We start from the raw sequence: 144179 nt of genomic DNA, 5'->3' as shown, positions 1-144179 counted from the left end.
ACTTATGTAAGGGAGCTTTACCCTTTAATCTAAGGGTTCTTAACTTTGTGTGTGTGTGATAGATTCTTGTCATTCTGGTGAAGCCTAGAGAACTCTTCAGAATCATGTTTTTAAATACATAAAATAAAATACATTGGGCTAGTTATCAAAAAAATTTTAATGGGTAGGCCAAACTGTGGCATGTGATTGTGATGGAATATTATTGTGCTATAAGAAATGACAAGTGGGGCAGCTGGGTGGCGCAGCGGATAGAGCACCGGCCTTGGAGTCAGGAGGACCTGAGTTCAAATCTGGCCTCAGACACTTAACACTTACTAGCTGTGTGACCCTGGGCAAGTCACTTAACCCCAATTGCCTCACTAAAAAAAAAAAAGAAAGAAAAAAGAAATGACAAGCAGGATGATTTCAGAAAGGCCTGGAAAGATTTAAATGAACTGATGCAAAGTGAAGTGAATGGAACCAGGAGAACATTGTATACAGTAACAGCAATATTGTATGATGAACTGTGAATGACTTAGTTATTCTCAGCAATATAATGATCCAAGACAATCTCAAAGGACTAATGATGAAGTATACTATCTGCCTCTAGAGAAAGAACTAATATTGTTTAAATACAGACTGAAACATGCTATTTTTCACTTTCATTCATTTTCTTTTATCTTTCTTTACAAAATGGATATGTTTTATATGAATGCACATGTATAACCTATATCTGATTGTTTACTGTCTCAGGGAAGACAGAGTGGAGAGAAGGAAGGAGGCATAGAATTTGGAACTCAAAACTTAAAAAAAAACCCCAAATATTAAAAATGGTTTTAACAATTAATTGTGGGGAAAGCAAAATACATAAAAAAAATTTTTTTAATGTTTACAAACCAGGTTCAGAGACTTTTTTTTTTTTTTTAGTGAGGCAATTTGGGTTAAGTGACTTGCCCAGGGTCACACAGCTAGTAAGTGTTAAGTGTCTGAGGTCAGATTTGAACTCAGGTACTCCTGAATCCAGGGCCAGTGCTCTATCCACTGTGCCACCTAGCTGCCCCCTCAGAGACTTTTTTATATCCATGGGTCCATGGATTCCAGGTTAAGAACCTCTGTTTTATGATTAGGGAAGGGGGAATAACTAGATGTATAGGTAGATGAAAGGTAGGAAGTAAGATAGGAAGGAAGGAAAAAAGGAAGTGCTTTATAAGATCTAAATTACTATGTTGATGCCAGATATTGTTGGCATGATTTATGTTTTTACTCCTTGCTTTGGAGACACTTATCAAATTGGATTCTGAATATGTCACCATGACTGCCATACACTATTTTGTAGAAATCAACTAAATGGCATGTACTAATATTTATGTAGGGAAGGAACTAGCCAAGGAGCTATTTAACATAATGTGTCTTGCAGTAATTTTAAAGGTGGAAATTACTGTGTTAAATGGAGCCCATTTTAGCTATAGCTGTTTTTTGCTATTTGCTCATGATCCTGTTTTAGACTTCATGCATTGGACTGAACCCTTTCATTACAGTAGCCAGGTAAATTATAAGCCCAAATTGTTGCTAGAAATTATTGATGGTGTGGTGAACATGCTGTTGAACTGACAGCTCACTAACAATGGGAGCTCTTGAAGGGACTGCTTACAGAATGATGTGCTGAAACCATAATAATAAACCTTTGTTGGCACATCTGATCTGGTCTCATCAGCAATCAACAATCACTTTTTAAGTGCTTAGACCATTTACAGCACTGTGGTGAGACATGGGAGACAATCAAGTGAGTGCACAGGTACCAGGAAGGGAAATGGAGCTTCAGGTATGAGGAACAGGAAGTAGGCCAATGTGGATAGATCACAGAGTACACAAAGAGGAGAAAAGTGTAGCAAGACTGGAAACTTAGGAAGTTGTGAAGAGCTTTAAATGGCAGAACAGTTTGTGTTTGATTCTAGTGGTGATGGGAAGCCACTGGAGTACAATTCCAAGAAGAGAGGAAAAGATTAGAGCAGATTTGAAGCTATTGGTTAGATTTTTCTTTCTTTTTTTTTTGTTATTCTTTTTTTGTTTGTTTAAGAGACAAGTCAGATTACAGTCAATGGGCTACTTTTTAAAAAATTACACTAATTTTCATATTTATATTACTGTCATTTCCCAGTATCTCTCTCCACCTTCCCTACCTAGAGAGTCACCCCTTATAACAAAAAATAAGAGGAAAAAATACAGGTAAGTAAAACCAATCAACTTATCAACCAAAGGTGACTGTATATGTGTGTGTATGTGTGTATGTATATGTGTATGTATACATCTTTACATCTATGCACACATATGTATGTGTGTGTTGTTTGTATTCTTCCACCACCCTCTTCATTGGACTTTCCTAAAAATTCTTAGTGCTTTTCTTCCTTGAAAGGGCTAAGTCACATCTAGTTGACTATAGGCTTATCTGTTATGCCCTTTTGAGAGTGTAATTAATTGGGGTCTGTTGAATTCACTAAAGACTTCCAACGACATGTGGAGACAGGGAGGAGTCCACTTCTTAGAGAACCTTGATGATGGGGAATGGAAATGCCTTTGAAGAGACTATGGGTAGACATTTTGTCACTGGTTCTGCTAATCATTTAGTTAGCAGAAGCCTTTTCCAATTGTCTGTGAAACTGAGACTGGAAAGGTCTTCATAAAGTCTAAGGCGGCCTTGGCCTAGTCTCTTTGGCCATTGTCTCTCCTGCTGTGTTCTTGGTAGATCTTCTGAACTCCTTCACAGATGATACCCAACAAGAAAAGGTGCTATAAAGGGAGAGGCTTTGGGCTTTCCTCACTGAGGCTACCATGTGACATTTCCATATAGATCCAAGGTTCTTTGCCTGCCTCAGCATTTGTTGCTTTGTTTTAGGTGAAGAGATATTGGTGTTCCAGGGTCCTAACATCCTTGTTTCTGCATACAACTTCAGAGCAAACTTTAGAACCCAGCCCAGGGTAGCTGAAATGAAGATTCATCTGATAACCATGTCTCAACTCAACCTGAACTTGGTTGAACTGATATTTTAGGTACAAACTATGGTAAAAATGAGCTTATTCTCCTCCAAAACCAAGGTTGGTTAGGGGAGAGTGTGCCCCTTATGTGTTGGGGGAAATCTGTGTATATTTGTACTTTGCTATAACTTTGAAGTAAATATCTCTTTGTAAAAGCTAATTCAGTCAACAAGCATTTATTAAATGTGCCATACAATGTGCTAAGCACTGAGGATGCAAAAAAAAAAAAAAGGCAGAAGACAGTCTCTGCTTGCAAAGAGCTCACAATCTGATAGAAGAGACAACTTTGCAAACCAACAAGAATATACAGAATAAACTGGAAATAATCACAATTGATGTTAAGTGATTAAATGGAATGGGGTTCTACTCACTGGTGACTAATGGTAAGGGGAATACAGTCCATGGAGAATCAAGCTGATGATAATAGAGAAAAGAATCTCAAACTCCTCATGGTACTCTAGAATTCTGAAGCCCAGAAACAGCCTCCCTGGCTCTAAGAGAGGGAGGTCAGAGTATATTTGCTTCAATAGAATGAAAACCAGTTTCATGAATGACCATTCTGGGCCCCGACTTTAGCTATAGGATCAAAACAGGATTATGGGAAACATTCTTTAGCAACACTATGCTAAACCTTGCAGAACCTTAACCTTGCAGAAAACCAATGCCACCTTCGCCTCTCATTTGAACAGCTGGTCTCTCTATAAGACTTTGAACTCAGCCAGCTACACGGCTAAGACTTTCAAGACACTATATAATAAGTTCAACATGTAATTTTCAAAGCTTCCCTGGTTCTTTATGATGCCTTCTGGCCTTCTTTCTCTTCTCTTGAGCCATATAATTTGTCAGTGGCTCCATGTATCTCTGAATTGAATTGCTAACCCATGGGAAAGGAGGGGCAGTGGGTGGTAGAGGGCAGGATTCACATTTGTGTTCAGTCAGTCAGTCAATCAACAAGCATTTATTAAGGGCTTACTATGTGCCAGATATGATGCCAAGTGCTAGGAATACAAAGAAAGGCAAGCAATGAGATGCCTACTCATATTCTAATAGAGGAGATAGCATGCAAATCATCATATATATAAAATGTAAGTGGAAGAGACTCTCAGAGGGAAGGCATTAGAAGAGAGGGTAGGATGGGGCTAGAAAGGCCTCCTGTAGATGGTAGGAGTTGAGCTGAGTCTTAAAGGAAGCCAGGAAATCAAGGAGTCAGGTCTGAGAACAAAGAATATTTCAGTCATGGGAAACAGCCAGCCAGTGAGAAGTTGTGGCACAGACCCTGGAGATGGTATTTCATGTTAGAAGAAGATGCTGGCCTACTCCATTGATGGGAGGTTAAAAGGGTGTGTGTACAGGAAAGTGTAAGAAGACTGGAAGGGTAGGAAGGAGCCAGGTATAAAGGTATTCACAACTCAGAGTGTGAAAAAAGAGTGGGTAACTGAGCATCAGTTGGTCCTGCTCAGATGATGTTCCCCATGTTGAACATGTCCAGTTTCCTAGAGACAGTTTGAGATATTTTCTATAGACAGTGGTGAAACTGAAGTTACAGGCCAAGGAGACTGGACAGTGGTGATAAGAGGATGCTCCTGACTGGGAATCTGTGAGGAAATAGGTAATGGTCTCCTCTTAATAAGAATTGTTGAATATTAAAATATAGTTTTTGTATCTGCCTGTCTCCTACAAACAAATCAGAGAAAATAATCTTTAATCTCTCCTACAAAATTAATAAACATATCAGAGAAATTATAATATCTTATAATATCTCCCACCAAAAAATAAAAACAGATCAGAGACAGACAGAAAAAACCCCATAATATCAATTTAATATTTTGTCCCAAGAAGAAAGATAACACAACATGATCATGTGGAGACTCCCCTCCTTTAAGAGAGAAGCTCGGAGACTCCCCATTTCTGAGAGTATATATGGTTTTAGACCACTGATTACAGGGTGTTGTCAGTTTCAATAGTATGATGCTGTTTAACAATTTCAGTTATAACAAGTATGGAGGGGATACAGAAGCATCATGATAAGACTACGGGATTCCAAAAAAGGGTTTGGCAAGGATGAGGACACCCAGATGTTACCATAAGATAGGGACTTACTATCCTGAGGGAAAAGAAGTCACTAGGTAGGGTCTTTTATCTGCTAGCTATCTGGGTTCAGTTTGGAGTTCAGTTGAAGGACATTTTGCTCCTATTAATCTAGGGTTTCATAAAAATACTTTTGGATAATAAGGTATCTCCATCAAATCCAGGTTACCCATATATTCATATTAACAGGATGTAACAGTCACCATTAAAATTACACTTCTCTGGACCTGTTTGAGGACAAAGGTCTCAGTCCCCCTCCTTTCCCCTCCAGCAAACAAGATCACATAGTTCAAGGAGCCCTGAGCTGGTTTCAATTAGGTCTTCTCCTGGGCTGTGTCCATATAAGGGAAGATTGAAGAAATGTCCCTGTGTCACCTCCCCCATTGGCTAAGAACCCAAAGAATAATTATGGAAATTAGGGTTAGGAATACTTTGTTCTGGTTAGCTAGTTTTTGCATGTAGATTGTAACCCTTCAGTAATCGGACCAGTGATGAAAAAGGGGAGGGTCCATTCATGTTAGGGACTAGGGGTTAAAATGGGGCCTGTGAACCCCCATTCTTTGCACCCACCAGCTGCACACTGGGTTGCCCATTCTCTTGAGAATGACAATAAATGAGGCTTTGACACATCACCGGCTGCTGAGTTCCAGAGAATTATTGAGCAAGAGTCGTTTTCCTCACAGAATCCTTCCTGGGAAGCCCCAAAGGCAAAATACCTACTAATACTTCAAGCATATTTTTCTATGTATTTGTTTCGTTCCTATGGTAGTACAGTTTTATGTTTCTCTTTAATAACAATGACAATAACTAATATTTATATAGTGCTTACTATATGCCAGGCACTGTGCTAAGTGCTTTACAATTATTATTTCGTTTTGATCCTTACAAAAATCTTGGGAGGTGTCATTATAGTTCCCATTTTACAGATAAAGAAACTGAGGCAAACAGAGGTTAAGTGACTTGCCCAGGGCCACATGGACTGATTCATAGATTGAGAGAAATGATATTTAATAACTAATATCTTGTGGAGATTGTTTGCCCCCTTCTTTGAAAGTCTTGACTCCTCTCCCCTTCCTTCAGTTTTTTTCCTTCTAGATAAGATTAAATTAACAGCCTTTTGTCTAGGTAGCAGGAGGTTGGGGGTAGTCTGAGGAGAGCTAATTTCTCAGTCCCAGGGTCACTCCCATTCTGAATTCATAACCTAAAGATATGGGTAGTCTGGTACAGAGATACTCAGCCCTTCATTTTAATACAGCCCACCTTCCCTTCCAAATTCCTTCCCTGCCTTTGTTTAAACTGCATAGCTGGATGGTACCCATACACACTTTAAGTTTTCTTCCTGCTTAATAAAATCTTTCTTTAATTTCACAGGCATTGTCTTTCTCTGGTTTCCTTCCCTTTTAGGAAAAAGGGCCTTTGTGATCTCTGGTCTTCCCCTTTGGGGAAAGAGAGATTCCCCCAAGAGAGCATTTGCCACAGTTTACAAGATCATAGAATTTTTTATTTATAAAATAACTTAGAGGTTACTTAGTCTCTCCCCAACTTTTTTTTTTAACAAAAGAAATTTAATCTCTTTAACCCAAAGAGATTAAATAACTTCTCCAAGGATTTGTAGATCCAGCAGGACTACAACTTGGGTCTCTAACCCCCATTTTAATGCTGTTTCTCTTTGACACTACTATAGAATTGACTCAGATTTATTTGTTTTCAAACAAATTAGATGTTTATTTTTTAAAATAAGGATCCATTTTTCAAAGGAATCCCCAAAGTTTTATGCTATGTTTAAAGCTTAGTATTTTAAGCATTTATTTTGGGAACCTGAAACATATTTTACACACTTAGCTTCCTAAATGATAAATAACTGAAATTATGATTTGCTTTATCTTTCTTCTTTGGAAAGTTTGGCTGCCTGGTTTATCACAGCTGGTTTGATAAGGCCTTACTCTACCTCTGTTTGCATTAATCCACTGGAGAAGGAAATGGCAAACCACTTCAGTATTCTTTTTTGTTTGTTTGTTTGTTTTGTTTTGTTTTTTGCAGGGCAATGAGGGTTAAGTGATTTGCCCTGGGTCACACAGCTAGCAAGTGTGTCAAGTGTCTGAAGCTGGATTTGAACTCAGGTCCTCCTGAATCCAGGGCCGGTGCTTTATCCACTGCACCACCTAGCTGCCCCCAAACCACTCCAGTATTCTTGCCAAGAAAACTCCATGGACAGTATGGTCCATGGGATCACAAAGAGTCAGACAGGACTGAAGGACTGAACAACAACAAATACTCTACCTAAATACTGGAGGTGCTGTGTGTTTTGGGTGGGGGGTGGGATAGGAAGAGAGGAAGGTGATGATAGAATACCAACATAAACACAAACCATGGTGTCAGATTGATTTTTTACTAATTTAAGCCTTAGGAATCTTTTGAAATCATCATTCTTTTTAAGAGTTTCATTGACTTCAGTTTTTGGAGCACTTTTTCCTCAAAAAAAATCTAACTGAATCAGCAGCCTAAGGCAAAAGCAGGGAAATGGGTGTGGTCTCAGCAGCAGAAGGGGTGTGTATTGCCATCATAGAAGTGATATTCAGTTATGTGTTCTTAGATTGTCACCAAGTAACCACAACTTTACTCTCAAAACAATCTCAATTGGCTTGTTTGTCATACTTGGAGCCCAGAAATGTGGCAAAGAGGCAGAAAATGGAAGAGGTGGGAGGGATGTAAGGAATAGGAGCCTTTTAAAATATTCTAACTAAGAGTTCTGTGCTTTTTAAAACAGGTGTAGTGAATGTTTAAGGAACTTATATGTATGTCACTGTTAAGTCAAGCATTTAGTATGCTAGTACTAATCACTGTATGGTCTAGATAGAAATGACCTCAGACTATGGGTCCCCTCCCTAAAATGATAGTTCCTTCTGGCATTTTTGTAAAGTTTTACTGATATGGATTCATATCACTTTGGGATTCCTCCTATTGCAAACTTATGGGAGAATAGAGACAAAAGTTGTTTAAAATGGGCAGGTTATGATATGTACCACTGAAGGAACTTCAATATCAAGAATTCAAATGTTCATTTGAATATTTGTTTTTATATCACATTCATTCCCAAACATAAACAGTCCACCTCCCCTTCCAAGCCAACCTTCCCTTTTATTACACATTAAAAAGGGGTTTTCAGCAAAACCAACTCATACATCAACCCATTTGACAGCACATACAACATTACATACCCATAGTCCCTTGCATCTCCCATGAAAGGATTGAGGTATGTTTTCAATGAGATCTCTTTAAAAGGGGAAAAAAATCCCAGGCATAATAACGACCATAAAAACCATCCTATAAAAATATGCTGACAGTGAGTTTTTTTAATGTCACTTCTAATTCAAATGAAGATGTTTTGTTCATTTTTATCACTACTGCTTTCTTCATCACTTTTATTATCTTTTCTTCCTAAGATTTTAAAGTCCAGAAAGTCAGTAATAGGGCCCACATGGAGAAGAAAGACAGGCCAGTCTGGGCCTCTTCATAAAATGAAGGCTGGATTGAAGACTGGGAAACCTAGTAGGGTATTGCAGTACACCAAGTGAGAAATGATAAGGGCCTGAAGGCCCTATAGATGGTAGTTGTATGAGAGGAGAGAAAAAGATATGAGACATGGTTGAGGTTGACCTTAAGGTTCAGATCTTGGGTTATTGGGAGAACATAGTACGATTTTTCTGTTTGTTTTTTTTTTGGTCGGGGCAATGAGGGTTAAGTGACTTGCCCAAGGTTACACAGCTAGTAAGTGTCAAATGGCTGACTCTGGATTTGAACTCAGGTCCTCCTGAATCCAGGGCCAGTGCTTTATGTATGCACTGCACCACCTAGCTGCCCCCTCTTATTTATTTATTTTTTTTAGGGTTTTTTGTTTTTGTTTTTGTTTTTGTGGGGCAATGAGGGTTAAGTGACTTTCCCAGCATCACACAGCTAGTAAGTGTTAAGCGTCTGAGGCCACACTTGAACTCAGGTTCAATGCAGAACCAGTGCTTTATCCACTCTGCCACCTAGCTGCCCCAAACATAGTACTCTTTAGAGAAATAGGGAAATCAAGACTGAACTTGGGAGGAAAGACAATGGGTCAGATTTGAGACATTTTGAATTTGAGATGCCTTACGGGGCATCTGGGTAGATGCTATACTGAGGTAGGTACAACAAGAATTTGATGATGTGGGAATGGAGCCCAGAAGAGAGATGAGGACTGGATATGTAATTTTGTGAGTCATATACAGAGAGATAATAATCGAACCCATGGTGACTGATGAGATCACTGAGACAGCATAGAGAAAGAAGAGGTCAAAGCCTAGGACAGAGTCTTGGGATACACCCACACAGAAGGGGTGGGATACAGATGATAATCCAGCAGAGGAAGCTGAGAAGTGGTAGGACAGGTAGGAGCAGAATCAGGAGAATACAGTGTCAAGAAAACCCAGAGTAAAAAGAGTTTCTAGGAGGAGGGAATGGTTAGCAATGTCAATAGCTCTAGACAGGTCAAAAGGAATGGTGATTGGAGTGTGGGACAAAGGTCATCAGCTTTGACCCTCTCCTGCCATTGTTATCAGGTGCCTCCTTGAGGCTTATCACATCTTTAAGGTAATATGCTGGGCTCAGATTCAAGGTTCTGGAGGAAAGGAATTTACTTATCCTAACTCAGTTAGGCATAAAGGCTAGGGGATTCTCTGTTGATAAGCAGAACAAGTCAAGTGAAAAAAGGTCTTGTCATTTGTTTGAGCATCCTTTTTATATATGAGCTGTGTCCTTTTTTTTTTTAAAGAGCCACTCTTTATTATTTTTTTTTGGAGTTTTTTTGCAGGGCAATGAGGGTTAAGTGACTTGCCTAGGGTCACACAGATAGTGTCAAGTGTCTGAGGCTGGATTTGAACTCAGGTGCTCCTGAATCCAGGGCCAGTGCTTTATCCACTGCGCCACCCAGCTGCCCCCAGCAGTGTCCTTTTTAATAAAAAGTTAAAAGTGTATTGATTACCCTTTGATTCAGTAATACTACTACTAGGTCTGTATCCCAAGAGATCATAAACAAGGGAAAAGGACCCACATGTACAGAAATATTTATAGCAGCTCTCTTTGTGGTGGCAAAAAATTGGAAATCAAGGGGATGCCCATCAATTGGGGAATGGATGAAGAAGTTGTGGTATATATTGTGCTATAAGAAATGATGGGCAGGGGCAGCTAGGTGGTGCAGTGGATAGAGCACCGGCCCTGGATTCAGGAGTACCTGAGTTCAAATCCGGCCTCAGACACTTAACACTTACTAGCTATGTGGCCCTGGGCAAGTCACTTAACCCCAATTGCCTCACTTAAAAAAAAAAAAAAGAAAGAAAAAGAAAAAGAAATGATAAGCAGGCAGATTTCAGAAAAACCTGGAAAGACTTAAGTGGACAGATGCTTAGTGAAGTGAGCAGAAGAGGAAAACATTGTACACAGTAACAGCAACATTATGGGATGATCAGCTGTGATAGATTTAGCTCTTCTCAACAATACAATGATCCAAGACAATATTCCAAAGGACCCATGATGGAAAATGCTCTCCACATTCAGAAAAAAAAACCCAAACCTGTGGAATCTGAACATAGATTGAACCATGCATTGTTTGAAAAAATATCTCTGTTCTCTGTTCTAGGTTTTAGGGAACTTAGCTGGGGCTTCTAATATATTGCTATTTATAAATTAGAGTTATATAAATTAAAACCAGTCTTTGACATTAAGCATTTATTAAATCATATTAAATGTTACTAAAGAGAGAGCACATGACTCTGACAGTTCAGAAGTCCTACATTACCTAGGATAGAGATGGGTGGGGTGGGGCATGTAGCTGCCTCTTCCAGCATCCCAGCCAAGAGAGAGTGTGAGAGAGCATAAGCTCCCTGTGGTCTGGAGGAGAGGCGGCCCTTACACACTGCTCAAAGCTAATTGGATAGCATCATTCAAATCTATTGGTTTACTGGACTTGAGGATGGTCCATATTAAAATGAGCAGTACGTGCTGAGGTCAGAGTTCAGAGGACAGACCCTCTGTGGGGAAAGGCTTTCAGGTAGGTGTGGTTTTAATCTCTATTGTCTCTCCAACTTTACTGACTCTGGGCTGGCTCTGAAAGAGATCAGGCAAGGTTCCCTATGGGTGGCCTCTGGGACCTCCAAAACCCATTATTTTCTCACAACCATACTATTTCTACTTTTTCGTTGTTATTTTTTGAGGTTTTTCCCTTTTGTTCTGATTCTTCTTTCACAACATGACTAATGCAGAAATATATATACATTTTTTAAAATCATTATTTATTTATTTATTTATTGTGGGGCAATGGGGGTTAAGTGACTTGCCCAAGGTCACACAGCTAGTAAGTGTCAAGTGTCTGAGTCTAGATTTGAACTCAGGTCCTCCTGAATCCAGGGCCAGTGCTTTGTCCACTGTGTCACCTAGCTGCCCACTTCCCTTTTGTTCTGATTCTTCTTTCAAAACATGACTAATGCAGAAATATGGTTAATGTGATTGTACATATATATCCTATATCAGATTGCTTTCTGTCTTAGGGAGAGGGGAGGGAAAGGAGGGAGAAAAAATTTGAACTAAAAATCTTATAAAAACAAAGGTTGAAAACTATCTTTACATGTAACTGAAAAAAAATACTATTAAGATTGAAAAAAAAGTATATTGATTATCACTTCCAAGCTTGTTGGCTCTGTGCAGTTTCACAAAAGGTCAATACCTCTTTCCCCTTTTTGGCCTTGGCAATGGATGAAAGCTGCCACTCAATGGAGAGTAGCAAACAATAGCTTCAAAGGCAAATTAGAGCAGTAGTGAGACAAAGAAAGTTGCAGGGGGATGGAACTGTGAGGGTAAGATGTCTTCCTCACTTTGTAGTATAACTTGTCTAGGATGTATTTCCTTCCCCACTGGTGAAATGCAATTCCCCAATGTGGTAGCGTAAGGAATTCATTACTCTCCCTGCCCTACTAAATGAAGGACAATTCTCAGGTCTAAACTTCCTGCTTCTTTCTCTCAGTGGATGGTTCTGTTTGACCTAGAGAAAAACCATAGCAAAACCTACCTCTTTTTGCCTATTTGGGGTGCCTATCTCTACCTAGGATCCCAGTAGGTTATCCTGTGTGCATCTTCCTGACTGCCCCTTTCATATTATTAATATTTTCCCTCAGTAAAACTTTCTTGCTTCTGAATTGAATTGTTACACTTAACCACCATGTGTCTTGGACTTTGCAGTCTTGGGTTTGGGTTTTATTTTCTTCATTGTGGTGTTGAGGCTTTTTATACTGTCATGTTCTTGGAGACTTATGATCCTTAGGTTGACTCTGTGGGAAAAAGTATTTATTATATTGTTTGGGGAAAAATATTATATTGTTGAAATCCAACCTTATATAATTAAAGGTTGTACACATCCAGAATGTTGCCTGGCAACTCTCTAGGAATGCTGGAGATAGCTACAAGGCATGTTAGGTTCCCCCTGGTCCTGGATCCACCCAAAGCATTCTTGTTTTGGGTTACCACACCCAGGACTTGTGATGGGTCCTCTCAAGCTTGTATTTTGGGATCCCTTGTGTTTTGGCTTCACCAAAATTTTATTGAATGTTTATAGTAATTCATATCTATGTCAATCTACCTTGCTTTTAAGTTGGCCTCTTAATAACTTTGCTTAACCATGTAGTTTGTGTGTGGGCACCCTTGTCTAAATCCTATATAATGTAAACCTTCTAGAGGAGGGGGAGCCACACCTCTTTTCTTCTCTACCAAACAACCTGATAAATTTCTTTCTAAAACTATTTCATATTTTGGGGTCTATTCTCACAAATAATATCTTTATACATCCTATCTTTGAGATTGGTATGTTTTGCTTGTACAGTGAGCATATTTTCTTTTAATGTTATTGCATTTTGCTTCTCTTCTAGATTATCCTTTACTTTTGTGTATTTATATTCCCAATCTATTGTTCTCTTTTGTTTCTTTGGTAAGGCTTGCCATTGCAGATTTCCAATTGTTCTATTATGCTCATTATTTTTGCTGTGGAAGTCAAAATTCTATTCTCATAACTCTCATTTCTCTTTTGAACCACTGAGGAAAAACACATTGCAATTCTGTGCTTGCCTCAAATTTCACAGGGTCTCCTATCTTATCAAGTGTTAGATCATTTTCCTTTTTTCTGAAATATTTATTCATGGATGTCTGAACTAATTTACTAAATCAGAAAGCAATATTTCCTTCAGTTGTTACTGTTTATTCTATTGATTTATCTGTTTATATTTAAAGTCTTTGAGTTTTCTTTCTTAGCTTTGATCATTTTAGCCTTTTCTCCCCCTTATTTTCTCCTACCACTCACTTTTTTTACTCCATTCCCACTGATTATGGTTTCCTTAGGGGCTGGATCTCAAAGGATTTCAGCCTTCTCCTATTCTAGGCAATTCACAATTCACCATTTTAGATGTTTGGGTGGTCAGAACTGGCCCCAACTGAATGCTATGCTTTCCCCAAAGCTTAGTAAAATGATGAATAGTTCCCCACCCCAATCCCCCACCCTGTGCCCAGTGTTCTGTCTTTGTGTCTTGCTCTGCTTCCTCTGTTCCTTAGTCCTTTGGTCAGGCACTAATAATTCAGAGTGTTGCAGCACTGATGTTACAGTGTTGTTCACCTCAGCACTGGTTCTGCTAGTGCTTTTGCTAGCTCCAGCTGTGATGGTGCTACAAGGTTGTCCTCTCAGGCACTAGCAGTTCAGAGCCTGGCAGCACTGATGTTACAGGGTATGGCCCCTGGCAGGCTTTTGCTCCTGAGGGCCTGCAGCTTCCTGGATGTTTGTCTTGGTCAGACCAAATTTCCATGACCTGGAGCTGCATCTTCATGGCACTAGAAAGAGGAAAGTTGTTGTTACACCAACTTTGTTGTAATCCTGTGTTGTGTCCTTGGGTCAGACTTGCTGCTGGTAGCATGGGTGGTAATTATATTGCTTGATTTTCTCTATTTTTTACCTTGCTATTCTTTTTCCTTTAAATGCTTTGCTGTTTGGTTTCTGCTTCCTGTTTGATTTCTTGGTAGAGAATGCACTGGATGAGGGCTCAAACCATATTTATATAATTACAATTACCCAAAACATACCACATTGAACTTGGGGAGGCAAAAGTTTCCAGAATTATATGGAACCCCTGATATAAGTGTAAATAATGATATTCTTCTTTCCTAATATCTACCATCAAAACTTTGGCATTTAATTTCCTAGGAGGGTACTATAATAACATAGCCAAAAGAAGATAGTAACAAAGTGGATACTAAGAACCTTTTCATGCATAGAACCACTGGCTGAACAGAATTCAGTGGATTAGTAGGTACTATGTGTAAGGGCCAGATTTAGTAAGGGAAGAGTTAATTGGGTGGCTCGTCGTAGTATTGGGGTAAAAAAAGAAACAGCATCTTTCAAAAACAAAACAGGTTTATTAATGGGAAAAAATTTAAAACACAAGTGAGGTTAATAAAGTTAGGAACAATATCTGAATCTCTGGGGCAAAAAGGCCCCAGGGACCCCAAACCTGCCTTCAGCCCAGCCAGCTCCAAAGAGCTAGCTTTGCCTCAAAAACCACAAACTCACCACCACCCGAAATTTGTAGCTCTAAGGAGAATTAGCTTGCAGTCTCTTCTGTTTTTGTCTGAAGGTCAAACACCAGCAGCTCCTCTAACTGTCTACCTTCCTTCCTCGTTTCTCTCAGAACATTCTCTAACTGCCTTTAACTGTCTCTCCCTCTGGAAGAGGCAGTTCTTAGTCATGCTGAGTCTCCAATTGGCTCAGCACATCCACATGGGCTGTCCCAATTACAATCTGACCAAATTATCTCCCAAAGTACACACCCATCCTCTCTTAGGCCTTTCAAGCTTACACTTTTTTTTTTAGTCTGACCATAATGAAGCAAAAATAGGGTTATAAAAACCCCAAATCACAATTAATTCCTTACATATGCAAGGAGTGACTTTTGCAAATTCTTGCTGGTTTACTCTCCCAAACCTTGCATTCACTGGGCATATGGAGAGCCTGGCTGCTTTCCTGTTTAGAAGCAACAGGTGAAACTTTGTATACCATGTGCAAATTCACCTGGGAAATTCCCTGAGATTTTTCTGTGGTGTTTAGGCTGTCGAAAGCTGCCTACTTTAGTGAATACTGACTAGAATGGCACTTGTACCAGGGTATTTAAGGAAGCCAAATGGTGGGAAGGGGGTTTATTTTGGGGAAGGGACTCTGATGACCAATCTTTGCCTGGTGAAAAGCATATACAGTGAGAATGGATGGAATGTTTGTAGGTAGGGAATCCATTTGAAACTTAGAGAAACAGCACAACTGTGGTACTTGGAATTCTTTCCCTTTGTATTTTTATTGAGAGGAGTGGGCGTTCATGGGTTTCTGTATAGGATCAGGGTTAGAGCTTATGGTACACCAGTATTAGAAGAAATATTTTAAATTTGACCTAGAGCTGCCAATCTGAAATGATATTGATTGAGCTTATATCTGCCTGGTTCCTCATCCTAAGAGAAAGGGTGGCCGGGGGTAAGAATAGGAACACAACACAAATATCCTTGTCCTTTTCTCAAGAACAGTTTTTATCAAAGGCATAAATCCTTTGCATCTGTTCCCCACCCCTGTTGTATTTTGTCTTCATCCACCAGGGCTCCTTAGCCCTATGCTCCCGGCCTTCCCCTTCTTTTGTGCCATTTAGAACTCAGGCACTATTGTAAATAAACTCCCTTTCATTCATTTTCATCCAGGATTTAAATTTGTTTTGTTATTTTAACCATGACAAACAACAACATGAACTTTTCTATATAGAAAGAAAAATAGAAAAGGATGATAACACGTAAAACTTGAGTCTCTAGTATGTATATCTTGGGTTTTTATATAGACACAAGGTTTGGCTGATTAGTTCCAAAGCCTCCTTGCTTGTCTGTGTCTTCTTTTGAACTTCTTTCTATGCTCTTCTGTGCATTTTTGTAAAAAAGAGTTGCATTGGTGCTTTCTTTCTTCTTTTTTTTTGGGGGGGGGGATTACCATCACTCTGTTCACACACAGACACAAGATCCCTCCCTTTTAACAAATAACCATCAAGCAAAACAAATCCATACATTTTTCTTGTCTGAAAAATGTATATCTCTTTCAGTAACTCTAGTCTATCACTTCTCTGTCAAGAGATCTCCCTTTCATTCTTTTTTAAAAATTCAAAATTTTTTTTAATTCCCCGCTTTCATTCTAATAATAAAAATAGCTTTCACTTATATAGCATGCTAGGGTTTACAAAGCACCTTACAAATATTATTTCATTTTTATCCTTACAACAACCTCAGAAGGTAGGTGTTATTATTATCTCCAATTTACATATGAGAAAACTGAGGCTGAGGGACATAGACTGTCTATTTAAGTGTCTGAGGTGGTGTTTGAACTCAGCTCTTCCTGACTCCAGCACTCTATCCACTGACCCACCTGGTTGCATTGTCTTCATCTTTTCTTTTTAAACTTATAATTTAGAGTTAGAAGTGAGCTCAAAAGCCATTTAATCCAACCCCCTAATTTTACAGGAAGATTAAATAACATGTGAACCCAGGTTCCCCAAATTCAAAAGCAATGGTCATTTCACTCTACTGTGTTGCCTCCTATTCCTAATTCTGCCTTCGAGCTTGACTAAAACCTGACTTTCCCCTGATGACACATTCTTTGTCATCCTCTCCATAGTCAGTCAATCTTCCCTTCTACTCATTGGACCATCAGGAGGAGTTGGCTTACTCCTTGATCTTTACTATCATTTTTGGGCCCTTACTTTGCTGCCATCAGTTAACGGCTTCTCCAAATACAATAGCTTTCTCTCAAATGCTTCTTTTCAACTTATTTCAACAAATATATATTAAGTGCAAACTACATGGAAAGAATCATGCTAGGCACCGAGCTAGGCACTCTTCAAGGTGACCATTGACTATTATTTGCCAAATCTAATGACTTCTCAGTTCTGTGAGAAGAGAATTATTAATAATTGATTTCTTGGGGGACCAAGGGATCAGTCCTTGCTCTCCTCCACTCCCAAAATTTGAGTTCTTCTTGAGACTTCATCTAATCTCATCTGGGATAAACCCAAGGGAACAAAAGGAATAGAGATAGATTCTTTTGTCTAGATTGCTGAAGGACTGAGGGGTTTGAACCACACCTAGATAACCTACTTTGCTCTAAGCAACTTGAGTGAGGGGCTTTTGCATTTCTTTCCCTAACATCATCTCTAGAGTTCATTATAATATAGACCACCTTGAAGTCACATCAACTAATAGATTTGAATAATGTTAACCAATTAGATTTGTTTGATGTATAATGACCCAATTAGGTTTTGTTTGTTTGTTTGTTTTTAGTGAGGCAATTGGGGTTAAGTGACTTGCCCAGGGTCACACAGCTAGTAAGTGTTAAGTGTCTGAGGCCGGATTTGAACTCAGGTACTCCTGAATCCAGGGCCAGTGCTCTATCCACTGCACCACCTACCTGCCCCGACCCAATTAGTTTTGATCAATGTATAATGACCCACCTCTATCAAAAGAGGATAAAAAAAGCCCTTGAGAGATGCCACAGGAGGGCTTCTGAGGTGTCTTCTAGGTCTTTCATGCTTCTCTGAGACCACATGGTTTCTCTCAAGCTCTCTTTCTTGGCTTTCTGAGACCACATGGTGTCTGTCTCTCTTGTGCTCTCCCTTGGGTCTCCTTGAGGCCATATGCTATTTCTCTGGGAGACCACATGAGTCTCTTTGGGGCTTTTCTCTTGCTGACACTAACTGGCATGCTGAAATTCTCTGCCTTCTCCACCACTCAACCTGAGACCGTGAGAAGATAGAGAGACACATGGTCAATAGTTTACTAGTATAATAACATAAATTAATATATGCTTACTCAAAACTGGTATCGAAATAATAATTTAGTAAATAATTTTCAACACAGTTATCACTAAAATCAGAGGTTTTAACATTTTAAAAATTGATACCTTTTTGTAATAGTGTGATATAAATGAACATTCCAACCCCAGTATGAAATCTGAGGGTGTGATTAGCTCAGTTGCATATGAAAAAGCCACCAGGAATAATGAATTTGCCCACAGGACACAGATGCATAACTACCTTTTCCTCAGGGCACCAATCTTCATAAATCAACAAAATTAGAGAACTAGATTTAATAGTCACTATAAATTGGGTCATTTACCATGAGAATCCATCTTGGAACCAAGAATAATTGTTGTTCTAAGGAGAAACATATATCATCTTCCCATGTTAGAATGTAAACAGTTATTCTTGTTTAGTCACTTATGAGTGCTCGAACATGTTCACCTTTTTGAGTTTCTTTCAATGACTGTGTTTGCACTTCACAGTTTATGTGCATTTTTAGTCCTTTCATCAGGAATGCTTGGAAGGCCTCTGTTTCATTAAAAATCCATTTCCCTCTTACAGGATTATTCTGTTTTTCTGGGTGTTACTCTTGATTGTTAATCTATATCTTTTGCCTTCTGAACTACCCTATTCTAAGATCTACACTCCTTTATCATGGTGGCCACTAAATCATGTGATTCTGACTAGATTTACAGTAATTGATTTTTTTCTGACTGATTACAATATTTTTCTTTGATCTGGAAGTTCAGAATTTTGGCTATAATATTCCTGACAGTTTTCATTGTGTTGTTTAAAAATCTAAATATGGGTTCTAATCTGCCCCACCCCCACCCCCCAGTCTTGAGTGGGGGGGAAGCTGGCTAAAATCACTGATAAATTCAGCAAGAGTTTATTTAGGCTTTTAAATATTTATTAAAGCTTGGATCTATTCAGTATAGCCAGAGAGACAGAAACCTTTCCTTTCCTAGCAGCCCATGTGAAATCCTGCCACCAAGCTGATGTCCTGAATGACAAGGGGAACTCCTGTTCTTCCTCTCATTTCATTGTTTTTTATTCTTCTATGTGTATTTTGTTCTTCTAAATTGTTTTGTTTTTCCAACTGATTATTTGATCAAACTATATAAAGTATTTCCTTGGTAAATTGATTACCATAACAAGTGTAAATTAATTCTAGAAATACTATTTTTACCAAAAAATATTATTATTTGGAATTATTGCACATTGTAACATATTCTGAGTCAAAGCAAATTCACATTTTTTGTGATAATTATTAGCCTCAATTTTAAATCCATATGAGACTTGGATTATGGGAATTTACCATTTAAGACACTAATTGCCTTCATCCATGAGAGGAATACATACAAGAGCAGGCATTGAACTGTCACAGAAGGGGAGACACACAAGAAGTTTAGGTAGTGCACTGCTTTGGGAAAGGCTGAGAGAACAGCTATTGGCAAGAATCGAGGTTTGATTCTTTTGGTTTAATTTTCCCCTACATGGCAATGGATGGCTGTGCTATGCCATCTCATTTGACACCTAACTTCAATTCCCCCTTATACATGCCTGATGTTATGGACATCTCAATTCTATGCATCTGATTAAGCCTGACTCAGTTATTTCTCTGTTCTTTTATGGTTACCCCCATAATTAACTCAGGTGTCATGATAAACACAATGTTGGATTTGGCCTTGACATCTGCTACCAATTATATTACATCCTATAATTTCTCATAATGGCATGAGGATAATTAGGCGGATGATGCAAAAAGTGATGAAACGAAGATTTGGAAAAAAATTATTTTCTTAATTAATATCACAATTGTCTTCTCAATTTATTCCCCACAGGGGGGATATGCAGTAATATTAAGTTTTAGAGAATGTTTCAATTTTTGTTTTTATTATATGTTTCATGTGTAACAACTGGAAAATAATTGTAAAATCTCTAAAAGATTCTGTATTTCCTAAGACATGTTTTTGAGAACTCTCATTATTTGATTTGATTATTGGTAAAGCTATTCAGAGTTGTGTTAAGCTCAATTTTGTAAGAAACTTTTCCAGTTGATTACCAGCATCTGAAACACCTGAAGGATTTTTTTTTTTTTTTTTTAGTGAGGCAATTGGGGTTAAGTGACTTGCCCAGGGTCACACAGCTAGTAAGTGTGTGTTAAGTGTCTGAGGCCGGATTTGAACTCAGGTACTCCTGACTCCAGGGCCGGTGCTCTATCCACTGTGCCACCTAGCTGCCCCAACCTGAAGGATTTTAAAACCACATCCAAAACTCTACAGCTGAGACTTGTTAGTTGATCTTCAGCATCCACACCTGAAAGACTTTCATTCCACAACTATACCCAGAGGACATCCCAAGAATCATCTGAGAAAAGACTTCCAAAGAGTTAAATGGACATTTTTCTGTTTTCCTTTTCCCCATTGTAAACACTGTTTATAATGTCCACTTACTAAAGGGGAGTGCCCCCTTTAGTTTTCCTGTTTGTAATGTCTTTCTGCTAAAAGGGGAGTGCCCCCTTTAGCCTTTGTTAATGTTTAGCTCAATTTCTTTTCTCTCTTTTCATTCCCTTTACTTTGTTAGTCATAAGTATCTAATGCTATTGCTTCATTAAGGAAACAATTGTTTCTTAATGAAACACAGCAAAGGGGGAGGGGGAAAGTGATAAAATAATGGAATTTGGCAGACTCCCAGGGGTCCCACCTGATTGGTTTAGTATTGTTTGAATTGGGTGAGAATGAGAAACTGACTAAGTACCTACTTAAGGGTGATTGGATATAGACCACACCTGGTTCTCGGAGGTAGAGTACTATTGACATCAGTAAGAGACCACTCTCAACCAATCTGCTTGAAGGACCTCCCTTTTTGGGGAGGGAGAGAGGAACTAGGAAGCAGAGTTTAGGGGGTTGCCTGAGTCTCTTTTTGGGGGAGGAAGAGGCGTGTGGCGAGAGAGGGAGAACAGGAGTCTCCCTTATTGTTCGGGACGTCAGGTTGGTGGCAGGATTTCACATGGGCTGCTAGGAAAGGAAAGGTTTCTGTCTCTCTGGCTATACTGAATAGATCCAAGCTTTAATAAATCTTTAAAAGCCTAAGCTCTTGCTGAATTTATCAGTGATTTTAACCAGCTTCCCCCCCAAGACTGGGTGGGGGCACATCATTTTGGGGTTTCTTTTAAGATGTGATTGGTGGATTTTATTTCTTCTTTGCCCTCTGGTTTTAAGAGATCTGTACAGTTTTAAGATTTCTTGAAATATGATTTTTGTTTTTAGTTTAGGCTTTATTTTGGTTATGGCTTACAGGTGGCAGATGATTCTTAAATAATATCTCTTTGATCTACTTTCCAGGTCAGTGGTTTTTTTGAGATAATTTATATTTTCTTCTAATTTTTCAGTCTTTTTGCTTGGTTAAGGTTTTGTACCCCTTGTGGCAAGCTATTAATTCCCTTTCTGATTTCTTTCTTTTAGAGTTCTCATTTACTTTTTTTCCCCCCAGGGAAATGGGGGTTAAGTGACTTGCCCAGTGTCACACAGCTAGTAAGTATCAAGTGTCTGAGGCCGGATTCAGGTCCTTCTGAATCTAGGACCAGTGCTTTATCCACTGTGCCACCTAGGTGTCCCCTCATTTACTTTCCAATTTTTTCCTATGGTAGTCTCATTTCATTTATAAAAGTATTTTTAACTTTTGAAAAAAAAGACAACACTTGCTTAAACTCTTCTGGGAATTCTCACTGAAATGCTCAAGCGGCATCTTTCTTTGTGGCTTTACTTATAGATGTTTTGGAGTCATTCTCTTCTGAGTTTCTGTCTGAAGCATTTCTGTCACCATAATGATTTTTTTATAGTGGGATTCTTTTTGTTTGCTTATTCTTCCTGCCTACTTCTTGACTTCAGTCTTTATGATAGGGCAGGTTTCTGGCACTACTGGAGAGAATGTTTGGACTGTTTCTGCTGCTGCTTTCTTGGAAATAAGTGTATTATTTCAGGATCTCAGAACAGCTCATGCTGGGAACCTGCAAATTTTGAGTGCTTCCAAAGTGGTCTGGCCCAGGGTAAAGTCTGACTTCTACCTTCTGGTCTGAACATTGCAAGTTCCTGACCAAGGCTTTTGTCTAAGAAACACATCTGTGAATTTGCCCCAATTTGGGTTCCAGCAGACTGCTGCTGAATTCAGCCACTATCAGGCACCTGGAAAGCTCTGCTGGTTCAAAGTTACAGAATGGCAGGCTCCCCTTTGTTCTGGAATTTCTGCCCTGGTTATTGCACTGCAAGCTTTGTACTGGGCTGGAGTCTAGAACTGAAATCCTACTCCTCTCCTGGGATCAGAGCTTGCTTTTGAACTTGCTTCTTGCTAAGTATACAGTGTAAGTCCAAGGACTGCTCCTTACCCTGGAATGCAACCTGTAGGGGCAAATCCCTTGATTATTCTGTCCTGGATCTGCGACCTAGAACTGGGTAGTGAGCAACAGAGCTACCAGTTTGCACCTGTTCTTGAACCCTGCATGAATTTTGTTCCCTCTCTGATGGATTTGGGACCTATTCATGAGCTGGTTCATGGCCTCTCCCTGAACTAGCATGCTCCACATGGCTGGCTGTTCCTGGTGTCATGGGGAAAATGTGGGGGTCCTTAGGTATTCCTCTGTAAAGAATTACACTCTTGCACACAACCCAATTAGAATTAAAGTGGTCTTTTATTTGGCACTAGAGAAAGCAATCGAGGGGTAAGTCAAAGACTTTACCCCTGGGAAGGAGGTGAATTAGAAACATCCTCCTCCCAGAACAGAAGGAAAGCAAAAGCTTTTATAGAGAATAAATGGGATGTCCACCCGAAAATGGAAAGTTCCTTTTTGGGGTGGGATGGGGAAGGCCTGGATGCTTGTCATATTCCTGGGAGTTGAGGGTTTGTTTGTTTTTGAAATTATAGTCCTGACCTCAGGGCTTATCGCTGTCTCCTAGCTCTGGTCAGGTAGTAGCCATGCCTAACTGACTTTCCTGCTATAGAATTTTATCTCCCCATACTTCTTAGGTGCATCTGTCCTGATATCTAAACTTTAATAGTCTCTTGATTCCTTGATATGTCTGTCCTGTTATCTGGTCATCCTAAGCCCCATGTCACTGGCAACAGCCTGTCCCTAGTGTCTGCAGACTCCTCTGTTCCCCTGTGCTATCCTAGACTAGAAAAATGACTCCCTGTAACATTTTCCTTGATTTCTCAATCAAAACTTGATTGGAGGAATTTTGGGGCAAAGTTAGGCCATACTTCTTCCAGCTATTCCATCATCTTGGCTTACCTTCTTACTAACTCTTGCACACAACACCCCTTATCTGTACTTAGTGCCCTGACACTCACTGTCTCTCATGTCTGTAATGTTATACTTGTTTGTCTCCACCTCCTGGCTTCCTTCAAGTCAACTCAAATCTCTTTCTTCAAGAGGCCTTTCCTGATCCCCCTCAATGCTGAGTTTGTCTCCCATTTACACTTTGCATATTTGTACGTACATATTTGTCACTTGTCATCCCCATTAAAATCTGAGCTTCTTAAGGGCAGAGATTGTTTTTGGCTTTCTTTGTACTCCGAGAGCTTAGCACAGTGCCTAAGCACATAGTAAGGGTTTAATAAATGCTTGCTCACTTGACTTGAAAGGCTACCTACTAGGATATGATATACATTTCTTGGAAATCTGGCTCTAACCCATCTTTCCAGACTTACTTAAAATTCTTCCCCTTTAATGCACTCTACATCCCAATAAAGTAAAATTTGTCTGTTTGTTCTTCATATACAATTTTTCAACTCTTACTTTTATACCTATGCATAGATACTTCAAACTCAGTTCCTGGAATTCCCTTCCTTCTAACCACTGACTCTTGCCATCCCCACCTCCTTTCAAGGTTCACCTCAGGTATGTGGAAGAAAAAACTCAGTACTCTGTTCTTTTTAGCACAAATCAATCAGAGAAACTATTAATTACCTGTGATCACTGTTTTAGAGAGACATCCAATGTGTTGTGTTTCTTCCTCTGTGCTGGAATTCTTTCTGACACAAGGGGAAAAAAAAAGACAAAATTAACCTACCAAAATAATGGCCTAGGTTGTTATTTTTTTAAAAATTTGCTTAAGTAGAACAGTAATAATATCAATTTAGAGGTGTACCTGTGGAGATTTATCTTCTTGAAAAACTAAGTTCAGCTCCATGGTAACAAAAGGGTCACCTTTCTTGATTTAGTCCTTTGGTTAACAAAAGGACATTCCCTCTTTTACCACTTCCTCTTAAGAGTTCTTTCAGATTGATTAAAGTTGAACTCAAGAGATACTTCTCTAAATTGAATTAAACAAAGATATTTCCACTTCAAGTTTGGGCACCAAAACCAGGAAATCAAGTTTCCTCTCTGAACTTGATTGTCTTCATAAGAACTCATTAAGACTTTGATAAAAATCAAACCAAGTACTTCAAGCTAGAGCACCCGTTTGTTGGCAATGAGTAAGACTTCCAGTCAAAAAAGGCTAATAAAGTTTTTCATTTCAGGAGAGAGACCAAGGGCACAAAATACTGACGTAATATTTTTTATTAATATTTCCTAAAAGAAAAATTTCCTAAAAGCATGCCCCCACAGGTGCAACTTCCTACACAAGAACTTTCCTGATGCTCTCCGTTGCAAGTGCCTTCCCCAAATTTTTCTCTGATTTTCCAAAAATTATATTTATTTTTGTGTGTGTATGTATTGTTCCATTACAAGAAGAGGTAAGCTTCTTCAAAAGTGCTTAATAAATGCTTGTAGATATGAATTGCAATGATATTTGACATTAGTTTTGAAGGCAGTGAAGGACAGATATTGGTGAAAAAGATGATGGGAGCAGGGATTCCAAGTGGGAATGGGAATGAAAAGTCCTGCCACTGGTCAAGCATTCTGTGCTAGATTCATCCCCTGGGAACAAAGAATGAGACCTGAAGAGGCATCAGTGAGAATAGAAAAGAAGTAAACCAAGACAATTTTTGAGAGAAAGATTTTGTATCTGACAATGAATAAACTGTAGGGGAAAGTAAAAAGGAAACAAAATCTGAAAAAAACAAAACAAAACAAAAAACCAGACTCAAGGGTTGCTCACCTGGGGATTCAAGAAGATATAATGATACAAATGACATGATGGAAAAAATGGAAGTGAGGCCTATTTGTCAGATCATTCAATCAAGGAACATTTGTTAAGCACCTACACAATGCCAAACATTGTGGCAAGGACATGAGGGTGGCGACGTGATCTGGGTTCAATGTATTGGCCTTCTTCTATCAGTGGGCTAAGTGGGGCTCTCTTGTGGTCCACTGTTCTGAGGGAAAGTAGGAATTGACAGTAAAAGAATGGAAGGATGAATAAGCTGGAATAGAATGTGCCAAAAGGATGAAGTATAGAGCAAATCAGAAGTGAACACCCACAAGGTAAGCTTCAGTGACTCAGACTCTCTAAATTACGTGTGTGTGTGTATATATGTGTGTGTGTGTGTGTGTGTGTGTATTCATGTATACATATATACATACCACTCACATATAGGTTATAGACACACTAAGGCTGTCTGGGAACCACTGATTTCTTTTACCAAACTAGTTGAGAAGGTGTGTGTCTAATTTCCAGCTCACTGGGACACTATCATTGCTCTTCTTTTTCCCTCCTTAGCCCCAGCTGGAATGGTTGGTGTTTTTGTTTTTCCTTCCTCAGCAGGGGCCTGTCCTGTCCCTGACTCCAAAGTTTACTGTTTATTTTTTACTATGCAGTTGGGCGGGGGCAAAACAAAAATATGTTTGAGGACGGACACTAAATATCTACCAATATTTATTTTGCATGCTGTTTGCTGTTTATCCCCTCCTGCCTCTGAAGCAGCTGGTGTTTGTTTTGAAACATGGGTTCTGTGATGAGAAGACCAAGTTGAGGATCTAAAGGGGAGGAAAAAAATGTCTCCATTTCTTAGACTAAACCTTCCTTGAAATTTCAAATTCAGATGAACCTGAGCAGGTTCTTCTCTCCCTCTTGACTGTGGTAGAAAGGCTGACCCTAGGGCCCTAGTAATCTCCTTAAGCATCTTAAGTTCTTAAATTTTAAAAAAGAATGGATAGTTTGGTTTATTTGTGTCACTTTCATTTCCATATATATATATTTGGAAGAATACAGTATTGATTATATATTTATTCCTCTTTCCTTCCCATCATCATTCCTTATAACAAAGAAAAAAATCCAGCAAAGCAAACCAATACATCAAAGCTATTAATATAATGTTCCATACCTACTGTCTTCCATTTATGCAAAGGAGGTAAGCTGCTTCAGTTTCATGCATAATTCCCAGCTATCCTAGAGAAGGAGAGCAAAAGAGGAACCTGGAGCAACTTGCTAGAAAAAACAGGATTGGACTAGACAGAATTCCAGTTCTAAAATCCTCGGATTCTGATTCATTGTAACATAACCATCATCTCCAGAATCCCTAGGATATATACACTTCTTTCTGGGGCTGCTAAACGAATCTGCTGGCTTTCAGATTACGCTGTCTTGAACACCATCTTAGTTCCATGAATACCCAATCACAGGAGAAACTCAGACATGGATTATTGCCTGTGCTCCTCAAAACATTCATCATTATTAATAACAGATTTGACCACTCATTTATTTTATTTATTTATTTTAGTGGGGCAATGAGGGTTAAGTGACTTGCTCAGGGTCACACAGCTAGTAAATGTCAAGTGTCTGAAGCCATATTTGAACTCAGGTTCTCCTGAATCCAGGGCTGGTGCTTTATCCACTGAGCCACCTAACTGCCCCTCCCCCCAACCACTCATTTATTCAGTACTTAAAGGTTTACAAAGTGTTTTTCTTGCAACTACCCTGGAAGTTAGTTCCAGTATTATCCCAAGTTTATGAATGAAGAAACTAGGACTTAGAGATATAGAATAGATACACAGAGACAGAATACCTCATCTACTGACACAGTAAGAGTTGGAGCAGTATTCTGACTTTAATTCTATTGTTCTTCCCACTACACTGTATCTACTCTTGTAGAAGTGCCTATGATGCACATAGGGTAGTCCTAGGTACTATGTGGCATACAGTTGGGCTCAGTCCTCCAAAAACAAATTTAGGTGGAGAGACAAAACAAGCACACGAAAAATTCAGCAACATAAGGATGCATCATTGAGCACCTGTTATAGATGAGACTTGTTTCAGGCTGATCTGGTGCTTCAGATTTCATTTGTAACTAAATGAGACACTTAGACCATCTAAAAGTTAAAAAGAGATTTACTTAGCAGGAAGATATTTAGCAAGAATACAGTATTGACTTAGTTGGGCACGGAGTCCCTCCCTTTGTGTTGGCTATGCTAGTCTGAACTTCAGAATCCTGAAGGAAAAGAATAATTCTCGATTCTTCCAGTAATGGCTCTTGTCCTTAGGTCATCAGAAAGCTACATCAATGGCCCAAGACTTATTCTCCTGATTAAATCTGGAGGATGATTTCCATACCTTTTTTAAAAAAAAGTTATACAATAACTTTATATCTTTAAAGGGAATAGCAAGTTGTATAAATAGATTTGCAGTTTCATGTACAATCATCTTTTTTATTCTATGTTATAATTTTTATACCTTTTTTAAAAAGTTAATGTAACCACTTGGGACAAGGATTGGGTGGGCCACAAAACCCTGTCAGATTTTTTGTTCTCACTTTGGGATGAAAGAAAACCAATGAAATAAGCCCTTGGTGGAGAGGGGGATGTGGGAAGAGAGGGAAAAAGAAGAGAAGAGCAGAGAGGTGGCAATTGTCTGATGGCATTAGGACAAGCTTGGAAACCAATGACCAGAACACCTACAGACCCCTACATGAACAAGCAGAGAGGTGTGTGACTGTATGGGACGGGGTGAAGTTGTCTTGTGCTCCTTCCAGTAGTGGGAATGCTAAGGGAAACCCAGATAGGAGAAAAGGGCAGTCCTAACCCCACATCTGTCTTACTTCCATTTAATTAATTTTTTCATTAGAAGACAAAATTAGACAGATTTTTACATTAATTTTATAAACTCCTGTGACTGATTTTGTCTTTAAGTTGCCTGGTGTCCTTTGTTTGCAAAAGGAGGGTGTGGGAGAGCATTTGGAGTTGCTTAAGAGAGAGGGAAGCTAAAACCTCAGCCCTTCCTTAGAAAATTCTGCTCTCTAACTGGGGGCATAAGCATAAGCCATTTCATAGGTGCAGAATTGCTACAAAATCTGGGCCCTGTTATATAAATTTATTTGATAGATATCAGCCAAGGTTATGCTACTCTAGCCTATATCATTGGAGAAGAAAAATGGCAAACCACTCCAGTATCTTAGCCAAGAAAACCCCAAATGGGTTCATGTGGAATCAGACACGATTGAAAAAGAACTAAACAGAAGACTATATTTACAGATGTTACTCCCAAATGGTACCAGATGAGGGCCACTAACTCATGTGATAGTACCTCAGAGGAGGAAAACGACTGACTAAGCTAAAGAGGTCAGAGAAGAATGCATGGAAGGAGTGGGACTTGAGTTGGTCTTGGTTGGTGGATGGAGTGTATTTGGGTAGGCAGACACAATATCACAAGTCATTCTACATTGGCACAGAGGTAGGTGTGTTCCTGCCATTTGGGGATGAGCAATAGAAACACAGAAGCTCAGAGCTGAAAGGGACCTTGGAGGTTGTGTGGTCTAACTTATAGCTTAAAAAGAATTCCTCCTACAAGACAGCCAGGTGGTCACCCAGCCTTTGCTCAAAGATCTCAAATTCCTGGGAGACTGCTACCTTCAGAAGCGGCCTGTTCCACTTTGGGATAGTTTTAGTTATCAGGAAGTTTCTCCCTTTGTCAAGCCTAAATTTGCCTTCTCATAAAAGTCTGTCACTCCTAGTTCATTCCCTTGGAATCAGGCAGAAAAAAGTCTAATAATCCCTTTTTTTTTTCTCACACAACACCTTTCAAATACTTGCCCTCCTCTCCCCCCCCCCCCCCCGCCCCCATCTTTTCTTCTCCAATCTAAACCTCTCTGGTTCCATCAACCAATCATCATTTGTTCTGTATTGCAGGCTCCTCATCATTCGGGTTGTCCTCCTCTGGAAACTTTCCGGCTTATCAATTTCCTTCCCCAAATGGTGGAACCCAGCACTAAACACAAAGCTCCAGGTGTGGTCTGATTTATTTAATGTTTCATTAACTTTCTTGGCTGCCTTATCATGCTACAGACCACCACCAGGGCTTCCCCATCTTTGTACTTGAGAAATTGATTCCCATCCAATTTTATCTTATTATCGGACCAATGTATGGTCAAGATCTATTTGGATCCTGATTCTATCACCCATTTTCAGATACCACTCTCAGCTTTGTGTGTTATCTACACATATGACATCTAGGCCTTTATTTACAATTGATTTGGAGGGAGAGGATGGTCTATGACTTACGATTTTATCATTGTAAAGAACTCCCTTTACTAAGAAAGCTAAGTGGCAAATATATAGAACACTGGGCCTAGAATCAGGAAAATCTGGGTTCAAATAAATGTGCCTCAGATACTAGCTGTGTGACCTTGGGCAAGTCACTGAATCTGTTTGCCTCCGTTTCCTCATCTGTAAAATGATAGTTAAAAACAGTACCGGGGGACGGCTAGGTGGCGCAGTGGATAAAGCACCGGCCCTGGAGTCAGGAGTACCTGAGTTCAAATCCGGCCTCAGACACTTGACACTTACTAGCTGTGTGACCCTGGGCAAGTCACTTAACCCCCATTGCCCTAAAAAAACAAAACAAAACAAAACAAAACAGTACCTACCTTGCAAGGTTGGTGTGAAAATCAAACAAGGTAACTATTTCTAAGGAGTTTAGCACAGTGCCTGACATGTAGTAGGTGCTGTATAAAAGCCAGCTATTATTAATAATAATGCAGATAAACAACTATTCCACATGAGACCGTTCTGTTTTACCGATTTCATGGATCTTAGAATTGCCCCGGGCACTAAGAGGTTAAGTGATGTGTCTAGGGTGACAGAGCCAATGTCAGATCAGAAATTGTTCTAGCAAGATTTTTCTTAAATGAAATTTAAAGACTACTTTTTAGTAGCTGGTTTCAGAGTTGCTGGTATTGAAGATCTAAATCCATCTGGTTCAGTTTGACAATCACACCACTTGTTTTTTCTCTCTTATCATGAAATTAGAAGGTCCAGTTAGACTCAATTAACAGTTATTAAAGTTATTATGTATTAGCTACTAAGGTTAAAAAGATGAAAAATAAAAGATATCCATTCTTAGGTGGCAAGTAGGTGGTGCAGTGGATAGAATGTCAGGCCTGGAATCTGGAAGACTCATCTTCCTGAGTTCAAATCTAGCTGCAGATACTTAGTAGCTGTGTGACTCTCAGTGAGCCAGCCACTTAACCTTGTTTGTCTTGCTTTCCTCATCTGTAAAATGTGCTGGAGAAGGATATAGCAAACCACTTCAGTACTTTTACCAAGAAAACCCCAAATGGGGTCAACAAAGAGTCAGACATGGCTTAAATGATTCAACAACTTTTTCCTCTTTATTTAATGAAGAGGCCTTTCCTGGTCCTTCCTTCCCAACTGCTAGTGTTTTCCCCCTAAAGTTCTTTGTATATATTTTCTATGTTCTTATATTTTCTCCTCTGTTAGAATGTAAGTCGCTTGAGGGCAAGGAATTTTATTTTTGTCTTTGTATTCCTAACACCATGCCTGACACATAGTAGGAACTTACATACTTATTCATCACACTGAAATGACTGAACAATAATTCTTAGGGGTAGGAAAAAGCAGTGGAAAACATGAAGGGCAGAGAAAGTATAATCAGATAGAAGGGGAACTAGAAGGCAGTATTCTATGTATAGGGGATGGAGGGGGCAGTGAATGCAGAGAAGGCAGTATTCTATGTATAGGGGATGGAGGGGGCAGTGAATGCAGAGAAATTCAAAGATGGTAAGCACTGAGGTGAGGACATTGACGTCATTGGTTACCTTGGGGAGTAATTTCTTTTTTTTTTCTTTTTTTTTTTAGTGAGGCAATTGGGGTTAAGTGACTTGCCCAGGGTCACACAGCTAGTAAGTCTTAAGTGTCTGAGGCCAGATTTGAACTCAGGTACTCCTGACTCCAGGGCCAGTGCTCTATCCACTGCACCATCTAGCTGCCCCCTTGGGGAGTAATTTCAATTGTTGTTTGTCCTTTGTTCTTGAAGAAGACCATGACATGATGTCATGACTTGCAATGAATTGGATTTAAGCAAGGGAGGGCTGTGCAAAATGGCCCTGGATGTTTAAGACAATTAGGGTTTAGTGACTTGCTCAAGGTCACACAGCTGGTAAAGGTCTGAGGTGAGATTTGAACTCAGGTCCTCCTGACTCCAGGGTCAGTGCTTTATCTACTGTGCCACCTAGCAGCTCCCCAAGTAATTTCAATAGTAGAGACAGTAGTTAGGGTGGTGTGTGTGTGGGGGGGGTAAGGGTGTTTGAATTGGGAGTAGTGAAGAAATAGAGGCAGCTAGTACAGATAACTCTAGAAGTCTGGGAGTATAGGGCAGTGATAGGATAATAGTTTGAGTAGTCAGATCAATCAAGTAGTCAATTCAGCAAGTATTTGTTAAGCATTGTGAGCTAAGGACACCAATACAAAAGTGAGGCAGCTGCTGTACTGCAAGAACTTACATTCAAAGGGGGTGGGGACCCATCATGTTCACAGTTAAGTAAATACTGGATTTATTTATTTATTTTTGCAGGTCAATGAGGGTTAAGTGACTTGCCCAGGGTCACACAGCCAATAAGTATCAAGTGTCTGAGGTCGGATTTGAACTCAGGTCCTTCTGAATCCAGGGCCAGTGCTCTATCCACTGTGCTACCTAGCTGCCCCCGGATTTATTTTTTTTTAGTTCAAACAGAAAAATTGGGAAAGGTTCTTGAACATTTACATAACATAAATTTTTTGATATTATCTCATTTGCTCCTCGTTACAACTTAGTGCCTTGTTGAAATTGGTGACTCTGGGGTCAAGACCCTAAAAGGAAGAAAGAGAAACCAGACTGAGAGAACAGGGACAGGTCAGGCAGGATGTAGATAAAGATAAGGTTTAAGAGCAGTGGGGCAGCACAGGAGTAGGACAGTAATTTCAGAATTCAGGATCTTAGAAGTAGACTAGCTTCAAGTTAACTGTGTGAACATTCTCAGGGTCCAAGGACACAAAGAATTTATTAGTATTTTCTCAATGTGAACAAGCTCATCTTAACTTCCAAATGGGGCTGCCACTTTTAGACATGGGAAACTCCCTACTTTCCAGAGGAGACAGTACTTTAATCTGGGAGAAAAACAGGATGGTTACAGGGCCCAGCACCAGGAGGACTGCAAATAGGCACTAAATAAATTCTATTGTTTCAGCAGGAACAAACATGTGCTGGCTTCTTACTGAGGTCATAGAGATTCCTCAGTGACTTGGTTTATTTAGGTACAGTTTTGCCTAGAGGCAGGAGGGGGGTCGACCAGATGACCTCTAGAAGTCCTTAGCCATTTCAAAACCAAAACTGAGACACTGTTTTAATTACAGGGGGTACTGATGATATTCATTTCATGAATTCTATTCAAAGACAGCATTTCATTTGTCAGCTGAACTGGGGCAGGAGCAAATTAGAAGGAATGCAGTAAGATATTTGTCCCAGCAGCAGACCCCAAATCGCACCCAACAATGACCACAAACAAGCCGAAGACAGAACTGGCTGTGACCTCGAGATGGTCTGGATGCTGCCTTCATCCATTTTAGGGTCTGTCAAAAAACACTGCCTATGTCTGTTCTCAGGAATCTGCTCTTTGGCCATTAGCCTAATTAAACAATTCACATTTTGGCTGGGCAAGAGGAGCAGCTGAAGGGAATAAAAGAAAAAAAATACCCAACCAACAACTTTCGAGATATCTTGGGAATTTAAAATCAGGACAGGCTTTTCAAACAATCACACCTATGTTACACAGAATTTAGAGTTATAATGAAATGTCAAGGCCTCAATAAAATTCTTAGCCTTCTCTCCATCATTTAAAAAGTCATTTCCTTTTCCTGAAGGCCAAAATAACAAAGTCCATTTATAAAACAAAGGCCAGAAGAGTTGTGTTCATTCTCTCTCCTATTCTCCCCCACCCCCTACAGAATCAGTCAGTGACAGCTGCTCTGGACTTTTCCCTCCTGCGGCAGCCAGACCAAGACGCAAAGGCTCTGTAAGCAGAAACTCAGACATTCCAGGGAAACACCGCACCAACTGCTGATTTGGGAATCCAAAGTTTTAATAATAAATTGTGCCAGTAGAAGCTTTCAAAGGCAATGGTATATCAATAAATAACAGTTAAATTGAGTTCCTGAGAAAGAACCTACCACATGAAAGTATGTCAGATAGCTGTAAATAACAAAAAAAATGGCATCACTATTAAAAAAAAGCAGTAATACTGAATCTTACATGGACTGTCACAATACAAGCACAGCAGACCTCAGAACATGCCATTCATACAAATGTAAACACGTACACAAGAATAATTTTTTTTTTAGTTCAGACAATGATAAATTTATAAATGTTGTTGCTTGGATAACAATGGATACAATATGCTAAAAATTAAGGAATATATGGAATAACATAATGAAAAATACAAAGCGCCAAAATTTCAAAAAGCAAAAAAAAAAAAAATTGAGCATTTTACTCAAATATAAATCACTTTAAATAGGACTGTAATACTAATTTGAATTAAGGAATATTTTATGTGTTTATCTATTCAGTTATATACACACCTAAACTTATATGCAAATATTTATGGCTTAATTATTTTAGTATTTCAATGTTCTGAATAAGCCTCACTTTTACAAAAAAAAATTTTAATGCACACTTTAAACTCAGTTAAGATTTGATACTTTAAACCAGACCAATAGCATCTGTTAGAAACAGAAGATGACTGTTCCATCAGGGCTAACACTTCAACTGTCTGAGACAAAAGGAGAACACACTTTTAAAATCTTTTCAGTGTGTGTAATGTTAACAGAAAATATTAATTAACAAGGTCATAATTACTGAATACCACATACAAATCATTCCACGAATGGAACAGGATACAAACAACAAGGATCAACATTTTTTCATAATTAACCTTTAAGAGGTATTGCTAATTAATCTCAGTTTAGAAGGATAGGAGGTGTTTAAATTTACCCCCACACACAAAAAAATGATCCAATCACAGACACAAAATCACTTCTCACTTAAACATTTGAAATTTAAAAAATAAGAAATCAATAGGGGATACAATCCTAACAAGGAAATCATCCACACAATACATTATCAACACACTGTCTAGAATACCTCATTTAAAGATATTTGTTAAGAACAGATTCACAGGACCTGCCCGTGAATGGCAAGATATGGTAACTTATTGAACAGAAAAAACCCCGCTCATGCAACATTCTTCACACACCAGACACTGAAATCACACCCAACTTGTCACCTTGCTCACACTTTCTATTACACACTAATATGCAAAAGGAAACAAAAGCCACTTTTTAAGGTGATGTCACAATTCTGCCACTGGGGGGAAGGAGGAAGGAAGGGATTCCAAAAAAAAAAAAAAAGAAAAACAAAAAAACCCTACTATGTTGTGAATAAAACAGGGTTTAGTAACATCAGCCCAGAGTGCTTTATCTCTTTTCCTTTTTTACGTTATTGCACAGAGATTTTCCCATCGTGTTCTTCAGTTTTTTAATGCATTTTCCTAAATGTGAAATAAGTGCTATGGCTAAAATACCAATGTAGAAAAAGGAATAACAGCAGCAGCATGATTTGTCAAAGTTAATCCCTATAATTTAGTAGGAAAAAAATTGATATAAACAAAATATAAGTGCTCTTTCTAAACTGTACTAAATTTTAAAAAATATTGTTTAATGCTGTGAATTGTCTTTAAATGCCTATCTGTGTGAGTGGTGTTGATCTCACACAAACCAGAGTCTAGAAATGAAGAACTGCTTGACTTGCAAAGTACTTTTTTTTTTCTGTGAAGACCAGAATTTCAAGTGTAGTAATTGAAGAACTTATTTACAACAAAACTGACCTCAACTTCCAAGCATGTCTATTAAGGGATCAGCTTTGAGGCCCTCCTTATATCTAAATACCCAGACTGTCTGGGGCATGCTATGTAATCATTTACACATACACAGGTTGACAGTCCCCAGTAGGATCCACCATCTCTTTGTTTTCCATGTCTGAGTTCTGAGACTGTGTGGCTTCAATTCCTGAAGGTTTGGGGCATCTAAATGGATAGCCGTTGTCATCAAAGAACCTTCTGAAAGTAAACTCATAAAAGGCATGCTCCGTGTGTTTACTGTTGGAAGAAGTCAGAGTGTCCCAGGCCTTAGTGCTATCACCACTGACATCATTCCAAGGGCCATCTTCATCTACAGGATCAAAATTTGAGGTGTCCATTGGGTGACTGATCTTTGGCACATAAGGGGCTGGCTGCCTTCGGATGTCACCAGAGAAGTCCATGGAACTAAAGAATGGATGGGCCTTGATCTCATCAGCACCATTTCTGCCTAGCCGGTTCTCAGCAGCACAGCAAAGCTTGGTAATGAGGTCACTGGCCTCAGGGCTCAACTTGACTTGTGTTGGAATGTGAAGTGTGCTCTCCCAGTTTATGACCTGAAAGAGAAGACAAAAGCAAAATGAATTTTCCCGCCAATTTGCCAATCCATGTTATTTTTAAAAATTTAATTTTGGGAGGTGGGGGTGGCGCAGGACAATGAGGGTTAAGTGACTTGCCCAGGGTCACACAGCTAGTAAATGCCAAGTGTCTGAGGCCAGATTTGAATTCAGGTCCTCCTGAATCCAGGGCTGGTACTTTATCTGCTGTGCCACCTAGCTGCCCCCAATATTATCTTTTTTTTTTTTTTGGGGGGGGGGGACCTGAGGCAATCAGCGTTAAGTGACTTGCCCAGCATCACACAACTAATGTCAAGTGTCTGAGGCTGGATTTGAACTCAGGTCCTCCTGAATCCAGGGCAGGTGTTTTATCCACTGCACCATCTAGCTGCCCCACCCCGCCTGCCCAAATTTATTTTTTTAAGCAGGAGTGAGTTGATATGGTCAAAACTGTCAAGAGCAAAAATCTTAGTTCTTATTAATGAAAGACTTCAGAGTCTACTTACTCCCCTAGAAAAATGCAGCACTCAAGGTGGTTGAATTCATTTTCTACAAAACCACAAAGCAATTTTGTAAGAAAGCTACCAAAGAGACAGATGCTGACTGATGAAGGACCACCAATGGGCAGGAAGTTTAACGGTGGTGCTTAAGGGATAGGATTTTTCTCAAAAAGAAAAAATTACTTAGCAAAACCATGCCGTCCTTTTAAAGAAAAAAAAAAAAGAGAACAATGGCACTGATTGAACTGAGAGATTTTCATCCACATTCTCAGTCCCCTTGTAGGAATTTGTCAAATGACTGGTCAGGATGAGATGTAATTTGGGACTATGGAAATCCTGAAGACATGGAAAGCTAAATTCTTTAAGAAGCTATAAGGGAAGGGGGCAACTAGGTAGCACAGTGGATCAAGCACTGGTCCTGGATTCAGGAGGACCTGGGATACTTGACACTTACTGGCTGTGAGACCCATGGCAAGTCGCTTGACCTTCATTGCCCCCCCCCCCAAAAAACAAACAAAGATACTATAAGGGAGTTGGTAAGGACATTCAGGAACACAATTCTGCCAGGTACTATTGCTGTTGCTGATGATTTTATAGGAAGAGTTTTGGATTATTAAACTTAAGTCTCTATTTACATATGTGGGGGTGGGGTGGGGAAGGAGTAGAGCAAATGGTAAAAAGCACAAATTCTATGACCTTTGGTCAATAAATGAAATCAGTCTTATTTTACATAAATATAGTAGACAGAGAGCTGGCCTAAGAGCCAAGGACAACTTGAGTTCCAAGTTTCATTTCAAACACTTATTAGCTGTGTGACCCTGAGCACTTAACCTCAGTGCCCCAGATAACTCTTAATATTCTAAGTTACAGAGGATGTGCTGACTTATACTGCTAAAAGAAATTCCTCAGTGGGAGTTTCTTATTCCAATGAAATCACAAAAGCAGTCTCTACTTCCAGTCCCTAAGAGCTACTCAGATTTGTTAAGGATTGGGAGTATTCAGTTAATAAGACAATAATTTGCTGGGGTCTTTTATGGAGGTAAGGGTGGCAAATGGAGAGTAGCCGCTTCACTTCTTAATGAAGATAAAGGTGACTTTATGGGAATTGCATAACTCTTAAGCCGAAAGGGACCTAAATGATTAAATAAGTCCAACTTCCTCATTTAACAAATGGGGAAATGAAGACCCAGAGAGGTTATTGGGCCTTGCTCAATATCAATCACACAGCCAGTTAATGTCAGAGCTGGGACCCAAACCTAAGCTTCCTGACTAATGTTTGGTGCTCTTTCCACAACAACTTATTGCTTTTTTGTTAAATTAAGGAATGAAATTTTTCTAAAAGCTCCTTGTGAACTGGGAGCTGTCACAACAGTTTCATAGGGCTGGAGAGAAAATCCTTTGAGGAAAGCTTTTTGTTAAGTTTCAAGTGGGACCAATCCCTTTCACCTGCTAAGGTTAAGTGGCCGTGGGTCTTCTGCATTAGGACAGAGAATGCTCAGGTGCCTATTTACTATATAGGCCCATATCTTGTTAAGTTCAGCAATTCGAGTGGGAAAGAGCCCCTCAGCAATGAACAGCTAATCTCTTCAATTGGGGAACCACAGACCTACGCTGAAGACTTAAGCAATTCTATACAATTGCTCCTACAAGAATATATTCTACTTTAGACACCAAAAGACAGGAATAGAACTCAAACAGCTTCATCATGTCACTAAACAAATCCTACCCCCCCCCAAAGTTATCTGTCCCCAGTGCCTCACAGTGGCACTGAGGTGACTCTGGGTTCTTAATGGTGCTGCACAAGCAGATGGTCAGTTCTGGCTGGTTCCACTGAGATGGTCTTGGCTACAGGTCGGGTGACAGATTGCATGTTTGTTGTGGAAAGAGCAGTCATTCCAAAGAAATTCGGACAGTTTGGTCACTAGGTGCATCATTTCTTTTTGGCCATGGTAACAGGAACACTTTGGAGGGACTTTTGACAAAAGGGAAGGGGCACTCACATGGATAAAACACGTATCTTTTGATGTACTTATCTGATACCGCATTTCTATCTGTTTATTTATCAATCTATCCATTCATTCATTTCCTTTTTTCACATTTTTTATAGTCACAAATCCCTCTCTCTATATCTACATAGTCCAGCAAAACAAATTCCCACATTAGCCATTTCTGTCTGTTTATTTATCAATCTATCCATTCATTCATTTCCTTTTTTCACATTTTTTATAGTCACAAATCCCTCTCTCTATATCTACATAGTCCAGCAAAACAAATTCCCACATTAGCCATGCCCCAACACATGTCTCCCTCTACATTTATTTATTTATTTATTTATTCATTCATTCATTCATTCATTTTTGGTGAGGCAACTGGGGCTAAGTGACTTGCCCAGGGTCACACAGCTAGTAAGTGTCAAAGGTTTGAGGCCAGATTTGAACTCAGGTCCTCCTGAATCCAGGGTCGGTGGTTTACCACTGTGCCACCTAGCTGCCCCTACATTTTAAATATAAGTAACACAGACAACTCATCTGACCAACACAGAATGCACTTCTGCTACTCTAGAAATGGCAATACCTTAAAAGAAGGTAACATTGGTCAGTGCTAATCCTTGGCTCTGGAGTCAGAGGACTCGAGATTCAAACTCAGAACTGACACTACATGTGTGATATTGGGCAAACCTCTTAAATTTCCCTGTGTCTCAATTTCCTTATCCATAAAAATGAAGGGACTTGATAGATGGATTCTGAGGTCCCTCCCACTAGATTCATTAATGCCAAAAATTTTTCTTTGGGTATGATTTTAAAATCCATTCCCTAGAGGATACTAACTCAATAGGTAGTAGTTCCTTTCCTTATTTTTAGTTCTCACATTGTTTCTTTTTTTCATTTTATTTTCTAATTAACCCTTATTTTCTCTCCAAACCACTCCCACCCAGGGGACGTGTGTGTGTGTGTGTGTGTGTGTGTGTGTGTGTGTGTGTGTGTGTGTGTGAGAGAGAGAGAGAGAGAGAGAGAGAGAGAGAGAGAGAGAGAGAGAGAGAACCCCTTGTAACAAATATGCACAATCAGATAAATCTAATTTCCACAGTGTCCATGTCAAAACCACTTCTGTCAGGAAATGGGCAGCACACCATCAGAGCATCATCAGTCCTCTGGAATCACATTGTTTCCAGCATGATGGAAGGAATACCAATGGTTTAAAATGAAAATTAAGAAAGAATAAATAACATGAAAAAAAGCAAATAAAAACTTAGGCCCATTCCAACCGATCCACATTTACTACTTTTAAAGGGCAGGGGATCATTCCATACTAAAAAACTCACATTTCTTCTACTAGAACATAAGGGGGATGGGGTAGGGAGAAAGAAGAGGTCAAATTTTCCTGTTTACCAAGTATTTGATCAAATGATCCTCATAAACCAGAATGACATTCCTTTTTTACTGACCTTCAGCTGGGTTTCTGTGGGAGTTGGGGCCAGGAAAGGGGGTTGCCCCACTAGCATTTCAAAGAGGATCACACCAACACTCCACCAGTCACAGAGCTGAGTATACCCTAAAAGGTGAGATGAATAAAAGTCACTCTCAGTTAACAATCACAGGCATAGTGCTTATCACTCAGAAATTTTGTGACACATCAGTCTCTCCCTGAAACCCTAAGGGCCAAGAAGGCTGGGTTCAAGTATTTTTAATATGGTTTGTACAGGGACCGAGTGTCCCACTATGCGCAAAGACCTAAGCAACTTTGGCAGGGGTATCTAAAAGTTTAAGATATGCTCTCTGGTTCCACAAAGCTTACAATCTTTTTTTTTTTTTTTTTTAGTGAGGCAATTGGGGTTAAGTGACTTGCCCAGGGTCACACAGCTAGTAAGTGTTAAGTGTCTGAGGCCAGATTTGAACTCAGGTACTCCTGACTCCAGGGCCGGTGCTCTATCCACTGCGCCACCTAGCCGCCCCCTCTTACAATCTTTTTGAAGAGAAATTATATACCCATCAGTCAGTCAATAAACATTTATTATGTGCCAGGCACTGTGCTAAGTGCTAGGAATAGAAAAAAGGCAACAGAGAGTCCCTCTAGGAACTTACAATGTAATGGGGGAGAACAAGAAGCAATACATAGAGGGAGAGCTAGAGAGTGAGATAGAGAGATCAGGCACTTAAATGAAAAAATTTTTTAAATTTAATTGAATCAGATCAGGAAGTTACTATTACTGTGAGCAGAGTAATAGAGACTTATACGACCTCATGCTGAAGCAGCTATTAAAACGATCTTCAGAATCATGGGGTAGTAGTACTAGAGTAATGCTTTCTGCCCTGTGGCTCTCAACAAATAGCAGCTGATAACAAGATTATCTGGAGTCACAAAACAGGTAGGGCTCAGCTTGGTAGCTTGGGCCACAGAAAGGCAGAAAAAAGTTTAGAACTTGACAATGTGTGACTTAAAGTCAAGGGGTCAAGCAGAAGGCTGCAATACTCCCCATGTACTAGAACCACACTAAAATGTACCTGGGAAATATTCAACAAAATAAATAAATATATAACAGAACATAGATAATATTAATAAGTGATTTTAAAAGTCAACATTTAGCCCACAGAGATCCTTATTGTCCCCCATTTCTGTCTGAGCTTGATGCTGCTGACTTAAAGCATATAGTGGTGGTCACAGCACTGGACTTGCCTATAACTGTTATTAGATGTGGTTAGGTGCCTCAGAAGCTCACCTGTTTATTTTGTGGGTCTCGCACGAAAGCAATCATCAGAAATGCAGCTTGGTATCATGGAGAGAGCATTGCACTTGAATTTGAATTCTGCTTCGGTAACTGCTAAGCTATGTAATTAACTCTAGGCAAATCACTTTGCCTAGTGATTTGGCCAATTACAAAAGGCTTTCTTACTCTCAACTGAGATAATTTATTATTAATGCAGATATAGGAGGAAAGATCTATCACAGCACCAAATTTGTCTTCTGACTTTGTTGTCAAAATAAAAAAATTAAGTTTTAGGATTATTCCTTTTATACTATTGACTGATCCATCTACCTCACCCAATGCTTCATTCATTATAAAGCAGAAACTAGAAAGAGACAACCAAGACAACTCAACTGTGGAGACCACCATACTTTCCTATTAATTAGGCCATGGCTTCATTAAGACAGACACAGGTGGACAAGTGTATTTCCTGCAAGAAATGTTCCACTGGAGGCTTGAAAACCATTCAGGATTTAAGAGCTTTCAAAGAACAACTGACATTTAGGGCCATGCTTACCCACCAACCCAGTGGAGTTTTTGAACATTCAAGGCAAAAGAAATTCTGAAGTTTATACCTTTACGAAGGAGAACTTCAGGGGCAATGTAGTTTGGAGTTCCAACAAGTGAATGTGCCAAACATCTCTGATGCTGCTTTTTAGCTCTTTGCTCTAGGGTCTTTAGTCTGTCTCCACATCGACAATTTGATACATCATCCCAGAGGTCACTAGGTTCCATGCTATCCTGTCTGATGTGACTCCCTTTTGCAGAGAAAAAGGGAAAAAAATTGTTTGTTTTTTTTTTTTAAAACAACCTGATATAAACAGCATAAAACAGGAAGGGGGTTTAAAACAGCCTTGATAAATCCAAGAATTAATCCTCATAAAAGTTAAATCCTTAGACTTAAGTCCTAAAGTTAAATTAAAGAGATATAAGAAGAGCACGATTAGCTAGATAACTAGAGCAGGAAAGCAGATGGAGAATCATAGTAACCCACTGGCTTGCATGGATTTAGCCACCTATTATCTCCAATGTTTCAAGTTCAAGAGATCTTGGTCCTTTAGTAGATGCCATCATAAGTTGTTATGGCCCAAAACTTATCACCTATGGACAATCTTCTGGGGATCCTACCAGAAGGCAGTGATATTTTCTGGTGACACTGGCTAGTCTTGTCCTTCAATGACGGATGCACAATCCACCATCAGGCTTGCATCTGGAGTCTTACCAACTTGGTTAGGGCCTGCCTGACCTTGTACTCTCTGCCATGGCTTTTGAGAGCCCAGGATCACCTCCATGCCATAATGAGAGGCTAGGCTAGGATTTCCTTATTGTTCATTTAAAGAACAACATGATCCTGGGACATACATAAAAAAATTATGTATAACAGCCAAGGAGGAGACAAAAACTAAAGCAGAAAAACAAATTTCAGTGACTTGTTTTCAAAGTACTTTCATGGCACTTGCAGAACTTTTGTTCTTAGAGCTCTTTAAAGATAGGATAGACAGGGAGTTTCCAGCTTAGCCTCTGCAAAGCATCTTCAAGGTGTCTTTAATAAGGACATGAGCATCATAAAATTCTCAAAAAAAAATTCACTTTAACTGAAAAAATAGCAAACCAATATTAATTACATGGCAGGCAGAACATTTAGGTAGTGAAAGATAGAAACATATAAACAAAAAAATAGGGTGTTGAGAGTCCAAAACAGCCAAGATTCGAAATTAATAATGATAATTTAAATGAAGAGTTATTTAACCTTTTTTTTTTTGGTCATGGACTGTCTGTCCCTGTCCCTCCCTCTCCCAATGTACCCTTGGTAGTCTGATGAAAGCTATGCACTCCTTGGAATATTTTAATGTTTTAAAATAAAATACACAAGATCACAATAGTTATAAAATATTTTTTTTAAAAACCCATGAATTAAAAAATCCCAGATTAAGAACCCCTGACCTAGAAGACTTAATCCACAATATGAGTAAACACAATACCTTTCTGGTAGTATTTGGAATTGTGAGTCCATCTGAATCCAGTGCAGAGCCCAAAATCAGTCAGTTTGATGTGACCATCATGATCTATCAAAATGTTATCTGGCTTGATGTCTCTGTGAATAAAGCCCATCTTATGGACACTCTCTATGGCCAAAGTCAATTCTGCAATATAAAACCTGGCCAGGTGCTCAGGAAAGACCTCCATCCTTATGAGCAGGCTCATCATGTCCCCACCAGGGATGTAGTCCATCACAAAATACAGGTTGTCTTTGTCTTGGAAGGAGTAGTAGAGTTTAACCACCCACTCGTTGTCGGCCTCTGCCAATATATCCCTTTCTGCTTTGACGTGAGCCACCTGGTTACGATTTAGAACGTCCTTCTTCCTCAGCGTTTTCATGGCGTACAGGGCATGAGTATCTACTTTGAAAGCAAGGCAAACCTCTCCAAAAGCACCAATCCCCAAGGTCTTAATTTTTACAAACATAGATTTGTCCATTTTGGCCCTCTTCAGCCTGTTGTAGTTGGATTCCTTCTGGTAGAGGATCTTCCTCATCTGTTCTTGTTCAGCTTCACAGAGACCAGCCTTCGGCAGGGAAGAAATAACGAGAAAGTCATATTAAAGGACATACAAAATGGGACATGAAGTATAAGAACAAACTAAGCATACATCAGAAGTTAGGTTTCTGATTCATAGAGTGATACAGAAAATTAAGTCCATTTTACTCTACGGAAGACGATAATGATTGACTCCTTTTTTCCTCACATACCCCAGTCTAACACTGCAGAAACTTTAGAATTCAAAAGACAACAGAAACATTAAATTCTTTCTCTTATTTGTTTATAGACTCTCCAAAACCAAGGAAAACTCCTAAAATGACTATGGTTGCGTTAAAACTAAAGTCTCTGGGAAATGTGCCATGAACTACCTGAAAACTTTGAGAGCTTGTTAATATTTTAATAGCTATGGGAAAAAAGAAAGAAAAGATGACTAATTCAACGAAGCTGTCAGCTTCCAGAGACAGTAGATAGTTTTTGCTAATTATAAATGCCACAATTTTTTAATGAATGATGACCTTCCAGAGCCTCTCAGCATCAGCTGGTAAATTACACTTAAAGTATGATTTATTGAGATTGCATGTGGATGACACACATCAATACTGGGTATATAATATATATTATCTTTCTAATTTTTCAAACTTCTATGCTAGAACACCACAAACCTTACTTTTTTAGTCCTTTGAAACATTAACAAAATACATCGGTAGTATTGTCCTTTTTGTTACCCTAAGAGAACAACATTTAAGCCATCGAGCCTTTGCTAGAAGACTTTTAGTGAGGGAAAACTCACTATTTCTTGGGACAGTGCATTCCAGTGTTGGAGAGCTCTGTTAGGAAATTTTTCCTGACATCAAACCTAAATGTGACTCTTTGAAGCTTCCACCTGGGGCCCCTAGTTCTGTTCTCTGGGGCCAAGCAGAGCAAGTTTGAATTTTTTTTCCAGATGGCAGCCCTTGGAGATGGCTATTTATCCCCACTAAGGCCATGTTTCATGACATGTGTCAGATACATTTCTAGTCCCTTGACCTCCACTGTCCTGCTCTATTACTACTGACATAAAACTAAATTTAAGGACATATGTATGTATATGTATGTGTATGTGCATATAAGTACATATAGGTATAAAAAGAAATTACTTTAGCCATTTCTTGCTCCAATTGCAATCGTCTGTTAATCTTCTGCTGGTAGGTTTTTAAGACATTCTCCACATGCTGCTCCATATAGAACTTAAAAGCAAAAGGGGAGTAACTCTTAATCCGAGATTCTCTCTTCTCTTCATCTTTGCTGTTCTTACGAACAGGGACAGGAGAAGTTTGGATTTGCTTTATATCCTTCCCTGGCTTTTCCACTTTGGAATTCTTGCTGCTTTTGTCATTTCTCTCAGCACTGTCCTCAGCCTGACTGCTTACTGAGTTAGGAACCCCTCGAAGGCTCTGTTCCACCCCCACACAAAGGCTATTTATGTCAAACTGCTCTGAACTATTTGGAAGGAGCAAGTGCTTGGGATATGGAGGTGGTGGGCACCTTGGCTCCTGAGTGCCATAATCAACATCCAGTGGGTAAGCATTTGGGCTTCCCTTTGGGAGAGGGTGCTGCTCCATCATTTCTAAGCCTTCCACAGCTGGTGTCTTTGGGGGAAGCCAGGCAGGATGCGATGGCCCTACGGCTGTCTGAGGCTCTGGCCTCATGACTCTTACGCTCTTCACCGGATGCAGGATATGGGCAGATGTGACAGCTGTGATGGTATTGGGGGAAGGGATAGAGGCATCCGTTTTGTTGGCAGGTCCTGTCCTAATGGACACAGCCACTGGTGGCTGCTGGTGGTTGTTGAATGAGTTAGTTCTACTTGGTACGTGGCTGTCAGGCCGGAATGAGACGTGCGGTCGAGGGGAAGCCTCCAGGGTTGGGTTTTGTAAAGAATCCCGTCGTGACAGAGTAGATGACTGCCAACCCTGGACTGCAGGGTTGTTCATGTCATACAAGTCCATGTTCAGGCTGTTTCTAGATGGGGTGATGAGACTCTGCGGTGGGTTGTCTGAAAAGTCATTAGCAAATGCCGGACTCCGGGCGGCTATCATGTGCATCTGGTGAGAAGAGGGGCTGCTCTGCTTATGATGAGAATGTGCCAGGTACAGGCTTGTTGCTGCTGGCTGAAATGTGTGCCCAGAATTGTTCTGGACCACTTGCCCTTTACTTGGAAGGTTGGCATACCCTCCGTCTTGTTGCATCTTGTTTTGAAAAGACGGGCTGCGCTGGATGCCATAGCCCAGCGGTTCTCCCTGTACTGTCATATGTGGCCTGCCATAGTGTGGGCCGTTTGAACTGTGAGAGGGCTGGAGCTGCAGGGCCTGGCTGCTGTGATTAGCAACTGGATAATTAATGCCCGGAGCCTCCAGATTGGCAGAATAGGCTTTGGACTGGTGCTGATGGCTACCAGGTGTGTTATGAGGGTTGACCCCTAGAGGCCTCGGTCCTACAGGAGTCAGAGCCGAAGGCTGGGGAGCAGAGAGCAGATAATCCATGTACTGCCTGGGCACATCACTCAGCATGTTTGCTCCTTCTACTCCAAAGCCTGTCCCTTCATAGGCTGCACTACTGATGTGATAGGATGGAAAAGATTCACTTGTTCCTTCAAAGCTTGGCCTTCGAGTTACATTATTTGGCACATTTCCTTTTCCTGAGGAGAAAGAACAGAGACACTGCATTAGGAGCTATCTGTTCAACACCTTTTATTTTACTAGCTTTTGGATGCAACCCCCACCATGTGTGAAGATAATCTAAGGAGCCCCTCTGGTTCTTCGATGATGAACCTTCCTTGAAAATAGAGGCAAATGACCCACTTTCCACCACATTGCATCAAGGAGAATTCCAGAGGGGTGCTGATGTGCATTTATTTCCTCCTGCTTCTACCCTAGAAAAGCACAGGAGGTGAAAAGGTAAGAAACTAGAGGTCAAGAAATGGCAATGAAGGGGCAGCTAGGTGGCGCAGTGGGTAGAGCACCGGCCCTGGAGTCAGGAGTACCTGAGTTCAAATCTGGCCTCAAACACTTAACACTTATTAGCTGTGTGACCCTGGGCAAGTCACTTAACCCCAATTGCCTCACTTAAAAAAAAAAAAAAAGAAATGGCAATGAAGAACTGGGCTGAAGAATATGTAAAGGAGACATCAAGGTGGACAGGGAAATAAGGAGGAATGTCTAACACCACTGTGTCTTGTCCAGGAAGCCATGGGAGTAATACTTCCTGTAACCCTTCTTTTATGCATGGTGATGACTAAGATACTTGAAAAATATCATTCCCTCCCTCCCCCCCAATTATGCACTCAAGAAGTTTAAAAGCATTAATGCCTTCTTAAGCAAATGAGGAGGAACTAGTTAACTTTCCAATTATCTATCACCTCTCTTCTCCAAAGTGCCCCTGCCTTGATATAAAGAAAAAATAGGCCCTCCCATTACTGTCATTACTTCTTTCATCCCAGCCCCACTCCCATCCCTTTAATAATGATCTCTGCAATAGCTACAAAAAAACTTAACATCTACCACTCCATATCACTTGGCAAAGGGATGTTGTTGAGTCACAGGGTCTCCATCATGCCTTTGGCAGATACCTTATGGGTAGATACTTTTATTATGCAATGAACCATAGCAGAGAACTACCAATTAAGTGCTAATAAGGACAAGGAGGGGGGAAATCTGACATAGCTTAAGCAAATGAACATATAAGGACTAAATATTCTGGAGCAGAACAGTCAATCCAACTTGACAGCAGTCTTGCAGTTCCAAATCCAGTACTTTCCCCCCCTCATTATGATCTTGTCTTCTATTTCCTTTGGTAGGCTCAAATGTGGGTAAAAGTATTTATGCACTGGGGGCAGCTAGCTGGCACAGTGGATAGACCACCAGCCCTGGAGTAAGGAGGACCTGAGTTCAAATTTGGCCTCAGACACTTGACACTTACTTGCTATGTGATACACAATTTTAAAAAGTATGCATCCAACTACACACATCATACTTCAGCTACAGTTTTCTTATACATAATATGAAAATTATTATTTGTACTTGAAAAACTCATGAGTAGGCCGTCACTGGTTTGCTAAGGAGTACCATCCAAGGATTTTAAGTAATAATGAACCAATTTTTAATTTGGGGGGGGGGGTGGAGAAGAAAGCAGTCATTTAATCACTCAGTATAAGGCAAATAAGTTGCTGTGACACAAAGAAATATGAAACAAAAATGATCCAAACAACCTGAAATTATCAAGCAAGATGTTTCTTCCCTTTGGGGCTTCCCTTTAAACCAGGTATTAGCATAACAAGATTGTTACACATATTATGGAACACATCCTCTTTGTTAGTAGAAATCTTAAAATTCCCCAAACTGCTGGGGACAAATCCTTGTGATTTTTCTCACACCATCACACAAATCAAATTTTGCCCAGGGTCTTTCATAACCTCCCTGAAATTCAGCCAACAAAACTGTAAGCAATTTCTTTCATGCATAGTTTCTTCATCAGTCACCATGGCTTTTAAAAGTTTCATCTTAAAGATTGCCAAATATATCAAAGTTTCATTACCTGAGAAGCATGGAAATCAGGTGTCTCCTGCTGGGAAATAGATGTGATATATACAGCCAAGTAAGTATAAAGCACCTATGTCCTATTTATCTTCCTCATCCTTCAGGATAGCAAATCACTAATCACTAATATTCAGAATAACGGTAGCCTGTCAGTCAATGTCCCTGAACCCACATGGGAGAAAAGAGATTTAACAACTCAAAAAATCCCTCTCACTTTTCTGATGCAAATTTTAAATATTTCCTGGATTTTCTATTCTTTCTGTAAAGAAAGACATCAGGTATACTCTGCCACTTTTTTGGGTATAAATAGGCCATCTTGGCTGAGAGGCTGAGGATTGCAATGTGTTTTGCTTTTTTTCTATTCTCTCACCTCCTGGTAATAATAACTCTGTTAGGGATACTCATCTGAATAAATTTGGGATTGGGGCAGGTAGGTGGCACATTCGACAGAGCACTGGCCCTGAAGTTGGGAGGACTTGAATTCAAATCTCACCTCAGACACTCACTAGCTATGTGAGACTGGGTTAGTCACTTAATCCCAATTGCCTTAAACATCTGGCACCATCTCCAGTAGTCCTATCTTGCCATTGGATACAGAAGCTCTGGAGGAGAGATTGAGGTTGGTGACCTTGCACAGTCCTGCCTTGCTTAAATCCAATTCACTACAAGTTATGACATCACCCTGATGCCATGGTCCTCTTTGAGAACAAGGGACAAACAACAAATTTGGAATTGTAACATGGTCTCTGGTGCTCTGCCATGGAAAATCCCTCAAATATGGATAGTCACAGACAAATGAGAGGAACAGAGAAGTTCACATCTGTGAAGAGTTTTTGACCAAGCAAAAGAAAGAGATCACAGGAGATAAAATGTACAATTTTTACTACATAAAATTAAAAAGGTTTTGCACAAACAAAATAAAAGAAGTTTAAATTGAGGGCAAACTAGGAAAAAACCAACTTTTCAGCAAGTTTCTTTGATGACAGGTCTATATCCAAGATATATTGGGAACTGATTCAAATATATAAGAATGAGAGCCATTCCCCAAAAGATAAATGGTAAAAGGATATGAACAGGTAATTCTTAAAAGAAAAGCAAGCTATTAACCACCATTTGAAAAAATCCTCTAAATCACTAATAATAGGTAGAATTTACAAAGCACTTAAAGGTTTGTAAAAGTGCTTTACATCTAGGTGGATTTGTCCCTCACAAAATCATTGTGAGGGAGGTGCTATTATTATCCTCACTTTACAGATGAAAGAACTGAGGCACAGAAAAGTGTCCCCAGGGTCACAAAGCTACTAAATGCTTAAGGCAGGCTTTGAACTCCAGTTTTCATAAATCCAACTCTATTATGCCACTTAGCTACCTCCTAATATAGGAGAAAATGGGAAAAAACGACATATTGACAAAGATGACAAAAAAGAAGGGCTATGGGAGAACAAACAAACACAACACATGGTAGAGCTGAAAATTTGGTCCACATTCTGGAAAGCAATTTGGAGCTCTACCCAAAAAGTCAATAAGCTGTGAACACCCCTGGATCCAGCAATATCACTACTAGGAACATACAGGGCATCCTGTAGTTATCTGAACATGGTTTCAAGAGCCTACTGTTAAAATTTCAGAGTAGGCATTTATTTAAATTACAGAAATCAACAATGCTATAAATCAGGGACTGATTATTTTTCTGATTATCTGGACTTAAGAAAGTTTTTTTTTGCAATGAGGGTTAAGTGACTTGCCCAGCGTCACACAGCTAGTAAGTGTCAAGTGTCTGAGGCTGGATTTGAACTCAGGTCCTCCTGAATCCAGGATCAGTGTTTTATCCATTGTACCACCTAGCTGCCCTTGGACTCGAGATTAAACTTTAAAATGTGTGCACACATTCCACTCACACTTCCACTAAGCATTTATGAGCATACTTCTAGGCATATAAGCCAAAGTAATGAAAGAGGAAAAGAACCCATAAGTGCAAGAATATTCATAAAAGCACATTTTGTTGTATCAAAGAATCAAGAACTAAGGGGTGCCCATTAATTGGGGAACAGTCAAAGAAATTATAGTATATGAATGTAATGGAATATTATCATGCCTTTAAACAGGGCATAGAAGATAGTGAGAGAAACCCGGAAAGATTTTTGTCATCAAAGAATGAAGTAAATAGAAGCAAAAGAACAATTTATTACTACTACAATATTGTAAAGAAAAACAACTTTGAAAGACTTGAGTGCTCTAATCAATTCAATGATCATTCATAACTCCAGGACTGATTAAGCATGCTTCTCATCTTCTAAGGGAGGTGATGGATTACAGGTTGATAATGAAACATACATTTTTGTTAACGAGCAATGTATGAATTTATTTTGCTTGACTATGCTTACGTGTTACAAGGGAGAGTTTAATAAAAATTGGAAGGATCAAGTGGTACAAAAAAAGCAAAGAAAGAAGAATGTCAATAAAGCATTGAAAAGAATGAACAGAGGAGAATAGAAGAAAATTCACAAGGAAGACAAAGACAAGCAGAATAGTTTTGAAATTAATATATATATATGTATATACACACATGTATATAAAATGTATGGTATTCTTTTCAAAAAGGAAATAAGCAGGGTGTAATGTAGATTTAGTATTTATCTGCAATTCTCTTTTTCTGTTCTTTGCACATGGGAATGTTCATGTTTGTATTTCCCAATTTCAGAAAAACAAATAAAAATGTTTACGAATCCATTGATGACAGGCCCTTCGCCCCCAAAGCAACCCCACATTTAAAACACAAAGCTCTTTTCTTCAGATAAAATACAAGAATCCTGCGCTCACCTGAGGAGGTCTGCTTAATGACCCTCACAATCTGCTCATTTCTCGGATCCACATAGCCCATTTTACTAATGTATTCCAGAGCAGCTTCAATGTTTTTACTGCCAGTTTGTTTGAGTGCTCTTATCGCCATCTCCTGGAACAAAAGGAAAAGCAAATATCAATCAGTGAGAAATGTGAAGTCTGACGTCATCTTTTTACAAAACCCCTTTAATGGGATTTAATTCCTGGCTCTGCCCTCATTTTTGCACTGTGACTTTCAACCTTCACCTTCTGTTGTTTTTAGTTCCATCCTAAGTACAATTATAGTGAATTCATACAGTAATGACTTACATTTAAAGGAGACTTTAAGAATTATGAAACACTTTCCTCTCACACACTGTGAAATATGTAGAACAAGTATTATCTCCATTTTAGAGATGAGTAAACTGAAGATGAGAGAGGTCCATGTAACACAAAGAGTAAGCTTGGGGCTTCTAACTCCAAATTCAGTACTTTTTGGACTATATTTAAACGCTTCTCAATAAATACAACTGACCACACAAATTACAACAAACCTATTTGTACATGTGTACATTTCATACTAAAATAAACCACAACAAATTAGCCTTGTACCCAAGTCCCCAAAGGCAAAGTAAGTCCTATTTTTTGGCTGGGAGGCACATGAATTTATAAACTTAATGGCAGCAAAGGCTAGTGGAAATTCTCAGAGTGGGCATTCTCAGAGTCAAAAGATTTGTGTCTAGATAACTAATCTTTTTCTATCTCTGTATTTCCAGTTGTGAAATGGGGGTTCCTTAAGACCCAGTTCACACACATATCTTGATGATACTTGTGGCCATATATTTGAAACAGTTTTGTGTTCTTTAGAAGATAGATACTATATAATCCCTAGGTAATCTTATTTTTAAAAGTCAGATTTAGCACAGAATATTCAAATCACATAATAAAATTCATTTAAACTCTGATAATGTATGACAGTAACACTCCACTTTTATGGAGTCAAATCTGTAGTCATTTCAACTTTCCTAAACATAGTTATGAACCAGAAAGTAAATGTAAAAGCCTCTGGATTGTTGAAATAGCCAATTCTATGCAACTGTATTCCATGAGAGAAGACCTCAGGTTTCACTCTGAGCTCAATATAATTTATATACGATTCCCACAAGCTACAATCATCTGGTTTTGCTAGTATACAGAAGATAGGCAGCAAATTAGAAGGTGGTGACAACAGAGAGCCTGACTGAGAAGACATAAACTATACACATACTTATAAGAATTTTTAAAAGTATGGTATGGGGACGGCTAGGTGGCGCAGTGGATAGAGCACTGGCCCTGGAGTCAGGAGTACCTGAATTCAAATCCGGCCTCAGACACTTAACACTTACTAACTGTGTGACCCTGGGCAAGTCACTTAACCCCAACTGCCTCACTAAAAAAACCAAAACAAACAAACAAACAAAAATAGAAGTATGGTATGTTGAAGCCATTTAACACTGGGGTAAGTAATCTCTACAAGGATGCCTCAAGACCCTGAAGTCATTAGAGTATTATAAGACAACTTCTCAGTGCCTCAGGTCCCTCATCTGTAAAATAAAAGGGTTGGAGACTAGATGGCCTCGGAGGTTCCTTTCAGCTTTGCTTCTATGATCCTTGTTGGTTTTTGTTTTTTGTATTTTGGAGGGGCAATGAGAGTTAAGTGACTTGCCCTGGGTTACACAGCTAGTAAGTGTCAAGTGTATGAGGTCGGATTTGAACTTAGGTTCCCCTGAATCCAGGGTGAGGGCTTTATTCACTGTGCCACCTAGCTACCCTCTATGATTCTTTAATGCTCAGTATGATGATCCCAAGTTAAGGAAAAATAAATACTTGATGTACCCTCTTTAAGAAGGTAGGAGGGGCAGCTAGATGGCGCAATGGATAGAGCACCGGCCCTGGATTCAGGAGTACCTGAGTTCAAATCCGGCCTCAGACACTTAACACTTACTAGCTGTGTGACCCTGGGCAAGTCACTTAACCCCAATTGCCTCACTAAAAAAACAAACAAACAAAAAGAAGGTTAGGGAAATGTAGACTCTTATTTTAGAGAATTTTCTTTTAAAATGGTTAAAATTTGTTTCCCTGCTTAAAATGTTAAGCTTCAATTATCTAGAAAAATCACTTATGTGGAAAGTTATTATATTTATCTCTAAGTATAGATGAATACATAAGTATATTCATAAATTATAAAATATAGAATTATATATATTTATGTATCCTAGATAAATGAGATGTGATGTCCTATAAGTGATTATAGGAGCAAATACTAAAGAGTTCTTTCCCATATTGGAAGAAGGAACAGTAGTGAAAAGGTGGCTTTATTTCAGGTTTGTTCAGTACAGGCTGAACAATGAAGTCATCAATTTAGCCCTAGCACCACTATACTAGACCCCTAGGTCTTAAAATATGCAACTAGGTGGCACAGTGGATAGACTGCCGGCCCTGAAGTCAGGAAGACTCATCTTTGTGAGTTCAAATCTGGCTTCAGACATGCTTCTCAAAAGAGAAGTGAAACTCTGGTGAGTTTTACTAAACTGGAAAGGCTTTGAGTATAGGCTCCATTATAAATAATGGTTCAAGGACCAGCCTAGCTAGCTATTAGAGTTATTGGCCACCAAATGATAATCTGCTTGTGCTTATCTGTTTTGATGAAATCAAAGCCCTTTAGAGTTCTGTGTTCTTTCTAAGCACATATTAGTAAGACTATGAAATAGGAAGGGGTAGACAAAAACAAGCCAGACATCAGCAAGAAGCCTAACCAGGTTAAAAAAAAAAGTTGTCACAGATTCCATGATATGGAGGGACTGACTGTATAGTGTATATGTGCATTCTCTTAGCAAAATGGGAGTTGGTTAAGGTATGCTCAGTGAGGGAGAAGGGAATGAATAGAAACCCAAATATCCTATATTTCTTCCTTTAGTATCATAAGGAATGAGATAGTGGTAAGACATCAGAAAAGCACAGTGGCACAGTGGTGGAGGATTCTAAAAGGCTTTTCAAGCAGATTGATATAAAAGGGTATGGAAAGTCAGTGACAGCTTCTGAGGAAGAGCATTCCAGGGTCAAAGAAGGAGGTAAGGATTTCTAAAGTGGCATTTGGACTGAATTTAAAATCTCAGAAGGCAATGAGGGGAAAGCAGAAATAGTTCAAGAGTGAGACGGATACTCATCATTTCACCTGTAAAGAGGTGATACCACTTGCAACCTCCCTACCTCATAAGTATGTTATGCAATGAGATCATGTCTGCAAAGTACTTTCAACATCTTGGAGAGAGACACTACATAAATACAAGATATTTATTATTAAGATAACCTTGTAGCATTCTTTCCCCCTTAAGACTATACTGAAAGATGATCCTTATTCTTTAATCAGAGCTGACTATCCAATCTGTCTCGTCTGAAAATAAGACTAACAAGTTGCTGCCACCTTTCTCACCTTTTCCAGGCAAGCAATCACCACAGTGCATTAATTTGGTTTAATGTTAGATGTTAGCTGAACCGTATCCCCTGGATTCAAAATAAAATCCTTCAGCTAACAACTTAAACCTTTTCACTGTCTAAAGCAGTGGCCTCCCAATTGGGGAGGCCATACACTGACATGGCCATGCACTGACTGACCGTGTACTGACCTCAAGGGATTTGTGAACAACCAATAAGACCCTGGCAAGATGGGCTGTGTTGATCCTCCTTTCAATACTCAATTGTGGGGTTTATCTCTTAACAAAACCAGACTTGCCCTTATCCCCCAAAACACTCTAACTTTGCTGTGCAAGGGCCCGACCTCCCCACTTCTAAGCCCAGATCAACTCCTCAGGATAGTTATAACCTAACCTTAGATTAGGTGCTGGGTTTTGGGCATTCATAGTAGCACTGAGGAAATTACCTTCCCTCCCTACAAGAGCAGAGCAACTCCCTTGTCCTCTAGATCATCTACAGGCTGTGCAAAGATGATTCAAGTAGGGCAGACTCTGAGTTTTGAGACCATGGACTCCCCACTGATTAATCTGTGTGGGACAGAGTCCCATAGTATAAGCAGGTATAACGAGATATTCATCATAGACCTTAGTATATTATTTCCCAAACCCTCTCCTTTCTCAAATTCTTATTATTTTCCAGAGCAATGCCATTCTTCCAGTCACCAGGTTCACAACCTAGGTGTAACCTCTTGACTACTGAAATTGCCAGTTAATTGGTCTCCCTGCCTGAAGTCTCTTCCTTATCTAATCCATCTTCCATTCTGCTGACACAAGAGTTTTTCTAAAGCATAGGACTAACTTCTGTCTGTCCCCTTAGGAACTCCAGGGGCTATATGATGAAATATTATTTCATCTTTATCTCATCCTTTAAAATTTTTATTTTGAGTAAGTTTTATAATATATAATTATTAGTATACTTGTGCATGGATATAATTTATAAATAAGGAACTATATATACACATGAGGGGGTGCTGAAACATTTTAACTGATGGGGCAAGCAATCAAAAAAGTGTGGAGACCACTGATGGAACACACAACTTTATTAATTTGAGCTTTACTTTTGTTTGGAGTCTGGAGAAGGATAACAAAAAGAATCGACATGTGGAAAACACAAATGACAATTTATGTCCACACGGACATTTCAAATCATAAAACCTTTTAACCACACTAATGAGCCAATTTGTTTTTCAAATAAAAGACCATGTTAGTTCAGTCTTGTTCTTTTACCTACAACATGTAATTTACTTGCCAAATAAGTTCAGTCTCTATGTATTCCATCTCAAAAAACTCCATAATACATTTTAACTTAGAAACACAGGCCTCAGGAAATGTGAATATAGCTCTACTATTCTGAACCCACCAAAATTCCAAACCATTAAGTTTCTACAGCATGAATAAGGTTTTATAAGGGTGAGGACGAGGGTTTTTTTGCCTTTTGTTGTATCCCCAACGGCTTAGTACAGGACCTGACACACAGCCGGTACTTAATAAATGTTCATTGACTTGAATATAAACACACAAAATAGCCAACGCATCAATAGTATGGCCTTAAATTCCCTGTGGAGTGGTTGGCTGACCTAGGTTGTGTGTAACTGGCAGCTTTACTGACATAACTTAAAGACACATTTGAACAACAAAGTTTTTGAATAAAAAGCAAGTGCTCAAAGGGCACAGTGGTGCACATTGTCAAATAACCTTAGTTTTAGTTGTGGACTGCTAGGAAATTGCAACAGACAAATGAAACAGTCAAGGGTTGGCCTTCCTTTTTTCCTTTTGAGACAAAACAGTCAGGAAGTTTTTATGGGGAAGAGGTTAGGACATGAATAGTAAAACACTCTGAAAATAGTAGAAACAGTCAAGAACCAAAAAGGCAATTTGCACACCCCATGACGTAGAGAAAGAATCCTGGAAAAACAAAATGGATGAAAATTGCATATTACTCAGACTGACATTCAGTTGGACAGGCACTAGAGATGCCCAGAACTGAGCAGGAACAGATCCAGCTGGAGTATATTGTGGAAACTGCACAGTGGTTTCAAAGATCTCCAACTACTTACTGATGCAAAAGTCCATATTCTCAGAATACAAATACCTATCTGTATATGTTTAGACTTCCCCCTTCTTCTTTTATCTTTCTTTCCTCCTTCCCATTCCCCCCATATCAGGGGTTCTTTACCTGGGGTCTATGGATTGGATTTTGGGATCCATGACTTTGCATGGGAAAAAAAATTATATCTTTATTCTCTCCGACTTTTGATTTCCTTTCTAATCCTATGTATTTTATGTCATGCATTTAAAAACATTATTCTGAAAAGGAGTCCTAGCTAATAGCTAAAGGGAACTACGGTACCAAAAAAAGGCACTCTGTATATGTGTATGAGTATACACACACACAATAAATAAATATATATATGTACACAGCACAATAATATATATTATAAATGAAATTACTATATTACACATTATAAAATTTTATATATATATATAAATAAATTTTGTGTATGTATGAACATGTGTGGATGTGCAACACCATAGTTTTAGAATTAAACTAAAAATGACCTTAAGACAATTCCTAAGGTACCATTAAAAAAAAACCAAAACATAAAGCACCTGGGCTACAGGACAAGTAAAAGACAACATGATACCAATGATTTCTTGTGTACCACAATTAGTATCAAAGACCTTACAGAAGAAATAGATGACCAGAAAAGAAGGTGGGTAGATGACATAATAAAACCGTTTAATCCAACATTTTTAAGCTCCTGCTATTTTGCATAATACTAATAATCTGAGTTGTAGACTAGTTACCTAGATACTAAAAATAATAATAACGATAAAAAAAGGCCTCCCACATGGCTGGATCCTTTATGAAAAACAAAAACAAAAAACAAGGACAAGATGGAGGGATCATGAGCTCAATCAGCATGAAGGTTCACTGCAACAGGGAAGTGAGGAAGGAGAAAACTTGGAACTACTCAAAAAATTTAAAAACAAATGTTAAAAATTGTCTTTGCAGGGAGCAGCTAGGTGGCACAGTGGATAAAGCACCGGCCCTGGATTCAGGAGTACCTGAGTTCAAATCCGGCCTCAGACACTTGACACTTACTAGCTGTGTGACCCTGGGCAAGTCACTTAACCCCCATTGCCCCGCAAAAAAAACCAAACCAAACCAAACCAAATTGTCTTTGAATGTAATAGGGGGCAAAGAAAATATTGAATTCTTTAAAAAGAAATAAAAAGACACAGCAGCGAAAAAAATGGAGCCAAAGTACTCAAGAATGGTTGACCACATGCCTAAGACCTACACCCATTGTGATTTCATGCAGAGCCTATGCGGGCTTATTTTCACATTCACACTAATAAATGACCTAATACAAATTTCCCAGATGGCAATGTGAAAAATTATCATACACCTGTCTGCAGAAGAAGGCACTTAAAACCAAATTTGGATTATCCATGTTAGTATAGAAGTATGGACAATAGATACCATAGTGGATGGTCCAACAATTATTTTCATTTTTGTTTGGAAATAGATACATACAGAGATTAATGCTTACATAGTTCATCTCTCTCACTCCAACTTGTTTCTACTGTTTTGGAGAGTAGGATAATTCATATAATGGATAACTAAGAGAAGTATGTAAGCTTCTTGAGGGTGTGGATTATCTCACTTTGGTATCTGTATCTCCAGAGCTTAACTCAGTGCATGCCACAAAATAAGCTTAAGCACCTTCTATGTTCCAATTGTCAATAAAGTTAACACTATTATTGTTACCTCTACCCAGTATATAGTTTCAGAATTATCAGTGGAAATTCACTGTATATTGAGGCATCCTGTACCATTTTGCTTTGCTATGATGCTGTCATCTTCCAGTGGCAATGTCTCCCCCCCTCCATTACTCAAAGGTCCCATGTGGGGAAATAGCTATAGCAAGTTTCAATAGTCTCTTAAAATTTATGACTCATAATTCATAGGAAGGTGATAGTATGGTTCACATTTTCTATATAACTAAGCTATTTCAATAACATCAACACATAACTGAAAATAATATAAATTCAATGAAAAATGATTATGTATGAAGGAAAGAATTTCCCACAAGGGCCTCCCCCTCCACCACCCCCTGCTTTTCTGGCATAGAAACATTTCTTAACTGTTAGCAAATCTATATCCTAATCTTTTTTTTTTTTAAACATTTTTGATGGAAATTTTAGCTGAAAAACTTTTCTGCACTATGGGACTTTCACATCTTAGGATTTATTCCTGTACTTGTGTGGTTGATCTTCCCTCCATCCCACCCCCACCCCCACCTCTGTCATCCACCAATTAAGGTGCAAAGTAAAACTGGGGGGTGGGGGGAGTCACTGACCAGTCATACAGGATCACAAAGCAGCCAGGGAATTTGTAATCCAGTTTGGTTTAATAGCTTCACTGGATTATTGATGACAAATCTATTTCTTACTGTCTTGCTAAATAAAGATGAAAGCCTTCAGCTTATTAAGAAAAGGGGGAAGAAGAATTCCTGAGATGATACTTTCCCCAGGTTCATAATTTTAAAACATTAGTATTTTTAAAATCATTCCTCTTGGAGCGGCTAGGTAGGGCAGCGGATAGAGCACCAGTCCTGAAGTCAGGAGGATCTGAATTCATATATGACCTCAGATACTTACTAGCTGTGTGACCCTGGGCACGTCACTGAACCCAATTGCCTCCAAAAATTAAAAAAAAAAAAATCCCTCTCTCAAAATGGTGAGAAGACAGTGCCAATTTGTGGTATGTTTATAAGTGGCTGCTCTCAAGTTGGAATGCCTGCCCCTACTGCCCATTTTTACCTTTTGCAGCACAGTCCAAGTTTGGAGGTCTTCCATAAAGCCATCTCCATTCCCCATATGATGGTAACCTCTGAAACAACTTATTTCAGCCTAATGTTCATTGTAGTGATTTGTGTGGGGGGCTTGTCACTTTAATTAAATTCATACCTACAAGCTTTATTATCTACCAAATGCTCTGGATACAAAGATGATAAACAAACAGTCCCTGTCCTCAAAGAGCTTAGCTTCTACATTCCACAGAAGGCAAAGATAGTGTCTTAGTCATCTTTCTATCCCCTCTAGGGCCAGCACAGTACATTACACAGAGGAGGTGTTTAATAATCATTCAATAAATGAATAAATGATGTTAATAGGAAAGCACTTTTGTAAAGGGGGGGAAGGGCTGCTGAGGTTAGGACAGAGAATCTGCATTCACAGATCACACTTCCTAGGGCACCAAAAGGTACCTTTATGAAGCTGGCATTCTTTCACAGGCTCCACTGTTAGTCATTTTCAAGGCAAAATAATTCCAGGAAAGTTATGTTTTAAAAGCATAGCTGCACATAATGTTTTAACCAATGCTACAGCCAGTTGTCAAACCTTAATAAGAAACACAAGCCCTTGGCAGAATACATATAAATCATAAGCAAGGCTTGCAGGCCCAGCCACAAGCCATTCTTTGCATTCTGTTGATTTCCCAAAGAGGATTCAAATAGTTCAGCATGGAGTTTCCAAAGTAGTTTCTGCTCAAACTTGTCTATAGTTGAGAGTAAAATGATGAGAAAATGAAATAAGTCTTAAAGTTCAGATAATGTGTACTAAAAAAATAATAAGGAAACTAGCACTGCCCATGTGAGCTGAGTGAAGAACCCCTGAGTTCCTAACTTTGTTCCTATTAATACCTGCTAAAAGAGGGCTGGTCTTAACGTACCTCAGACAGCAGTCAGCAATGGTAAGAGTGTTCCAATGTAAATCAAACCTGACTACAGGCAGCTGGTGGGACACTGGGTAGAGGGCAGGAAGAAGCGTCAATCTGTCAACAAGCATTTATTAAGTACCTTCGAGGTGCCACAGTCCCTGCTCTCAAGGAGCTCACTGTCCAATGACCAGCCCATCTTTGTCAATCACATTCCCACCCCCCACCCATAACTACTTCTGTGTATAATACAAAGCTTCCATGGGAGCCACAGATACAAAAACAAAAATTGAACAGCCTCTGCCCAATTATAAAGTTTTTTAGAGAGTGCCCTTCACACACACACACACACACACACACACACACACACACAGAGTTATCATTCAAATCTTTGGTTGATTAGGGGGCAGCTAGGTGGTGTAGTGGATAGAGCACTGGTCCTGGAGTTAGGAGGACCTGAGTTCAAATGTAACCAGAGACACTTGACACTTACTATCTGTGTGACTCTGGGAAATTCACTTAGCCCCAATTGCCTCAGCAAAAAAAGAAAAAAAAAAAAGAACAAATATTTGGTTGATTGAACTTCCTGTCTGATTAATAAAATTATCATTTTTCTTTTAAATGTTTTATTTTAATATTGACTACATTCTTCAATGTGGTTTTTAAAATTTTATTAATAAAGTATTTTATTTTTTTCCTGTTACATGTAAAGATAGTTCTTAACTTTCAGTGTGGTTTTATGTCTTGGGCCACATTTCCCCACCTCACACTAGTTCTCTGAATTATTTTTAAACAAATATCAACAGGAAAAGTAACCGGTAAGCAAAAATTACTTTAGAGGCAACTACAAACAACTATATTCTCTGGGTGGCATCTCTTGAGAGCAGACATAGGGAGCCTAAAAGCCCCTGACCAAGACAAATGCTTTGGGGGGGGGGCAGCTAGATGGCGCAGTGGTTAAAGCACCGGCCCTGGATTCAGGAGTACCTGAGTTCAAATCCGGCCTCAGACACTTGACACTTACTAGCTGTGTGACCCTGGGCAAGTCACTTAACCCCCATTGCCCCGCAAAACAAAAACAAAAACAAAAACAAATGCTTTAGGGGATTTTATTCTAACACTCCATAGAAACTTGAAATGCTCAAGACAATCCTGTAGTTCTTTCTCAATGCCCACAAAAACTAGAAGGTCTGTTACAAAGGGGAATCACCTCCTAAGGAAACACAAAACCAGGACACATCTCCCTTGAGGCAATCCTAAATAGGTTAACCCAGGAGACATGCACATTTACAAAATGGGCCAGCTGAGGAAGGGATCTCTCAGACACCAGGAGAAAGGTTAATTCTTGGGTCATATATGGAACTGTTTAAGTGTCCTGGTTGTGACATTCTACTATTTTTGCTTTGTGCTAATCTATTGGGTCAATGCACACACAGAGAGACCAGGAAAGGTGGCTAGATCTGATCCTCGAGCATCAGTGGGTGCCTCTGATATTGGTTCTGTTGGGCTCAAGGCTTCCTGCTTTCTAATAGAGGCAGCAGAGGATGAGAAAGACTCTGGGCTCCTTTGCAGCAGTTCTCCCCTCATCAGCACCCCTGTGCCTTCTCCACTCTCGGCAGTGATGGCAGGGATGTGCTTATATGGTGGGTGTGGCTTTCAATGAGTACAGGAGGGTTTGTTTACTTCCCATGGGCATCCGCTTCCTGGAGCCTCAGAGCACTTCCCTGTGGTTAGCCCCACTGGGGTTTACATAAAGTAAGGCACACCTTTACTGCATATAAGAAGATCTTGGGAGTGGGGGGAGAGGAATCACCCTAAACAACATCCCTTCTTAACTCCAATTCCCATAAAGGATTACATGGTAAAGATGACTGTGTGTTTGTGTAGGCATGAACATGCATGCACACACAATTAGCTTGCTTTTCTGTGCTTAACAATCCAAGATTGCAGAAGGCTTTCCCAGTTTCAGTCTCTAACCTGGCCAACATCCATCAGTTTTGGCAGCAATACTTTATCCTCTCAGTGCACCAGAGAGCTAGCTGGCAGTATTTCTTTTCCAATCAACTTGAAAAAGTCAAAGCACACTTATTCCAAGAGAAGATTACACAGGAATTTAAAAGATCTCTCATGCCCACAGAGGTCCATCATGTCTAAGTGTAGCAGCAGGTACACTTAAATTGGCTAGCACAAGTCACAGCACAAGAAAAAAAGAAAAATGACCATTTGCCTTTTCCTTCCACAGAGACTCTGGAAACAATAACTGTTTCCTAAGGAAACAGTGAAGGCAATCGGGATCATGCCAGGAGACAATCAGCATTTCAGGAGACAGAGAAAAGCACCAGTGTTCTGAGTCATGAGGGGAAAGGGGGCCCTTTGGCAGATGTATTATTTGGAAACAAAGAAATAGCGCAATCTATGGAAACGAAATATGTTAGTCCCACAGAAGACAGAATTCTAAGAAAAAATCTGGGAACTAGTTTGACATCAGGGGCTAGGGTAGAGGTCCTGCTTTCCAAAACAAAAGAAAACATACCATTAGGTTACAAAACAATGTACTTTAAAAGAATGAACAAAAAGAAGCCAGGGCAGATGGAAGTAGAACTCAGTGCATCACTTGACAAATGGTGACAGAAGTGCTCTCAAAATAAAATAGATACAAGAAAGGAGAACAAATGAAAACTGCCCCAGAGCTCCTTGAAGGAGGCTGATCCAAATGATGTTATACCTAGGCAAAACCTAAAACCAGTCTCCTAGGTGGCATGGTTTCCATAACAAGAGAATCCTACAATCCACCTTTAGATCTGGAAAGGACCTTAGAAAGACCTGTCCAGTCCAACCCCTTCATTTTACACACGAAAAAACAAATGGAAGCTCTGAAACTTTCCAGGCCTTCCTAAAGGTCATACAGGTAGCAAGTGGAAGAACTCCATTTTGAATCCCATTCCTTTGACTCCAAATCCAGCATATTTTCCACTGGACCACACTGTCTGAGCCAGAACACCCCATCTAGGTGTAGCCATGGATGAACTTCTAAGATGGGATTCCCTTCCCAGTCATCTGGGAACTTTCCAAACTAGACATTACCAAAAGATATAAGAAATGAAGCTTGAAATTGTCTCAGAATTTTGTTTATGCTGCAGGAATTCAGGGGGAGAAAATATGAGGACATTCACCTTCTGGCTGAGAGAAGTGTATAGCAATGCCAAACTTAGAGGTCAGTGATTAAGTATTAATTGAAAAGGAAGGACATAGGGAGTTTCAGAGGAAATTTAATTCATACTCAGTGACAAAACCTATGTATGGAGAAAAAAGTATTCATGAAACAAGAGTCCATTTTGTGTCTCTGTGCATGAGACCTGAGTAAGGAAATAATTGTAATAGTTGCGGCAAGCAGGGTTTCTGTGCCAGACACTTTCAAACAGGACCAGGAAAATCTATTCTTAGAGAAAGGTAAAAAGAACATGGGTTGTCAGTAATGCTTATAAATTACCAAAAGCAGATAGTAACTAATAATAATAATTTGCACACCAATTCTGTATATGTGATTTTTTTTTTTTTAAAGAGTGAACGGTAAATACAAGTCAATGTCTTATGATGTAACAAAAGCGTACACCTGGATTTTATACAGGCTTCCATGGTTGAGGCATTATACAGTACAGTAAGTGACCGCTTAAGCTAGCCAAGAAATAAACAGTACATTCATCAAAGCAGAACCAGGAACAATTTAAATGTGGTTCTGAGATATGCACTGTAAGAACAGACTTAGAAACCATTTGGGCTATAGGCCAATACAGGCTCCTGAAATTATGTGTGTTGAGTATATGTGAAGATTAGGCTGGTCTTCATCTCCAGACAACTGCTGCTTGTAAAATACTGTCAGTCCTTGTAAAAAGGCAAGAACTCACATTTAAATAATTCAATATGCTACCTTCCTAAAACATATTAAATAGATTCTTCTATAGACACATCTATTGTAAAACCTGATGGGTTTAAAAAAATTTTTATTTCTAAATACCGATTCCAAACATAAGTTTAAAGAAAGATACAAATGCCTTTTAAGTATGTACTTGTTTTATATATCAAAGCTGTGTCTTATAAGTTTCATTTAACTTCAGGTCTAAGTTTCAAAGGATAAGAATCATTATAGAGTATTTGCTACCCTGAGATTATTATTTTTAAGTAGTATGTATGGTGGAGAGACTAATGAATTAGGGACAGAAGAGCTCATTTCAACTCTGGCTCTATTATTTATGACATGTGTAACCCTGGGCTTGTCACAATGCTTCTGGGGGCCTCATTCTTGTTTGTTTAATCTCTACTCGAGATACCATGATATCTGAAATTCCTTTTACCTCTAAATCAGATGTAATACCCCTTAAAATACAGGATCATTAGACCTAGAGTGGGAAGGATTAGACATCCATGGCATCAGGCATATTAGAGGGGGAATAGAAGCCAGGCATAGAATGAGATGGGTGGGATGAAAATGTCCAGCCATCTGTACAATATTGTGGGGAAATGGAGCCAAAAGAAGCCAACCTCAGCTCTTGCCAATAGCTGTTCTCTCAGCCTTTCCCAAGTCAGTGCATTACCTGGATTTCATATGTCTTCCCCTTCTGTGAGAGTTCAGTGCCTGCTCTTGTATGTGTTCCTCTCATGGATGAAGACAATTAATGTCTCAAATGGTAAATTCCCATAATCCAAGTCTCATATGGATTTAACAACTGAAGATAATTATGACAGCAAAAAAAAAGTGAATTTGCTTTGACTCAGAATATAATATACAATATGCAATAATTCCAAATAATAACTTTTTTTAAAAGCTTAGTAAAAAATAGTACTTCTAGAATTAATTTACACTTGTCATGGTAATCAATTTACTAAGGAAATACTTTATATAATTTGATCAAATAACCACTTAGAAAAACAAGCAATTTAGAATATGGGAGAATAATACTTCCACAGACTTAATATTGTATTATGAAATCAAGGCCATCTTGATTAGATACAATGGCATTAAAAAACCCTTATGTAACATTTGAACTGACATTTCTCTGAATGAATTTAGAACATTTTTTTATTTCAATATCTAAAATCTCCAGATCTCATATTAATATCTTGCTGTCTACTTCTGCATTTCTGCAAAATATGTCCCCGTCTATGGCTGTAGAAGCAGATTCCTGAAATATGATGAAGTTTCTCTTTTCCTTCAACCCCTTTATTTTCTCTTTCATAATACCAATGCTTTATAAAGTTATTAAAGGTGAAAGCAGGTAAAGATAAACCAAAGTAGAAAATCCACAAAAATGAAGTGTTAACATGATCTTATCCTGCCTTTGTCTGATTAACCCAACGTGAAGATCAGAAGGTTGAGGGGTTCAGCAATCCCTTCATGGTCAGCAACTGTGATGTTTAAAATCTAACTGTGATATCTAAAATATCTAATGTGCGGTCACCTTAAATTAGAAGCTTTAGCACCAGTCTTTGGGCATTAAGCATTTATTAAAGCATACTAGGTATTAGGAAAAAGAAAAAAAAAGAACACGTGGAGTTAAGAAAAAGTCTATCCGGGCAGCTAGATGGTGCAGTGGATAAAGCACCGGCCCTGGATTCAGGAGTACCTGAGTTCAAATCCGGCCTACAGACACTTGACACTTACTAGCTGTGTGACCCTGGGCAAATCACTTAATCCCCCATTGCCTCACCCTCCCCCAACCCCCCCCCCAAAAAACCGTAAACAAACAAACAAAAAAACCCAAAAGGCCTATCTAGCCTAGAGTTCCAGCCTGGTCTGGTTCTTCCTCAAGTCCACCACCACGAGCCTACTTCAACCACAAACTGCATGTGGAAGCTTTATAGGTCTGGAACAGAGGAGGTCCTTACACACTGCTTCAAGCTGATTGGTAGGCATCATCCAAATTCATTGGTTCATGGGACTTGAAGGTGGTCTCCAGTTGAGTTCAAAGTCCTTAGCTTCTGAGAACAATACCTGCTTAAGGGCCTAAGGGCTGGCCAGGCATGGTTACAATCTAAATAACTTGAAGTAGGCTAATCAGCAAAGTCAATCACTCACACTTAATTCAGTCAATTTAGATTAATCTCCAGGTAGGCCTTTGAGCATCTACCAAATCCCATTATTTTCTCACAGACAGTAGATTCCTTTTAGCCATGGGCAAGCAAAAAAAAAAGTACTTTCAAGTCCTGTTATTACCTAACCCCCCCAAATTAAATGTTACTGAACTTTTTTTTAAACTTCTTTAAACAATAAAGGCATTACATCGGGGCAGCTAGGTGGCGCAGTGGATAGAGCACCGGCCCTGGAGTCAGGAGTACCTGAGTTCAAATTCGCCCTCAGACACTTAACACTTACTAGCTGTGTGATCCTGGGCAAGTCACTTAACCCCAATTGCCTCACCAAAAAAAAAAAAAAAAAGAAAGAAAGAAAGAAAGGCATTACATCTCACAGAATCCCTGTTTCTCCTAAAGGTCAGCTAGTTCAATCTTAATTGGAATAATAATGTCCTCTATAGCACTCCCAACAAGTCACCATTGATTCACCTTTTGCTTGAAAATCTCTAGTGAAGGGGAAACGATTCACTACCTACTTCCCAAGGTAGCCCTTTCTCTTTCTGGATAACTCTCATTATGAGGGAAGCTTTTCCTAACCTCAGGTACAAAAGGTGTATTCTCCTTATCACCAGAGAAAAGAACTAGTAGCAGTGGGTAGAGATTGCCAAGAGGCAAACAGCCCTTCATAGAATAGCAATTCTATCCTTTCCCTTGTCCTGGAAAATCTATTTCATTGCAGGCTAAGACCACTTTAGCTTTTTGGCTGCCATATCACACTGGGCTTAGAGTCAACCAAGAACCCCAGATGTTTTTTGGAGGAACTGCTGTCTAGCTGTGCTTCCTCATCTGGTGTTTCTGAAATAGATTTTTTGAACCCAAGTGTAGGGCTTTACATTTATCCTTATTAAGTTTCATCCTATTAGATTCAGCTTAATGTTCTAGTTTATCACCATCTTTTGGATCCTGAGTACATTCAGCATGTTAGCAATCTCTTCCACCTTTGTGTCCCCTTCAAATTTAGTAAGTATGTCACTATGTCTTTAGCCAAGTCATTAATTAAGAAGTTAAAGAGGACTGGGCCATGGAGAGACCCTTATGGCACTCCACTAGCCTTTTTCCTGGGGCAGCTAGGTGGCACAGTGAAGAGGGCACTGGCCCTGGAGTCAAGAGGACCTGAGTTCAAATCCAGCTTCAGATACTTACTAGCTGTGATGCTGGGCAAGTCACTTAACTCCAACTGCCTTAAACATTCAGGACCATCTCCAGTTCTCCTGGTTTGTATCTTGCCACTAGACCCGGATGACTCTGGAGGAGAGTAAGGTTGTTGACCTTGCACAACCCTCTCTCACTTAAATCCAATTCAGTGCAAGTCATGACATCACCTCCTGATGTCATGGTCCTCTTTGAGAATGAAGGACAAACAACAATAAGATTTATTTAGTCATCAATGCCTCCCTGTGAGTCTGGATAGTCAATCAATTCTGAATTCATATAAGCTGAATTATCATTTAGGCCTTAGCTCTCCATCTTTTTCATAAGTATGGCAAGCTTCATAAAATCTTTAGTTAAAATGAGTAAACTCTATCCATAGCACTCTACCAAGCCTGTCAAAAAATCAACGAGATGGTGTGGCATGACTGATTCTTGAAAATACTATGATGGTTCCCTATTTCTTCTCCTAGATGCTCACTACCTCTTGAATATTAAAGTTCTAGATTTTGCCAGGAATTAAGTCAAACTCACTGGGCTATCATTTGCAGACTTTATTCTCTTAGCTTTGTAAGCCTTGGTTGGTGCACTAGAAAGTACTTTACTTTTAGTTTCTTGTGATTATTTCTTTTAAAAAATTTTTATTTTTGCTTTATTCATTCTGTACCACTTCCTACAAGTGTTCTTACATTTTCCCGCAGTCTTTGTATTTGCCATTTCTTTTGGCTCTTATAATTAATCTTCACATACCTTTCAATGATGATAGATTAAATCAAATTTAAACAAAGCAAATGTACATGTCACAATGTACCTGCAGTGTACCTAAAAGCTATATAAACAGCAGCTCTTGTTACAGTGCCATTTGCTTCAAGGCATTGGTCCCCACTTCTTTTGGCTGGGAACCTACATGTGATAAAGAACTAAGGTTAAAACAAACTATTTTCATCTTAAAGGTTCAGCAGCAAGCTGGCTATAAATTCTCACAACTGCTTTTGAAGTAGAAGAAAGAATAAGGAATTTATTTCCTGTGGGAAGTTATGAGAGGGTATACTGTAGCAGAAATACACAGGGAAACTAGTTCAAATCTGTTTTATTCTCCTCTTCCTCTCACTCTGCTGACAATCTGAGAGTTCAGCCCATTCTTCCCTCTTCAAATTCTACTGAAATTGGTTGTGAGAAAAGGTCATCCTCAGCAACAAAAAAATCAAGTTGTGGCTGCAAGTCAGAGAATCACTGAAGCCTAACATTACTAGCCGGAAGGACCCTTAGGGGCCATGTAGTTGGAGTCTTTCATTTCTAAAAAAGAGGAAACTGAAAACCAGAGAAATAAAAAGGGTTTGCTTAAGGTTATGCAGCTAGTCAAAATTAGGCTTTCCCTTTCCTGGATCTTAACATTCATGTTATACAATGTACTAACATTCATATTGAATGTGATAACTTCCATTTCTGTACAGTTCTACATATTGACAATGGCAGGACAATATGCAAGATATGCAAGCTGGCCTTGAAGTCAGAAGGACCTGGGTTCAAGTTTTAACTCTCATATACAAGTCTTGTGACCCTTGGGCAAATCTTTTAATCTCTTATTGTTCTAGGCCAGAGGTATGAAACACTCTTAGTGACCCCATTTTGGATTTTCTTGGCAAAGATAACTGGAGCAGTTTGTCATTTCATTCTCCAGCTCATTTTACAGATGAGGAAACTGAGGTAAACAGGGTGAAGTGACTTGCAAAGGGTCACACAGCTAGTAATATTTGAACTCAGGAAGAGAAGTCTTCCTGATCCCAGGGCTGGTGCTCTATCTATTGTGCCACCTAGCTGCCCATTTCTATTTGAGTTTGACCCTGTTCCTTTAGACCACTCTCTTAAGACCATATATTTCAGAGAAGGTGCTGACCTAAAGCAGTCGGAGTTTCCTCACCCAGGTGTACCCTACACTATATTAATGAAATCACAGGACCAGTCCCTATTCCTAAATGTGAAGAATTATACATATATCACCTCACTGAAGCGTTAAAATAATGACAGGCAATATTATCTCCATTTTATAGATGAGAAAACTGAGAGTCTGAGGAATTGAGTGACTTATCTGAGGTCAAAGAGTCAGGACTTCAGTAAGAGTCTTCTGATTCCAATTCCATTTTTCCTCCCACTACATCATAGAACTGAAGACAGCATTTCTTTTTGGCATTATGGTTTTTGAAGTTTTGCCAACAAGAATTCCTTTTCCTCTGCCCCCATCTAAATCCCTGTCTCCCCAAATGGTTCAGTGTCCGTAAGTGTCAGAGAAATATTAAAATAAAGATCAACAAAAGCTTTACTGCTTCCCTGGTCTCTATCATTATAGTCTCTGGAAGAACAGCTATTTGCAAGGTTGAGTGACTCCCTGTGATGGATGGCTGAAAAGGTATTCTCATTATAAGCCACTGTTGGGAGGTTTTCCCTCAGGACAGGAATTTAAGAAATCTAGTCCCATGGAAATCTTGGGGTAAAATTCCGTTTGGCTATTGTGAGACTGCCAGAGTATAGAAATAATGGATAGTGCCATTGCTTGTGATGTATTCCAGATGCTGTTATCCATTTGACCAAGAAAGACCTACCTTCAACACTGGAACTTTGTGCTTCAAATAGAAGGGTAACAGGTCTTCAAAAAATATAGCCAGTCAATTGACAGGCTGATATATTTGGAGTAATCTAATTTTAAGACAGTGAATTTACCCTAAGAATTGGCTATAAATGTACATTTATCATTAATATGAGCTCCTATTATCACTATAGCTGTGAAAGAGAATCTTAGATTTAGTATTCACAGTGGAATACAATTAGAATGTCACAAGGAATTTAAATTCCCTTGCTTTGGTGCCTTGTTAGCTGTAACATTTCATTATAGTAAATTCTTATGGCATTATATCGTGTTTAGTCCTTACTTTTTTTTTTTTAACCTCAGGCCAATCAAGCACAATCTGCAAATAGTCATATGTAGAGGCATGACTGTTTCTTGTTAAAATTAACAATTTATTCATTGGAGAGTTATGTAAGCTCCAGAGTTCAGCAAGTCCCAATTGGCCCATAATCAGTTGTTATGGCTTCTTGCCTGCTGACAACTTTCTTCTATCTTTTTCTCTGAGTACTGTGCTTAAGAGAATTGTTTTGGTCATTACTTTTTTTTTTTTTTTGGGGGGGGGGGGGGGGAAGGCAGGGTAAGGAGGGTTAAGTGAGTTGCCCAGGGTCACACAGCTAGTAAGTGTCAACTGTCTGAGGCTGGATTTGAACTCAGGTCCTCCTGAATCCAGGGCCTGTGCTTTATCTACTGTGCCACCTAGCTGTCCCTATCATTACTTTTTTTTTTCTTTGTTTTTTTTTTGGTTTGTTTGTTTGTTTGTTTTGTGGGGCAATGGGGGTTAAGTGACTTGCCCAGGGTCACACAGCTAGTAAGTGTCAAGTGTCTGAGGCCAGATTTGAACTCAGGTCCTCCTGAATCCAGGGCTGGTGCTTTATCCACTGCACCACCTAGCTGCCCCCGGTCATTACTTTTTTCTTTTTTGTTTTGTTTTTTGGTGAGGCAATTGGGGTTAAGTGACTTGCCCAAGGTCACACAGCTAGTAAGTGTCAAGTGTATGAGGCCAGATTTGAACTCAGGTCCTCCTGAATCCAGGGCTGGTGCTTTATCCACTGCGGACCCCCCCCCCTCATTACTTTTTAAAAACAAAGGAATTAACATGTGCTAATTCAGACTAGCAATTAGAAAGGTTTCTCTAAACAAGATTCCCAAACAGTCAGGAAAACAGTTATTTTGGTTTAAGAGACTCCTCCATGTGCAAGGTGCTAGGGCAGCAAAGAGCAGAGTAGTTGTGACAGAAGTAGTTGAAAAAGTGATATTTAAATAGCACTCGACATGTAGTATCTCATTTGAACCGTATAACATCCTTTGAGGTGGGGTGAGGAGTCTGAGGTTCAGAAGGGTTAAGTAACTTGTCCAGGACCACATAGCCAGTGAGTATCAGAGCCTGGCTATATACTAGGTCTCCCATGGATAAGACATACACCCTGAGGTCAAAGAGTTTACATTCTAATGAGAGGAAATCACATGTACTCAAATAACTATAATATGAAAGGAGAAGGAAATAAGAGTAAGGGAAAGGTACAAAGTATGAAGAGAAATGTGAAGAATGAGGAAACACTGTGGGGGGTGGGGGGAATCAGAGATGATTTTCATGGAGATGGCAACTAAGTTCAGTTTTGATGGTAAGGAGGAGGGACTTCAATAGATGGAGATGGGGGGGGGGGGGGCGCCACAGCTAGGTGGCACAGTGGATAAAGCACCAGTCCTGGATTCAGGAGAACCTAAGTTCAAATCCAGCCTCAGACACTTGACACTTACTAGCTGTGTGACTGTGTCACTTAACCCTCATTGCCCCGAAGTTGGGGGGGAGAGATGTGTTATGGGAGGATTATGGACCCCGGTTACCCCAGAAGTTGTCTGGGGAGGTCAAGGAACTTTTTCCTTGAAACCCAGGAGTTTTCCCCTGAGATCATAGAGGCCTCTCCTTGAGCTCAACCAAGGACAGACACACCCAAAAGAGATAAGCAGCACTGGATTGAACTGAGGAAGCTCCAGGACCACCACCCTACATTCCAGACCTCCTCACCACCTGGATGAGGTCATCCTGTTAGGCATGGCTATAGCAGGAGAGGACCCAGGAACCGCCCACCCACCAGCAGACTGCTTGGACCCACTAGGATGGAGTTAATGCCCATCACCAGATAGCTCGCGACCCATCATCAAACTACACCAACCCACCACCAGAGGACTTCCAACCCACCGCCCAATAAGGGACATTTTACCCACGCCATCTTGGCCCTATAAAAAGAGCGCTCCCCAAGCTAGTTGGGGAGGAAAGTGTTTTTTAAACCTTCCTCCCAGCCAGTTTCTCTTGTACCCCAATAAACCTGTTCTTTTATTCCTAAATAGGACTTGCGCAAGAGTGTAATTCTTTACAGAGGAATCCTAAGGACCCACGTGCTTTCTCCCCATGTCAGACAGAGATGGGGAATACTGGGAGAGGAGAGTTCATTCTATGAATAGAGGGTACTGTAACACAGAATAAGCAAAGGGAAGCAAGCAATGAGATACGGCTGGACAATCAGGTTGGAACCAGATTGTTGAGGACTTTCAAGGCTAGAATCATAAGTTTTCAGTTTTTATGTAAAGGCATGACTGAGGAAGTATATTGACATGATTACTCAGGCATGAAGGCATGACTGGAGAGTGGGATCAGTGGAGACAGGGAGAACAGTTAAGAGGCTACTAAAATGCATCCTGGAAGGTGATCAGATGCTAAACTAGGGTAGTTTGTAGCAGTAGTAGACAGGACTGACTATAAAGGAGAAAAGCCCAAAAGAATAAATGATAGGGCTTGGCAGTTGATTGCATTTGAGGAAAGGGAGATGGAGTAGAAGATGACTGAGGTTTTGAGTCCAGGCGACTGGGAGGATGTTGGTATCATTAACAAAAACTAGAGCTAGAGATTGTCAAGTTAAGCCCTTTCTGATCCTCTTAGTTGCTATTCCCTATCACTGCCCCACCCCCCCAGCCCCAGTCCATTACTTTACACATACACACACACACACACACACACACATTTATACACAAATATGTTGTTTCTCCTAACAGTATGTAAACGTGGGGGCAGGGAGCATTTCATTTTCTGTCTTTGCTTCCTGTACCCACTGCCTAGCACATAGTAGGTGCCTAATCAATGCTTGCTGATTAATTATATGTTGAGGAACTACTGTAAGGAAAGTCCAAATTTTTGAGGGAACGGCCTGCTTTACCTCAAACAATTTACTACTTTACTGTGTGCTGGTATGCTCTCTCTACTTTGGCATGTAGTATGCATGCAACATATCTGAATTCCCTTCTTGTTCCCTCTCCCAACATTTGATAGCTATTTGAGAACTGTAAAATGTAGCAGGGAACTGGGATTTAAATGTTGAATAGCTTAGAGAAAATAGTCAAAAGGAAATCATTAATGAGGGAAAGCTGTCTGAAGTGGCACAAAAGTTTATCATACTTGGTGGAAGATGGAATGTTTATTCCCTTAGCCACCCTCCCCCCACCCCAGAAGGTACAGTTTGGAGCTTAAAATACAAAGAAGCACACCTTTATTTCTTATTTGTTTTATTTTAGATGAGATTTAGCACCACATTCTGCTATCATCAAGTTTTACTCCAAGGATGATCAAACTAGAACTGGGAGGGGACTTCAGAGGCTCTCTAGTCTTAATCCCATAATTTTATAGTTGAGGAAACTGAGGCCAGGGAAGTGACTTGCCCAAGGTCACACAAGTAGTATTAGAAGTGGAATGTGAACTTCAGTCACAAGATCACAGATCATAGATCAAATACCACATTTTTACTGGATTTAAAAAAACAACACCCACATATAATGCCTAGTATGCAGTAAGCACTTAAATGCTAAATCAGGTTGTACATTCCTCCATTCTTCATTGTCCTGTTGAAATTGATAAATGAAAGTCAAATTTTTTTTTAAAAAGCTAATCTCTGTTGCCTTTTATAATTTAGTTAAGGAATTAGCTAAATACTGATATCTGGATAAAGGATGATCCTTGACAAAGAAGTACTAAGAAGGAAGCATTTTAAGTATGTGGAAAGCAAACATTTGAGATTTAGCAGAAAATGATAAACATGCTAAAGGAAAAGGGTTTGAATACCACTCTTAAAGGACTATGGCAATAGTGAGGCATTAGCAGATGGGAGTAACTTCACAGATCATTGCATATCTTAGTCTTAGCTTCCAAGGCACTCACTAATAAGCAGATAATTAAGACATGGTTTGTTGAGCCTGGAAAAAAATTATATTTCACTGTTCTTATCACTCTCAAAGTCCAGTTTGAGAAACAAAAATAAACTTCAAAGGGTCTCAAAAGGAAAGGATGTAATGTTTTAAAAAAGAATATTTATCAAGTGGTTTTAAGTTTCTAGGTGTTTTGTCAACCCTAAAGTGCTGTGTAAAAATAAGCTAATATTTTGTTGTTCAGTCAGGTCTGACGCTTCATTGACCCCATTTGGTATTTTCTTGGCAAAGATACTGGAATGGTTTGCCATGTCCTTCTCCAGCTTGTTTTACACATGAGGAAACTGAGTCAAACAGGGTTAAGTGACTTGACCAGAGTCACACAGCCAGTAAGTATCTGAAGCTGTATTTAAACTCAGAAAGATAAGTCTTCCTGATTCCAGGCCTGGCACTCTACCCACTGTACCAACTATCTGTTCTTAGCTAATATAATGAAATCTAAAACTCCTATACCAGAAATGCCCAAATATGTATGATTCGTTTTTCTACCAAATTATTCAAAGATCTGGTCTACTCTTATTAGGTCGATCCAAGTGATCCTGCTTGGGGCGGCTAGGTGGCGCAGTGGATAAAGCACTGGCCCTGGATTCAGAAATACCTGAGTTCAAATCCGGCCTCAGACACTTGACACTTACTAGCTGTGTGACCCTGGGCAAGTCACTTAACCCCCATTGCCCTGCAAAAAACCAAAAACAAACACAAACCAAGTGATCCTGCTTCCTCCAGAGAGCCTTCCCTGGTGCACCTTAACTGGAAATGATTTTATTTTACTGAACTCCAGTAACATTGTCTCTGTTGTTCAATTGTTTAGTCCTATCTGACTCTTTGTGACCTCAAGAGCCAACTGTCCATAGAGTTTTTTTGGCAAAGATACAGGATGCTTGGAACATTTAAATCCATTTATTTTACTGTCAGATTACTGCTCATAGCAGAGGGCCAACTATAGGATACAATGGTCTTTATGGTCTAGATATCCAATTGGCTCTGCTACCTTAGTGAAAGTATCACGGACTCAGCACATGATTGGTATGTTGCTTTGAATAACCAACAAAGGAATAAAAAATTAAATATTTCCATTCACTATAAGAAATAGTCGGGTCGGCTAGGTGGCGCAGTGGATAGAGCACCGGCCCTGGAGTCAGGAGTAACTGAGTTCAAATGCGGCCTCAGACACTTAACACTTACTAGCTGTGTGACCTTGGGCAAGTCACTTAACCCCAATTGCCTCACTTAAAAAAAAAAAAAAAGAAATAGTGGTTAATAGAATCCCACACACTGGGGATCAGGCAGGTTTGAGGTGCTATGTGTGGGAGGACATTAACCAACATAACTGAGAACCTCATTGCTCCCCTAAAACTCATTAAAACTCACAGAAGTGCTATAAAAAGAAAACAAGAAAATGACTATCCACACTCACCTAGACCTTTAAGGTTCCCAAAGCATTTTCCTTATAACAGACCTTGAGATAGTTATGGTGCCATCACCCCTGAATGGTACAGATGAGGACTCTGAAGCCCTGAGAGGTCAAGTGACTTGCCATGATAGCACAACCAGTAAGGTTTAGCAGCTGAGTGGCACAGTAGATAGACTGCCAACCCAGGAGTTGGGATGACTCATCTTCCTGAGTTCCAATCTGATCTCAGACACTTACTAGCTATGTGACCCTGGGCAAGTCACTTAACCCTTCCTGTCTCAGTTTCCTCATCCATAAAATGAGCTGGAGAAGGAAATGACAAAACACTCCAGTATCTTTGCCAAGAAAACCCCAAACAGGGTCTTAAGTTTCCCCTGGAGATTTGTACTCTAAAATAAGTATAATACAAAAACATTACAGCTAGAAGGAACCTCAGGGAGAATCTAGATATTAAGTTGTAGAACTGGGAATTGAAGGAAGGTCTTCCAAGTATTAGTAAATTATCAAGATTTTGAAATAATGCAATTGGCTTCTAAGAATCTGGCTGATTTTTGAAAAATTTTGTGTGTGTCATAACTATACTTGGCAAATAACTCTACCATCTCTCAAAAAAAAAAAAAGTTGAGAAATACCCTGCCCCCACCCTTCATTATCTTCCTCCATCTTGGCTCCTTCCCTCCTTTTCCTACACACAGAGAAGACCAGCAATCCACTTGTAAATACTGAGGTCCAACACTAGCAGCTTTTTAATCTGACCTAAAAGGCAAGTATTTCTTATGGCCAGATTGTCCATTGAACTGGTGCTCTATCTGCTCCTGTTGTTATACAGGCAGTGAGTGAAATGGCACAGAGGATTGAGCCCTGGACCTTAAGTCCAAAAGATGTGAGTTCAAATTTGGCTTAGACTTACTGGGCAAGTCACAACTTCTGTGTTTGCCTGTTTCTCCATTTGAAAAACGAATATGATAATAGCCCCCATCTCCCAGAGTTATTGTAAGGATCAAATGAGATAATATTTATAAAGTGCTTTGCAAGCCTTCAAGTGCTAATGCTAGCAGTTTTTATGAGAGGGTTATATATTAGCCAGAAATCCACATGACTACCTAGCTTTATAAAAGTGTATTCAGTGCTTCAAAAGCAGCAATCTTTAACCACAGGGAGTTTCCTTAAAACTGCCTTAGCTTACTGCCAGTTATTGAAGAGGTAGGAAAAAAAGTAACAGAACCCATAAACAAAAAAGGACTGTTCTGACTAGATTTGCTTAGCTTCCTTCACTTCAGAGAATCTAAAGGGATCCAAAAGGCTGAGAGGTGTAATAGCTTCTGTGAGGTTCTGGGGATAGAAAGAGATAACCAGACAGAGTCCTTGCCTTGCAGGACCTTATAACAGAGCAGAAGAAAGGACACACAGAAAATAACTGCATAGCAGAGATACAAACTTCTCCACAAATTCATGCTGTTTCGGTGATGGAAGGCTCTAACTACCTGCTTAAAAGCTGTTAGTAACTCAAACAATTGATTAACAAATACATGTGCTTCCTATGTTTCAGGCATGGTACTAGGGATACAAAGACAAAAATAAAACAGTCCCTGACCTCAAGGGGCTTACATTCTAGCAGAGAAATATAAGAATGTACAAAATATATACAAAGAACTTGGGGGAAAACACTAGAAGTTGGGGAGGTTTTTTGTTTTTAATTCTTTGGGGGGGGGCAATGAGGGTTAAGTGACTTGTCCAGGGTCACACAGCTATTAAGTGTCAAGTGTCTGAGGCTGGATTTGAACACATATCCTCCTGAATCCGAGGCTGGTGCTTTATCCACCTCATCGCCTAGCTCCCCCCTCCCCCCTCCGCTTTTGTAGTTGGGGAAAAGTCATCAGGAAAGGCTTCCTTATTAAATAAAGAGGAAAAAAGTTGTTGTTCAGTCATTTTCATTCAAGTCTGACTCTTCATTGACCCCATTGGGGGTTTTCTTGGCAAAGATACCAGGGTAGTTTGTCACCTTCTTCTCCAGCTCATTTTATAGATGAGGAAACTGAGGAAAACAAGGTCAAATGATTTGTCCAGGATCACACAGCTAGTGAGCGTCTGAGATTTGAACTCAGGAATGTGAGAAAATAATGGAATTTGGCAGATACTCAAAGGCCCATCTGGAGATTAATCAAAACTGACTGAATTCAGTGAGAGTGATGGACTGCTGATTAGCCTACTTCAAGTTAACTAGATTGTAACCACACCTCAGCTTGAAGCTGTGTGTAAGGACCACCCATGCTCCAGACCTATAAAAAGCTTCCACACTCAGTTTGCTGGGGATTTCATGGTTGAAGCAGGCTCGTGTTGGGGAATTGATGAAGAACCTGACCAGGCTGGAACTCTAGGCTAGATAGGACTTTTCTTAACTTTCTGAACTCCGCACGAATACCTGGTATGCTTTAATAAATGCTTAATGCCCAAAGACTGGTATTAAAGCTTCTAATTTAAGGTGACCACACATTAGATTTTTTAGACAACACATTTAGATTTTAAACATCACAGGAAGATGGGTCTTCCTGACTCCAAGCCCCACGCTATTTACTGTATCACCTAGCTAAAAAGAGAAAAAAGACTCAACACAAAAATATTTTGAGCAGCTCTTTTTGTTGTGGCAAAAAATCAGAAACTAAGAGGGTATCCATAAAATGGGGAATGACTTCTTTAGGTATGTTGTTTTACTTTCATATATGTGTGTATATATACATGTATGTGTATACACACACATATTTCTGAGAAATTAAGGTTTAATAATAGGCCTTGAATTTTAAGGCTCAAAAGGGAATAAAACCTTACCTTACTAAAGGGGTTTTATTAATCCTTTGATTTACATAAAAATAAATACAGATGTCTTGATTTTAAGAAAAGTGGAATTTCTATAACACATCTTTTGTATAATTCAAAATAGTAGCAGGACTTTTCCTTAATGGGTCTGTATAAGTCCTCATCCTATACACTAAATAATAAAAATCTGCCCTCACCTTGACTGTACCTTAAAATTGATTAGTCCCTTTTATGACATCATGGGCCAGAAAAGAGTGCTGAATTCAGCCTAAGAAGTCCTAAGTAAGAATTCTGCCACTTAACTAACCACCTGTGTGACTATGGGTAAGTCACTTAACTTATCTGAACCTATTTCCTCATTCCTAATAATGCTACCTGAAATACCTACACAACAGGTTTATTGTCAGGCTCAAATGAGATAACCCAAGCAAAGAATATGCCAAGTTTTAAAGTGCCAGATAAATACCAGCTATCACTATTATAATTATTAGGATACTTATCCAGGAAATTTGGCTTCTTTCAGTTACTTCTCTTTTCTTGTTTGTTGCTTCTTTTCCCTATTCCCACACCTTTGACATTGGCATTCTTCTTGGCTATGACTTCAGCTTTCTTTTCTTTTTTTCTCTATACTCACTTGGTGACCTTTTCTAAGAAGTCTTCCTCAATTCCCTCTTGGTAGAAGTGAATATAGTTTTTCTCCTACTTTCCCAGATATGTATACTTCTATGATTCAACAAATATTTATCATCGTCTGCTATGTATGGAATATTGTGGGGAAAATTAAAATTTCAATATGGCAGCCTTTGGTCTCAGAATTTACAAATCTAGTAAGGGAATTAGATGGATACAAATAACTACAATGTATATTATTATATTTATATTCCAATTTGCATTATATTTGTACAAGCACACACACTTGGCACCACCCCTACTAAATTTTAAGTCCCTTGAGGGTTAGGGAATAGTCTTGTTAATCTTTCTATTCCCTACTAACCAATCCATTGGAGATCATTGGAAGATTTGTTCTTGTTCATTTAATGAAGGAATGAATGAATGAAAGGATGTAGGAAGCCCTATAGATTTCCATGTACATGTTCCCAGTAGGTTACAGGAAGGAGTAGGAAGTTTGGGTGGGGGTAGGGAGGATAAAAGAGCTGAGGTCGGTGGGGGAGGAGAGTTTCCCATGCTTCTGAAGCAGTATGGGGCAACCTGCAACAATGTTATGTCTTCTTGAATGTAAGGTATTTCACAACAGGCAGTAATGCACTCCTACAGGGCTGCCCCCACACTATTGTTTCAAGCAGAGCTGGAGCTAGTCTAGGAGTAAAAGGACTTATTATTAATTTGTTATATCATATGAGTCCTAGTGAGTTAATCCTGAAGCAATACTGAAACAAAGAATGCCTGATAGGTTGCTCCAGGGCCAGCAGAACCAACTGTAAGATGAAATCCTTGGTCATGGCTAGTTATTTCAAGGATTTATTAGGCATAGTTCTCAGTTGGTCATTTACTTGGTCTCTCCTGCCTGGAAGCTTTCCTAAGGAAAGAACCAAAGAGTGCAGAGAATTGCCAGGTACAGGCGGGGGTACTTATTATTATTATTATTATTATTATTATTATTGCCTCTCACCCAATAAAGGAGCCAAGAAAAGGTGAATCTGAACAGAAAAACCTCAAAGCTTCAAATTTCAAAGGTTGGAGATAGATTGTGTTCAGTTCTGAGCACCATCTTTCAGGAAGAACCTTGATAAGCTGGTGAGTGCCCAGGAGGTCAACTAGAACTCTAAAGTGCCTGGAGTTTATGTCATGAGAGGATGGACTGAAGAAGATAAGAATGTTTAGCCTGGAGAAGAGATGGCTTAAGGAGACATATGATATCTGTCTTCCAAGTATTTCGCTTGTTTTGCTTGGTCTCAGTGGACAGACCTTGGAACAACTGGTAGAAATTACAAAAAGGTGAATTTAGGATTGGTACAAGGGAAAAACTTCCTAACAATTAGAGCTATGCAAAAGAAGAGGCTGCTCCTTGAAGCAGCAGGTTCCCCCTCTCTTAAAGTCTTCTGGAGCAAAGGACTACTTGCCACGTAGGCTAGTAGAGGGGATTTTTTTTTTTTTCCAGTATATGTTGGACTAGATAGATGGCTTTTCAGGCCCTTCCCAACTCTGAGCTTCACCAAGGGGACTAAGGACTAAGGAGGATTTGAGATTCAAACAACAGATTATTAGCTCAACCTGATGGTTCTCCCACATGCTCAATTAACTTTTTGCAAATCAGGCCTTTCTTCCAGGACATCCTATCTACAAACACATAAGGATGGTTGAAATGCTCCCAATATGCAGGTGAAGCTGTTTAATTTAGGGAGATAAGCTTTCCCCAATGGTTAACTTTTCAAGGAGAGACTAACAAAGATCAATCTCAAGTGAACAAACACCAGCTTGACTACTAGAGTTAATTTGGAATTCAGCCCCAGGAGAAAAGATGTCCCTTCCCTTCCAGGGATCTGTGGTTCACAGCTTGCATAGAGAATGCAGATGCCAAACTAAGCATCAACCATTTGTGGAATCTTTAGTCACATTATCACTTTCTCCATCTTCTTTCCTCTCCTATCTTAGAGCTTCCCAGGTTTCTCTCTTCAAGTGTCCCTCCTCTTCTCCTACTGCAATCCTCTTGCTTTTCTCTTTGAATCCTGGTTCCTTTTCTGTTCTATTCAAAAAGCAAGTGTTGAAAAGCTCCTACTAAATATTGGGAATTGTGAAGAATGTGTTAAAAAAAATGTGGTTCCTGTCCTCAAGGAGCTTTTAATCCAGTCAGAAACGCACACACTTGAACCAAATAAAATAATATAATGTAGAAGATTAGAATCATAGAATCATAAAGCTGGAAAGGAACTCCATCCAATTCATTCATTTTACAGATGAGGAAACTGAGGCTCATGGAGGATAAGTGATTTGTCCAAGGTTGTACAGAGATGGGGGATTTGGACTTAAGTCCTCTGATTCCAGGGCTAGTTCTCTTTCCATTTTACCGGAAACCCCAAATGAACATAGGGAAGTGTGGAACTGAGATCACTCAGAACAAGTGGAAAGAGCAATCAAATAAATCAACAAGCATTTATTAGGAGACTAATATGTGCCAGGCACTATGTATGGAAGAAAAAGAAAGACAAGAACATTTTCTGCCCTCAAGAATGCTACATTCTCTTTTGGGAGGGAGGAATTATTTGTTTGTTTGTTTTTTTAGTGAGGCAATTGGGGTTAAGTGACTTGCCCAGGGTCACACAGCTAGTAAGTGTTATGTGTCTGAGGCCGGATTTGAACTCAGGTACTCCTGACTCCAGGGCCGGTACTCTATCCACTGCGCCACCTAGCTGCCCCAAGAATGTTACATTCTAATAGTTAGAGATACAATGTAAATATAAATATAAAAACGATGCATACATAGGTTCTTATGTTTAAAGCTGGTAAGGAAGTAAGAAGTCATCTTATACAATTTCTGTATAAGTGACTTGTTCAAACATCACACAAGTATTAAGTATAGAACCAGTATTTGGACCCTGCTCTTTGGACTCAATGTTATGCTTTTTCTCTTTCCATTTCTCTTCTCTGGATTTTCATGACACTGCTTTTTCTTGGTTCTCTTCCAAACCTGTATTACCATTCTTCAGCACCCTTTGCTGGATGGTCATCAATCAATATCATGCCAAGTACCTATGGGCATCTCCCAAGGCTCCTGGGTTTTTATATTCTCACTTGGTGGCCTCATCAGTTCCTTTGAATTTAATTATCTCTATGCAGATGACTCCTATATTTATTCAGAGTATCCCGGGGCAGCTAGATGGCGCAGTGGATAGAGCACCGGCCCTGGAGTCAGGAGTACCTGAGTTCAAATCTGGCCTCAGACACTTAACGCTTACTAGCTGTGTGACCCTGAGCAAGTCACTTAACCCCAACTGCCTCGCTAAAAACAAAATAAAACAGAGTATCCCAAAAATCTTAGTTCCATTCTCCAACTGGACATCAATTTATGAGTTGCCAACTCTTTCTACAACAATAGCAATGACAACTATATTTCCTTTCCTCTTTTCTTTATTCACACAGCCATCAACCTAATTCAGGCCCTCGTCACCTCTTGCTTGGATTACTTCAATAGTTTCCCAATTGGTCCCCCTGCCTCAAAGTCACTCCCCACCACCCTTCAAACAACCAATAAAATGATTTTGTAAAAGTACAAGTCTGATCTTGCCCCCTAACTCAATAAAGTCCAGAGGCTCACTAGAATCAAATATAAATGGCTGCTTAGCATGTAAAGCTTTTTAGAACCTTCTACCATCCTAGCTTTCTAGTCTTCTTATAAAATACTCTCCTCCATACTCTCTATGGGTCAGCCATCCCAGCCTATTTATTTGCTTTTCCTCACATGATACTCCATCTCTCCTCTCTGTGCCCTTGTGAAGGCTCTTCTTCATTCTTGGAATGCTCTCCCTCATCACTCCTGATTATCAGAATCCCTAGCTTCCTTCAGGACTCCATTCAAATACCATCTTCTGTAGGTCACTCCAAGTCATTCTCCCACCCCACCCCCCACCCCTATAGTGCCTTTCTCTGCTAAGATTACTTTTTATTTACTGTGGGAAAATTTTCCATATACCCATGTATGTAAAATGTTGTCTCCTCCATTCGGATATACGTTCCTTGAAGACAGGGCATGTTTTTGCTCTTTCTTTGTATCCTCAGCATTTAGCATATTGTGTGGCACACAATAAGTGCTTAGAAAATGTGTTCTGACTGATTCTAAGTACATCTCACTGAAGATATGAGTTCCAAATTAGGACACAGTGCTCTGACCTGACCAATCCTGATTATATCTGGATTACTTTACGATCCCAATGGGTTAAGTATCTGTTTTTAGGTCACAGACATACATCCAAATATATCTGATTTGCTTTTCATGTAAGAACACTACTTTGCTGACTCATTTTCTATTAAAAGTTGGAACAAGACTCCTTGATCTTTATCAACAGGAAACACTGGCTTTGAAATCAGAAAGCCTGAGTTTGAATTCAAATAATACCTGTGTGACCTTGGCCAAGTACCTTAACTTTTCTGGATATCAGTTTCCTGATTTATAAAATGAAGGGATTGGACTAGATGACCACTTTCTATGTGTGGCATTTCCTGATTCATCCATCAACAGTGTTCCCACCTCCACAACCCCACTGAAATTGCCCTCTGTATGTTCTTATTTACTTTTGCATGTATATTACTAATAGACTATAAGCTCTGTGAGGGCACGAACTGCTTTGTTTTGGTCTTTCTATCCCCAGCACTTAACAGACTGCTTGGCTCATGGTAGGTGCTTAATACATGCTTCTTGAATTGGATTTAACTCTAGGTTTTCTTCTACTTCTAATGCTCATGATCCTATTAATATTTAGAGGTCCTACCATCAAGTCACTGCTGATGAACATACAGTGGATAAAGAAGTATGGAGTTCTTTTGTACTCTACAAGGTTTACCTCCAGTATAGCTGGAGAGAACACATGGCAATGGGATGGAACCAAGAATAACCCTGGGCTCTGCTTCATGGGCCAATCACCTAAGCCACCATGAAATCTACAGTTTTGAAGGATGGGAATTTGAAACTGAGAGGGCTTAGAGGTAGGTAGATTACTCATGGTTGAAAGACTGAGGAGCTGTCATAAACTATGGAGATGTGAAAAGCAGGGATTTTATACACACACACACACACACACACACACACACAATTTAGCTGTTCCTAGAAAATGACTTGTGACTTCAATGTCTAAATTGTCCATACAAAATTTTGAGCACCATACCCCTCCAAGAATAGCAAGGTCTCAAGCAGTTGATTCAACACCTGTTGACTCTGACAAGGAGATAATGGAATATGAAATACAGTACATAAGCAAAAACTGGGACATACCATATCTGTTGTTTATATTCTATTATACCAAAACCATTATTCAGGGAAAGAAATAAAACTGATTTATATTTGACAAAGCCACTTTTATTATTCCCAGTATTCTAGGCTTTTCCTATTACTTGAAAATGGAATCACTTTTGTAAATTGGTTACTGTTTTGATACTTTACAAGTGTAGATGGTAATAAATTCTAGGATCCTAGAGGCAGCTAGGTGGCACAGTGTATAAAACTAGCATCAGCAAGCACTGGAGTCAGAAAGACCTTAGTTTAAATCCTGTCTCAGACTTATTACCTGTGTGATCCTGGACAAGTCATTTGACCTCCCATGCCATTTCTTCATTTGTAAAACGAGGAAAACAATAACATCTATTTCACAGGATTGTTGTGAGGATAAAATGAGATACTTGTGAAGTACTTTAAGCACTGTTTAAATGCTATTATTACTATTGTTATTATCTTCATCCACTCTCACCCCTAAACATAAAACAAATGACAAGATGATACTATGATTTCCTCTAGGCACTTGTACATAAGGAAGGGAAACAAGTCTCATTTGCTAATTTTTATTCTCATATTCAACACAAAAATGTCAGTATCCTCATTTAGAAACATGACTCCTGGGATTCACTAACCTCAAATGAACACTTAAAAAGTAAGTTCCTGTAACTCATAGCATGCGTGATTTTGGCAAATATCCTACTTAAGATAAACAAAGAAAGAACAAAGAAAAAGTACAGAAATAAAACAAAAATCTTCTTTTAAAAGGCTTAGGGAAAAAGTGGGTATTAAGTATATACACAGCAGCAGGTTTTTTTTTTTTAACTATGTGAAAAGATGCATGTATTTTGCATAGGGGGCACAATGTACAAAGGGAGGGCTTTGGAGTCAGGAAGACCTGAGTTCAAATCCAGCTCAGATGCTTACCAACTGTGCAACCTTGCACAAGCCACTTAATCTGTTTGCCTCAGTTTCCCCATCTATAAAATAGGATAACAATAGCATCTACCTTCCACAGTGGTTGTGAGGATAAGATCACATAATATTTGTAAAGCACTTAACATTGTACCTGGCACATAGCACACAGGTACTATATGAATGCTAGCTAATATTAAATTGTGAATGCCTTGAGGACAGGGACTGTGTTTTGCATCCTTTTGTGTCCTTAGCACTTAACACAGTCCCTGGCAAATTCCCAGCACAGTGCCTGGGCCCACATGTGGCACAGATAAACAGTGACAGAAAGCCCATATGACAGCCTGTCCTTTACAAGGATGTAAAGATGGATGTCATCTACATGTCACTTTGAAAGCAGTGGAAATAACAAAGTGACAAGAATATCCAAAGCCACACCACTACAAGTTTCTTGAAGTGATATGCAGGGCAGCTGGGTGGCACAGTGGATAAAGCACTGGCCCTGGATTCAGGAGGACCCGAGTTCAAATCCAGCCTCAGATGATTGATACTTACTAGCTGTGTGACCCTGGGCAAGTCACTTAACCCTCATGGTTCCACCCCCCCCCAAGTGATAGGCAATTATCTTTCACCTATAGGAACCAGTTTTGAGAGTGAATGGCAACGAGGTGGGGGGGGGGGGGCATTCGGCAAGAATTAATTCCTCCTGAAGCGTTATTTTCCCCTTTTAACTTACAGAAGAAGTGAAGACCTTCCACGTGAAGCTGACTGCCAAGACTGTACCCAGTTTCTCTTTTTGTGCCCCCAAAAGAAATGGCCACCTATCTGCTTGCTAATCTGAGTTAGCCTCACCATTACCTTTCACATTAATTCACATGTAGAATAAGAAATATAAGACTGAATTTCAGTCATTTATCTTTCCAGGGCCTCTTTCCAAGCAATACTACTCTGTAGTAACAAGAGTGGCCCAATTCTTCTACAGAAGGAAAAAGCCAAGGACAGCTTGAAAGGTGAAAGGGAAGACACAACTGGAAAAGGGGAGAAACACCTGGAGTCTCTTTACATAGATTGAAACATGATAGATGCTGCTGGCCTGAAAAGCTTTACTTTTTAAGCTTTCGTTTACTTTCCTAAAGGACTGATGAATTTGGAACCTGCATTCGTGAAACACCTGCTGGGCGTGACAGTGCGCCTTAATGGTCTGTCTTTAATGAGCATTCTGTTCCTGAGGCTTCTGGATTTCAGAGTGAACAAGGAGATGGATTATCTCAGGATCATGGGGGGTCCTGTGATCCTTGTGAAAAGTGGGCATTTTAAGGAGGTTTTGCAATACAGTACTGCAAGTATCCTAGGTTCCCTGTGGTGACTTTAGAAGTGATAGTAGGCCATCACAGAGATCCCAGGATGCACTGAAAATCAAGCTGTAGACTATGAGTAAGGGATGGATTCTTAACCAAAAAAGGATATATAGGTAATTACAAAAGATAAAATAAACAATTCAGATTACATGAAACTGAATAGCTTTTGTACAAACAAAATCAATGCATCCAAGAAGGAAAGAGGTCAACTGGGAAAGAAATTTGTATCAAATTTATACGGGTTTGTTATCCAAGATACATACATAACTGAAAATAAGAAAATCAACAACCATTATCCAATAGATATGAACAGTTTTCAAAAGAACTGTAAAGTATAAATAAATACATGGCATAATGTGGCTTGTGGAAAGACAAGTACACTAATGAACTGTCTGTGGGGAGGTAAGTCAGTACAACCATTCTGGAAAGCAATTTGGCAGCTAGATGGCACAGCAGATAGAACATTGGACCAGGAGTCAAGAGGACATGGAATCCAAAGATCTGAATCCAACTCTAGCCTTGATCTGTCTGTCTTAGTTCCTCATCTATAAAATGGGAAATATTAATAACAATTACTTCCCAGGGTTGTTGTAAGGATAAAATGAGTTAACATTTGTAGAGCTGTCTTTTTTTTTATTAAATATATTATTTAATGAAATATATGCAAAAGAGTACTGTTTAATAAGGGATTGAGACTGGACATGATTTCATTAATATAGGGAATACCTAAAAAAAAAATAGGGAATACCTACAAAGAGGAACCTCATTTAAAAATGAAGGTTTTCCCTTTCTTTATAACTTATAGTCATATAACTATATGGTTTAGAATGACCCAAGTTACTAAGAAGTTAAGTGACTTGCCCACAGTCACAGAAACTGTATTAGAAATTTGTACTTGAACCCAGGTTTTTCTGGCTTTACAGTCAGCTCTCTATCCACTATGCCACAGTGTCTATAAAATAAGCTTACGATAAACCCATAAAACATGAGGGGGACTTGTGATTTGGATTGGGGGGCTAGTTTACCCAAAGAATTGGAGGTTCATCATGAATCATATAAAATAAAAAGAGATTTATTAGGAGAGAGGAATATATAGCTGAGGGCCAGATCACTTTGGAAAGCTGTCCCACCAGAGTGAGAGAAGACCTGGTCTTTTGTATGTTTACAAAACAAGAGAGAAGGGCAAGATTGTAGAGCTCTTTGAAAGCCAAAAAACTTTATATCAATGCTGGCTATTATTTTATTAATTATGCAAATAAAGTAACTAAAATGTCTATACCCCTTGACACAGACATACACACCAAGGTTGCTGACAAAAAAGAAAGACTTCATATACAGTACTGCAAAATATTTATAGCAGGATTTTTTTGTGGAGCAAAGAAGTAGAAACAACATAGATGTCCATTTACTGGGGAATGGCCAAACAAGTTGTAATACATTAATGGATTATTACTGTACATAAGAAATAATGAACATGATGAACACAGAGAAACAGAAATATTTTCATGAACTAAAGCCAAGTGAAGTAAGAACCATGAAAACAATATATACAATGACAACAATGGAAATGGAGAAAACAGCCATAAGAAAATTGAAAATGAATCTTTGTAAATTATAAAGAACAAGCTTGGTCCCAAAGAAAAGATATGAAAAGATACCTTCCGTCACTTTTTTTTTTAAACAGAAGTGAGTTATGTATTATATGCAAATAGAGCACTGCATATAATGTCAGATTTTTAAAAAATCTGTTGACTGGTTATGCTGGGGTTTTTTCTCTTCTTTTTGGATAAAAAAGAGGGAAGAATCAAAGATGAGCTTAAGGTAGACTTTTTGTGAGATGAAGTTACTTTTAATTTCCCAAAATAGACAGTACAAACAAGGGTGATAATGGAGTCTCAAAGAACAGGTGGAGAATTTACAAGGAATCAAGATCTACCAATAAGTTGGAGACCCCCTACTTTAAAGTTTCTGGTCTGAAACCACTAAAAGATAAAGGATAATTTAGTATAAGCATTAAATCTGAAAAGCTTCTCTGGGGATGGCTTCATTATTAACTAATTACCTTGGTAAGAGGGAAGGATTGGGAGTGGAGACATGTACACACTTCCTCCTTAAGTGTCCTCCAAGCTTCTCCAAAGTAATTTGTGGTTAAAAACTTCCACCTAGCTCACTTCATTCCATTATGTTCTCTCACATCTCTTGGCCTAGTGGATGCCAAGTATGACTAGCTCTATGATGAATAAAAAGCTTTTTTTCCCCGAATAAAAGCTTTTAAGAGCATAAATGAGGTTGTTTTAAATTCACACGGCATATTTGTTGATTGAGAAAGCACACTTTTGGATAAAGCAACCTTTATTCCTATCACATGACTAATTTGTTTTCTATTGGCCTAACTCTCCAAATAATAAATCAAAACCACTAAGAGAGTAATGCATACCATACATGCAGTTCTACAGGACAGGAGGAACAGAAATAAAGTTGCATAAGAGGAAAATGATACTATCCAAAAGAATTTTTTTTAAGTAGCCATGCCAAGTTTCCCAAGCCCCAGTGCTCCCATCCACTATACACTGCCTCAAGTACTTAGGACAGTTATATGATTTAGGCTACAGTTGTATTGTTATTATTTTTAGAAAACTGGTCACCCAAATCCAAGTCTGTACAGCATTTACCATGTACAAAACACAATACTAGTTGTTGAAAGAGGGGGAAAGAAGAGAGAAAATACAATGGACAAAAGGAAATGGCACCCCTTCAAGAAAATACAAAAGAACTCTAGGAGAAAAACATATTAATAAATATGCTACAAGAGAATAAAGAAGGCAATCTGCATAAAATTATGATCAAGGCAGTAGATAACCATTTAATTTTAACAAAATCTGATGGCAACAAGGCACTTTTAAAGACAGGAATAGCCTCATTTTATTTTTCATTTTTTGTCCCCTGCACATAGTCAGTGTTTTGTGCATAGTAGTTGTTTAATACACATTTGTTGCACTGGACTGATTCTTAATTAACAGAAAAATCTATGTAATGAACTAATGTTATGCTAGATTAGAGAACTATGAATGTGTCATCATAGATTTGGAGAGAGGAGGGAACCTTAGGGGCCATCTAGTAACTGAATTAAAGGGAAGCTGGGAAATGACTATTTTAAAAGCTAATTTAAAACATCATAATCCCATCAAAAGGCAGTTCTAATGTCTTTTTTCTGGATTTTAATCTTTACCACCCAGAAGCATGAGAGCTATATATAACAGAAGAAACTTAAAAGAGTCTAAATACAAAGTACAGACAACAAAAAGAATAATACTCATTGACCAAAGGGGCATTTTGTTAATACACCATTGTAACTGCCTCACTCCCCACTCAATACACAGCTCAAGTTGAGGAGGAAACAGAGAGAAGAGGACAAGCAAATTCTTGGGTGGGACTGAAGCTGAGTATAGGACAATTTTCAAATTGGCCTCTAGAGCCAACCAAGCAGCCTTGGGAAATTGAATTAAAGTTGGAAGACTTTTAAAAAAACGGAATTCATAGTGGGTACTCATGAAATGAATGATATGATGTTATGTTAAATAAAATATACCAATGAAAAATTTATTTTCGTGAATTAAGTAGGATGTTAAATTGAGACAATACTATCCTTGTGATTTATCTTAAGAAAATAGAACTGCAGGGGCAGCTAGGTGGCACAGTGGATAGAGCACTGGCCTTGAATTCAGGAGGACCTGAGTTCAAATCCGGCCTCAGACACTTAACACGTACTAGCTGTGTGACCCTGGGCAAGTCACTTAACCCCAATTGCCTCCCCCCCAAAAAAGTAAAACTGCAACAAATAGTGATATCTATCTATCTATCTATAGATATATATGTCTATAGATATCCACACACACACATTTTTATATATATATATATATATATATATATATATATACACACACACATACATACATATATATGTAATTCATATTGGAATGCAGGTTTCTTCTAACTCATAATTCTCTGAGTCACAGAAAACAGGACTCTAAGAGAGAGGATAGCAAAGAGATCTCTTTAATTAAGTTCCTTAACAAGACTTCCTTCTTGCCTAACGTCTTACTTACTTAGCACACTTCTGCAAAAAGTACCAGACACATAATGTCAGGAAATTATGGAATAATAGACTCTTGGAGCTAGTAGAAGCCATCAAATCCAGACCCTTGACTTTATAGACAATTAAACTGAGGCCAGCAGGGTTATCTGACTGCCCATTCACAGGCTGTGTCTCCTGCCGCAGCCCTGCCTCCCCTCCCCCCAATGTAGAATGCTCCCCTCTTCCTCAACCTCTTGGAGCCCCTAGCTTCCCACTCCCTTTAGCCCAATTTTCCTTTCTTGCTTCCCTCAGTTGTTAGCACCCTGCACCAATCACTGTGTATTTCACCTAGAATGCTAATAAGCATTTCCTAAGCGCTTTACTATGTATGTGTCAGTTGTTATGCTACTGAGTATGGGGGATACAAAGAAAGACAAAAACAATTTTTACCCTCTATGGGTTCACATTCTAAAGGGGGAGACAACACACAGATAATGATGTAGTGCTGGTAAATGTTGAACAACCAGCTTTTTTGGGGTGGGGGACAATGTATGGCAGGGAACACTTTTAAGTTTAATCAACAAAACAATAAATCAAGCCTTGATTTTTACTGTCTGCTGATGTCTGAGGTGTAAATGATCACATTGAAAATATAACAATCTGGGGCGGCTAGGTGATGCAGTGGATAAAGCACCAGCCCTGAATTCAGGACCTCAGTTCAAATACAGCCTCAGACACTTGACAGTTACTAGCTGTGTGACCCTGGGCAAGTCACTTGATCCTCATTGCCCTGCAAAACAAAACAAAAACCAGAAAATATATCAGTTCTGCTAGCATACTCCTGGACGTACTAGAGTGTGATTGTAAGATCCTTAGTGGACAGGGACTGGCTTTGGTTCTGTCTTTCACCAGAGGTTCTTGGAACAAAGTAGACACTATTTACTAGTGCTTGCTGAGTGACTGAAGTAGTAGAAATGAAACTTGAAACCAGGTTCCTTGACATTCGTAGATGAATGTTCTTTCCCTGATATTACATAGCTTCTCATAAGCATCCTGAAAATAAAATTACACCCCCTTTGCTAAAGAATACTTGCAGAACAAGTGAAGCTTTTATCTTCTTTATTAATAAAAGGTATCAACAAGCATCACTCATTCACCAGCAGGCACAATTAAGAAAACAACACATAAAGTAATTCCATATCCTGGTCACATAGCATATGCAATTTGTTATTAAGAGCAGATTTACTAAAAGGGGGAGGAGGGAAGGAATAGCTACACCCAAATACCATTGTAATACAATTTCCTGTTACATTAGTGACAATCCCCTATTTAAAGCTCAGTGTGTTTTCTCCTTCCCTCAATACTGGTGTGACTTACAGTAGTGTTGAGTTTTCAATGACACAAAGATCTTTCCTTTTTGTGAACAAGGGAAGAGATAATATCACCTGAAATATTTTGAATTCATTAATGCAAAATATCTTTAATGAAATGAAATAACTTTAAGATGAGATCTTATTGCCAATACACAATGGAATAGTGATTCTGTATAAATTTAAGAGTGAACTATTTTCTCTGCTTTTCAATATTATTTTATGGAGACAGGTAGGTGATGTAGTGGATAGGGTGCTGAACTTTAGAATCAGAAAGATGTGAATATGAAGCTGGCTTCCAACCCTTACCAGTGTATAATCCTGAACAAGTCACTGGAATTCTCTCAGCCTCAGTTTTTTCATCTGAAAAATTGGGATAATAATAGTACCTATGGGGCAGCTAGGTGGCACAGTGGATAGAGCACTGGCCCTGGATTCAGGAGGACCTGAGTTCAAATCCGGCCGCAGACACTTAACATTTACTAGCTGTGTGACCCTAGGCAAGTCACTTAACCCCAACTGCCTCACCACCCCCCAAATAGTACCTACACTTTGAAGAATTACTGTGAGGCGCAAATATATATATGTGTGTATAACTATAGAGTTATATATTTACAACTTTATATATCATAGATAACATATATATATATACACACACAAAATGTATAAAAATGCTTTGCAAGCCTTAATGTGCTATATATATATAAATAAATAAATGCTAGCTAGAATTATTAATGTATACATGCATTACAGCTAAAGACCAAAAGAACTTTAATGATTAAAGACCAAAACAAAAGATCTGATTAATTTATATACAGTACTTTTGTTTAACTTTCATTATTTAAATAAATTTGATTGAAGTCATTGGTACATGAAAGGATTTCTAACAATCTTACATTTCATAACTATTCATTAAAAATTCTATTGAGAATTCTGAAAACCTTTACAGAAAATTCCTAAGAGGTAAATCAAGGTATACCTGCATATTAATTTGTTGCAGGAAGGAAGGCCCACCATAGGAAGAGAAGATGGGGACAGAGAAAGCCTCTCCTCAATGAGCATTTAAGCCACACCATATGCTAAATCCTGGGGTTACAAAGACAAATTTAAAAAGAGTTCCTAAATTGGAAGTTTACAGTCTATTGGGGGAATATTATATGTAAATAATTATACACATGAGATAATTCTAGGAAAGAGAGAGAGCATGAACTAGGGGACCAGAAATAAGGCCTCTCAATATGTGGTGGTACCTGATGTGAGCCTAAAAGTCATCTCTTTCATGATTTAGTTGCAGCATGACTTTTTACATGAAAGATCTTTCCTCATCCCCTCTACCTCCGTGCTAGTGTCTTCACCACTAAAATCACCTTCTATTTCCTCTTGTATATAAGTACAAAGGTATAAGATTCTCTATTAGACTAGAAGCCCCCTGGGCAGTCAAGCCTAGGCACATGGCGCCAGCAGATGACCAAGTTTACCTATACCTGAAGTCACTGGTAGGTTATTTATCTCTTTAAAATACTATTGCTCATGATAATAAAGTAGCCCCATTTAGACACTAAGATTGGCAAAAGAGATTAAAGATGATGAGGAGTACTATGATTATACTAAAAAATAATGTCAGAAAATGTGAAAACATTTTGGAATGAGGTATATCATTGCATAAGATGTGAAAAAGAGGTACCTAAGAATAGTAATAACCAAAACCTCACAAAATAATAAACATTTACATAACTCTTTAAAATCTACAAAGCATCTGATATAGACTAAGAGCAAGAAGAGACTTTAGGAAATGTTTATATTTTGCGTCCTCATTCTAAGATGAAATGGAAGTTAAGTAATTAGGTCAATTGGGCAAGTTGAAATTGGGTCCTTTAACTCCAGATACATATATAATGTTTTCCCTAAACCATGTCATTAACAACCTTGTTAAATACCAATTTATATTTCCCATTTTATAGATGAGGCAATAGGGTTCAGATACTTGGATGTAGTCCCACTGCTAGTTAAGTGACAGTGGCAGACTACAAGTCTCTCCTAACTCCAAATCTGTTGCTCTATTATACTTTTCTACTTCTTCTGAAAGAAAGAATCCTAAAAGTGAATTAGTCTAAGAATATTAAATTTGCCTCTCAGAACTAGGAAACATGTAATCACTATGTTCATTTGATTTCATCACTTAATGGTAGGTTGGTTGGTGTGTGGATTTCCACATTTGTCATAGTAAGACTGTTTCTCACAGTAAGTTTTTCCTAATAATACCAGTGCCTCCAAAGTATCTCCTAAACTGATGGCCTGAAGAGGCCAGTGCAGATGCAGGTGATCTCCGCATACCAGGTGTGCTTTTGAAGGGAGGTACAAAAACTGGGATTGAGAGAAAGTCACAGAAACCCAAAGGTGTCAGGCATACTTCTGGTTTTCCTGGTTGTGGCTGTCACTACCAAGGGCAACCATTGATTCTGCCTGGAGTCTCGAACTTCCATTGACTTCTGAGTCTGTAGCTTGATCTGAATAGGGATCATTTGGGACCTAGGGGCAAAGTCATTCTAGATTAGACTTCTTAAACTTTTTCCCACTCACAACCCATTTTTATTAGAGAAACTTTTACGTGACCCCATATATATTCAGCCCTTTACTGTTGCCAAAATTTTCATGACCCCATATTGTTATGTGACCCCATATGGGGCTGCGACCCACAGTTTAAGAAGCTTGGCTCCAGGGGCAGCTAGGTGGCGCAGTGGATAGAGCACCGGTCCTGGAGTCAGGAGGACTTGAGTTCAAATCCAGCCTCAGACACTTAACCCCAACTGCCTCACCAAAAAAAAAAAAAAAAAGAAAGAAAAAAGAAAAAGAAACTTGGCTCTAGATCAGGAGTTATCCATCTTTTTTTTTTTTTTATGTCACTAATCCATTTGGTAGTCTGGAGAAGCCTATGGATCCCTTTTTAGAATTGTGTTTTTGCTTTTTAAATGACATGTATGTAGTACCTCTTTCACGTGGTTGCTATCAGAATGAAATAGGGCAATGGATATAAAGCACTTCTAAGAGTACATAAAATGGTTTTTTTAAATAATTGGAGGAAATGATAGATTTCAGTTGGAGGTTAGTGAAAACATTTACTTTTCCCCCAAGTTCACAGACCCTTTAAAATCTATCCATATATACACTCTTGGTCAATTAATCACAGATTAACCATCCCTCCTCTAGAAGATGCATAAAAAAAGAAGAAAAAATCCAGATAAGGCAATGACTATGAGTTTACTACAATTCCTGAAGTGTTTAATTTTTTACACATTATTAAGAAGTCTTGGAGGCAGAGTGTGTAAAAGGGAGAATTGAGTCCAGTGGTTATGGGACACTTAGCTGAATAATTTCCACTTTTGTTATACTTGGCTTCTGTTCTTTTCCATTTTGAGATTTCTTGATAATGACATACAGAGTGAGACAATGGAGTCACTGGGAACTCTATTTAACCCTACCTTTCTAGTTTGGGCACTTTCTAGGTTTAAGAAACAAATTTTCTTCCCTTTCAAATTAGAAAAATGCAAAGAATTCTCTCCCCTTCTGTAGTAGACAAACCATCTGAAATTCTCCAGTTCTGCATAAGCCACTTGTCTTAGAGAAGCACTTCATTTTCAATCTATTAGTCTAACCGAAAAGCTCCGTATTATATAGTACATGCTGAACTTGCAAGCTGTAATGTGCAATTTGTAACATAACTAGCTAGTAAATGAATTATAAAAGTATTAGTTCCAGAAAAATGTGAACATTCTTCATCCTATAATTTCTGTATAATCAAATTAGTAGTTCTTAAAAGACTGCCAAAAGGAAAAAGAAAAGACTCAAAGCCTTATTTCTCTCTTTAAAAAAAAGTAATCTGTGACAAAGAAAAAAACCATGCAAGAATCCTGGAATGAAATGAAAAATAAGGAGATAAGTGAAAGCTATGACCAAAACCTTCATCATAGCCAATAAAAGATAATCAAAGTGATACTTGGAAATGCATTACGCTCATGCCAGAAAACTTATCTTTCCAACTCCTTGCAAAAACATCAAACTTTGCACTGGAGGGAAAGCTTTCTTCAAGGAAGTCTTTTTATTTCCTTTGAAGTATTTATATAGGGACTTAGTAACTGGACTATGAAGTTTAATTCACAGAATCATTATATAAACTATATAAGGACAGGGGTGAAAGAGCAGAGGACTTAAGTCCACTTATTTCAAGGAAAAATAAACACAACAATTGGTAGAGTAGTGATGCATTTTGCATTAAGCTTAGTTGAAATAAAACGGCAAAAGCAACATTTTGGTACAATCTTCAACAGAGCCAAATAAAAATAAAACTATTCCTACCAGATTATGGGGAAAGAGTTTAAATTCTTTCCCATCATGATGAAGAAAGGGAATAAGGCTCAAAGCAGATGGAAAGGAGGGGGAAGAGGAGATGGAAGACATGTACAGATACAATTGGGTTCTCTTTTAAGTGTCCTATTTGAATTACAATGATACCCAGTCTTACCCAGCAGGAGACAAAAACTAGAGGTGTTCAATCACTTTGTCTCATCTCTCATTGTTTGAGTTTATATAATATCTTTCTTCCCAGAATGTTTTTTAAAAACCTTAAAAAAAAAGCAAAACCTTAAGATCAAGGTAGGTTCTCTCCACATCCAGACAGAGTCAAATTTTGCTAGGATGGTTGAGGTGGGTGGTATGGGTGGAGGTACAGTTGTTTTGAGTTACAAAGCAATACTATACAATAAATTAACTTTAGATTTAATTTTTTAGAGGCATTAAATATGATAAACAGGTCCCTTTGTGCTGGCAATTAAAATAAGTGTACTTTTGTTGGTTAGAACTTTACTGGAGTGCCCACCCTTATTAATTTTAATGCACTGTGATCTCACCCAGTAGAAACAGAAAAGAAGGCATCCTCTACATTATATTTTCTAATGCAATTATCACTAATGGATTTTGATACAGTGGGATTCCACCTGTGTTTTGGATCACATGCTTCACTTGCTTCTTTTTATCACAGCTGAAACACAACTGCACCCAATATGCCATCTCTAATTACCTCTTTTGTTTGCAAGTGATTTACAGGGACAGATTTTAAACTCTGCTGCTGACCTGAAAGTCTCTCCATGATCTCACTCTGATGTTTCTCCAAGATTGCTCCCTCTGTACTTTCAAACCCATCAAGCTTTGTTTGTCAGGGAATAACACTTGGCAGCATATTTCGCTTCATATTTTTGCAGTGAGCAAGGTCATGCCTTCTGCTGTCATTTTACACTTCTAGAAACCCTCTGTACCACATTATTTATGATTTCATGCTTTGTAAAACACTTTCTATACAACAATGCATGCCATAAAACACTTGGTCCTCTGCACAGCCTCAGCATCATGACGAAGGAGGCCCTGAAAAAGGCTTAGTTTCACAAACACACTACAAAACCCAGCATAATTAGAATTCTGCAACCAAGGAAGGCGGTACAGCTAGCAGAAAGAGAGAGAGAGACCCTGACTCCCAGTCAGGAAGACATGCCCTACCTGTGTAATACAAGGAATATCACCTATCCTTTCACTGCCCCAGACAACTCTTTGAGACAAGAAGTTGATGAGAAGGTGCTGTCTGCTTTGATTTCCTATGCCAATGAAATCATAGTTCTGGTCCAAACTAAGTTATCTGTTAACTGAAAGGCAACAAAGTTTTTCAATACATATTGTGTTCTGAAGAATCTGAATACAGTAATGATCTCTATCTTTAACAGTCATGTATGAAATGTCACAAAATTTACTTTACTTCTTGTATTTCTATTCCTCTATTTTCTGAAGAAACTAAAATACTTAAAACAACTTTCACTTGTTCTGAACGTAAAATCTCATTTTTCAAGGCACTCTGTTCGCAAAAGCACCCAGATTGTTCTAGTCCTGAAAGAGCAGTCATGACTAGGACAACAGATGGTACAACAATGACTTTCAGGAGTCATTCACGGGAAAATATTTTTATTAATGAGGACCTACAAAATAATGTCTAGTTTTCCTTTAGATCTACTTGCCTCTTAAAATTAAGAATTTTCTTAGTAGTCACATCCCAGTCATATGAAATTGTAAAAAGATGCATAAATGTATTGAGTTTGTGGAAGTTCATATAATTTGCATATGTCTACTTTTATTTTCTCTTCTATTCTTTCTTATCCACTCATAAGAAACTGACCTCACATCTCCTATAATCATGCTATGAGGGAAAGTACACAGTCAGAGAAAAGATATGAAGACTAAACCAACACACGTAAATAAAAAAATCTATTAACTGAAAACTAACTGAAGCCATGAGGTTAAGTGGGGAAGTCTTCCTGGCTTCTCAAGTACAGAAAATATAATAGAACTTCCCAGATGTTGCCTAAAGAAGACTTGCATAGGAAAGAAGACAAATGTATAATTTGACTAATTAACAGGAGCAATTATAGAGCCCAGAAAACTTTTCTGTAATGAATGATCTAGCTGGATCTTAGAATACACCAACACTTACTAAAACATGACCTTCACTTCACACCCAATGCATAACTACTTTTTTTTTCAATGCATTACTACTTGATACAACCCAAAGTTCCAAAGGGAATGAATACACTTACCTGATCACATCCTACTTTGACCAACTCCTGTAACATCTGCCGGTTTACATCCATGGTGCTCGATTCATTGGCAAAAGGTAGCAAAGAATATCTGATCTCCCTCAAAGCTTTTTGATAAGGTCCAAACTTTGGAGTAGGTTTCATCTGCTGCTGCCTTGCAGCATCTTTTACTACCAAGATTTTGGTGTCCAAGGAGGTATCACTGCCTGGTCCAATAGGCAGCCCTTGCCCAGAGGACTTGGAAGGCTGCTTTAACCCTTCACGAATCTCTTGCAATCTCTGTCTGCTGTTTCCAGAATAAGTTGTAGCAGGAAAAGTCTTTGGCCTCATTGTTAGTACAGTTTCCTTTTTAACATAAATACAATCTTCTCAAAGTACTTTATTCTTTAAAAAAAAAGAAAAAGACCAAACCCAAAAACCCCAACCTATTATCAACAGTGTCAGTTCATTGTAAACATACTTTCAAAACAATTTCCTTTTTAATTTTTTTCTTTGTTCTTCATAGTTCCTATCAAGAATCTAAAAATTTCCAGAGTCTTCATTTTGTAGATTTCTATCTGAAAAAGATAATGAAAAAGAAAAATGTTATTTGCTTTAAAAAATAATAATAATCTTACATTAATTTCTTCTTTAAAATCTATTTTGGGGGCAGCTAGATGGCGCAGTGGATAAAGCACCGGCCCTGAGTACCTGAGTTCAAATCCGGCCTCAGACACTTGACACTTACTAGCTGTGTGACCCTGGCAAGTCAACTTAACCCCCATTGCCCCGCAACACCCACCCCCAAATCTATTTCATGAAAATCAGTGTCTGAAGTTACTTAAAATAGTGTGATGATATATTAACAGCTATTTCAATATCACATTAAAATTTGCAAAGTGCTTTACATATATCATCTCATTTGATTCTCACAAGCACCCAGTGTAGTGGAAGCTATTAATTAATATACCCATCTCACAAATGAGGAAAATGAGGCTGACTCAGTCAGTCAATAAACATTTATTAAGTGCCTAAGTGCTGGACATTACCCTAATTGCTTGGTATACAAAGAAAGGCAAAAGACAGTCCCTACCCTCAAGGAGCTTATAATCTAATAGGAAAAAACACATGAAAGGAAACAAACCAAAAAAAAAGCAGGAGGGGAGCAGCATACCCCCATCCCCAAGAAGGCATGATGAATTAGTCCAGGAGCATAGGTGGTAGGAAATGAAGAGAAGCCAACTTGGGCTCCCTCCTTAAGTGGAGTTTCTGGAAGGAGAGGTCTCTACCCTCCAAATGACTCCAAGGGCAGAGGGTATTGAAATTAAGGGTTTTATCTACGATCACAAAGCTAGTAAACCATCTGAGGCAGTATTCTAACTAATTCAGGTCTTCTTGACTCAGAGTCAGTTTCCCATGCCACCTAGTAGACCATTAAAATGTAATATGTGAGGGAAGCTAGGTGGCGCAGTGGATAGAGCACTGGCCCTGGATTCAGGAGGACCTGAGTTCAAATCCAGCCTCAGACACTTAACACTTACTTACTAGCTATGTGACCCTGGGCAAGTCACTTAACCCCAACTGCCTCTCTCTCTCTCTCTCACACACACACACAAAGTAATACGTGAACTAAATGGAAGAGTCAAGTTTTGGTTTATTTTAAAACAGAAAAAAGTACCTTTGCAATAGTACTTAATATTTCAACTGTTTTTCACAGTGTGAAATTTTATTTTATAGGTGTGGGTACTCCTAGTAGATGGCAACAATATTTTATCACTCTGAGACTAAATAAATGATGAACTTCACTGAATTAAACTGGTCCTCAGACACCAGATATTTATACAAGGTACCCCAAAAATCTTGGCCCAGTTTTAAGCTATTAAAAAGCTTTCATAAACCAATGCTAAGACCTTTGGGAAACACTATATCAATTTCCCCCTAGGTAGGATGTATGAAAGCTTGTGATAGCTTGGCATTTTATTACAGTTTCATTTAGAGTTTACTGGTCTATTTTGGGGGGGTTGTGTTTTCTTTCTTGCCAATAAATCCTGCTTAGTATCTATGTACTCCACTTTCCCTTCTTTCCTGCCCTGGCTGTGTCCATTCCACATATCAGTCCTTCATTATTCTATGAAACAATTTTTTTTTAATTCTTTCACTCTCCCTAGAAAAACACCAATTATAACTTTTTCCCAACGTTTTTCAAATTTTAAGAGACTCGTGGAATCTTGGACCATCAGAGCTTCAAAGAACTATAGAGGTCATCTGATCTAACCAGCTTTTTTTTTTTTTAACATATGAGAAAACTATGGATCAGAGAGGTTGCAATTTGCTCATTGACATGCTACTAGGAAACGAACACTGAAGCTAGAACTGGAAATATCTTATATTACATTAATGTAAAATCACACCCAATAGAGAAGTGCTGAGACAACACCTACTTCGTGATATCTATCAAAATTGAGACAAGTAATATTGATTGTATTTTTCATTTACAAGAATGCAAAGAGGGGGCAGCTAGGTGAAACAGTGGATAAAACACTGGCTCTGGATTCAGGAGGACCTGAGTTGAAATCTGGCCTTAGACACTTGACACTTACTAGCTGTGTGACCCTGGGCAAGGCATTTAACCTGTCTGTCTCAGTTTCTTCATCTGTAAAATGGGGATAATAATAGCATGTACTTCCCAGGTTTGTTGTGAGGAACAAATAAAAAAACAACTGCAAAGTGCTTAGCACATTGTAAGTGCTATATAAATGTTAGCTATCATTTCTTTTACCACTATAATAGTACATCCCATTATTGTAAAACAATTTGTTTTGATCACATTAAGGTACCACAATTTTTTAGCTATTTCTTAATCATTGTAATTTGATTCCAGAACTTTCCTACTGCAAATATTTTGGTATATGTGATGCTTTTTCTTTTTTATTACCAAGTTAAATTAAAAAAAAAAATCAGTACACTGTCAGTGGTATTTTATAGTCTATGACTCAGTCAATTCCATGACAGTAAAGATGTAGTCTCATACAAAATATTTCCTACAAAAGTGTGCCTATTCTTTTTCTCATTTTTTTGTCTGTCATGCACAAAGACTAATTATATTAAGATGCATAAAAAAGAGGCAGCTTTTCCATACAATAGAGAGAGCCCTGGACCTGGACTTGGATAGATCTCTATTCAAATCCCACCCCATACACTTACTGGCTGTGTGACCCTGGGAAGTCACTTAACTTCTATCTGCTTCAGTTTCTTCATCAGTAAAATGGAGATAATATAGCATCTACCTCCCAGAGTTAAAGCACAAATTAAATGCTAGCTAAGCAGGCATAAAATCCTATAGTTACAGATGCCTTTTAGTGGTTTGAGAAGAGAGACATAGATAGAAAAGATAGACCATGATCTTTCTTATAATTCTTTTAGAATGTTCTCCTCTAAATAGCCTGGAAAACTGATTCTTTAACACTTTAATCACTTCCTGAATGGATTTCTTCTGAATGTATTTAGTCAGGTCCAGCTGCTCTTCATCTGCTTAAGTATGACACTTACTCCCCCTAACTTGGTACATGAGGTAATGAGGTAGCAGAGTCCAAATATGGTGATTCCATTGTTGTCACCAAAGAAAACAGATCACTATAAAAACATCAGTAAATCTGTCTTATTTCTCATCTGCTGGTTGTCCTCCAAAAATCTAGAGCCAGGACCTAAGCTTTCTCATGATACAGCCTTAGACTCAAACAGAAAGATCCTTACTGGATGAATATTGACTTAGAAAATCTCAAGCTAACATTATCTATGTTGTACTGTATTTTTATTAATTTTGTTAAACATTTCCCAATTACATTTTAACCTGGTTTAGCTGCCCTAAGTAGTTTTTGGTTTTTTTGTTTTTTAAGCCCTGGGGAATTTTTCAGGCAGCATATAACTCTGAGTTACAGCATCACATCTTGGTACTGCATCAGGTTTTCAGTGATTACAAACTGATCACTGAAACAAAGGTCCATCCTTTTTAGTACCAACATCCTGTGAGGGTCAAAATTTGATATACTGAGTGTAATTTGGGTGACTCACCTTAATATTGGGGTCCGCGAAATATGAGGGACCTTTAAGGTTTAACCCTCCCCTCTGAACAGCCCTTTTTAGATATTTCTCCAGGCCAATAAGAAAGGAGCCTCTAAGCTTTAGTTCACAAAAGGATCAAATTTTATTACTTGGGAATTAAACAAGAAAGGTGAAACTAATAAAAATCAAAGATAAGGAAATAGGAAAATAGAAATACAGATAGATATTCTTAACTCTAAGCTTAACCCAGACCCTTTCCAATTTAGCTAGTTCGAAGGAATTTAGGGTTTTCCACAAGTAACTCACCGAACAACTGAAAGTTTACAGTTGCTGAACAGAGACAGCAGTCACCTAAGACAAAACACAAACATTTGCCTTGCACCACCACCACACGGGGCCAAGCAGAAAGAACAAGAGCGAGCTCGAGTACCAGAAGTAGCCCACCTCCCTTCCAGGAGCATTCAATCTCCCCTCCCCCAAAAAGGGGATGTCCTTCAAAAAGCTGCCTTCGTAACCTCGGGGTGGGCCAGGTGTGGCCTTCCCAAATGAGTTAGCTAAAAAACGGGAATATTAACCTTTACCACAAATAATTTTTACCACAGTCCTCTTGGTGTTGCTATTTTGCTGTGAAATATGGCACATCTTGATCTCTCAACAAGCAGAATCCCAAATTACTTAGAAGACAAGAGAAAGGAACATGATAAACTTAAGTGGGATGCATACTACCAAGGGTACTTTGCTCCTACTAAGCAGTAGATTAAGACATTTTCAAGTATGCATATAACAGGAAAAGGGAGTGATTCACTGATGTACTACAAATGAAAGATAACAGACAGCCAAGCACTACCTAATTAGGATAGTTAGAGATAGTTAAAAGCAGAAGGGGATACTGCACTTTGGCTGAGTGCTCACTCTATGGAGGATTTAGAGGAAGATACAGACAAGAACCTCGGAATAAGAAGTATAGAGGGGTTGCAATATGCATCAATGGAGGGAGTATCACACTGGTGAAATCACAGATCCACCAATGTGTCAAATATAAAGCCCTAAAACTTGAGTTAAAAAACTCAATGGTATCTTTGGATCCTGGTTCAATCACTGACTCAACTGGTGGACCTTAAATCCTTCTTAAACTTGGTATCCTCACCCATAAAATGAGAATTTCAAACTAGATAGCCTCTACAATCTCTTTAAGCTCTAAATCTATGAATCTTAGAAATCTATGATTTCTAAAATAATGAATAGATTTGGAAAAATATTCACAGTAAATAGATCAGATAGATATAAAGAAATCACAAGAGGAACAACCATTCTTCAGGGTAGATGAACAGACAATTTTTGAAGTAGTAAACACACCTTCTAACAATCACATATCAAACTCCCTAAAGATAAGAACTTCAAGTCAAGAAAACCTTAAGATGCCATCTTATACCCATTAAATTGGCAAAATAACAATAAAAGAGGATAAAATTTCATGTTGGCAGGGCTGTGGAGAAATAAGTACTGTTACATATTGTTGGTGGGGCTTCAGAGTGATGGAAACATTTTGAAGGTGAATATAAAAATATATGTCACAAAATGATCAAAACATTTAACTGTAATTCCAAGGACTTTATTCCAAAGATATCATGGATAAGAAAAAAAGGATTTATCTGTACAAAAATATTCAGAGCTATACTATTTGTAGTAATAAAGGAAGGAAAAAAAACCCTGGAGGCTGGTGTAGTAATATTAAGTTTTAGAGAATGTTTCAATTTTTGTTTTTATTATCTTTCATGTATAACAACTGGAAAATAATTGTAAAATCTCTAAAAGATTCTGAATTTCCTTAGACTTTTTTTTTGAGAACTCTCATTGTTTGATTTGATTATTGGCAAAACTATTTAAAGTTGTGTTAAGCTCAATTTTGTAGGAAAATTTCCCAGCTGATTACCAGTATCTGAAACACCTGAGGGACTTTACAATCACATCTGAAACTCTACAGCTGAGACTTGTTAGTTGATCATCAGCATCCATACCTGAAAGACTTCCTTTCCACAACTACACCCAGAGGACATCCCAAAAATCATCTGAGAAAAGACTTCCAAAGACTTAAATTGACAGTGTCCTGTTTTCCTTTTCCCCATTGTATATACTGTTTATAATGTCCACTTACTAAAGGGGAGTGCCCCCTTTAGTTTTTTCTGTTTGTAATGTCCTCCTGCTAAAAGGGGAATGCCCCCTTTAGCCTTTGTTAATTTGTCTGTCTCTCAATTTCTTTTCTCTCTTTTTATTCCCTTTACATTGTTAGTCATAAGTATTTGTAATGTTATTGCTTCATTAAGGAAACAATGTTTCTTAACAAAGTGTGTGTGTGTGGGGGGGGGGGGGGGGAAATATGAGAAAATAATGGGATTTGGCAGAAACTCAAAGGCCTACTTAGAGATTAATCTAAACTGATTGAATTAAGTGAGAGTGATTGACTTTACTGATTAGCCTACTTCAAGTTAATTAGATTGTAACCACACCTGGCTAGCTCTTAAGAAGGTATTGTTCTGGGGCAGCTAGGTGGCACAGTAGATAGAGCACTGGCCCTGGATTCAGGAGGACCTGAGTTCAAATCCAGCCTCAGACACTTGACACTTACTAGCTGTGTGACCCTGAGCAAGTCACTTAACCCCAATTGCCTCACAAAAAAAACCCCAAACAAACAAAAAAAAGAAGGTATTGTTCTCAGAAGCTAAGGACTTTGAACTCAACATGAGACCACTTTCAAGTCCAGTGAACCAATGGATTTGGATGTCTAACCAATCAACTTGAAGCAGTGTGTAAGGACCGCCTCTGCTCTGGACCTATAAAAAGCTTCCACATTCAGTTTGAGAGGCAGTTTGTGGTTGAAGCAGGCTCTTGTGGCAGGGACTTGAGGAAGAACCAGACCAGGCTGGAACTCTAGGCTAGATATGCCTTTTCTTAACTGCATGTGTTCTCTTTTTCCTAATACTTAGTATGTTTTAATAAATACTTAATGCCCAAAGCCTGGTGCTAAAGCTTCTAATTTAAGGGGACCACACATTAGATTTTTTAGAAATCACAGTTAGAGTGTGTATGTATGTATGTATGTATGTATTTATTTATTTATTTATTTATTCATCTATCCATTCATTCATTCATTTATTTATGGTGAGGCAATTGGGGTTAAGTGACTTGCCCAGGGTCACACAGCTGATAAGTATTAAGTGTCTGAGGCCAGATTTGAACTCAGGTACTCCTGACTCCAGGGCCAGTACTCTATCCACTGCGCCACCTAGCTTCCCCTCACAAATTTTAAACATCATACTGCCTATGTTCAATAACTGAAAAATAGTTGAATAAAAGTAGGATGCATTATATTAAGGTACCATCAAGCACTAACTTTGAAGAATACAAGGAAATAAGGAAAGATGCAAAGTGATACACAGTTTGTTTATTTTTTTGTGGGGCAATGAGGGTTAAGTGACTTGCCTAGGGTTATAAAACTTGTAAGTGTCAAGTGTCTGGGGCTGGATTTGAACTCAGGTCCTCCGAACCCAGGGCTGGTGCTTTATCCACTGAGCCACCTAGCTGCCCTTCATAAAGTGATACACAGTAAATCAACAAAATCAGAATGGTACATATGTCAGCAACAACCATATTAAAAAAGAAAAGAAAAGAAAAAGCCAAAGGGATAATGAGCAAATAAACCTTTTTTTTTTTGTTTTTCTGTTACCTGACTGTTAAATTATTTGGTTGTATTTTATTTGAAATGCACAGTAAAAATGTTTATGTTTCATCCCTTATTTCTGTATGCTTTATTTGTTTTTATTGATGACTATTAAGTTTATGATTATATAAGTAGACTAAATCAATTGACCAAGTTCAGGATGAGGAGCTATAGCTATGGAATGGGGGAGGTTAGAAAAGCACCGAACTTGAGGGCAAAATCTCTAGGTTCCAGTTCAGACACTACCACTCTCCCTGAATGAACTTGGAAAAATCATTTAACCTCATGAGGGTCTCAGTGTCTTCTCTCTGTAATATGAAGAAAATGGACTAAATGACATCCCAGGTCTCTAGATGCTGTACATATAACAATAGACTGACAGGTTAACTGGCAACACCATAGCAATCTTAGGCAGCATTAACAGCAACAGTATCTGTGAGGAAGGTTGAAATCTTCACTACGCTCTGCCCAAATTTAGACCAAACACAGAATCCACTAGGGGCACCACACTGTAAAAGGGACATTGATGAGCTGACCAGAATGATGGTGAGAATCCAAATGATGACATACAAGAATCATTTTAGTTTTGGTTTTTATTGTTGTTGTGTTTGAGTAGAGGGAGATCTCTGTCTTGAAGAAGAGAAAAGGGGAATTTTGGGGGGAGATACATGTTAGTAGTTTTCAAATATTTAAGGAAGGACTGGACTTGTGGTTTGCCTCAGAGTGCAGAACCAAGAGTCAAATGAGTAGGATTTACAGGAAGACAGATTTTGGGCTTGAGGCAAGTAAAAACTTTTTAACTGGCCCAAAGTAGAATGGCCTACCTATGGGATTAGGTGTTAAATTCCCCATTATTTGAGGCTTTCAAGAGGAGACTGGATGACTATTTTGGGGGAATATTGTAAAAAAGAAGTTCTATTCAGGTAAGAGATGAGGGACATCTAAGGTCCCTATCTACTGAGATTCTGTGAAATGAAAAGGCAGCTTGATACCTGTCTACTTTCATATCTCCTTCTGGTGGCTTGAAGTTTAATGACCTTTCCTAGGACAGAAGATCATCATACAAGTGAGTGAAACTCTCAGTCTATTATTCATTTAGCCACACTTTCACTCACTGGATTCACAGTTGTAAGATCCTTATAGCTCAAGTCCAGCCCCATCATTTTCTTTATTTTTTTTTTATTTTATTTTTTTTTTTTTTGCGGGGCAATGAGGGTTAAGTGATTTGCCCAGGGTCACACAGCAAGTAAGTGTCAAGTGTCTGAGGCTGGATCTGAGCTCAGGCCCTCCTGAATCTAGGGCCGGTGCTTTATCCACTGTGCCACCTAGCTGCTCCTCAGCCAGCACATTTTACAGATGAGGAAACTGAGGCCCAGAGACGTTAAATGGTCCCAGAGCTAAATCTGAACCTAGGTCTTCCTGGTTCTAAGTCCATTCCTCTATCCATTATTCTGTGATGCCTTTTTGGTACTGAGTAACTTCAGATGTAATGGGAAGCTATTTTAATTTTTCTGGCCTACCTAGCATTTCCTAAAAATATTTCAAAGAAGTCTGAAGCAAGAGTTTATGCTTTAAGCCACTGTTGTAGCTGGTACTTCTGCTTCTTTTCAGAGTACATTAATTTAGGATTATAATCTTTTTTCTTTTCTACTCACATGGGAACAGGCTGAAGGGGAATCAAGGTTCCTGGGATCTAGTTAATTTAGAGGTTTCAAAAGTAAGTTAAGGCTGTCCTTTTAATTAGCTTAATAGTTTTAAAAGGAAGCATTGAAATTTGCTTTTGAGCCAAGCCAACCTGAAGTCCCCAATGAATGGGCAAATTCAGAAAGTGTTTAAGACAGTAAGCACCTACAATGGGATAAAGCAGACCTAGTTTCAACTCTACCACTGTCCATGGGACTTTGGAAAAGTCATGGGGGGGGGGGGGGCAATTAGGGTTAAGTGACTTGCCCAGGGTCACACAGCTAGTAAGTGTCAAGTGTCTGAGGCTGAATTTGAACTCAGGTCCTCCTGAATCCTGGGCCGGTGCTTTATGCGCTGTGCCACCTAGCTGCCCCTGGAGAAGTCATTTAATCTGTCTTCAGTTTCTTCACTTATAAAATGGCAGTTTGTGAGGTATAACTGAGATAACATATAAACAGTTTAAAAATGATAAAACATTATAAAAAGTAAAGTATTACTGTTCACCTCTCAGCCTTCCTCAAGGCCCAGCTAAACTCCTACCTTCTACAGGAAGCCTTTCACAGTCTCTCAATTCTAGTGCTTTCTTTTTGTTGATTATTTTTCTATTTATCCTATGTATAGCCAATCATTCTTATTTGTTTGCAGTTTGTCTCCACTAATACACTTGTCAGTTCCTCAGAGAGCAGGGGCTATCTTTTGCCTTTCTTTGCATCTCCAGAGCTGTGGCTGGCACATTGTAGATACTTAATAAATGCTTACTGACTGAGATATGAATTGGTCCAACTATTCCATAAAGTAACTTGGAATTAACTGGGCAAAGAAAGGGACTAAAATGTCCTTACCCTTTGACCCAGAGATCCCATGGATAAATCAGGAGGTCAAATATAGAAAGAAAAATCCCCATACACAACCAAAATATTCATGGTCACTTTTTTTTTTTTGGTGGTAGCAAAGAACTGGAAACAAATAGATGTCCATCCATTAGAGAATGGCTACACAAATTAGGGTACATGAGGGCAATAGAACATTACGAAACTTTAAGAAATTATTCCTATGAAGAATTCAGAAAAGTATAGAAGGATTTATATGAACTGAAACAGACTGAAGTAAGCATAACCAGAAAAACATATACAATGACTTCAACAATTAACCAACATTTATCAAGGACCTAACCTGAGCCAAACACTGTTTTTTTTTCTTGTAATAAACATTTTTATTTATACTTTTGAGTTCCAATTTTTATCCCTCCTTCCCTCCCTCTCTTCCCCCTTCCCTGAGGCAGTAAGCAATCAGATATGGATTATACATGTTCGATTATGTAAAATGTTTCTATATTGGGAAACAGAAAGGGACAAAAAGGGGCAGTTAGGTGGCACAGTGGATAAAGCACCAGCCCTGGATTCAGGAGTACCTGAGTTCAAATTCGGCCTCAGACACTTGACACTTACTAGATGTATGACCCTGGACAAGTCACTTAACCCTCATTGCCCCACAAAAAGGGACAAAAGACCTGACAGAGGAGCTTACAACCTACTCAAGAAGACAACATACAAATATATAAAAGCCAAGCTATATAAAGGATAAGTGGCAAGAACAAACCCCAAAACCTGAACACAGTAATTCTAAGAACTAGTTTGTCAATGAAGATGAGAATTAAGTGGATGGAATATTATGGTGGTGTAAAAGAAAGGATGAATATGATAAATACAAAGAAGCATGGAAAGATTTTCATGAACTGATGCAAAGGGAAGTAAGCAGAGCCAAGAAAACAATATACACAATGTCTACCACCACGTAAATTGATGAGAAAAAAGACCACAAAAATTATCAAAAGTGAATAAGCACTGCTCCAAAGGAAAGATATGAGAAAATGTTATTGAGTCATTTTTCAGTTGTGTCTGACTCTCTGTGACCCCATTTGGGGTTTTCTTGGCAAAGATACTGGGATAGTTTCCTTTTCCAGCTCACTTTACAGATGAGGAAACTAAGGCAAACATGATTAAGAAACTTGACTGGGGGGCAGCTAGGTGGCACAGTGGATAAAGCACCGGCCCTGGATTCAGGAGGACCTGAGTTCAAATCCGGCCTCAGACACTTGACACTTACTAGCTGTGTGACCCTGAGCAAGTCACGTAACCCCCACAAAAAAAAAAGAAAGAAACGTGACTAGGGTCACATGGCTAATATGTATCTGAAGCCGGATTTGAACTCAAGAAGAAAGTCTTCTTGACTCCAGGCCCAGAGTTCTATCTACTGTCACCCCTAGCTGCCTTATGAGAAGATAATCCTATACTATTCCTTTGCAGTGGTGGGAGTTCTACAAGTTGTGGTACATTGCTTATATTTTCAAATTTTTTCAATGGATTGGTTGTTTTCTACTATTTTTCCTCTCTTTTTCCTTTTTTTTTTTTTTTTTTTTGGCAGGCAATGGGGGTTAAGTGACTTGCCCAGGGTCACGAAGCTAATAAGTGTCAAGTGTCTGAGGCCGGATTTGAACTCAGGTACTCCTGAATCCAGGGCTGGTGCTTTACCCACTGCACCACCTAGCTGCCCCACTCCATTTTTTCTTTAAAAATATTGTTATATGGGATGACTTTCTGGAAGAGGTCAGAAAGAGACAACTGGCGTAAATTTTGATGATGTTAAAAAAAAGATACCCATAAAAACATAGTTTAAGAAAAATAAAGGTGATATAAAATGAAATTTAAAAGCAAAGATAATGATAAAGTTTTTATAATTATTATTTTTTTTACAGGGCAATAGGGGTTAAGTGACTTGCCCAGTGTCTGAGGCTGGGTTTGAACTCAGGTCCTCCTGAGTCCAAGGCTAGTGCCTTATCCACTGCACCACCTAGCTGCCCCCTATAATTAAAATTTTAATGTAAAGTAGCATATTTTTGCACATGTGCATGCTGAATCAGTGTAACCTCTTTGAAGGTAGAGGCGATTTCATTTTTTTATATTTGCATCTTCATTGCTCAGAACACAGTAAGTAATTAATACTTGTTGATTGATCAATTAAACATCTATATAAGTTAGAAAGAAATAATCCAATCATGTATAGGGATAAGACCTGGGTTAAATTAATCTATGACTCATAATGGTAAATTAGTTACTGGTAAAAATGGTACCAAATTACATAAATCCAGTGTTTGAACACTTTTAAAATGTGGTCCTTTACTTTTTTTTTAACCCCCCCTTCCCCCCCCCACAGGGTAATGAGGGTTAAGTGACTTGCCCAGGGTCATACAGCTAGCAAGTGTTAAGGCTGAATTTGAATTCAGGTCCTCCAGAATCCAGAGCCAGTGCTTTATCCACTGCACCACTTAGCTACCAATCCCCTCCCACCTTTTAATTTTAAACAAAGAAAAAGAAACAAAATTGAGGAAGAAAAATATGCTTATCTCTAAGTCTGGCAAAACCTGCCTCTGGAACAACCTTTACTGTTCGAACTATAGAGTTTTAACAAAGGTGCCTGGTAACAACATACCCAAACTGTGAGGTACATCCTTATTCAGGGAAAATATATTATTTTAAGCTTGAAGCTATAAACCTAATCAATACAATGAGGGCAATAACATCACACGGTTATTAAAAAAACAAGTCTCGTTCAGAATTATAGACAAAAGCAAGACATCCACTCAGTCACATTCAGGTACTTAATTTTGTTAGTACAGTTGTTTATTTAGAAAGAATTATGAAAATCAGAAAATAAACAATAGGTAGCATAGTAATAATGGCATGGCGAAACCATGAAGATATAAACCTCTAATATTAAATATACAAGTCTCAATGCCCATCTTCACTAATCAACAAATGGAAATTATACAAAGGGGGATTACTTCACAATACAGTGTCCCCCAAAGATAGCATGGAGTTTTGTAGCAAAATCTTCAAGTGTAACACAAAAATTCCATTTATGATAATTAACCTGTGCAGGTAGGAGTCAGACAAGATTCATGTGTTGATGCCTAAATTTATACACAGGCTAAGTGCTGAGTGAATATGCCCTAAACAGATTCCAAAACAGACTTCTTGGCTCTCTATTAAAACCTTTCTCCAACTTGGAGGGTGGAGGAATGAGGTGCTACACACTGTTTTAGCTCGCCTACCTCCATCCACCATACTCTTGTAGGAAATGTACGTAATATGGACTAAAAAATACCACAGGTATTTTTCTTTTAAAAACAAAACAAAACGAACCCTGAATATGTTTAAAAACAGCTAAGTGAAAAACAACTGGGGTTTTGTTGTTGTTTTTTTTTTAATAGTAAGCTACACTCATGCCTGCCTGCCGGCTTGCTTGGAAAAGACACAAATTTCTTTGGTTTCATAAAGAATAGAGAATATTTTCTCAGACGCAAACTTTTGGCTTAGAGACAATTTATTTAATGTCCAAATTACAAACTCTTGAAAGGATTTACAACAGGAATGCAATAAGTCAAATTCAGATTAGTGATTAAAAACAAGACATTCTGACACACTTATAAATGAGGTTAAGCATGAGAAAATTTTTCCAAAAGGAATTTTTAAAACTTTACCCTTCCCAAAGCATTTGGGATATGTACTTTTTTTTAAATGGGTGCTGGGCTATAAAAGAACATAATCAAATCAGTGGCCATCTAAGTGGAATAATTCTAAATTTCTACATTTCTCTGGATGCCATTACTAATAAGTTTAAAACATAAAGGGCAACTGGAAGACACCATAGGTTATAAAGTATGAAGCTGCTCTCTAGAAATGAAAATAATTTTCCACTTCTGAGCCCGGACATAAATGGCATATTCTCTACCCTAGAATATACAATTTTGTTCTTGATCCCAAGAAATGAATACATCTGCGGTATTTTAAGTATGCTCTCTAACTTCAGTTTATCAAAACTCACTCCCAATCTTTGATCCAATGGGCCAAATTTTAAAGAACTTTTCCTTAAACATACAGAAACCATAATGTCTAATGTGATGCCAAATGTACCAACGGAAGAAGCACTTATTAAGTATTTACTTACCATATCGCTGTGCAAGGTGATTAGGGAAACAAACAACAAAGAATGAAACTGTCCCTAACTCTCAAAGAGCTTATAAAATAAATTCAAAACTATTTATCAAGCCCCATTATGGCATGGCATTACACTAGGTATTAAGTTATTTCATATAACTCAAGTAAGAAATGAGTCAAAGAAGCTCACATGTGTAACGATTGGAAAGACGCCACCTGCTGGATACTTACTGTAGAAGAGTTCTGCCCATGAAGCGAAGGTCTTTGAGGGCAAGACCAGGAGTCTTTTCTTTGGCGGGGAGGAAGTGACGCGGTCTAGGGGGAGGAGGGAGGAAGAGACTGGCGCTCAGTCTGGGGCTCTTTCCTGAGGACGCTGGCGGAGAAGGGAGCTAAAAATGTGCTCTCCCTTTAATAGATAGAAATCTAGGCCTTTCTCTCTCTCTTTACCAAATTCTTATTCTCCTTAATAAATGCTTAAAAGTCTAACTCTTGCTAAAGCTTATAATTTATTGGCGACCACTCATTAGATATTTTAGACAGTTTAGCTAGAATTTTAACCCTTAACACAGGGCATCTAGGTGGCGCAGTGGATAAAGCACCGTCCTTGGATTCAGGAGGACCTGAGTTCAAATCCAGCCTCAGACACTTGACACTTACTAGCTGTGTGACCCTGGGCAAGTCGCTTAACCCTCATTGCCCTGAAAAAGAAAAGTAAAAAAAAAAAGAAAAGAAGCTCACAATCTAAATGGAAAACTAAAAACGAATATTTCAACCTCTATGATGACTGACTGTGGCATGGAAGAGACCCTGACAACCAACCTAAGATGGGTGGGCCAATAAAACAGAGAATCCCATCAGGTCCCACAAAGATGGGGAAAGGCTTTAATTACCACCCCTGCAAGGAACTGTTCTCCAACAATTTAAACACAGGAGAGACTCTACACCAAAAAAATTGGCTACAAGGTAATGAAGTGTTTTCAACTATGGCAACTCATGAAACCAGTCCCAAGGAATGAAGGAGTTGTGGTCTAAGAAAGTGGATGCAGTACCCACAGTGATCAAAAAAGATATTTTCATATATTAAAATTTTTACTCAAACATCCACAATGACAAATACATGTAACCTTATTATGTATAATATATACATGTAACCTTATTTAGTTTAACCCTATTATAACTGTCCTTAAGATCTGAGTTATGGGGGGCAGCTGCAGTGGATAAAGCACCAGCCCTGGATTCAGGAGGACCTGAGTTCAAATCCAGCCTCAGACACTTGACATTTTCTAGCTGTGTGACCCTGGGCAAGTCACTTAACCCTCATTGCCCACGGGGGAAGGAGGAGGGGAGGGGGAGAATATCTGAGTTATGTTATCATGTTATAGACACAATATCCATATCAGATAGATGTTTTAAATATGTGTGTTGTATGTATAATTAGACTCTTTGGGTATTTCTGGCATAAAAGCAACTGAAAACCTGAGCATGGACCAGTCAATTCGTTTATTTAGCTTGGGTATACTTGTTTGTTACAAGTGAAGTTTATGAGGATCCAGTGTGTGGCAGTAGGGGACAGCTGCTGGGAAATCACAGAGAAGTTTTGTTTTGGTTTGGTTTTTTGGTGAGGCAGTTAGGGTTAAGTGACTTTCCCAGGGTCACACAGCTCGTAAGTGTCAAGTGTCTGAGATCACATTTGAACTCAGGTGCTCCTGACTTCAAATATGGTCTCAAACACGACACTTGTGAGCTGTGTGACCCTAGGAAAGTGACTTAACCCCAACTGCCTCACCAAAAAAAAAAAAAAAAAGAGAGAGGAAAAAGAAAAGAATAAAAAGTATTTAAAACAATGAGAAATTTCCCCCAATACTTAATATAGGACATATTCAGATTATTTAAGAAGGGGTTCTTGGAGAAAGTATGCTTTCAATGGGGTTTTAAAAGCCATAAGCTTAGTGGTATAAGTGTGTAGTTGTTTCAAGGATACAAAACTTCCTGGAAAAACTAGGATTCAGGAAAGAAAGGTGAACAGGCAGGAATAATGAGGTCATTTCTCTCACTAAAAAGAGGGGCCTTTTAGAATGCAGCCACTCAGTAGAAAACCTTAGGATAATCAGTCCAGAGTAAGGCCTTTTAAAACAGAAAGATTCCTTCCTATCCTATATCCTGCAAAATGATCAAGAAAACAAAAAAGAATCGAAGTCAGTGGAGAGGTAAGACAGAAAAACTAATATACTTTCGGTGGAGGTCTGAATTGTTCAACAAAAGTTCTGGCTATCAATTTGTAATTATATAAGAAAAGGGCCTCAGTTGCCCATTCCCACCCACCCAGGAAGCCGAAGACAGAAACAAAGGATCAATATAAACCTAAATATTCTTAGCAGCACTCTTTGTGGTCGCAAAGCTCTGAAAACAAAGTGGCTATCCATCAACTGGGGAATGGCTGTACATTAATGTAACTGACCATAAAGTCTTGTGGAGTAAGAAACGCTGAATACAAGGAATTCAGAGAAACAGGGAAGAAAATATGAATAAACTGATGAAGAGTACTGTAAGAGCTGAGGATCAGAACACATCTCCAACAATGTAGATAGAAACCATCAAAACAAAACAAAATTTTGAGTAACTGAAAAACCAATGACAATCAGGAAAGGACAGGTAATGAGAAGTCCCTGGTCTTCCTCACAGTGGAGACACATGGGACTACTAGGATAAAATGCAGTATACATTTTAGAGGTTTTTGCTTAATTGGTTTTTTTAATAACCAAAGAGGGATCAGCATGAAGGGGGCAAGGGAAGTAGTATTTCCAGAAAGTATCATAATATAAAAATAATATTCATCAATAAGCCTTGAAAACTGTTTTTTAAAGATTAGGAAGAAACAGAAATGGAGGTGGAGTTCCATTGCCTTGCCATCTAACTTCTGACCTTTCATTTTATCAAAGTGCCCACTATTCAGTCAATGACTTTGATCCCCAAATTTGTTTAATATTAGGGCCATCATTTGATAGATCCCTTATATTCCTATCTAGTTTCTGAATATCAGTTACGCGATTTGCATACCTGAAGATTTTTATTGTAAGAGCCATAAAAATAATTCCAATTGCTAAACACACCTGCAAAATAATGTTTTTTTGTCTTCCCAGAAATAACAGGTTTGACACGCTATATTACGTGTATGAATTGCTGGCAAATAAAGGACTATAAGTTAGTTAATTCTAAAAGGCAATTGTCACAAGTTCCTCGATGCTGGTTGGTTTTGATTTACTAAATTTTTATACTTCAAATTTTCAATGTTTTTTGAGTTCACTGGTATGGATACTTCTTCCTACGTAGGCATCAGATTGAGCACTGGGTCTGAATGCAGGAAGTACTGAGTTCGGATCTGTCCTCAGTCATTTACTAGCTATGTGACCTTGGGTAAGTCACAATTTTAGTTTCCTCAACTAAAAAGAGGAAGATAATGATAGCATTTAACCTCCCAAGGTTGTTATTAGGATCAAATGAGATATATGTAATGCAATTTAGCACAGTACCTAGCACATAGGAGATGATTAATAAATGTTTCCTTCCTTCCCCCAAAGTATATTACAACTGTTCCCTGACTTAGGAGCAATCTTCAAGAGAAGAAAGTCCCAAAGAAAAAGCAAAAATATCATCTTATTTAGAGCTTCTTCATATTTCTAAGGACTGACCTAAAGGTAGCAATTTGTTGGTCAGTCTCTAATTGAACCCTTCCCAATTGTGTAAGAACTGCCAACGTTTGTATTCTATTAGCATAGTCTTGAAGAGAAAAGCAGTACAGCTTAGTGGTAGAAAGGGCAGCTAGGTGGCACAGTGGATAGAATGCCTGGCTTGGAAGCAGAAGACCTGAGTTAAATCTGGTCACAGACACTTACTAGCTATATGTCCTTAGGCAAGTCACTTAACCCTGTTTGCCACAATTTCCTTATGTGTCAAATGAGCTGGAGAAGGAAATAGCAAACAGCTCCAGTATCTTTGCAAAGAAAACCCCGAACAGGATCACAAAGAATCAGACAAGACTGAACAACAGATTGGTACAAACACTGGTTCTGAAATTGGAAAACCTAGTTTAAAACCCCAGGCTCTACTTCTGACAGGAAGAGACCAGACCATAGATCTAGAGCTGGACAGGAATCCAGAATCTAGTCCTATATCATCATTTAGCACTGAGGAAATAGAGGGCCCACAGAGGTTAAGCGATTTATTCAAGACTGACTAGGTATTCTATGGGAGACAGTTTTTGGAATTAGAGGAGCTAAGAGCAAACCCTGACTTTGACACTACCTGTGTGACCTTGGGCAAATTATTTAATCTTCCTGGGCATCAGTTCCCTCATCTGTGAAAGGGATTGGAATAGTTTATGAAAGAACCTAGACTCATCTGCATGATAGAGAAAGGTATTAGAGTAACCCTGAAATGGAGAATATTAAAAAAAAATTATAGCCTTCATTTTAGTATCTCAACCAACTTCTATTTTCAATATTTACTATTTTTTGCCTGCACCCTTGTTTTCACAACACACAAAAACGTAAGTTAAATAATAACAGTGGCTTTGTTTTGGGGTTTTTTTGGTGGCAAAGAGAGTTAAGTGACTTGCCCAGGGTCACACAGCTAGTGTCAATTGTCTGAGGCTGGATTTGAACTCAGGTCCTCCTGAATCCAGGGCCAGTGCTCTATCCACTGTGCCACTTAGCTACCCCCAATAATAAGAGTGTCTTGCAAAATATTTTATATGCCTAGCAAAAGATCTATTTTAGTTCACCCAGGTGGATGGATCACTGAGGGAGATGGGGCCTAAAAAAACCCACAACCACACAACTTAATCTCTCTGTAAAAGCAATACTATGGGCAAAATAAAGATGTTTCTCTTTGACAATTTTAAAGAAAGTAACAGCTGGAAAAAATACTGAAGAAATATTACTATGAAGTTTTATAGTTAAATAATTGTAAAATAACTTTTAAAACTGGCCTATACAATGATATTAGTCTGATTTGTGGTATACTGGAGGGAGAACAGGCCTGGAAGCTAGGAAGGCAAAAGTTCAAGCCAGCCTCTGCCTCTTATAGGCTGTGTCATCCTGAGCAAATCATTTAACCTCTCAGTGCCTTATGAAACTCTTTAGAAATACAAAGTTTCAGAGAAGGTGCAGACTTGCCCTGGTAGAGGGAATTTGCTCATGTGGGTTTCAAATATCAGTGAAATCTCAGGTTCAGTTTCTACCCCATGTTTTTTAAAGACAATCTCCCTTCTACACCTCACAAAAAAGCTTCCCAAACTACTTCTCAACTAATTGTGTACGTTGTGAACCTACCAACATTTCTGGGATTTCAGATTTGTGGGATGAAATAAGGAACTAGATAGTGCTTTAAATAATAAGACATTTTACTCTGTAAGCTTTGACCTTCCAATGCTCCATAAAGACTTGGTAAAAACGAGAAAGAAGCATGTGCTGCTTTAATATCAACTGAAAACGACTGCAAATTATATGAGGTGGTTTAGCCTATAAGGTCTCTAATGTTCCCTTCCAGCTCTAAGTTTCTAAGATCCTGCTAATTAACCTGAATATTTCCACATCAGTTATTATCTAAGACATAATTTTAAAATCACCTCAGTTTCTAACTTTGACTCTTCTGATTAAATGCTCAGAGAATTCATTTCAAAGGAATACACATATATTCATTAAACAGAATTCTCAATGTAACTGGAGCTAATTAGACCACATTTTATGAGGTCAACTCATACTGTCACCTAAATTTATAAGGCCCTTTTCCTAGCAGTTCATTTCTGTAGAATTTGGAGGTCCTAATTTAGTGATACATTTGAATTACAATAGGCATTGTGAAACAAACTAAAAAGGTCGGAAGTAGCTCATTCCTTGTAGCACTTCAAGAATGAATGGGTCTCCAGCAGACGTTGGGGAATCCAACCTGCAGCTGACTATATTTATTCTAAAATAAAGGCCAAAATCTTCTAGGTACAACCTTTCTGATAGTAAATACCTAATTTCTTCTTCATTTGCTTCATATTATCCACTAATTTATTATTATTATTATTTTTTTACAATTTGCTATTAGAGATCCAAAGAAATTTAGGAATTGAATTCCTGCTTCATTTTGCTTGCCTTAAACCTGCTTTAAAAATAAACAAATTCATGAAAAAATTATTTCTGAAAAGATTTCATCTGAATTTCTACTTATATGTATTACTAATATTCTCTATTCATATAATCTTCTCTGGCTTAGTGCTGTTCACAAAACCCAGGCTACTACGTATGTTACAAATGAACACTTTAGTTTGCCCTAAATGTGCACGCCCCCACTCCCACCCCCATGTAAAAACAACTGTCCTTATCAAAAACCTATTTTATTCACACAGTGTAACTCCTAAAGATACACCTTGATGTTGCCTTACAAAATATCTTCCACTCAGAGCTTTTCAGAGCATTAGTTTTCACTTCACCGCAGGGAATATATAGGTGGTATTTACCAGCTCAAGGTCACATGGTGAGTCGGGACTATTTCCTCCTAGGAGGTTACTCTAACACACCATGCTGTCTCCATACCAACAGGACATACAGTCGTAGTTTTATTCTGACTCAGTACTACTCCAGTATACAGAAAACTTGGAAAGACTCAAACACCAAAGGCTTTCCGGCCAAAGTCTGCAGACTTGGGAAGGTGATATGGTTCCACAGGCTGAACTTTTCCCTTAGGGGAAGTTGCAATTCCTTGTTTCCAAAGACCAGCAAAATAGACATATAATATGCAAACAAACAAAAAAAGTAAAGACAGCACTCAGAACACCTTCCTCTGTGGTCAGGGGAAATAAACGCTCCGGGTTAGTGCGAGCGCGTGGCATTAGGAAGTTAGTAAAGCCAAGTCCCAGAAAAGTCAGCTAAAATAGGACACAGGGAAGACATGTTATGCAACTGCCACCAGAACTACCGCGGCGAAAGTATTCCCGAAACTTAAAGAGTTTGGTGAAAAAAACGAGACAAACTTATAAAAGAGAAAGAAACAGGGGGAGGGAAACTTAACAGAGGAAAATGCCTGGGAGAGAGCCTGGATTTAGCCCCAAGGGTATTGGGGCCTGCGTGGGACATCCCGGCCAGTGACGTGCAACTGCCCCCAGGCCGGGCCAGGCCCAGCTGAGCCAAGCAGAACCGAGTTGTCAAGCGCTCCGGGGACCACCGGCGCCCCGACGGAATCAGCGTCCAAACCCAAGAGACATTTTGATGGAGAAGGCCAGTTCCACATCCCTAGGTCCTCTCGCTCTCTCCTCCTCTCAAGGAGAGAGAGTCATCTCTCCACCCCCGCCCAGGGAGGACACCGTCTCCGGACTCCTCCAGAGGCTAACAGGGCTGGGTAGAAAAAAGCGATCCTGCCCCTTCTTCACACACCGAAAAAAAGCTATTCCCGGGGACCCACAACAAAGAGGCGCTCCCGGTGCCTCGCCGGGCCGCCGCTCCTCCAACGTCCGGATAAAGTCCCCGCGGCCCGTGCCCTGCCAACTTGTCCCAAACTTAGTTGGTGCTGCAGCGGCAGCGGTGGGGACAGCGGAGACGGGGAGACAGAGTTCTATGCGCCCCGAGACATCTCTCCACTGGGCGAACTCACGCCCCTCCAGGATGCCTGGGGACGGTCCTCTCCCCGACCCGACACCGCGTCGGGTGGGAGTGATTTCCCTCAAGTGAGGAGCAGCTGGAGCGGACGAAGGAAAAACTTCCCTTCGGTCCCTCAATCCTCCACCTCAGAGTGGCGGCCGCCGCTGCCCTTGGCCGAGCCGGCCCCACGCGGCGGAGCGTCGCCGACCGACCGTCCGGAGCCGCCCGGGGTGGAGGCGGGGGGCTAGAAGGAGGAGAAGAGGGAGTATCCAGAGCTCGGCCGCCCCGGAACAAACTTTCTATAACTGCACCCCCCCCCAAATCCCCTTACACACACACACACACACACACACACACAAACACCCCGCACCCAGAGCCTACTCACCTCCAAAGACGGGTGGGGTCTAGGGGTAATGGGGGCCGCTGACCAGCAGCTCCTCGGTGGCCTCTAGCGCGGAGCAGCCGTGCACGGGCGGCTCGGGACGCTGCTGGCCCCGCAGAGAGGAGGGTGACCCGGGCGGAGGCGGCAGCAGCGAAGGAGTCGCGGTCGGCGGCGGCGGGGGCTGCTGCTGCTGCGGCGGCTGCTGCTCCATCTTCCCCAGGCGCTCACGCCGCTGTTCCAACGCGCAGACCCAAGTGGGACATTCGCTACATTGTTGGCATTCCACGGGCGTCACGTGACCCCGCCTCCCGCGTCATTCTCCGCCCGCATACCAGCCCGGGCGGGGCGCCTGCCGCCGCCGGAGCCGCTGCTGTCGGTCCCGTCGCCGCTCCTACCTCCAGCCAGCAACCGGGCCAGCACCCTCCCAGTCCCCTGTCGCCCAGCTGGGGGTCCGCCTCTGCCCCCCAACCAGTGCTTCTGATACTACGGCTGTTGTTTTTTGCACTTATGCCACCCGCCCCCCAACTTCAGCCCTTGCCCAACAGCACTCCCTTATAAAAGTTTGTAGCCCCACAGGCCCCTACAGCCACTGGCTTCTCTAAGGATCTCTGGGCTTGCCGAGGCATAGACCCACTGGCCTGAAGGGGAAAACGAGTCACCCAGCAGCTGGCAGTCATAAGAAACATGGCGCAAGGAAGGGGACCCCTCCTAATTCCTTAAAGGACCCATCGGACCATGCCTCACACAGTCCCACTTGATTTCGCATATTTTGTTTAAATAACTGCAGTACAGTACACAAGACAGTATGCTTTCTGCCGGCAGTATTGAGTTTGACTTTTTTTTTTTTTTGTACTTTGTACAATGCTGCGTTAGCACTTTGGGACTATGTACTTTGTAGCAAACGAAAATGAAGCGATTGTGCAGAGAAACTGGGTGGGGAGAGAGTCAGATCCAGAATCTATTCCTGGATCTTCTATTATGTCCAGTTGAACAAGTTCTTTAGCCTCTTAGCCTTATAATGTCCTACTTTAAAACAGGCAATGTAGTATTATGGAGGCTCTTCACGAGTTTGGCCACGGGGTGATGAATTTTTTTGACCATTGTTAATTTTCAAAGTCTACTAAATTGCAAAGGAGTTGCATTCCGGGTTGTAGAGGGGGAGGAGAGGGGCAATACCAATACCAATGAAATCGTCAATCCTTGTATTCATTTACTACCTCCATCTGTTAAAGGAGGACTTAGTGTCCACATTGAGAACAAGTAGAAAGTTGTGGTGAACTCTCATTTAACAATAAACCACTGCAAAATTTTTTTGTAATTTAAACTCCCTGGGGACAAATAATTGCTCATCAGGATTACTTCAACACTCTCGTTCATTTGCCTTCCTGCCTTCAATTGTCAAAATCATATTCTTTTCATATTCCTGTTTTCCAGAAAGCCTCTTCAGATTATTCCAGACACATTGACCTGTGATTCCCTGTATTTCTATTATACTGAGACTACAGCTAGGTGCTAAAATGGATAAAGCACCAGCCCTGGATTCAGGAGGACCTGAACTCAAATCCACCCTCAGACACTTGACACTTTCTAGCTGTGTGAACCTGGGCAAGAATACTATTGTATGTGGATCTTTCTCAGTACTTAATTACTTAATTATCTATATCTATATATCTATATCTATATATATCTATATATATATCACTTACTATGCGCCCAGTACTGTGTTAAACATTGGTAATAATAGAGAGGCGGGTGGAGTAATGGATAGGGCTCCTAAACAGGTCCATGCTGAAAGCCCAGGTATAGGAGAAAGAATGTCCTATGTCCAGCCTCTGATGACCAAGCAATGGCTCTCCTCAATGTTAGAGAAAGAGGAAAGGAGACCTGAGATCTCTATTTGTAGAGAAGGAGCCAGTAGCAGAAGTAAGAGGAAGATGAGCTAGAATCAGATGTAATTGACTGTGCTTGGCACCAGTTTGAATCTTCATGGAGGCAATAACTGAACATAGGGGCGCAGATGAGAACACAAAGGGAGTGAATGTGAAAAGAGAAGTGGAAAGGGCCTGGGAAAGAGCTTTGGAAAACAGCTAAAGGTAAGGAACTGAATATAGATGGGTGAATTAGAAAAATAACATAAGGAATGAGCAGACAGATAAAAAGGGAGCCTGGAGAGAGGGAGTCATGCCTAGGGAGGCAAGATACAAATATATAACATATAAATATTTAATATATAAATTCTTTCCTGGGACAGCCATGTATTAAGCTGTATTATGTGTAAAACACAGTACTTGGCAGTGGGGGATATATAATAATTAATGCATGGTAGCTGCCCTTTTAAAATTTACAATCCAGCAAAGGATACATACAATGATGGTGTTGCAGAATGGGATTATAGGGACAGAAGACAGGTACAAAGGACTTTGTGAGGTCAAAGAAAAGAAAATTAATTTCCAAATGAGGCAATAGTTTTCTTAGAGGAAGTAGGCTTTGAGATGAATCTTAAAGGATGGCTTGAATTTCTGAAGCAAGGGTGCAGATGGGGGATGGGAAGGGGAGAGTATTCTAGGCATGAGAACCATGTAAGCAAAGGCCTAGAGATGGGAATGCATACAGGAGACAGTAAATAGTCGCTGTTAAGAAATCCAATAAATGGGGCAAAGGATATTGTAAGAAGTTGCAGGAGGTCAGGAATTTCACTTGAGATTAATCCAGATCAGTTAGACTAGGTAAGGATTAGATCTTTAATATTATCATTTGATTACCCTATTTTAGATAGGACACAATCTGCCAGTAAGATTAGATTAGCTAGTTTTCAGAAAGATAGGATACTAACTAGAACAGAGAAAACCCCTGTGTCTTCTGCCTTGGCTAGAGAGAAGGAAAGCTTCCAGTGGCTGTGAAAATGGAGTAATTTGAGGCCAAGATAGGGTGAATGCAGATCCAAGATTAGGAGCAATAGGACAAGTTAAATAAGTTATATAATTTTTATTTAGATAAAAAATTTGGAGTTGTTTAATCTAACAGGGATTTGTGTAATAGTGAGTGGGATGAATATTAAATTTTTTTTTATTTTATTTTTTAAAAAGTTGCTTTACCTGTATCTTGTATTTATCTGTGTCCTGTATTTTATAATACTTATTGCAATACTCTGACTGTGAGCCTCTGAAAAGCAGTGCTTATGCTTCTTCTTCAGTACTCTTACCACTTGGCACCTGGTACAGATGCTTATACCTGTAGACATGAAAGAAAAAACCTTCAGTAAGATGGGTTAATCAGGAAATACTTCCTAGAAGAGATGACTTTTGAGCCTTACCCCTGATGAAAATTGACAGGGATTCATGAAAGGGTAGGGGCCACTCCTGAAAGATCAGTGGACAGACAAGAACAAAACTACAGAAACCCAGGCAGGTGAGATTTAATTTGCCCAACCCTACTAAAGGTTATCTTGGTGTTTATTTGATGCTTACTGAGCTTTTCCGGGAAAAGGTAGCATTAACAACACAGTACAGAGGGTCAGAGGGACTGGGTTCTAATCCCAAATCTGCCACTTTGCTCTCTGTGTGATCTTGGGCAAGTCATTTAAACTTTCAGGAACTCAGTTTCTTCATCTGTAAGTGAGGGGGTTGAAGCAGATTACCTCTGAGGTAATCTATCTTTCCAGTCTTCTGACATCTTTACTTCCCTCCATATACTCCAGAATCCAGTCACACTGGCTCTTTGGTGTTTCTCACACACGACACTCTATCTCTGGACTCCAGGCATTTTCACTGACTGTTCCCATGCTTGGTAATTTCTACCCTCTCATCTCTGACTCCTGGCTTCCCTAGCTTCCTTTAAGTCTCAACTAAAGCACTACCTTCTACAGGAAGCTTTTCCAAGCCTTAACCACAGTGCCTTTTCTCTGACTGTATCTACAACTTCCTCTGTGTATATCTTTGTACATGCTCATGGTCTGTATTTCCTCTGTTTCCCTCATTAGACTATTAGTTATTTGAGAGAGCAGGTACTATCTTTTGCCTTTCTTTGTGTTCCCAGCACTTAGCACAGTGCCTGGAACCTAGTGGTTGCTTAATAAATGCTTCTTTTTTTTAAAGAATTTATTTATTAATTATTTTATTTATTTATTTATTTTTGCATGTTTGTTTTTGGGGTTTTTTGCGGAGCAATGAGGGTTAAGTGACTTGCCCAGGGTCACACAGCTAGTAAGTGTCAAATGTCTGAGGTCAAATTTGAACTCAGGTCCTCCTGAATCCAGGACCAATGCTTTATCCACTGCGCCACCTAGCTACCCCCCAATAAATGCTTATTGACAGACTAGGGATGGCTAAACAAATAGTAGCACATCAATGTAATGGAATATTATTGTGCTATAAGAAATTATGTATATAATGAATACAGAGAAGAATAGAAAGAGCTATCTAAACTGATGCAGAGTCAAGTAAGCAGAGCCAAGAAAACAATGTTCACAATGACTATAATAGAAAAAGAAAGAACACCCACACATACACACAAAAACAAACCCACAAGTGAATGTTACAAAATTACAAAGAGCAATCATGGCTCTAATGAAGAGATATGATAAGATACCTCCACCCCACTCCTTTGCCAGAGGTGGAGATCCACAAGTGTTGTACATTTAACATATTTTCAGAATTTTTCAATGTGTTGATCAGTTATGCTGATTTTTGTCCTTGTCTTTCCTTGTCTTTAAAAATATTTGTTGGGGCAGCTAGGTGGCGCAGTGGATAGAGCGCTGGCCCTGGATTCAGGAGTACTTGGGTTCAAATCTGGCCTCAGACACTTGACACTTACCAGCTGTGTAACCCTGGGCAAGTCACTTAACCCCCATTGCCCCGCAAAAAAAAAAAAAAAAAATTGTTACATGAGATGGCTCTTTGATACAGGAGGAGGAAGGATACTTGAGAAAATTATGGTGATATAAGAAAAAAAGATATTAATTAAAAACTTATTAAAATATTTTATGTTTCTGAGTTCAAGACAACAGATCCTGGCTGCAATTAGGGGATATAGCTCAGGAGAACCATAAATAGCAAGGCATCTCAGTTTCAGTAGGTATGGAAAATGAGATTGATGGAGCTCTTCCAGTGGCCTACAGGATCATAGAACCATAGATTCAGAGATAGAAGGAAACTTAGAAGTTCTCTATTTATAGCTCCAGAGATCTAGAGCTAGAAAGAACCTCAGAGTCCATGGAGTACAACCTCTTTATTTTATATATGAGGAAAATGAGGCCCAGGAAAGTTAAGAGACTTGTCCAAGGTCACAAAGCTAATAAGTAACAGAGCTTATTCTTACCTCTCTTACTCTATACCCATCACTCTTTCTGCTACACCAAGCTACAGGGGGATGAAATGTCAACTGGTTAAAGGTCAAGAGCTTTATCATTAGGAATAGCAAAAGAAGGTAACTGACAGAGGTAGGATTTGAATTCAGCACCTCTGACTCCACAGCTAGTGTTTTTTCTACTATAACTTTGACAGTCTGATAAAACATATTTTTCAGAATACTTTTAAACCCATAAATTAAAATACATAAGATTATGAAGAAAACTAAATTACATTGAAATTGTTATAAAAAAATTTTAAAATAAAACAGACACCAGGTCAAAGAACCCCTTCGCTAAAATAGTACAACCCTATAATTTTATAGATGAAAGAACTGAAGCCCAGAAAGGAGGCTCAAAGTCACATAGATAGTGACAGAAATGGGATTTGAACCCAGGTCCTCTAACTTCATGCCCAACATTTTCCCCACTGCATCATGTTGCCTTGGTGCCATACAGGAGGTCTTTCCTAGTTAGCCTTTACTAGTACTGCCTTCTTTCTAAGATTATCTTCCATTTACACTGTATGTACTTCTCAGAATTCTTTGTATGTGGTCTCTCCCATAGAATGTGAGTTCCTTGAGGGCAAGGACTTTGTTTTTGCCTTTCTTTGTATCCCCAGCACTTAGCACAGTATCTGGGACATAACTAGTGCTTAGTAAATTCTTTTTGATGATGACTCAATATAGTGTTAGCAGCATAATACTGGCCACAAGACCAGAAGGAGGAATTAGATGTTATAAATCAGAAATTTGACACAGAGACAAGCTATAGTTGTCATATTGGTGAGAGGTAGCATGGCATAAAAGATACAGATATATTTTAGACACAGGCAAATAATAATGACATGTACACTAAATGGAAACTAGTCTCCCTTCTAGAGGAGAAGGCAAAAGTTCTTTTGGAGGGGGGGCAGGGCAATGAGGGTTAAGTGACTTGCCCAGGGTCACACAGCTAGTAGGTGTCAAGTGTCTGAGGCCAGATTTGAACTCAGGTCCTCCTGAATCCAGGGCCAGTGCCTTATCTACTGTGCCACCCAGCTTCCCTTGGAAAAAGTTCTAAAAGAAGATCTCACTTATTTCTAACTTACCATGGGGGATAAAGTGCTCCCTTGTCAGGAAGATAATTACAGGAGAAAAAATAGGATAGGACATAGGAACTATACTTTTGATTTTCTTGGTATAGAGGGAAGACTCCAATAGGAAATCTCTCTACCAATGAAAGGCAGTACTTTCTCTGCACCATCTAGTATAGTATTCTATAGTAGTAGAACACTAAGTTACTTGCCCAGGGTCACATAGCTACTAAGAGTTAGAGTAGAATTTGAATTCAGATATTCCTCACTTTAAGACCAGTCTTCTGCTCACTACCACTTTGCCTCTGATAAAAATAAAGAAAAAAGTTTCTAAAGCAAAGATTCTTAAACTATTTTTTTAATGTCATGGACCTTTTTGTCATTCTCATTAAACCTATAGACCCCTTCTCAGAAAAATGTTTCCAAATGCATAAAATAAAATACATAGGATTGCAAAGGAAAACAATTATGTTGAAATAGCCATCAAAATTTTAAAAGAAAGTTCATAGCCTCCAAGTTAAGGACCCCTGCTCTAAAGCAACAGAGGCAAATCCAAATAAGGAGATTGAAGTTAAGAGATTGGGAGGTGGTAGAATAACACCAGGAAGGGTAGAAGGACCTTTAAGAAATAATAGCTGGGGCAGCTAGATGGCGCAGTGGATAGAGCACCAGCCCTGGAGTCAGGAGTACCTGAGTTCAAATCTGGCTTCAGACACTTAACACTTACTAGCCATGTGGCCCTGGGCAAGTCACTTAACCCTAATTGCCTCACTAAAAAAAGAAAAATTAAAAAAAAAAGAAATAATAGCTAAGGGTCAGCTAGGTGGTACAGTGGATAGAGCACCGGCCCTGGATTCAGGAGGACCTGAATTCAAATCCAGCATCAGACATGTGACACTTTCTAGCTGTGTGACCCTGGGCAAGTCACTTAACCCCAATTGCCTCACAAAAAGAAAGAAAGGAAGGAAGGAAGGAAGGAAGAATAGCTATGATATTCATCCCAAAGAGGATGGATCTCTACTTTCTAAGGAGCAAGAGGTTCTCATGATTCATGCACCAAGAGTGAGGACATCTATTACTGGCCTCAGCAAGAAGATCTGTGATGATGGTAGGTAGGTAACTTCAGGGGTTTTTTTTTCAGGGCAATGAGGGTTAAGTGACTTGCCCAGGGTAACACAGTTAGTAAATGTCAAATATCTGAGGGTGGATTTGAACTCAGGTCCTCCTGAATCCAGGGCCAGTGCTCTATCCACTGTGCCACCTAGCCACCCCCAGTAACTTCTTTTAAAAAGATCTAGAAACAGCTTAGAGGTCAACCTGATGTGAATTGAGAGGTGTGATGTGTTCTCACGTTAGGCATTCAGGACATGATCTGAGGATCACTACTACTCACTACTGTCTTTTGGTGACTCATGTGACAGGGAAATGATACTGTGAGAAGAGATTTGGAAAGAATATCTGGGGATTATGAAGTGCAGGGCAGGAAACTGAAGGATTTGGGGGGCATGACTGATGTCTTAATCACTGTTGCTGATGGAGCGTTAGATAAAGTGAAGGTATGAGATGTGAAGAGACAGCAGAGATGGTGTTTGAAAAAAGAATTTGGCTTTCTGGGTGAAGGCATAAGATACGGGAATGAAGAACCAGGGAAAATATATTTGCCTAGAGAGTGATTTATATGTATAAGAGAACTTCATAGGGAAGGAAGAGGAGAAAGGAGAAAAATATCCAAATGTAGTTGATAAAGTTGATGCCTTAGTGTCAAATTAATAAGTCAACATTTTTTATTTAAAAAAATTTTTTATTTTCCTTTTATTTGCATTTTTAAGTCATTATGCATATTGTTTTCCTGGTTCTTCTTCTTTCACTTCACATTAGTTCATATGTCTTCCCACACTTCACTGTATCCATCATCTTTGTTTTTCCAATTACATGTATCAAATAGCATTTATTAAGCATTTACTGTATACCAGGCACTGGGCTAAGCTCTGGGAATAGAAATACAAACAGAAAAAAAGGCAGTCTTTGCCCTCAAGGAGCTTACACTCTAATGGAAGAAAACATGTAAAATGAAGCTGAAGGTGTGTGTGTGGGGTGGGGTATGGTAAGGAAAGTCCAGAGGGTCAGGAGTGCAACCTGGAGAGGAATGATAGACAACATGGAGGAATGAAGCCATAGAGAGTAGCAGGTAAGATACTGGAAAAAGCACAGCAGTAAAATTGCTCACTAATTCATAAGAGACATTGATGGGAAAGAGGAAAAGAAATAGTAATATTCAAAGGGCTTAGTTACTTATGCTTGAGGGCTTGAGGGCAAATAATATCACTAATAAACAAATAAATAGGAGAGTTTAATAAGAGGAGATAACTATGACCTTATAGGTATCACTGACACTTAAGTGCCTCTGAATGCCACTCAGGACTAGAGGCTAGAAATGGAATGGGTCACATTATTGAAAAGGAACAGATTAGATAGAAGCAGAGGTATGTTGGTCAATATTTAACAACTAGCTCTGAGGGGGGCGGGGTTGGGGGATAGGGATTTAGGGAGAGGGGAAAGTGTACTCACAACAAATTTGTAAGCTTAATTCATATTATTAACATTTTATTCTTCGTTTTATTAGGTCTAGACAGTCAACAAAACAATAAATCAAGCCCTGATTTGTAGCAATGTTAGTACTTACCCTGAAAATTTAACAATTGCTGTCACTAGTTTGAACAGGCTCCAGCACATCCCTGAGACAATGGAGTAACAATTTATATATTCATTCATTCAATAAACATTTATTAAGGATCAAGAAAAGATTTGTTTGAATGGAAATCCATGAACCTGAGGGATGAAAAAAACAATAAAGACCATTTGAGTAAAGAAAGAGAAATAGTGATAGTTCACATATCGACTCTGTGAACAAATCATGTCTTTTCTGCCTTACCCTGTCGTCTATATGTCTCCCTGGTGCAGGGCCTCATCATCTCATGCCTAGACAATTACAACAGCCTGTTGAGTGGTCTCCCTGTCTCAGATCTTTCTGGTCCAATTCCTCCTCCACAAGGCTCCTAAAGTGCTCTTCCTAAAGTACAGGGCATTACTCAACGAACCCCAGTGGTTCCCTATTACCCCCAGGACCAAATATCAAATACTCTGTTAGGTTTTTAAAGTTCTTCACAACCTGGATCCTTCCTATCTTTGTGGTGTTATGCATGTCCTCTATAATGCAGCATCACTGGCCTTGACCGTTCCTCACACCTTTCCTTTTCATTGGTTATCTTCTATGCCTGTATTGCTTGCTCTCCCTCCTTACTTCTGTCCCCTGGCTTCCCAGAAGACTCAGTGCCAAATCCACCTTCTGCAAGAGGTCTTTCCTGGTGACCCTTTACTGGTACTGCCTTCCTTCTAAGATTACCTCACATTTACACTGCATATTTCATGAACTTCCCATAATTCTTTGCACATGGTCTCTCCCATTGGAATGTGAGTTCCTTGAGCGTAAGGACTTTGCTTTTGCCTTTCTTTGTATCCCCAGCACTTAGCACAGTACCTGGGACATAACTAGTGCTTAGTAAATTCTTTTTGATGATGACTCAATATAGTGTTAGGAGCATAATACTGGCCACAAGACCAGAAGGAGGAATTAGATGTTATAAATCAGAAATTTGGCACAGAGACAAGCTATAGTCATGATATTGGTGAGAGACAACATGGCATAAAAGATAGAGAGCTGGCCTGGCATCATTAATAGCTGGGTTAAAGTCCTGCCTCTGAAACATACTAACTGTGTGAGGTTGGGCAAGTCATTTAACTTCTTTTTTTTCCTTTAATTTTTTTTCCAGGGCAATGAGGGTTAAGTGATTTGCCCAGGGTCACACAGCTAGTAAGTGTCAAGTGTCTGAGGTCGGATTTGAACTCAGGTCCTCCTGAATCCAGGGCCAGTGCTTTATCCACTGTGCCACCTAGCTGTCCCCCAAGTCATTTAACTTCTTAACGCTCCAGGCAACTTTCTAAAAGCATAAATTATAACCAAGTTGTCAATCTACATTTATGAAAATAGTTTCTACACTGTGATTTCCCTATACTGGATAAAACTTCAGGCCTAGATGTCACTCCTTTTATAGCCCTAGGGAGCTTGTAGTAACTGAACCCTTTGGGCTTCTGCTAGAGGTCCTTCTCTGATAACACCAAAGAATTTAATAGATTCTTGATTTGCCTTACTGATCATTTTATCTTTTAGAAGATGTGGAAAGCAATAAAGAAAGACTGGCATTCTGGATTTGATTTTGACCAGTGAAGAGGAACTGATTAATCAGTTGGAAATAACTTAAACCTCAGGAGGCCATGACTATGTCATCTTTGTAATAAATAAGGGTAGGAATGTCAAGATTAGCCTGGACTTTAGGAGAGAAAATCTCAAAGAATTCATAGACAAGATAGGTAGGATCGTGTGGCCCGATATTTTCAAACACGGACAGAATTCACTTAAAAACAAAATTTGAAAGAAGGAAAGAGAGAAGTATCTAAAGAAACAAATGTAGCTATAATTTGAGCTATAACTCAAATTTTTAACATCCTGTTACGCAAGTGTCAGGGCACTTTAAGAATAGTGTCAGGAAAGCCAAAGATCATTTCAAATTGAGGCTTGTGACAAATACTGAAGACAAAAAAAAAGTGCCTTTTTTTTGTTTTGAGAAGAGGAGGAAGGCAAGAATCAGATAGAGAAAAAGATAAGAAGTGTCCTTGGGGTGGAAGAGACAATGACAAGAGACAACAGAAGCCAGAACCCCTCAATATTTCTTTTGTTTCTGTTTTCTTTAGTCCTTGAAGAATGATCTTCAGAACAAAAGTGGTTAACAAGGAATTAAAACCAAAGCTAAGTAAGGAAATGGTGAGAGAAATCCTAGCTGGCTTCAATTAATTTAAGCCATCAGGTCTAGACTAACTATGTCCCTTAGGCAGACAGAACTTGTAAATGTGATTGTTAAATGACTGTCAGAAATCTTTAAAGAATCCTGGCTAATGAGAGAAGTGTCATTGAAAAAAATCAAATAAATGTTCTTCCTGATTTTCAAAAAGGGAGAGAAGGTGGATACTCCAAAGCATAGACTAGTAAGCCTAAAATTGATTCCTGATAAAATTCTGGAGTGGATTACTAAAGGGTTTGTAAACACTTAGGAAAGGCAAAAAAATAAGCACTACAAATGAGTTCGTTAAAATCAAAGCATGCAAATTTTTCTGACAAAGGACTTGTAGCTAAGCAATATAAAGAATCAATACAAATGTCTGAGAAAAAGAATGATTTAGAGGAAGTCGTGCAACCTTGCCAATTAGGTACATTATAAATACATGTTATTGAACTTCAAATGGGCCCTCACTGAAGCAATCCTTTTACTCTTTACTAATTGATTCTTTATCTCACACCCCACAAAAAGGTCTTCAAAACTTCTTTTATATTCTCAAGACTCCCATGCCTTCCCCTTACTCCTTTCCTTCTCCTGAGGAGCTGGTTGCCCTTTCACTTGACTGAGAAAATTAGAGCCATTAGAGTGAGCTTCCTCTTCTCCTACTCTTCATCTCAAAACCCATTTACATCATCTCTCTCTCCTTCTCCCTACCAAGGCCAATCTTTATGCCCTTGATACTGTTTTTTTTTTCTCCATCAAATTGCTCCATCAATTATCCATCCCCTCTCTAATTTCCCCCACCCCCACTACCCTATGGTTCTTTTCTTACTTCCTTCAAAAATGCCCTCTCCTTAAAAACAAAAAAACAAAAAAACCCACCTTTACTAGATCCTACCATTCCCTCAAGATATCATCTTATAGTTCTCCTCCCTTTCTTAGTCAAACTCCTAGTTCTACATTTCTTGCCTCTGCTTCCTCTGATCTCATTTATTCCTCAACCCTCAATTTCAACTTCATCACTTGACTGTAACTGCTCTTTCAGGTATCAGTAATCTCTGACTTTTCAAATATAATAGTCTCTCAGTTCCAAAACTCCTTGATGTATCTGCTGTATTTGACACTACCAACCACCATTTCTTCCTCTATAATCTCTCTGTGTTTTTATGACACTATTCTCTCCTGGTTTTCTTTCTATGTATTCAACTGTTCTGCCTCAGTCTCCTTTGCTAGGAATTTCCAAGTTATATCCTAGGGCCATACTTTTTTTCTTTGCACTTTTTCTCTTGGGGACCTCATCAAAATCCAGAGGTTTAATTGTCATCTCTATGCAGATAATTCATTGATCTATATATCATCTCTTACCTCTCTCCTCAGCTTTAATTACATGCCACCATTGCCTATTATATATTTCAAAGATCTCTGTCATCTCAAACACATGTCCAAAAGAACTCATATTTCCTTCCAAACCATCCTCTCCTCCAAACTTCATGCAATGACTTTCTTTAAGCACAAATCTAGCTGTCACCCCATGTCACTGCTCAATGGTCTCAAAAATAGGAAGGCAAATGATATGATACATGTTCCAAATCACTAATAATAAGATAAATGTAAATTAAAATCACTCTGAGATTTTATCTAAAACCATTTATATTGGCAAATAAGACCAAAAAATGGAATATTACAATTGTTAGAAGACATATGAGAGGACGGTTGGTGGAACTCTGAATTGATTCCCCCCCAAATTCTGGAAAGCAATTTGGGTATCCAAAAAAGTAACCAAACTGTGCATCTTTTGATCTAGTCATATGACTACAAGGCTTATACCCCAAGGATATAAAATAAAGAAGGAACTCTTATGTATAAAATATTTGTAGCAGCACATTTTGTTTTCCTAATGACATTTTGCGGGGGGGGGGGGGGGTGGGGGGGATGGTTGGGTTTTTTTTTTTTTTGGTTGAGCAATGAGGGTTAAGTAATTTACCCAGGGTCACACAGTTAGTGTGTAATTTAAGATTCTAAATGTGGATTCTAATCTGTTCCCCCAGTTTTGGGGGAAACTGACTAAAATCACTGATAAAACGAGTTTAGGTTTTTAAGGGTTTATTGGAAAATAGAAAGAAAAAAAGATTGAGAACAGAATTGCAACAGCCTGGCATTTCTATCTTTCCTCAAATTTCCTGTGAAGTCCTCTGCCGCCGCCACCCCCAAGTCAGGAACCCAAAAGCGCAAGAGCTCTCCGCGCAGGCTCCCTTTCCTCCTTCTTGTCTCCTCCCAGAAAATAGGAGGCTCCTCAAGTTGATTGGCTGGTAGCCTTGATAGACAGCACCCATGAGCAAACGTCATTTCCTGACGCCAAGGAAAAGCCACAATATCTCTGAGGCATTTTCCTCATGGTGGAGTTTTCCCACAGCAAGTCTCCAGTAGGTGGCATCATTCCAATCATTACATTAGTAAGTGTCAAGTGTCTGAGGGCGGATTTGAACTCAGGTCCTCCTGACTCCAGGACTGGTGTTCTAAGCACATTTTGTTTTAGCAAAGAACTGGAAACAAAGTGAGTGCCTATCAATTGAGGAATGGCTGAACAAATGATGGTCTGTAAATGTAATGGAATATTATTGTACTGTAAAAAATTGTGAAAGGGATAGGTTCAGAAAAACTGAGGGAGATTTGTATGAACTTATATATAGTGAAAGGATAAAAAGCAATCAAACAATTTATACAAATGAATACATCATTGAAAACAACTGTGAAAGACTTCAGAATGATGTTCATTTTGAGCAATTCACAGCTCCAGCAGACTGATGATTACCCATTTTTCCTACCTTCTAGAAGAAAAGTGATGGACTAAAGGACATACATTTTAAAACATAGTGTGTGAATATTTTTTGCTTGACTATTATCATACCCTGCAAGGTAGAGCTATTGGGGGATGTAAAAGGTAGTGATAGTGACACCAAAAATAAAGAAAAAAGTGTCAATGGGTAACTTTAAAATAGAAGAAAGCAAAAGGAATTTCAGAAAGAGTCACAGAGAAGCAGGACAGTATTATAAATACTATGTTAAACGTGAATGTTAAATATACTTCAAAAAAAATTTTTTTGTTGGGGCAATGGGGGTTAAATGACTTGCCCAAGGTCACACAGCTAGTACTGTCAAGTGCCTGAGGCAGGATTCAAACTCAGGTCCTCCTGAATTGAGGGCCAGTATTTTATCCAATGTGCTACCTAGCTGCCCCTAAATATACTTTTTAAAAGATTCATGGTTTCATTTGAAATTTCATTTTTAATCTTCTTGTATGGAGAAATGTTCATATTTATCAAGTTGATTATAATAAAAAGAGGAATTATTTTTTTTTGTTCAAAGCATACAAAATCAATCTCATTTCCTTTTTTTCCCTTTTTTTCTTTTGGTAAACTAATGGATTAGGGCAATGTTTAGGATATAGCATGTCTTGATTTTAGCAAGGCATTGAAAAAAAGTATGTTATAATATCCCTATGGACAAGATTGACAGATGTGAACTGAAAAATAGTATAAGTGAATTCAGAACAGAATGACTGACTAATAAAGAGTAGTGATGAATGGATCAGTGTCAAAAAGAGGGATGTTGAAGAGAGCAATGGGACTCTGTCCTTGGTCCTGTTCTTCACTTTTAAAATCAATACTACAGATGAAGACAAATGTCATGCTTATCAACTTTATTAGTGACACAAAACTAAGAGGAAAAACAAGTACAGTGAAAGACAGAACCATAGCCCACAAATATCTGAGCATCCTGGAACACTGGGCTAGCTAACAAGATGAAATTTAGTAAGGATAAACTTTGGATCCAAAAAATCAATCATGCAAGTACAAGATGGTAAAAACATAGCACCTTAGAGTAGTCCCTAGTTCAGGCCCTAATCTGTTCTTTCCTACTAAATTACTCTTTTAATGTTTTTCCATGCTCTTAGTTGCTTGCCTCTCCAATCTATTTACCACACAAGTGCCAAATTGATATTTGTAAAAGAGATATGTGACCACATCACTTCCCTACTCAAAAATCTTCATGGACTCCCTCTACTATTGCTTCTAGGATAAAATAAAACTGCTCAGTCTTGATTGTCTTGGCGTTTTCTGATTCTTTCTATTAAAGCCCATCTCCACTTCTCAAATTCTTTCACAAACTGCTCAGTCTTGTATTTAAAGGACTCCACAATCTGGCTCACACCTGCCTTTCCAGTCTTACTTCACATCATTTTCCTTTATATACCTTCTGCTGTAATCAAACTGTCTGACCATATCTTCCTCAGACATGACATTTCTTTTCTTACCTCCCTGACTGAGTGAAACCATTTAGCCATCAGTTGCTGATCTTTGAGTTACCTATCTCTGGGGATGTAGTGAACTTTGGATCAAAGTCAAGAGTCATACAGTCCAGTTTCCACTGGCTTGTTAGTTTCCAAGGTTCTTTATTCTAAGTAAAAGGACTTTAAATGGAAAATAGAAGGGGGGAGAATAGATGTGTTGGATAGTTTTTCTGTATTGCTTTTTCTCCTTCCTTTATTCTTTCTTGTAGGGTATCATTTGTCTACATCAGGGGCAAGGACAGATTTGAAAACAAAAATAAAAGATAACCACAATAAAGAGACATGATAGAGTAGGAGAGGTGACACAGGACTCTAGACAGGTAAATATCCCAGTTTTCAAAATAAAAAGGTAGGTAAGGTTTGTTTAGCTCCAGAGGGCAGGATTGATATAAGGAAAACTTTCTTTTTTTCTTTTTTTTTTTTACGTGCTTGAATAGAATTTTATTTTCCAAAATATATGTAAAAACAAATTTTAACATCAATTTTTAAAAAAAATTGTTCCAACTTCTCTTCCTCCTCTATTCCCACCCCCACCCACTAGAACTCAAGCATTTCAAAATAAATTATACATGAGTAGTCATGGAAAACATTCCCACATTAGCTAGGTTGTGAGGAAAAAACAGTCAAAAAACTCCCAAAACTTCAGACTGAGGAATTGTCAAAGAGAAAAAACATTTTTTTTAAAAAAATGTGTTTCCAGGGGCAGCTAGGTGGTGCAGCGGACAGAGCACCGGCCCTGGAACCAGGAGCACCCGAGCCCAAATCCAGCCCCACACACCCAACACCCACCAGCCACATGACCCCGGGCAAGTCACCCAACCCCAATTGCCTCACCAAAAAAGAAAAAAAAAAAGAGAAAAGAAAAAAAAATGTGTTTCCAACTATTTCAGATACTATCACTTCTTTCTCTGTAGATGGGTTGCCATTTTCATAGTCCTTCAGGGTTATATTGGACCATTGCCTTGCTGAAAATAACCACATGCTTCCCAGCAGATCATTTTACACTATTGCTGTTATTTTGTATACAGTGCATTTCATTCTTCTTCAGTTCATGTAGGTCTTTCCAGGTTTTTCTAATAGTATCCTGTTCATCATACCCTAAATAATGTACCTTAAACTTGACAAAGAATTTTCTTCGTATTAGCCCAGCAAAGTCATCATAATTATTTCCCTCCATCCTATTCCCTTCCCATGATATTTACTCTATTTTCCATCTTCTTTTAAACTATTCCTCCTCAAAAGTATTTTACTTCTGACTGTCCCCTCCCCTACTCTACACTCCCTTTTTTTCCACCCTTCCTACCTTATCCTCTTCCCCTCATACTTTCCTGTAAGGTTAAATAGATTACTCCTCCCAACTGGGTGTGAATGTTATTCCCTCCATGAGCCAACTCTGATGAGTTTAAGGTCTTTGAGCTAATTCTATGTTCCAAATTTTCTTCCTCCCTCTCTCCTCAACCCTCCCTATGAAATCAAGCAATTCAATATTTCATACTTGTGCCGTTATGCAGAACGTCTTCACCTTCCTTGAAAGTATTTTGCTTTTTACTACTCTCTCCCAGAATCTGCCTTTCCCTCCTTCCCCTCCCCCCCCCTTATCTCCCTCCCCTCCCTCAGGGCAAAATATATTACTATACCCACTTGAGTATGTATGTTAGTCCTTCTTTGAGTCAATTCTGATGATATTAAGGTTCAATCACTCCCCAATTCCTTCCCCCTCTTCCCCTCCCCTCCATAAGCTTTTTTCTTGTTTCCTTCATATGAATAACCTCTCCCCAGATCATCTCTCCCCTTCCCCCTCCCCCAGTCTATTTCTCCTACCCTCAACCCTATTTTAAGGATGTCATTATGGGTTAGTTAGGTGGCACAGTGGACAATGCACCAGCCCTGGACCCAGGAGGCCCCAAGCCCAAATCCGGCCCCATACATAAGACACCCCACAAAGAACAAAACATAACTTCCCTTCGTATTCAGTTCAGACCTGTGTCCTCTGTATTATCTTCCCATATAGGAATGTTAACAGTTTGATCTTTTAATATCCCTCATGAAGTCTTTTTCCTGTTTATCTTTTTATGCTTCTCCGGGGTGTTGTATTTGAAAGTCAAATTTTCTATTCAGTTCAGGTCTTTTCATAACAAATGCCTGAAAGTCTTCTTTCTCCTTGAAGTTCCATGTTTGCCTCTGAAAGAGGATGCTTAGTTTTGCTGGGTACGTGATTTTTGGCTGTAGTCCCAGTTCCTTTGCCCTCTGGAATATCATATTCCATGCCCTCCGGTCCTTTAATGTAGAAGCTGCTAGATCTTGCTTTATCCTTATTGGAGCTCCACAGTATTTAAATTCCTTTTTTCTAGCTGCTTGCAATATTTTCTCCTTGACCTGGGAGTTCTGGAATTTGGCTATAGTATTCCTGGAGGTTTTCCTTTTGGGATCTCTTTCAGGAGGTGATCGGTGGATTTTTTCTATTTCTATTTTAGCTTCTGCTTCAAGAATATCAGGGCAATTTTCCCTCACAATCTCTTGGAGGATGGTGTCTAAACTCTTGTTTTGGTAATGGTTTTCAGGTAGTCCAATGATTTTCAAATTATCTCTCCTAGATTTATTTTCTGGGTCAGCTGTTTTTCCAAGGAGATATTTCACATTGCCTTCTATTTTTTCATTCAATTGGATTTGCTTTACTATGTCTTGGTTTCTCATAAGCTCACTAGCTTCCATTTGTTCAATCCTGATTCTTAGGCAATTATTTTCAGCAGACAGTTTTTTAATCTCCTTTTCCATTTGGCTTTTCAAACTGTTGACTTTTTTCTCATGACTTTCCTGCATCGCTCTCATTTCTCTTTCCATTCCTTCCTCTCTTTCTCTACATCTTCGTTCTATCTCTCCTACTTTCTCTTCAAAGTCCCTTTTGAGAGCTTCCATGGCCTGAGACCAGTTCATATTTTTCTTGGAAGCTTTGGATGTTGGAGCTTTGACCCTATTATTATCTTCTTCTTCTGAGGATGTATTGTGGTCTACCTTTCCCCCAAAGAAGTTTTCGATGGTCTTCTGCTTTCTCTGCCTACTCATCCTGGCTTACTGTTTCTTGGCTTTTTACTCCTTAAAGTGTAGCGCTGCTTCCCGGACACACTGTTTGTGCTACAGCGTGGCCCAGGGGGTGATTGGGCTTCTTCTCAGCCTGCCTGGCTTGTGAGTAATCACAGCCGCTTTCTCTTTGACCCGGAAACAGAAGTCTGATTGAACTCTGATTCTCTATGGTCAGAAGCTTGGCGTGCTTTTACCCCTCCCCCACTGGGCCACCACGACTCGATTCAGCCCACTGGTTCAGACCCAGGGCGCTTTGCCCCAACTCCAGCAGATACTGCCTCCACTTCACCCTGGCCTACCTCCGAACCCCCTCACCAGTCCGTGATCGGAGCCTCAGAAGCTGCTGGTGCTGAAGACTCTGACGTGTTGGAAGCACTGTCCCTGGCTGGGTCCGGACCGCGCGCTGAGCTGTTCAGCCTGATCAGTAGGTGATCAGAATCGCCCTCTTTTGCGGAGAAACAGTCTCACTCTGTTCTTATGTGCATTAGGCTGTTCTGGGTTTTGATTTTTACCGCATTATTTGGGCGTGAATGGACGGGTTTATCTGGAGCTTGTGGGAGTCACAGCCTCTCCTCCGCCATCTTGGCTCCGCCCCAGGAAAACTTTCTAATAATTAGTTCCATCCCAAAATGGAATGGGTTACCTCAGGAGATAGTGACTTCCTTCTCACTAGAGGTCTTTGAGCAAAGGCTAGATGACTATCTGTTGAGTATTTTGTAGAAGGGATTGTTTTTCAGAAATGAATTGAAATATCTTATGAGGTTTCTTACAACTCTGAAATTCAGCAATTCTGAGACCAATAAACTTGACTTCCATTCCTGGCAAAATTATTTTTTATCTTCTTTTTGGTAGAGTCAAACTTTCTTTTTTCTTTCTTAATACTATATTATTTTCCCCAATTATATATAAAGACAATTTTGGGGGGCAGCTGGGTGGCACAGTGGATGGAGCGCCGGCCCTGGATTTAGGAGGACCTGGGTTTGGGTCTGACCTCCGACACTTGGCACTTTCTGGCTGTGTGACCCTGGGCAGGTCACTTGACCCTCATTGCCCTGCAAAAAAAAAAAAGACAATTTTTAACATTCATTTAAAAAGAATTTTAGTTCCAAATTTTCTCTTTCCTTCCCTTTCTTCCCCTCTTCCCTGAGACAATAAGCAATTTGATGTTGGTTATACATGTATAATCATATAAAACATTTTCATATTAGTCATGTTGTTAAAGAAGACACAGACCAAAAGAAAAAAACACGCAAAAGAAATAAAGTGAAAAAAAATATGCTTCAATCTGCATTCAGACTTCACCTGTTCTTTCTCTGAATCTAGAAAGCATTTTTTTGGTCATAAGTCCTTTGAAATTGTCTTGGATCATTGTATTGCTGAGAAGAGCTGTCATTTACAGTTGATCATCATACAATATTGTTGTTACTGTGTACAATGTTCTCCTGGTTCTGCTCACTTCACTCACATCAGTTCATGTAAGTCTTTCCAGGTTTTTCTGAAATCAGCCTGCTTGTAATTTCTTATAGCACAATAGTATTCCATTATAATCACATTACACAACTTGTTCAGCCATTCCCCAATTAATGGGCATCCCTCAATTTCTGATTCTTTGTCCTGGCAAAATTCTAAAACTTATTATTAAGAGAATGGTTTATTAGCACTTGAACTTAGAAGGTTGAATTAAGCTGATAGAAGTTTTCCAGTCAAATTTAGACATGATATATGGAAAAACCTCTTCAGAGGCAGAGTTCCCCCTCAATGGGGATTTTCAGGCCAAGGCAGCTTGATCACTCATTGACTCTATTGTAGAGGGAATCCTTGGTCGGGCGTGTTCCGGACTAAATGGCTTCTATGGTACACTTACACCCTCAGATTAAAAATATATATATATTCTTTGACTTCTGCTTGACCCTGGAAGTAAAAACTAAGATCAATGTGTACAAGTTACAGAAAGGCAAATTTTGGTTCATCAGAAGAAAAAAAATTTCTAAAAAGCAATACAAAAATGAGTTGAATTGCCTTGTGAGTGTGCTTCTTTCTGTTGAAGATCTTTAAGGAGAGCCTAGATGGCTACTTCTCATAGATATCATAAAATGAGATTTGTGTTTTGGGTAGAAGTTGAAGTATAAGGCTCAAAAAGAGAAGGAACTCTGAAGTTCCTTACAATTATATAATTCCATAATATTGTTCTTAATCTAGGACAGATTGCTACTTTTCCTTTTATACACACATGCATGAACATGATTTTAGGCTTTTTTTTTCCTTTTTGTGGGGTAATGAGGGTTAAGTGACTTGCCCAGGATTACACAGCTAGTAAGTGTCAAGTGAATGAGGCTGGATTTGAACTCAGGTCCTCCTTAATCCAGGGCTGTTGCTTTATCTGCTGCACCACCTAGCTGCCCCTATGATTTTAAACCTAAAGGATGATATCATAAGCAAATTAGTGAAGATTGGAAGAAATTACTTCTCAAATCTATTGATAGGGAAGAGTTTGCAACTAAACAAGAGATAGAAAAGTTCATAGGAGATTAAATGGATAATTTTGGTTATGTTAAGGCTAAAATTCTAGCTAGTCTGTCTAAAATATCTAATGAGTGGTCGCCAATAAATTATAAGCTTTAGCAAGAGTTAGACTTTTAAGCATTTATTAAGGAGAATAAGAATTTGGTAAAGAGAGAGAAAAAGGCCTAGATTCCTATCTATTAAAGGGAGAGCACATTTCTAGCTCCCTTCTCCGCCAGCGTCCTCAGGAAAGAGCCCCAGAGTCAGCGCCAGTCTCTCCCTTCCTCCTCCCACTAGCCCGCGTCACTTCCTGACTCCTGGTCTTGCCCTCAAAGACCTTCCCTTCATGGGCAGAACTCCTCTACAGTAAGTATCCAGCAGGTGGCGTTATTCCAATCGTTACAGTTACATAAAGTTGAAAAGGTTTTGTATATAAAAAACTAATGTAGCTAAAAATAGAAGAAAATCAGGAAATTGGGGAAAATCTTCATAGCAAGTTTCTCTGCTTATTTCTGAAATATATAGGGAATCAAGCCAGATTTATTAGAGTAAGAGCTATTCCCCAACTGATAAATGGTTAAGGGATATAAATAAGCAATTTTTCAGAGGGAAGAAATCAAAACTATCAACAGTCATACAAAATGCTCTAAATCACTAATAATTAGAGAAATCCACATTAAAACCACTCTGAGGTACCATCCCATATGCATTAGATTTGGTTAAGATGACAGAAAAGGAAAATGACAAATGCTAGAGGGGATATAGAAAAATAGGTAACCAAAAGCACTGTTGGTAGAATTGTGAACTGGTGCAACCATTGGGGGTAGGGAGGCAATTTGGAACTATGTCCCCAAAACTATTAAACTATATATACTTTTTTCTTTTTCTTTTCTCTCTTTCTTTCTTTTTTTTTTTTTTTTGGCAAGGTAATGAAGGTTAAGTGACTTGCCCAGGGTCACACAGCTAGTAGGTGTCATGTGTCTGAGGCCGGATTTGAACTCAGGTCCTCCTGAATCCAGGGCTGGTGCTTTATTTACTGTGCCACCTAACTGCCCCTATATATACCTTTTGACCCAACAATATTACTACTAGTTCTATATCCCAACGAGATCAAAGGAAAAAGAAAAGGACTCATACCTACAAAAATGTTATAAAGATAATCAACTGTGAAAGATTTAGCAACTCTGATGAGCACAATAACCCACCAAAATTGCAAAGGACTCGTGATGAAAACACTATTCACTTATAGATAGAAAACTGATAGAATCAGAGTGAAGATGGAAGCAGTTTTTTTCTCTTTCTTCTCCCCCCCACCCCCCAAATATGTAGGGAAAAAAAAAGAAATGGAGAGAAGGGGAAACAGTGAATTAGATGGCTTCTCTTTCAATGAGTCTGGTTGTTTAAGTGAAGAGAGATAGAATCATAGGTTTTTTTTTTTCAAATGATTGGGACACTTGGGCATATGTAAAGGAGGGAAGGAAGGAGTCAGTAGATATGGAAAGATTGGAGTGGTAGTGAAGTGGGAATGATAACTAGGGCAGTTTGATAGACAAAAATTAATGGAAGGCTATGGAATCACACATACAAGTCAACTGTCCACCTTATTAAGAAGGATCACTTCATCAGAGACTGAAGTAAAGGAAGAAATGGTGGGGGGCAGGGAAGAAGTCAAGTGGTTGAGAAGTGATAAGGAAG

The 144179-nt window shown here is 39.1% G+C and overlaps 1 protein-coding gene across 2 annotated transcripts; it reads right to left on the bottom strand.

Moving 5' to 3' along the window:
- Positions 1-33299: 33299 nt before the first annotated feature.
- On the bottom strand, positions 33300-121601 carry LATS2 (large tumor suppressor kinase 2). Of its 2 annotated transcripts, none has more exons than XM_043997585.1 (8): positions 121243-121601; positions 98797-99353; positions 50886-51018; positions 44628-46168; positions 42934-43516; positions 41527-41709; positions 39653-39759; positions 33300-35707 (listed from the first exon to the last, which is right to left on the bottom strand). In XM_043997585.1, exons 2-8 carry the CDS (start codon positions 99124-99126, stop codon positions 35213-35215), a joined length of 3372 nt encoding a protein of 1123 aa, XP_043853520.1. In that variant the 5' UTR covers positions 99127-99353; positions 121243-121601; the 3' UTR covers positions 33300-35212. The 2 variants fall into 2 exon arrangements, with proteins under 2 accessions (XP_043853520.1, XP_043853522.1); XM_043997587.1 differs by having other exon boundaries at positions 98797-99349.
- Positions 121602-144179: the final 22578 nt, after the last annotated feature.

The sequence above is a fragment of the Dromiciops gliroides genome, chromosome 3, assembly GCF_019393635.1.
Source record: "Dromiciops gliroides isolate mDroGli1 chromosome 3, mDroGli1.pri, whole genome shotgun sequence".
Lineage (NCBI taxonomy): Eukaryota > Metazoa > Chordata > Mammalia > Microbiotheria > Microbiotheriidae > Dromiciops > Dromiciops gliroides.
The sequence above is the reverse complement of the archived record's forward strand: the minus strand, read 5'-3'. Positions and strand labels throughout refer to the sequence as shown.

Bases quoted from the DNA above. Each gene is read 5' to 3' on its own strand.
- LATS2 (XM_043997585.1), bottom strand. From the start codon at position 99,126: ATGAGGCCAAAGACTTTTCCTGCTACAACTTATTCTGGAAACAGCAGA. The intron at 51,019-98,796 runs GTAAGTGTATTC...CTTTTGTTCCAG, and splicing joins TCAAAGTAGGATGTGATCAG to GAGATGGCGATAAGAGCACT. The intron at 41,710-42,933 runs GTATTGTGTTTA...TCTCTGCAAAAG, and splicing joins TTCCAAATACTACCAGAAAG to GGAGTCACATCAGACAGGAT.